The sequence below is a fragment of the Anabrus simplex genome, chromosome 1 (assembly GCF_040414725.1).
Source record: "Anabrus simplex isolate iqAnaSimp1 chromosome 1, ASM4041472v1, whole genome shotgun sequence".
Lineage (NCBI taxonomy): Eukaryota > Metazoa > Arthropoda > Insecta > Orthoptera > Tettigoniidae > Anabrus > Anabrus simplex.
In genome coordinates this window covers 564039242-564183420 of record NC_090265.1, presented here as the reverse complement: position 1 = coordinate 564183420, position 144179 = coordinate 564039242, and the positions used below count along the sequence as shown (strand labels likewise).

The window sequence follows — 144179 nt, the reverse complement described above, 5'->3', positions numbered from 1 at the left end:
GCGTTCTCCCAAGGTAGTAATATAGTAAGTGAGATTGAATCAAGGTGTAGTGAAGCTAATGCAGTGAGCTCGCAGTACTCTGTAAGAAGTAAGTCAGCTCCCGGACAAAACTATCTTAACATAGGTCTGTTTTCAGACCAAGTTTGCTTTAGGGAAGCGAAAGCTGGGTGGACTCAAGATATATTATTCATAAGTTAGAAGTAACAGATATGAAAGCAGCGCGAATGATTGTCGGTACAAAAAGGTGGGAACAATGGTAGGAGGGTACTCGGAATGAGGAGATAAAGGCTGTTAGGAATTAACTCGATGGTTGAAGCTGTACACATAAACCGGCTTGGGTGGTGAGGTCATGTGAGGCGAATGGAGGAGGATAGGTTGCCTAGGAGAATAATGGACTCTGTATAGAGAGAAAGAGAAGTAGAGGGAGACCAAGAAGACGATGGTTAGACTCAGTTTTCTAACGATTTAAAGATAAGAGGTATAGAACTAAATGAGGCCACAGCACTAGTTGTAAATAGAGGATTGTGGCGACATTTAGTAAATTCACAGACGCTTGCAGACTGAACGTTGAAAGGCATAACGTTCTATAATGACGATGTACGTATGTATGGTTGGATATAATTCATAGTTCAAAAGTTAAGAAGACGAACTTAGTATACATTCTCATGCAACGCTAGAAAAAATACGCGGCCCACAATACATGAACGAAACAAAGACATATTCTATGCCAAATGTCCTTCGCGAGATTCGAAAATCCAAGGTTTCTAAGAACGTATCTTCAATACACTGTTCGCTCAGTGCTGTGCCAGAGTTCAAGGCTGCTGACTTCAGGATGTCCCCTGACCTTCTCTTTGGGGAAATACACATCACGTTGGTTGAGGTCACTTTCGTTGCGGTATTTAATTAAATTAATTGGTATAAATTAGAAGTTACTGATGTTCGGAATAACATCGTATCGTATCGTATCGTAATCTGTTTACCCTCCAGGGTCGGTTTTTCCCTCGGACTCAGCGAGGGATCCCACCTCTGCCGCCTCAAGGGCAGTGTCCTGGAGCTTCAGACTCTGGGCCGGAGGATACAACTGGGGAGGATGACCAATACCTCGCCCAGGCGGCCTCACCTGCTATGCTGAACAGGGGCCTTTCGGGGACATGGCAAGATTGGAAGGGATAGAGAAGGAAGTGAGAAGGAAGCGGCCGTGGCCTTAAGTTAGGTACCATCCCGGCATTTGTCTGGAGGAGAAGTGAGAAACCACGGAAAACCACCCAGGATGGCTGAGGTGGGAATCGAACCCACCTCTACTCAGTTGATCTCCCGAGGCTGAGTGGACCCCGTTCCAGCCCTCGTACCACTTTTCAAATTTCGTGGCAGAGCCGGGAATCGAACCCGGACCTCCGGGGGTGGCAGCTAATCACATTAACCACTACACCACAGAGGCGGACTCGGAATAACATACTGTGTATGTGGTGGAAATGGGGCAGAAGAAGAACAAAAATAAGATATTTCTGTACTTAAGTGGCCTAAATAATAATAATAATAATAATAATAATAATAATAATAATAATAATAATAATAATGTCGGGCTGAGTGGTTCATATGGTAGAGCCCTTGTTGTTGGGTTCGATCCCGGCACAGTCCAGGAGCTAAAATTCGCCAACCTTGTCTTGTAGATGTATCGGTAGGTGAAAACAACTTCGGTAGAACTACACTTTTCCGGCACCGCGGCATCTCCGAAAACCGTAAAAAAAAGTTAATAACAAACAAACAAGCTTAGGTGCTTTACGTCGCACCGACACAGATAGGTCTTATGGCGACGATGGGACAGGGAAGGGCTAGGAGTGGGAAGGAAGCGGCCGTGGCCTTAATTAAGGTACAGCCCCAGCATTTGCCTGGTATGAAAATGGGAAACCACGGAAAACCATTTTCAGGGCTGCCGACAGTGGGGTTCGAACCTACTATCTCCCGAATACTGGATACTGGCCGCACTTAACAAACAAACAAAGAGACAGATATATTAAAATAAAGTTGTTGTGCGTTAGAATTACAGTTTCTTTCTCAAATAAGTAGTCACTGCACTATGGCATAGGGGCTGCCTGGCCGAGGCGGTAAAGGCGTGCACGGTTCGCCCGGAGGGACGTGGGTTCGATTCCCCGTCAGGAAGTCGTAAAATTTGAGATTTCCACTTCCGGAGGTGAACACGGCCCTGCGGTTTACTCAGCCTACACTAAAAATGAGTACCAGGTTAATTCCTGGGGGCCAAGGCAGTCGGGCATAGAGCTAACCACTCTACCCCATCAAGTGCCGAGGTTATGGATGGTGGAAGCCTTTACCTTCCGCCCCTCCAGGGGCCTTCATGGCCTATAAGGAGATGACTTTGTACTGCGCCGTGCTGTTAGAGTCATGCAGCTGTGAACTTGTATTCGGGAGATAGTGGGCATCTAGATGATGATAATAATAATACTAATAATAGTGCCCGCCTCTGTGGTATAGTGGTTAGTGATTGCTTTTTTATTTGTGAATATATTTCCTGTAGTTCTGATAATATATTTTCTTTATCTTAAACCAAAGGGCAAATAAAATGCACCAAGCCATGTAGGCCTATTTTGTGTAAATGTTTTCAGAAATATGCAAAAGAGACATTCCTCGATCTATAATTTGGAACAATTCTTATATCGAGTGAGTTGGCCGTGCTGTTAGGGTCGTGCAGCTGTGAGCTTGTATTCGGGAGATAGTGAGCATCTAGATGATGATGATGATAATAATAATAATACTAATAATAATAATAGTGCCCGCCTCTGTGGTGTAGTGGTTAGTGTCATTAGCTGCCACCCCTGGAGGCCCGGGTTCGATTCCCGGCTCTGTCACAAAATTTGAAAAGTGGTACGAGGGCTGGAATGGGGTCCACGTAGCCTCGGGAGGTCAACTGAGTAGATTTCCACCTCAGTCATCCTCGAAGTGGTTTTCCATGGTTTACCACTTCTCCTCCAGGCAAATAATGGTACCTACCTTAAGGCACGGCCGCTCCCTTTCCTTTTTCTTGTCTATCCCTTCCGATCCTCCCATTTCCCCACAAGGTCCCTGTTCAACATAGCAGGTGGAGGTTGGCAAGGTACTGGATCTCCTCCCCACTTTTGACCCCCGACCTAAAGTCTTAAGCTCTAAGAAACTGCCCTTGAAGCAGTAGAGGTGGGATCCCTCGCTCAGACAGAGGGAATAAACCAACCGTGGAGGGTAAACGGATTAAGAAATAATAATAATAATAATAATAATAATAATAATAATAATAATAATAATAATACTGTTTTTACGTCCCACGAATTTATGGTTTTCGGATACGTCAACGTGCTTCAATTTTGTTCCGCTGGAGTTCTTTTCCGTGCCGTTACATATACCGACTCGAAGCAAGCGTATTCGAATACATTCAAATATCTCCGGATTAAGCTGGCATCGAATCCTCTAACTTGGGTTCAGGAGGCCAGTGTTTCTGCCGTCTCAACCGCCAAGCTCAGCAAAATAGAAAAGATTTTTTGGTCCTGTAGGCCGTGGTCGAGTTGGGTTTTCACCTCCTAATGTTTTACTGAGAACTGTGCCCGGCATTTTCAGGGAGTGTGGTCTCCCCAAAAGTCAGTATTGGGAACTAGAAACACAATTTGGGAAATCTCTTGTATATTCATCAATGTCCTCTGAGTTCACGAATTCATGGCATAATGACCGGCACTTCAATACGCTGAGCTGCCCGGTTCAGTGATACAATGTATTTACGAAAATGATATACGAGTATTTTCCCCAGATAAGTAACGCAGGTCATGTAACACAGCATGACCTCGACGCTGTTTGCATTTCTACTGTTTTTGTAAGCTGATTTCTATCGTTATTATCGCAGTAACTTATCAAAGAATGTTGACCACGCATGTGAATTGTTAGTACCTCGAGGGAATTACCCACAATGCACATCATTATACAACGTTTACCGAGTTACTCAACACTCACCAGATAGCGGTAATGACGCCGTTGACTCACTGGAAGCCTCTGCATCCACAGTACAGTAGGACGTTCATGGTTAGTCTTTGAGTCGTCGGCGGATGCAGGAGTAGGCTTCAGCTGTAACGGCTCTACCGTGGCTCTACATTGCGACCGACGAACCGAGCAGAGTAGGCTTCGGCCGTAACGGCTCTACCGTGGCTCTACATTGCGACCGACGAACCGAGCAGAGTAGGCTTCGGCCGTAACTGCTCTACCGTGGCTCTACATTGTGACCGACGAGCCGAGAAGAGTAGGCTTCGGCCGTAACGGCTCTACTGTGGCTCTACATTGCGACCGACGAACCGAGCAGAGTAGGCTTCGGCCGTAACTGCTCTACCGTGTCTCTACATTGTGACCGACGAACGGAGAAGAGTAGGCTTCGGCCGTAACGGCTCTACCGTGGCTCTACATTGGGACCGACGAACCGAGCAAAGTACGCTTCAGCTTACCTACGGCCATGGCTCTACAGCTCTGTATTCGGGAGACGGAGAGGGTTTAGTTCCCACCGTCGCGTCGGCTGTCCTGAGAATGGTTTTCCGTGGTTTTCCTTTCTTCTACACTAAGACGAATGTCGGGACAGTATCTATCTTAGGCCACGGTTGCACTCACCTTAACTTCTCCAAAAGGAACACCACAGCCACAAATCTGCCTGACCTGAGAGACGGCCTTACCGTCTTGGAGGCCCACTGTACGGTACCTTGTCCGAGTACCCACCCACCGTCTTATAAGTGGTTCGACCTATGACGAATTGGCATGAACTTTGTATCTGAAACAGAGAGATATATGGGGCGATCAAAAAGTTTTCGTTCGACGGCCGTACAATCCTGAATTTGGATGCCATTTAGGCAAAATCGCCGTGAGCATTGAAACACTCATCCCACCGACGCACCAGGTTCAAGACCCCCGCGTGGTAAAACACCGTGTTCTGCTGCGTGAAGAAGTCCATAATCGCCTGCTGCTCATCCTAGTCCGACAGTAAGCGTCGATCTCTCAAGGTCTTCAAGGGCACCGCAGGCGAGAACGGTTATGCACCGGTCCGCCTCATCCACCGTTGTTGTACGTAATGGATGAGACTGGCGTCTTGTGTCCACAACGGTGGTTTTCGACAGATGTGTGCCTCTTCTTTCTCCGACGGATGTCCACAGGTGTTTGTCCTTCGGCAGTCAAGAACAGAATAACAGCACGTTGGTCCTGTTTGGACGCATTTGGTAATAAAGTCGCCATAGTTCACGTGGCCGCATTTATAGCACGTACCTCGCCACAACACGACTGCCACATCAGTCCCTGTGTCTACATGTCCGTGCTTATATACCCGCATCGGTGTCGCACTACGTTGCATGTCCGCTGTAGCAACGCCATCAAACGGAAACATCAGGTTTTTAAGCAATAATGTGCTTATTAGTGCAATTATATTAATTTTGAAAACTGAATACAAATTAACCTTCTGAAGAAAGTTTAGTCACCGGGCGAGTTGGCCGTGCGCGTAGAGGCGTGCGGCTGTGAGCTCGCATCCGGGAGATTGTGGGTTCGAGCCCCACGATCGGCAGCCCTGAGGATGGTTTTCCGTGGTTTCACATTTTCACACCGGGCAAATGCTGGGGCTGTACCTTAATTAAGGCCACGGCCGCTTCCTTCCAACTTCTAGGCCTTTCCTGTCCCATCGTCGCCATAAGACCTATCTGTGTCGGTGCGACGTAAAGCAACTAGCAAAAAAAAAAAAAAAAAGTTTAGTTACCGCACGTGTTTCTACCTTTTTTATGCCATTCATATTTTACGTTTTTTTTTTTTTTTTGCATCCAGTATGATGGGTAGATAGTTTTGCATATGCACGTAAAATTCAGAATATGGCCTGTTGAAATTGTACGTACATTGCAATATGATTTATATTGTGTCTACATTTGACTGATTTATTGCATCGGTCCACTTTGTTGGCAGTCAGATATCGATGGAAATGAGAGCGATATATTAGGGAATAACTCTTTTGTCAGCATGAAATCTCGGACAGTAACACTGGAAATCTAAGTTAAGTCTTAAGGAGTTGGGACCGAATGTATTGCAAGATGTTTAGCCATATAGAAGTGAGTTTCACATAACGTGAATAATAATAATAATAATAATAATAATAATAATAATAATAATAATAATAATAATAATAATAGTTTACATCACACTAATTACATTTTTATGATTTTCGGTGACGCCGAAGTGCTGAAATGTTGTTCTGCAGGAGTTCTCTTACGTGCCAGAAAACAACAACACGGTTCAACACGGAAGAAGAACTCAATAACTCTACAGACCGTGGAAGATACACATCTTATTTTTCTTTTAGTCATCAGTTCATAGACCGGTTTGATACAGCCCTTCATGTTACCCTACCCTGTGCTAATCTTTTCATTTCTACGTAACTACAACATCCTATATCTGCTCTAATCTTCTTGTGATATTCATACCTTGGTCAATCCCTACCGTTCTTACCGCCGCCAACACTTCCCTCAAAAAACAACTGAACAAATCGTGATATCCTTTCATTAACATGAAAAATATGTTCTGAAAATGCCTTGATTAACATGTAAAACATGTTCTGAATATCCCTTGAATAATATGTAAAAACCTGTTCGGAATATCCCTTGTTAATATGTAAAATGTGTTCTGAATATCCCTTGATAATATGTAAAAACAGGTTCTGGATATCCCATTATTAATATGTAAAAACATCTTCCGAATATCTCTTGATTAATATTTAAAAACATGTTCTGAATATCCCTTGATTAATATGTAAAATGTGTTCTGAATATCCCTTGATTAATATGTAAAAACAGGTTCTGAATATCCCTTGATTAATATGTAAAAACAGGTTCTAAATATCCCATTATTAATAGGAAAAACATCTTCTGAATATCTCTTGATTAATATGTATAAACATGTTCTGAATATCCCTTTATTAATATACAAAAACGTCTTCTGAATATCTCTTTATTTATGTAAAAACGTCTTCTGAATATTCCCTTTATTAATATGTAAAAACGTCTTCCGAATATCCCTTGATTAATATGTAAAAACATGTTCTGAATGTCCCTTGATTATTATGTAAAAACGTGTTCTGAATATCCTTTGATTAACATATAAGAATATGTTATGAGTTTCTTTTCATTAACGTGTTATGGCATCTCCAGGATGCCTTTCATTAACGTGTAGAAATATCCGCTTATCCGCTTGGTGTCCTTTGGTTAACATATTAAATTTGTGCTGGGTTTCATGTGGTTAACACGTAAAAATAGGCATTTGATTATCATTTGATTAACATGTAAATACATGTTCTGGGTGCCCTTTGAGTATCATGTGAAATTATGTTGTTTTATACATCGCACCGACACAGATAGGTTCTATGGCGACGGCGGGATAGTAGAGGGTTAGGAGTGGGAGGGAAGCGACCGTGACCTTAATCAAGGTCCAGTCCCCGCATTTGCCTGGTGTGGAAATGGAAAATCATGGAGAGCCATCTTCAGGGCTGCCGACAGTGGGGTTCGAACCCACTATCTCCCGAATTCAAGCTGATAACTACGTGACCCAAACTGCGCAGCCACTTGCTCGGTGAAAATATGTTCTGGTTGTTATTTTATTAACATGTAAAAATGTGTTCTGAATATCATTTGATTAGCATGTAATAGTATGTTCTGAACATTCTTTGATTAACATGTAAAAATATATTCTGAATATCATTTGAACAATGTACAAAAATATATTTTGGGCGTCCTTTGAGTAGAATGTAAAAGTACATCCTGGCTGTTCTTCGAATAACATGTAAAAATATGTTCCAGAATTTTCTTGGGTTAACATGCAAAAATACTTTCTGGGTGACCTTCGGTTAATATGTAAGATACTGTATGTTCTGGTCGTTCTTTGATTAACATATTAAATATATTCTTGTTATGCTTTAGTTAACATGTGTAAGTATTATACACTTAAGAAAATGGAAATTGCAACACCATGAAGGCATTGGTCGTTTGTTTTGATTTTCAAGATATGGAACGATACCATGTAGGTATGTAAACGATCAAAGTTTCAAACCCATTGGATTGTTACTACAGGTCTCCCCACGTGATTGGTCGCGGAGGAATCAACTCCAGTATACGGACTCCGGTGTAGCGTAGTTGACTTGCAGTCTGTGCAGTGAAGTGTTCCCCGTCAAACTTGCCTTGACGACAGAGAAGAGCACGCTATCAACAACTGTCGCCGTTTGAGAGGGCTCGGATAATTGGGCTGCGTGAGGCTGGATTATCGCTAAGGACTGTCGCTGCACGTGTTGGCCGACAGGCATCTACGGTACAACGTGTATGGCAGCAGTGGTCAAATGAAGGTACCCACACTCGTAGACCTGGCACAGGCCCAGCGCGACAGGCAACTGTGAGAGAGGATCGCCGCATCATTCGGATGGCCCGGATGGAACCCCATGCAACAGCAGCGCAAATTCGAGCAGCTGTGGCACCCCACGTTACACAACAAACAGTTGGTAATCGCCTGCGTGCAGCTGGCTTACGAGCCCGTGTCCCTGCAGAAGGTGTTCCATTGACCCCACAACAGTGACGTGTAAGGCTGGCCTGGTGTTGAGAAAGATCGATGTGGGTCGACGAATGGCATAGGGTCGTCTTTAGTGATGAATCGCGCTTCTCTCTTGCCCATAGGATCGCCGGAATCGTGTGCGCCGACGTACCGGGGAGAGGGGCCGCCCAGATCTTATTGTCGAGAGGCACACAGGGCCAACACCAAGCATTATGGTCTGGGGAGCTATTGGCTTTAATGTGAAATCACAATTAGTGCTTGTTGAGGGCACTATGACTGCTCGACAGTACTTTGATAGGGTACTCAATCCAGTGGTTTTCCCTATGATGACGAACATTGCTAATGGGATGTTTCAGCAAGACAATGCCCGGGTTCACACTGCACGCATCTCCAGAGAAGCTCTCCACGACATCACAACCTTAGAATGGCCCGCCAGATCCCCGGACCTCAGTCCTATTGAGCATGTGTGGGACATGATGGGCCGACAACTGGCCAACCGTCCTCAGCCACCCACAACTCTGGAACAACTGACCCGTGCAGTGCAGCAAGCATGGGCCACAATTCCTCAGGAAGCGATCCAGGGCCTTATTGACTCCATGCCTCGACGAATTCATCAATGTATTGCAGCTCGTGGTGGGCACATCCTGTATTGATTGTTGTCCGAACTTGCGGACAGAGGGACCTGAAAGTGTAATCATCGAAGCACAACCGAACACTCGTTCAGCATGTTCAATTGCAGCAATGTAGCACCACTCCTTCTGGGTGTTGCAATTTCCATTTTCTTCAGTGTAACTGGTGACCTTTGGTTAACATGTAAAAATATTGTGAATGTCTTTTGTAGGATATTTGTCTTAACATGTAAATAGATGTTCTGGGTGACCGTGGTGGCCTTCAACTAAATTAAAATAATTTGTTCTGGACGTCCTGATTAGCATGTAAAAATATATTCGGAATATCATTTTATAACACGTAAAAAATAACCCGTGTGTCCTTTGATTAAAATGTAATATGTTCTGAATATCTTTTGATTAGCATATAATAATATGTTCTGGGTACCCTTTAGTTAACATGTAACGATATATTCTTGGTATTCTTTAATTAAAATGTAAAAATATGCTCTTTCTTTCTTTCTTTCTTTCTTTCTTTCTTTCTTTCTTTCGTTCTTTCTTTCTTTCTCATTTCTTCCTTTCCATTTCATTCATTCTTTACAAACATTAACATATTTATTTATACTTTACTGTTGCTTTTTGGGAAAATACAAAAAAAATTAAATGCGAGCCTTGGACTCAAGATAAATAATTTTGCAAGAATCTGATGATTTTATTTCGCAGAGATCGTGTTATACTGTGTTATATTTTAATTTAATTTATCAGTTTCAGGTGAGCATTCAATACAGTACTAATCTCGAAAATATAATACTATTAAAGTACATACAAAAAAGTAAGAAAATCATTCGACTTCACACAATAACAGTGCTATATATTTTAGTGTCCAGTGAATTTGAAGAAAACTTGTAATGCATCGTGTTACTGCCTTACAATAAAAAGCTACGCCATTGCCGGTGCCTAACGCGGGTGAGTAAGGAGTGTTGACGTCAGGCAGGCTGCTGGCCATAATAGTTCTTCCCAGATCTGAATATGGATTTTTCTCAGAACGCTTACCGGAAAAGAAGCAACGTGCGATCTTGCCGCCTGAGGACCGTGCGAAATGAGCAAGGGCTACTTCACATTTGTGAATCCATCCGGCTAATGAAGTGAGTTCAGAAGTGTAGAATAGGCCCATGGAAAACGCTACCAGCTCTCGGGAGTCCTAGAAGGGAGGAAAATAGACATTGTATGCATACAGAAGACCAGATGGAAAGGCTCACGATCAAAGGAATTAGGTAATGGTATCAAGCTCGTTTATGTGGGCAATGTCATCAAGAAGAATGAAAATGGCATTGTACTAAATTCGAACTTCAAAGTGAAACTTGTTGAAATGAAAAGTGAGCGACAGAATTTTAGTGCGACGTAAAGCAAATTGTACAAAAAATAAAAAAAAATAAAAACTATTACTCATTCTTCCTCCCGTGAAGGCAGAGGCGGGCCTCTTAAGCGATGACGCCGTTTCTCAGGCCAGGAGATCCGCATTGGAGAAGGAAATTTGTGGTGAAAGTAGAGGGTTGGCCGCCGAGGCCTATACTAGGAACTCTTCCGGCATTCGCCTTAGTGCAAGAGAAAGGAAAACCACGTGAAACCATTTTCAGGACAGCCGGCGGTTGGGACCAGCCCCTCTCCGTCTGCCAAATACAGAGACGTAGAGCCACGGTAAAGCCGTGGCCACCTCTCCTCTGCTCAGTTGGTCGGTCGGAATGCAGTGCTGTCGGACCACTGAGCAACCGTGGCCACTTGTAGGCCGAAGCCTACTCTGCAACCACCGACTTGCTGTATTGTACTGCTTAACTATATTAATATTATGTAACATTGTTTTCCACTAAAGTAACTGAAATTTGAATATAAACAATAATCCGATAATGCTTGCTTTTGTTATTTTTTTCATTAAAATTTGAGAATGAATTCAAATATTTGGTAGGAAGTATTTGTTAAGGGGACCCCGAAGAGCTCAACTACCTACGGGCCCATATACGGTTTAATCCGGCACTATTATTTAGTGAAAGTAATATTTATTATAAACACATTAATACAATAAATAAATAAATAAATAAATAAATAAATAAATAAATAAATAAATAAATAAATAAATAAACAAACAAACAAACAACATTTATTCAGCTTATCCCAGCCACTTATAGGGTCACTGGAGACACCCAGGCTCGTATTGCTTTTGGCCGGATGATCTTCCTAACACCACGTCTTCGGAATAAGCACTCTTATGCATTGGGAAGGAGGCGGCTGTGATGTACAGTATACCCGTCAGGTATCACCTTGATATTCTTCTGGAGTTGGTGCAAGGAAAGCAACAGAATGGTCAACAGTGGGGTTTAAACCCGCTTCCTCCTCTGAACTACGTTACCAAAGGCTGAGAGCTGGGCGAGCTAAAAGACTGAAAGTAGGAAATTAAAATGAATTGGATTTCATCATTTTACTAATTTAACGTAAGTACCGGGTGTTTGCAATTAACTTTCCCTACTTAACCCAGACTAGCAGGGAAACTCGGGAGAAGTAATGTTCACATTATGGCACCTGGAAGGCAGGGTTTGTCAGGGAAATGTTCACACACGTGCTGATCTGAAGAGAAGTATATCAAGAAAGGCAGCAGCAGGTATAGCTATAGAGATGCTTCGCACAGCAAGTTATCCTACGGTTTCAGAACGTCCTGGGTGCCATTTTGAGCACACTTTGTAGTTTGATATTATATGATATGTCCGCCTCTGTGGTGTAGTGGTTAGCGTGATTAGCTGCCACCCCCTGAGGCCCGGGTTCGATTCCCGGCTCTGCCACGAAATTTGAAAAGTGGTATGAGGGCTGGAACGGGGTCCACTCAGCCTCGGGAGGTCAACTGAGTAGAGGTGGGTTCGATTCCCACCTCAGCCATCCTGGAAGTGGTTTTCCGTGGTTTCCCACTTCTCCTCCAGGCGAATGGCGGGACGGTACCTAACATAAGGCCACGGCCGCTTCCTTCCCTCTTCCTTGCCTATCCCTTCCAATCTTCCCATCCCTCCACAAGGCCCCTGTTCAGCATAGCTACTAGTGAGGCCGCCTGGGCGAGGTACTGGTCATTCTCCCCAGTTTCATCCCCGACCAAGAGTCTGAAGCTCCAGGACACTGCCCTTAAGGCGGTAGAGGTGGGATCCCTCGCTGTGTCCGAGGGAAAAGCCGACCCTGGAGGGTAAACAGATGATGATGATGATTATTATTATATGATACGGCAACACATTAAAAATATTTAATTGGAAATGCTTATTCATTGTTTCTTTTCCCCATGCCTCGGCAGTGTTCACATTAAGTATCTTGTTCATGCAATCGCTTGCTTTCCACACAGAGGTGGTTAAGGAGGGAAAGTTTAATAGACGTGGTAGATTAACACGACAAAATATCTTAAAAGTTGGTATTTCCAAACAAGTACTTAGCTCACTTCTTATTATCCAGACAGGAGGAATCTCAAGTAATATGCATTCTCTTACTTATTTAATTGTTATTTACTCCCCGGTTTCGGGCACCCCTCGGAAGACACTCCAAATTGAAATTAAATTATATTGCCCACTTTACATCGGAGCCACCGTCTTGGCCTTGTCTATCAGGTTTTCGGCCACGTAGTGTACTGTAATTTAGTTCTTGGCTCTCTAATGTAGGATTTAAATCCCGCTATGATGGTTAATGCAAGCGACGTAGCTATGTAGAAACGGTTGTGTGTTGATTACGGATAGTGTCGATTGTGGACACAAAATATTTGGGACCAAGCTCAATAGCTGCAGTCGCTTAATTGCGGGCAGTGTCCAGTATTCGGGTGATAGTGGGTTCGAACCCCACTGTCGGCAGCACTGAAGATGGTTTTCCGTGGTTTCCCATTTTCACACCAGGCAAATGCTGGGGCTGTACCTAATTAAGGCCACGGCCGCTTCCTACCCACTCCTAGCCCCTTCCTGTCCCATCGTCGCCATAAGACCTGTCTGTGTCGGTGCGACGTAAAGCAACTTGCAAAAAATATATATACTGTATATGTTTGGGAAGAGTGCCAGCTCATTCCAGGGTTTTCCTTTCCACCCCTCTTCCACTCGTCTTACGAACTTAGTTCTGCTCTAGCTGTCATACAGAACGTTGCTCTACCACTGGGTTGAGTTTTTAGTTGGTTTGCTTGTTTCTGTTCATTAATCGTTGTTGTGCTATATGGAATTTATTGAGACGGGGAAAGGTAATCCATGTTCTTTTGTTACATGGTTATACAGTAGTTACAGACAATTTAGAATTAGTAAAAATGATAATACCACATGGATTTGTTTGAAGGAAGAAACGAAGAAGTGCAAAGAAAAATTATTTACCAAAGGTGTGTAACAGAACTTTCTTTTAACAGATTTGTACAATTTTAATATGTATATCTCTTTATTAAGTTTCAACTCTGAGTCATTTTAACATGAGGTGTAAATGTGTTAAAATACATCATATTTACTATTTGAGACTAAATTTCATTTTTTACGAACTGAAAAACTTAAAATCTCTCTGTCCGTGCCATGAAGCGTGTAGAAAAAGTTTTAAACTTAATTTGGTTGCATTTATTATCAACCAAAGTAATTGATTTTATTATTAAATATTTGTATTTCTTATTTTTATAACCCCATGGCACTACATCCCTTGAAGGCCTTGGCCTACCAAGCGAGCGCTGCTCAGCCCGAAGGCCTGCAGGTTACGAGGTGTCGTGTGGTCAGCACGACGAATCCTCTCGGCCGTTATTCTTGGCTCTCTAGACCGGGGCCGCTATCCCACCGTCAGATAGCTCCTCAATTCTAATCACGTAGGCTGAGAGGACCTTGAACCAGCACTCAGGTTCAGGTAAAAATCCGTGACCTGGCCGGTAATCGAACCCGGGGCCTCCGGGTAAGAGACAGGCACGTTACCGCTACACCACCTATTAATTATTATTTATTTTTTTACTTGTTATAGGTAATGAAGTAGTGAGAACTGTAAATCATGATCGCATGCCTGATGACGCTCAACTGGGTGTAGAACAAGTAATATTTCAAGCAAAGAAACGGGTTAAGGAAGAGCCTAGTACTTCCATACCTCAGATTTATTCTGAAGAATTTCAAAACTAGCATAATAAAGGATATGAACTTGTAACGCACATTCCTCAGTTCGCAAATATTAAACATTCAATGTAATGTGGAAGGAATAAGGAGCATGGAGTGCAGAAAGAAAAGTTAGCATCAGAAATCATCCTCAATGAAGAGTTGATGAAAATGTTTGACGGAGAGAGCTTTCTCCCTTCAGATGACGGCACAGATGACAGATTGTTAATTTTCGCCGCCAGTTCTTTAGCTAAGGAAATGTTGCGAGAAAGAAAGTTGTTTTCCGTTAACGGTACATTTAGGAGAGTAAGCAGCCAGTTCGCCAGCTATACACGACGCATGTGGACCTGAGAAGTAGTGAAATTAACATCACTTCTATTGTGTAGGCACTTCTTCCTGACAAGGAAAAGGAAACATATATTCGAAAACATTGTGCAAGTTGTTCCAGAATGGAAACCTGTGAAATTCACAAGTAGACTTTGAGACTGGTGCTATTTTTGCTTTAAGGTAAACATTTCCTCAGTCTGAGATTCACAGATGTTTCTCTCCATTTCACACAGTGACCGTGGAGGACGGTTCAGGAAATAGGAATGACGACTCTTTACAAGGAAAACGAAGGAATCAGACGAAATGTAAGAAAATGCGTTGCACTTGCTTTCCTGAAGCCTGAAGATGTAGAGAGTGGATGGATTCGAATTCACAGTCAAGCTTCGCCGGATGTGAAGTTAACAGAATTATTCGACTATTCTGTTGAGCTATGGCTGCAGAATGAATCTTTCCCGCTAGAATTGTGGAACTGTTTTAACGTTAGACACAGAACAAACAATACCATTGAAGGGTGGAATCCCAAAATCAACAGTAACATTGGAAGGTCTCACCCAAGTATATCTCATCTCCTGTCTAAAGCTGGAAGCAGAGAATTCAAAAAATTCAGTTATGCGAATAGACTTAAATTTGGAAGGAACTAAAAGAAAAAGAAAGTACAGTGAACTGGATGAAATAATGGTGTCGTTCTGATTGCGAACAAGTGGGTACCTGAAAAGGATGATTTAGGTTTGACACACATTAAAGAGTCCAGATTGCGAACAAGTGGGAAATATCAAGTTGCCCAATCCGCTTGACTAGAAATGTTGATTTGGATATGAACAAAATTGTAATTTGGCGGACTACAGAAAAATTAACCCTCAGTTGGTACACCAAGTTCTGGTACACACAATTGGAATACTGGGTAATACACAAAAAAAAGTTAAAAGCATGTAAGAAAAAACCCACTTGTTTCCAAATAAACTGACTATTTCACTTCTGATGTATTATTTTGAATAATAATAATAATAATAATAATAATAATAATAATAATAATAATAATAATAATCAATATTCTAAAGGCTAATGCCTTGTCGATGCAACCACTCACTTCTTTCATTGGCATAATACACTGACTGACAGAGCAAATGCAACACCAAGAAGGAGTGGTCAGAACTTTATGCCAATTGCAGGGTAGACTGACGTCACTGAGGTATGCTCATGATGTGAAATGCACCGCTGTGCTGCGCACGTAGCGAACGATAAATGGGACACGGCGTTGGCGAATGGCCCACTTCGTACCGTGATTTCTCAGCCGACAGTCATTGTAGAACGTGTTGTCGTGTGCCACAGGACACGTGTATAGCTAAGAATGCCAGGCCGCCGTCAACGGAGGCATTTCCAGCAGACAGACGACTTTACGAGGGGTATGGTGATCGGGCTGAGAAGGGCAGGTTGGTCGCTTCGTCAAATCGCAGCCGATACCCATAGGGATGTGTCCACGGTGCAGCGCCTGTGGCGAAGATGGTTGGCGCAGGGACATGTGGCACGTGCGAGGGGTCCAGGCGCAGCCCGAGTGACGTCAGCACGCGAGGATCGGCGCATCCGCCGCCAAGCGGTGGCAGCCCCGCACGCCACGTCAACCGCCATTCTTCAGCATGTGCAAGACACCCTGGCTGTTCCAATATCGACCAGAACAATTTCCCGTCGATTGGTTGAAGGAGGCCTGCACTCCCGGCGTCCGCTCAGAAGACTACCATTGACTCCACAGCATAGACGTGCACGCCTGGCATGGTGCCGGGCTAGAGCGACTTGGATGAGGGAATGGCGGAACGTCGTATTCTCCGATGAGTCACGCTTCTGTTCTGTCAGTGATAGTCACCGCAGACGAGTGTGGCGTCGGCGTGGAGAAAGGTCAAATCCGGCAGTAACTGTGGAGCGCCCTACCGCTAGACAATGCGGCATCATGGTTTGGGGCGCTATTGCGTATGATTCCACGTCACCTCTAGTGCGTATTCAAGGCACGTTAAATGCCCACCGCTACGTGCAGCATGTGCTGCGGCCGGTGGCACTCCCGTACCTTCAGGGGCTGCCCAATGCTCTGTTTCAGCAGGATAATGCCCGCCCACACACTGCTCGCATCTCCCAACAGGCTCTACGAGGTGTACAGATGCTTCCGTAGCCAGCGTACTCTCCGGATCGCTCACCAATCGAACACGTGTGGGATCTCATTGGACGCCGTTTGCAAACGCTGCCCCAGCCTTGTACGGACGACCAACTGTGGCAAATGGTTGACAGAGAATGGAGAATCATCCCTCAGGACACCATCCGCATTCTTATTGACTCTGTACCTCGACGTGTTTCTGCGTGCATCGCCGCTCGCGGTGGTCCTACATCCTACTGAGTCGATGCCGTGCGCATTGTGTAACCTGCATATCGGTTTGAAATAAACATCAATTATTCGTCCGTGCCGTCTCTGTTTTTTCCCCAACTTTCATCCCTTTCGAACCACTCCTTCTTGCTGTTGCATTTGCTCTGTCAGTCAGTGTAATAATAATACCGGGCGAGTTGGCCGTGCGGTTAGGGGCGCGCAGCTGTGAGCTTGCATCCGGGAGATAGTGGGTTCGAATCACATTGTCGGCAGCCCTGAATAAGGTTTTTCGTGGTTTCCCATTTTCACACCAGGCAAATGCTGGGGTTGTACCTTAATTAAGGCCACAGCCGCTTCCTTCCAACTCATAGCCCTTTCCTATCCCATCGTCGCCGTAAGAACTATCTGTGTCGGTGTGACGTAAAGCCACTAGCAAAAAAAAATAATAACGTATTAATAATACAACTGTCACTAATCCACCATAAACAACTACCCCTCTAGTTATGTTATACAATAAAAAAGTAATCTTCTAAATGGTAAGATTACCTCAAACTAAATTATTACACATTTTCAATGTATGTATGAATGTATGTTTAGTCCTCAGCCCGAAGGCTGGTTGGATCCTCAACAGCTCCACCATCAGCTGTCATAGATGGCCTAGGCATCACTGAAGAGGCGTACTAGGGAAATGAGGAGTGAGGTAGTTTCCCGTTGCTTTCCTCGCCGAGCCAGAAGTTTCTATTATATATCAGTCTGCCAAGCCCACTGAAATGCATGCACCAACCGACCCTATGAGCAATATTTTCACACCATTCATAGCAGGGACTGGCTGCAGAAGGAATGGCATTGCTAGCATCGCTCATACCTCAGTCACTTTCATTTTGTCAAAGCCAAGGATAAAGCTGAGACAGATCAATGAAAGTAACAAGATCGCTCTAGCCCATACCAGAAGACATAGTGCACTGTAAACACTAGGTCCCGCCAGCAAAGGCACACATTTCCAATAAGAAAAATATTTTTAAAAATATGATTAGGTTATCTAAAACATCCCAATTTACCAGTTAATGTTAATACTACTGGAACAAAACTTACATTTGAGACTGTTTTGAAAATTGTATCTGTTTTATGTATCTAACGTCAACACTAATCTCTTGCTCGCAATCTGGACAGGGTATATTTACTTGTTCGGAATGAGGACGGTTTTTGCTTTGTTCGCAATCTGGACTGTTCGCTATCAAAACACAACCGAAATAATAATTGCTCGAAGAACGAGGAAGTACAATGAGGATGGCAACTTGGAAAGGTCCTCAGAATGGAGTAAGCGTGAGTGTCGCTCGTTCAAAAAACTTATATTGCAAACAAGAGCGTATTATTAGCAGTATGTATTTAAAACGATGAGGAATCTTATAGATGAGAAATGATTATAGGCCTAAATTAATACGTAAATAATGAGTAGTAAAAACGATAAACTTAAAGGTGCAAGCGGTTATTCTGACAAAGCAAAAAGAAAAGCTAATTATGGGACCAGATTTTCATTATTTTAAAGGCCGAGTACGGTTAACCGTGAGGGTTCATGGCGTCCGTGGGTCTTCCGTCCCTCTTCCATTAACTTCGTGTGGGGAGCCGCACGGCAGGCCTACCTGGAAAATGAGCGAAGTGCTCATACATACATACATACATACATACATACATACATACATACATACTTACATACATACATACATACATACATACATACATACATACATACATACATACATTATCATTATAGACTGTTATGCCTTTCAGCGTTCAGTCTGCAAGCCTCTGTGAATTTACTGAACGTCACCACAATCCTCGATTTGCAACTAGTGTTGTGGCCTCATTTAGTTCTATACCTCTTATCTTTAAATCGTTAGAAACCGAGTCTAACCATCGTCGTCTTGGTCTACCTCTACTTCTCTTACCCTCCATAGCAGAGTCCATTATTCTCATAGGTAACCTATCCTCCTCCATTCGCCTCATATGACCCCCACCACCGAAGCCGGTTTATGCGTACAGCTGCATCCATCTAGTTCATTCCTAAATTAGCCTTTATCACCTCATTCCGAGTGCCCTCCTGCCATTGTTCCCACTTGTTTGTACCAGCAATCATTCTTGCTACTTTCATGTCTGTTACATCTAATTTATGAATAAGATATCCTGAGTCCACCCAGCTTTCGCTCCCCTAAAGCAAAGTTGGTCTGAAAACAGGCCGATGTAAAGATAGTTTCGTCTGGGAGCTGGGAGCGAAGTGCTCTAAAAAAATAAAATTAAGAAAGGGCACGGAGTCCCGGTTGGCGCTACGCACTTGCACTAGTATTAAAACTACAATGACCGGGCGAGTTGGCCGTGCGCGTAGAGGCGCGCGGCTGTGAGCTTGCATCCGGGAGATAGTAGGTTCGAATCCCACTATCGGCAGCCCTGAAGATGGTTTTCCGTGGTTTCCCATTTTCACACCAGGCAAATGCTGGGGCTGTACCTTAATTAAGGCCACGGCCGCTTCCTTCCAACTCCTAGGCCTTTCCTATCCCATCGTCGCCATAAGACCTATCTGTGTCGGTGCGACGTAAAGCCCCTAGCAAAAAAAAAAAAACTACAATGTGGATGTTTATTTCACGAAGGTTTATCTGTAGGAAATAGTGTCTGCAATCGAGGCACATCGAGTCTATTAATGGGGTGTGCGCAATCGAGACTGTCCCTGAAATGGCGGCTAAATGGTTAGCGTGCTGGCCTTTGGTACAGGGGTCCCGGGTTCGATTCCCGGCAGGGTCGGAAATCTTAACCATGATTGGATAATTTCGCTGCCACGGAGGCTGGCTGTATGTGTCGTCTTCATAATTATTTCAGCCTCATCACGACGCGCAGGTCGCCTACCGTCGTCAAATCACAAGACATGCATCTGGCGAGCCGAACTTGTCCTCGGACACTCCCGGCACTAAAAGCCATACGACATTTCATTTTTTTTTTTTTTAATTTTTTTAAACCCTGGAATGAGCAGGCACTTTTCCCAAATATTTTGTGTCTGCCATCGCGACGATACCGTAACCACTTTTATGAGTATCTCACGTGCTGTTGACTGAAGGAAAAGCGGAAAGGAACTGGTCACTCTACAGCAAGTAAGCTCTGGTTAAAAGTGGCTGATCAGTGGTCCCTGACCTATGCAGGGTCGCCAAAGTTGACGTTTGCATAAGCTTTTATCTAGCTAACGATGGTCGGAACATAGTGCAGTCACAAGAGAAATGCGGAATCGTGCTGTAGATAAAGCACATTATATCTTATAGAGGATGTGAAATCATTTCCTACATGCAGAATGTAAGCTACTGGATGTGAGACGAACCGTAACAGCTGTGTAAGTCAGAGGACCGGAAATGTTGCACAGATTTCGACCAAGAAGACTGCTTAGCAGTTTAGCCACTGGACTCTAAATCCAAATGTCAGAGGTTGAATACCGGTGACACTGGTTAGCATTTTCTCTAGGGTCGGTGCGAGAGCAAGGACATCTGACCTGGGTACTTCATCAAAACCCGTATAAACATTGTAATGTGATCTTGCATACCATAACAATGCCATTAACTTTTCGTCCGTCCGGGCCCGCGGTGTAGGGGGCAACGCGTCCGCCTATCACCCGGCGGCCCTGGGTTCGATTCCCGGCCGGGTCAGGAGTTTTAATTGTAAATTATTAATATCCATGGCCTGGGGACTGGGTGTTTGTGTCGTCCGTAACGTTCCTTTCAACACTTTACACTTCCCAGTTTCCAAATACCCGCGTTCCTAACATGGTGCAAGTAGGGGGCAAAAGATATTTCTAGGTCGACGCCCCGAACAAGAAACATTTAAAAACAAGAAACTTTTCGTCCTACTACTTACGGTTTTCAGAGACGCCAAGATGCCGCAAATGTCCTGCAAGACATCTGTTACTTACCTGTAAATCTAAGACATGAGGCCGTCCATTTGAGCAGTCATGTGCTCAGTCCCAAGTACCTTTTTTCTCATAAAGTTGACTCCTTTTCCTCAGCTATCTAGATAGTAATTTTCTTTTACAATTAAATTACTTTCCACGAAAATTTCAATTTGATTCCAGCTGCCCAAAGAAAAACTTATTTTTTTACAATTGGCTTTACGTCGCACCGACACAGACAGGTCTTAACGCGACGATGGGATAGGAAAGGGCTAGGAATGGGAAGGAATCAACCGTGGCCTTAATTAAGGTGCAGTCCCAGAATTTTCCTGCTGTAAAAATGGGAAACCACGGAAAACCATCTTCAGAACTGCCGACAGTAGGGTTCCAACCCACTATCTCCCGAATACTGGATATTGACCGCACTTACGTGACTGCAGTTATCGAGCTCGGTATATCTAATACCGTAATCCAGTATCTACTATATTTTATTGGTCTATATTAAGGTAATTGTTTGGACACCCAACCATTTGAACATGGAATAAATTATTCCGGTAATGACTGGTGTCCAGCAAAGAAGGGCGTTATCCAATTAAAGCTGATGAAAAGCTGCAGAAGAAGGGGTTGATTGGGAAAGCACACATGTCCACTAATACCAGTTTTGACAAAAGTGAAAAGAAATCAGATTCTAATGTTTGGAATTTGTGTCTGTTTTAATACCATTATTTATACGACCTTTGATAGTAATTTTGATCATTTTTTAAAAAAGAGTGATACGAGCACTGAAAGTGATTTCGTGTGTGATTTCTCAAATAAATAAACTCTCGATAGTAAAAAAACGTAACAAAATGGTTATTTAATATTTACAAATATTTGAACACACTACATATCACACTTTAATGAATTTTCATCTTTAAATATTCTTTTATACAACAACATTAAAGTCAAAATTCAGAACATTTTGCAACATTGTCGGTCTTAACAATGTCACATACTACAGCATAATTTCGTGTGGCTATTTCTAGCTGGGTGCAGCCCTTGTAAAGCAGACCCTCTGATGAGGGTGGGTAGCATCTGCCATCTATAGGTAACTGCGTGTTATTGTGCTGGCGGATAGCGTTCTGTGTGGTGTGTGTGACTTGCAGGGATGTTGGGGACAGCACAAAGGCCCAGTCCCCGAGCCAAGGGAATTAACCATTTAAGGTTAGAATCTCTGGCCCGGTCGGGAATCGAATCCGTGATCCTATGGACTAAAAGCTGGCACGCTAACTAGTTAGACATGGAGCCGGACTACTTTTTACAGTTACTCAGGGACATCCTTACTGTTAACAATAACACCAAGAGACTGTCTTCTCATGCTTGTTATTCATTAAATATGTCCTGCCTATTAACAGTAGGCCAGGAGAAAATGCTCAAGGTCCCAGTAAAACCCTTATAATGAGGCCGATATACATGCTTTCTCTCTGAAAGATGGAAATAAATATAATTTCAACATATCGTCCATGAAACGGCAATACGTCGTATCCCACAATAGCTCAATTTTACAGGGGACACAAAAACATTGCAGAATTTAAGTAGTACAGTACATCATAAATATATTGTGAAAGAGTTATATTGATTCATTCTTGTCTAGTTTAAATGCTACAATGTCCAAATGGAATGTTATCATTTTTCTTGAATTTACGTGGGTTATGACATTTTGAATCAAACAATTGTACAGAATGTGGGTTACGACGTTTTGCATGTTGTACTTTCCTAGAGATTTGCTGTTTTGATACAAAATATAAAAGCTAATATAAATAATAATAATAATCGTATGGCCTCAGCTACCGTTTGCAGACATTTCGATTTGACGCCATCTGGCTGTCTGCTCGTCAATTTCGACGTTCCGGTTTACTCTGTCTGCCATCTAGCGGACCTAGAGTAAACCGGATCTCTCTTGGGCGTCTATGGCTGAGATTTAATTAATTTTGTCGGGTAAATACCAAATGTATCACCAGAGATCTTTTACATGCCGACATCGTACGACATGGAGTGTCGAATGGACTTTTTTCCGCCCTTCAAAAATCCGACTACCTCTGCCGGGTTTGAACCCGCTATCTTGGGATCCGGAGGCCGACACTCTACCACGGACCCACAGAGGCAGCTAATATAAAAGCTAATAAGGGATAATAATCTAATATTCTAAACACAAACTGCAAACAATAAAGTGGATAAATAATAAAAGTATCTTTATTGAACAGGAACTAATGTTCTCTATCCAAGATTCTTTCAAGGTTACTATATGGATTTAATATTCTTTAACTATTATTTAACCATAGTCAATAATTAGAGTTTCTTTCAAATAAGAGAAAGTGTTTACTAAGTAGACTATTCATTGATTAACTTTCAAAATAACACAAAGTAAAAGTTGGCCCTATGCTTACAACCTCAGGAATTACAGATAACTTCGCACTGCTGCTTAAGGAAAGTGTTCATTCTAAGAGTTTTCTCTGCACATCATGGGCAGAAACATTTTAAAACTTTTTATAATACCAAGAGAAACATACATTACGAAAATAGTACTAACATTTTGTACCAGTACTGAGCCGTATCCTACCGGCCCATAATAATAATTGGAATATTATTTCACCCAATATGTGAAATTTATTCAGAAAAGTTACAGTCTAACATGTTAAAGCATCGTACCCTAAGATAGTTGATACCGGATGTTGAGCAAGACAGTGAATCGCTGGATATTGCTTCATATTTCCGTATGACCGTGAGAAAGATAGCGTACCCAAGCGTTGGCAAGGATCGACACGTGTATTAGATGCTGACCAAGCAAGATATTTCAGCCAATGGGAACTTAGGGATTTAGCAAACCTGGAGGCCACACCGCGCCAAATATTAATTCCAGGATGACCAACGTGCTCTGTGGATAAAGTCAGTTTCTGTAAGAGATCGGTTTTCCACAGTTTCTGAAGTCAGATATATTTGGAAATGTATTATAAAAATTGGTGGAAGAGATTTGCTAGTGTTTGAACTGTGTTTTGTAAATATATTACAATAAGTATTATGTCATCATACATGACGAACTCTCTGATTGGTGGTTGGTTCAGACACCCGGGAACCCCAACATTATTGGCGTCACCGAAGCCTCCTCAGTAATCCTAGCTCTGGAGAGCGTCACTCTGTAGTAAAAGTTTGAACAGTGCGGATGTATTAACTCTGTATTCGGTAGTAAAAATTTGAGTAGTACGGATGTACCAACTCTGTATCTCCGTGGTAAAGATTTGCACAGTGCGGATGTATTAACTCTGTGGCTGGTGATCGTGATTAACGTGGTATCATTCCTGTAACAGTAACTGGTTATCATTGATACTGTAAATTGTGCAGTCGCAATATTTACTGTACTTGAGCAAATGAAATAGTACAATTTTGGCAGAGTTTACTTTCAATTGATAAAGACGGTATTCAGTGACCGCTGAGTAACAAGTGTAGTGGAAACGTGCTATTGTTTCACTATTTCGCGACGGGCGCGTATTCGCGTGGAACTTCCGTACCGAACCGTGGGCTGCTTTAAAAACTCTATTTTTACCCTTTAAGTGAAGTGTGTTATATATATGTGTGAATCAGTGTGTTAGCTGATCTGGTAAAAGAAAGGGTATTGCGGCTCGCAGCATTAAGCAGCGAAGAGATTATCAATAATAGTCTTCTGTGTTCCAGTGAATTATTTTCCAACAAGATGATGGATACGCCTGTAGAGGAAGGAAGTGCATTCCCACATATTAATGCTGTGATTAACATGGAGTAGACCCATAAAGTAGTGGGGATGTAAGCTGCTATCCTGGTTTCCCGAGAGTCATGTAAAGTAAGACGCATGTATTATTTACGGCATGATATGTAAGTTATATTAAGGTACTAGGGCAGTGTAGATAGAACTTTAATTTTCATTTAAAGTAAGCCTGACGGCATGTGTTTGTTTAATTTTGTTACTATGATAGATTCGGATACGAGAATAATGCATGTTTATTTTATTTTCATTTTGCTTTATGAGTAGATGTTTGGGAAAATGAGGGATTGATAGGATCAGTTATTGTTGTAAATATAGTACTTAGCGTAGGATATTCCGAGTTTTCCTTAAATATATGCTAGAAGGGCTAGATCGACAGGTTCATTTTTATATTACGTCAAACACGTATCAATTCATTTTATTTCGGTTATTCAGAGAGACAGGTATAGCTATTTTTCATGATGCATGGTTTTACAGAAGCTGCCAGAAGGAGCTGCAGAACGTCGTTGTTAAATTAAGATCTTTGAAGTTAAGTTGGATTCTGTTTGCCTGATGGTCTGCCAAGGACTCGAACTGCGTCTCATTATGTGGAAAGGCCAGTGGGATTCATGAGGAATAATGAGATAATAATTGCATGCTGAATTATAATGTATTGGTGCAGGCTGATGGTATGCCTGACAAGATAAAGAGTATTGTGCAGATGTGTGTGCCTGCCTAGTGTCTTCTGAGTGTATTGTGATCAGAATGGACAGTGTTAATTCCAGACTATTGAGTCTGATGTTGTTAAATGGCCCAAGCATGCCAAGAAGGAATAAATATACGTGAGTTTCCGTGTAGTTGATGATGGGCGTTATCTCATGGCAAGCTGATTCCTGGCCTGTGTTGTCGGTATGTGTGAAAGAGACAGCATTTCCTTGGGGCGGCCTCGGGAGACAAAATCCAATCTTTAGCATAGTGGAGTTCAACATTTCTTTACAGCTCGTAATCTACCCGGAAGTACATGACGGATGACCGCGCTGTTGAGCGCTCAAACGCAGCAGAAGGAGGCAATGTTGCCCATTGCTTTCTTCATGATATCAAGGATTATTTATATGTTTTTCCCTTACAGGATGGTTTTACATTATTATTTATGATTGTATACCCTGTCTCATTGTGTTTAAAAGGGAACAGCCCGAGTGCTGAAGTATTGTTGGTTTATCTAGTTCTGTCTAGATCTTTTGTAGTGAACCGGGATTCACATTAGAAGCAGTGTAGCATTTAAGACTTTACTCGATATCCGATGTATATATATGTTTAGTTTGATTATTTGAATTGCTGTAAATATAGTGCAGGATTTGCCCCTAGTATTTTGCATAACTTACATAGCGTCCGGTGCGTCTTAATTATTTTTCTTTCCGTCGTAATTTTTCTTATAATGTAACTTTTATTTTACGGAAATAGTTTGACGACTCTCGGGATTAACTTAACTTTGAAACCGTATCGTTGGGATGCGATAGTGTGAAACTCCATACGGAAATCCCACATGGCAGTGTTTGCGCACACTTGTTGCCATACAACATAAACATTGGACTATAAGAAGAAACTCAGTCTTGATTTATAATGTTCTTTGTTGAACTTGTTCTTTTTTTAATGTCAAATTTGTACAATCATTCAATTAACGTTTTTGATTTCAACTTATTTCTATACTTTGAGTTTATTTTTTTACAAATTATTATTTTTGTTGATTTAATTATTTTCGTGTGATTTGATCGGGGATATTTATTAATAAATCCTATGATTGTTTCTCATTCGTGTTATACCTCCATTTCCTGTTATTGATTGCTATTTTAGTGTAGAACTTCGACTTTTTATCCTGACCCAATCGACAACCAACCCACACTCTGCCCAACCCTGAGTTAGTCGGATGTTCATACAGGAATGGAGGCATCGTCCTAGAGGGTATTTACCCCTGGGTACGGTACAGTACTGTTAAGCCAATCACTACACTTAAACATGAGGGAGTGAATCGTAGAAGGCATGGAGGAAGTGATTTCAACTGCTGCAGGTGATAATTCTTCTGGTAAGAAATTTTCCGTGGTTCGGTGTGGAGTGAAGGCCATTGCACTGGCGTTTTCACTTCTTTATGCCGTTGGGGTGGTAGTTGCGAGTCTTCGTCAAAATTAACTTTGTACTTAATATCTCCATTTGGACTACACGTGAGATATCTGATGTCTGTTACCTTTCTCTGCCCAGGCCTTATGCTAGGAAACCTGTTAAAAAATTCAAAAGCCGGGCTGAGTGGCTCAGACGGTTAAGGCGCTGGCCTTCTAACCCCAACTTGGCAGGTTCGATCCTGGCTCAGTCCGGTGGTATTTGAAGGTGCTCAAATACGACAGCCCCGTGTCGGTAGATTTACTGGCACGTTAAAGAACTCCTGCGGGACTAAATTCCGGCACCTCGGCGTCTCCGAAGACCTTAAAAAGTAGTTAGTGGGACGTAAAGCAAATAACATTCATTATAAAAAATTCAAAAAATGGCAATATTAATTATTGGTTGGTAAGTGTTCAATTCGTACAATCACATTGAACATATTTGCTAATGCTATTTTTGTTTACCTGTGCAGGGGCTTCTGTGAATAATTAGTGAACTCATCAAAGTATATCCATTTGGCTCATAAGGGAAAGGTTTCTTCCTTGCTTCTTGCGTGATGGTAATGTAATTGCTGGGTAGATGGATTGGTCTTTTCTTCAGTTTTCGTTGTATTGTGCTGTAGACCCAAGTAATAATATTATATCAAGTAATATTATTTACTTGATATATTGTATTGAAAAGGTGGACCTCTTGTCAATTCGTCCCTTATAATTCCACTTCAACACGGGACAATAATAATAATAATAATAATAATAATAATAATAATAATAATAATAATAATAATAATAATAATAATAATGTTATTTGCTTTACGTCCCACTAACTACTTTTACGGTCTTCGGAGACGCCGAGGTGCCAGAATTTAGTCCCGCGGGAGTTCTTTTACGTGCCAGTAAATCTACCGACACGAGGCTGACGTATTTGAGCACCTTCAAATACCACCGGATTGAGCCAGGATCGAACCTGCCAAGTTGGGGTCAGAAGGCCAGCGCCTCAACCGTCTGCGCCACTCAGCCCGGCCAATACGGAACAAAAATGAATTTTATATCTTATAATTAATCAATAATCATAGGTACAAACGTTGATGCTGACAAATCGGTATTGATTTTTTTTTAACCAATAGCAGACACAGTGATGTGTAGTTGGTTGAAAACTGAAATTTTGGCATATTAATTCGGTTTTATAATAGAAAGTACTAGCCTGGATACATGGTGCAACCTTCACTGCCGTTAAGTGCATGGTACAGTGCATTGTTTCTGTGCAGCAAGAGATTTTCATCTTTCTTTTCTTTTCATGCTCTATCTCTTCTAATTTTGTGCTAGATTCAGTTTTCTTCAGAAAGGTTACCTGCCTCATGTTCAGCACACATCTCACATTGGTCCTTTTTCGGTTGACGGATGAAAATTTAGTTCTGCTTACTGGAGTTCCATTATCATGTTGCGTTTTCTCACAGTACAAATCATACAGCTGGGCAAAGGAATCTATACTCTGTTCGAGAAATAATTTTGATGTATTACTCCTATTGTAATGCGAAGGAAGTTTCGGAAAATCAGTCAAGAATTTATTTAAATGCTCCAGTTGCTCTTTATGAACTGTAGGTCTGTCACTCTTCCTGTTCTTCACCGAGACTTCATTTCAAGCATACATTCTTGCTGAACTTTTATTCACCCAATCTCTCGCAGAACGTTCTCTTAACCCCAACGTAGAAAAGAACATCATCTTGCAGACACGTTCCTGAGTATTCTTTAATCGCAAATAATAAAGGCAGGTAACACTTCTCCGAGATTCTTCTTCAGATGTGTATCGCCGCTTTGGTAATAATGTCTTAACATTGCAACAAAAATAACTTTCACTGCTCCCATGAATTATTGACCAAAATTCTTGAAATATATAATTTCGCTCCTCCTCAAAAATATCATCTTTCTGCACATTTCCTACATGATTCAAAGTTGCATCCATCGTCTAACATCCTTTCATTTCTAGGTTGGTCTTGTGCAACATTATTCTGTTTAATCCTATAACCTATGTATCTCTTCCCTTCCATACATAGCCTTTTATTTAAATTTCTGCTCCAGCACCTTTTTGCTTTAAAGAAGTATCACGTGGGGAAGGATGAAATTCTGTATCAAAGGCATATCTAAATCATCTGGGTTAGCTACTATGACAGAAATGTTGGCGTCTGTAGCAGAATTTTGTTCTTCCCTAGGTTCTTCCAATTCCATGAGTGCCCCTGCAATATCAGCAGCTAAAGCGGAATGTGCAGTAATGCTAGAATTATTGCAACTATTTACAGCTTGTTCTGGAAGAGTAACAATCACTTCATTCATATTGTTAAAGGAATCAAGTACTGGAATGTCACTCATCTGAATTAAATCAAGCAGCTCCCTATCATCTCCTTCCAGAACATAAACATGTTCTGGATATGATATTGTATTACTGCTACTAGGCAAATCATCATTTGTAATAGGCGAACAAACCGGTACGTTATCAGGGTCATCAAGCATATTAAACTGTGCTTGATTCGCAGGCCTACAGTTTTCAGGAACTGATATAGGTGCACAATCAGTCTTATTATTACGATCTAAGTGGTTTCACACGTGATCACAACGAGCGGCTTACTACAAAATATCTATGTAAACAAACAAAACGACTGCCTTCAATTTGTCGTAACCCTCACATCTGTGGGGTACAACATGATGCCGTTGCGTCTATATGTAAGATTATGCTGAGAGCAAAATGTCGTAACCCTAACAGCGTGACATTTTTGCTGAAGGTGTAAACATAACCCACAATCCTGAAAATGCCAAAATGTCAATTTCGTTTAAATTGAGGGTTACGACATATTGCCGTTTCATGGGCGATATACAAATTAAAGCTATTTTGTCCGAAAATGGAGATGTATAGTTTCTCAAATAACCGATTCAATTGTCGTGATACGCCTTTAGATATCAAAATCCGATGTGGACATTCAGCATTCGTAGTTGCAGGTATCTCTCGAACTATTCGCGTTGGATCTACAGTCTTTAGAGAACTAACATAGCATAATTTTATGAAGATAATAATAATAATAATAATAATAATAATAATAATAATAATAATAATAATAATAATAATGGTGTGTGATCTCCGAAGAGGTCTGGTGCAGGTCTTTCGAGTTTACGCGCTATAGGCGACCTGCGCGTCAGTAAAGATGGGACCCTACCTAAGATGAAATCTAATGCTGAAGGCGCCACAAACACCCAGTCCCCGAGCCAGAAATTAAATTTAAAATCCTCAACCTAATCGAGAAATGAACCCGGACCTCCTTGGAAAAAAAGGCCAGCATGCTAACCATTTAGCCATGGATTTTCTGATGAAAAATGTGTAATACTAAAAGTGACACAATTGGACACCCACTCTTAGTGAAATTAGGTACGGATCAGCAGTGTGACGGAGCTTACTCTCAAATCGGCCCGTATTAGCGGAAAAAAATAGCTCCTTTCGTCGATGTAATTATTTATCGTTTAACATCCTTGAAATACAGTCGTCAACAACTGACATCTTCATTCAGCAGCGGTGATGTAAAACAGATCTTCAGCAACGAAGTTACCTCATATGATGTCAATCATTGTACATCTCCATACATTCCTTTTAACGAGTCATTGTCCGGCTCCTGGGCTGAATGGTTAGCGTGCTGGTCTTTGGTCACAGGGGCCCCGGGTTCGATTTCCGGCAGGGTCGGAAATTTTAACCATAATTTGGTTAATTTCGCTGGCACGGGGGCTGGGTGTATGTGTCGTCTTCATCATCATCTCATCTCCATCCCGAGGCGCAAGTCGCCTACGCGTGGCAAATCAAAAGACCTGCACCTGGCGAGCCGAACATGTCCTAGGGCACTCCCGGCAGTAAAAACCATACGCCATTTCATGTCAACGAGTCATTCAGCTTCTGTTAGTTGAATGCACTTTCAAGGCCATGACTAGGGAAAGGATTTTAAGGCGGATAGTGTGGTCAGAAAAGGCGGAAACAAGGTTCTATAAATACACACAAAAAGGTGCAACAATTTTTTATGAAATTACTTTATCAAGGTTTAAACCAGTTATGTGAACTTTCTTCATCCCATTTACTGGGTTATAAAAGTTAATAAACTTATTATATTGGATTATACGCAATATTTCTACTTTTTTGACAGCCAACTGCAACATATACTTCGCAGACGAAACATCGAAGAATAATGCCATCAGTTTCGATAAACTGCATCTTGAATTCCTCTGAAAGTGCATTCAAATTCTCCTTCTTACCCTTCGGCATGATTTTGTGTTGCGAAAAATAAGTTCTTGTCCGGCCTGGTAAAACACTAATACGGCTAACAAGAAAGTACACAGCCGATAGAAGGAACCGTTAAATTCATCCCAGTACTAATAGAATACTGAATTGATTTAAACTGTTGTAGAATCATTGTTTAAATATTAATTTAACAGCTGCAGATTGATCATTCTTGCTGCGATATGAATTCTTATTCTTCTTCATCTGTTTACCCTCCAGGGTCGGTTTTTTCCTCGGACTTAGCGAGGAATCCCACCTCTACCACCTCAAGGGCTGTGTCCTGTAGCTTCAGAATCTCAGTCAGGGTATACAACTGGGGAGGATGACCAGTACCTCGCCCATGCGGCCTCACCTGCTATGCTGAACAAGGGGCTTGCGGGGGATGTGAAGATTGGAAGGGATAGACAAGGAAGAGGGAAGGAAGCGGCCGTGGCCTTATGTTAGGTACCATCCCGGCATTTTCCTGGAGGAGAAGTGGGAAACCACGGGAAACCACGGGAAACCACGCGAATCGAACCCATCTCTACTCAGTTGACCTCCCGAGGCTGAGTGGACCCCGTTCCAGCCCTCGTACTACTTTTCAAATTTCGTGGGAGCACCGGGAATCGAACCGAGCCTCCGGGTGGCAACTAATTACACTAACCACTACACCACAGAGGTGGACGCGATATGAATTACTGGTGGTTTCCATACATAATATTTATTTATTGACTTTTGTTGACTTCTGATTAAACAAAATTTTGAAAATCTGTTCAGGAAGAGAAGAAATATCCTGTCTAATATTTTAAAAACGCTGATAAAAGTGGGGGGAAAGGTACTGATGCATGAAATAGAAGGGAAAAGGTGGCAAAATGTACACTCATGTTCATCAAAACCAGAACACATTGAAGGACTAGAGATAGGAAGTTCATATTCACAGAACATGTGCATTTGTATGTTCTGAAGAAATTATTAGAATTTTAACCATGTCGGCCCTCAGGTTCAAGGTCCACATCTATATCTCAGCGCACCACCACCGACTGCTAAAATGTGCCTGCGGCTCTCGTTGTCGTTATAAAAAGAAGGTAATGGATCAGTGTGACTTGAGCAGACGTGCAGGATTCCTAGCAGATGCATGTGGGAACCGTACCGTCAAATGAGTGAGTTTGAAAGGGGGTACTGTATAGGCATGAGAGAACGTAATGCATCCATCCGGGAAATTTCTGCTCATGCGAGATGAAGAGTGTCGGCAGTGCATTTGGTGTGTACAGAATGGTTCACAGAAGACCGCAGAAGACGATGAGATGGGTCTGGTCGCACCACACAGACCCCCACCCCCCGAGAAGATCGACACCTCATCCGAATGGCATTGCAGGACAGATCTGCGTCCTCCTCGGCTCTGGCGTAACAGTGCAACAGTTTAACACATCATACACTATCAGGAGTGGCAGTCCGTCGCCGTTTATTACGGTCTGGGTTACCGGTGCGTCGTCCACTTCTTTCACTAATGTGCATAAACATGCTAGACTGCAATGGTGTATGGAACGACGTCACTGGGGACAGGAATGGCAGTAAATGGTGTTTTCGGACGAATCCAGGTTCCGCTTGTTTTAAAATGATGGCCGCATTTCGGTTCGCCGCAGACAGGGGGAGAGGCATCACATTGACTGCATTCGCACAAGACATACAGCGCCAACTCAAGGTTTTATGGTGTGGGATGCTATTGGGTACAACCACAAATCAAAGTTGGTGCGTGTCCAGGGCACTGTGACCAGTTTGACCTACGTGAATGACAACCGGCGACCCGTAGCCATACCCTTTCTGCACGACACCCCAGACGCCATATATCAGCAGGACAATGCGCGACCACATGTTGCTGCACGAACACGTGGCTTCTTGTTGTCACAGGATGTCAGACTGTTGCCCTGGCCCACCCGATCATCGGACTTGTCGCCAGTCGAAAATGTGTGGGATATGGTGAAACGACAGGTGCGGCGCTGTGACCCAATGCCAACCACCAAAGATGAACTGTGAAACCAGATGAATGCAGCATGGATGACTATACCCCAGGACGCCATTCGTGCCTTATATGCGTCGATGCCATCGCGCATGGAACAAATCATCAGTGCCCATGCAGTATCTAGTGCCTACTAGGCAACAGAACACATGCTGAACCTAGGTGATTGAAATGCTAATCGTTCCTGCAGAACATGCTTTTTTTTTTTTTTTTTTTTTTTGCTAGGGGCTTTACGTCGCGCCGACACAGATAGGTCTTATGGCGACGATGGGATAGGAAAAGCCTAGGAGTTGGAAGGAAGCGGCCGTGGCCTTAATTAAGGTACAGCCCCAGCATTTGCCTGGTGTGAAAATGGGAAACCACGGAAAACCATCTTCAGGGCTGCCGATAGTGGGATTCGAACCTACTATCTCCCGGATGCAAGCTCACAGCCGCGCGCCTCTACGCGCACGGCCAACTCGCCCGGTACAGAACATGCTAATGAACATGTTCTGTGAATATGAACTTCCTATCTGTAGTCTCTCAGGGTGTTCTGTTTTCTATCAATATGAGGGTAGTAACCTCCAGAAAAAAAGTGCAAACCGTGCAGCAAATTGCTTTTATTTCGCTCCATTTCATGTCCCAAACTACACCTATTAATCTACTGTATCTGTATAAAAATTACGAAAGGTGCTGCACTTTAAATCCCCTCATTACTGTAGTCCTGACTGTGCTTTGTAAAACTACATAAAACACCTGTTATTTCCCGTTCGTTCACTTTAAGGAAATTACTCTTGTCCTTTGAACAACTTTCAAGTGCATTCGTCAAAAGATTCTGAAACTTGAATTTATATTTTGATACAACATTGAGCGATCTTCCGTGGTCGCTTGATATCATACTTTCTACCACGCAGGACTTCATCACGTAATGTGAACTCACTCGAGGCACTTGAAACACTGTTTTAACTGTTTTTCTTAACAGCTCCTTGCCTAGATCCGTCAATCGAGGCCGAATTCATTTAGCCCTTCCTACTAATAACCTGTGATGTTAGCCCTTCTTTCTATCCAGCTGTGACGGGGCCGAATTCGTTAGCAACTCTTTGAGTCGGGATGGAGTTCATCACCCTGAGCTTAGCAAGCGTTGAATAAACACAAAATAGTGGGCACATCTAATAGCAAATATTAACACACGGAAACGACGTACCAGTTCATGAAATACAGTCGAATCTCGATATCTCGAACTTCCATTACTCGAATTTTCAGTATCTCGAAGAAACTTAAATTTCCCGGCCGTTTGTCCTATTGTATTTATTTGTCTATTACTCGAAATTCGGTTACACGAACTTTTCGATTTCTTGAACCAAACATTTCCTCCCTTGAAACAAAAATACTCTGTAACTCGAATTTTGTGCAATATTAAATGTACAATACGGCATTTGTACTGTAGTTTGTGAGGAACAGTTAACAAGCAAAGAAAGGGTTACAATGATGCTGGGAGCTAATATGACGGGAACCGAAAAAAAAAAAGTTCTAGTGATCGGAAAATCGGCGAAATCGCACTGTGTCTCGGGTTTGAATTAATTAGCGGTCACGTACGAAACCGCCTTTGCTGGCAGGACCTAGTGTTTACAGTGCACTATGTCTTCTGGTATAGGCTAGAGCAATTTTGTTACTTTCATAGATCTGTACCTGTCTTATCCTTGGCTTTGACAATATGAAAGTGACTGAGGTGTGAGCGATGCTAGTAATGCCAATCCTTATGCAGCCAGTCCCTGCTATGAATGGTGTGAAAATGTTGCTCATAGGGTCGGTTGGTGCACATATTTCAGTGGGCTTGGCACACTGATATGTAATAGCAATAGGAAAGCAACGGGAAACTACCTCACTCCTCATTTCCCTAGTACGCCTCTTCAGTGATGCCTAGGTTATCTATGACAGGTGATGGCACAGCTGTTGAGGATCCCACCAGCGGCATCGCTGACGGACTGAACATACATATACACGTACGAAAGCAACCCCCGAAGTCGCGAATGGCAAGCTCCATTTACGATCTCGGCTGCGTGGTATTGACGAGAAATTTCAATGTAAAGGGAAAAAAGGTTAACCGTAACAAACGAAAGACACTAACGGATTTTTTCCAAAGGTGTTAACGGAAGTATGTTTCTTGTTTCACTATTGTATGTACTGTATCCTGTCTTCTGAAAAGTTACTACAGTATTATAAGGTTTTTAATTAAAGTGATGCCGTAAAATAGAGTTTGTTCGTATATTTTTGAGTGCTGTGAAAAATAATGTATGCAGTATTAACCCGTAGGTACATATGATTCAATTATGCTCTATACATCCTCACAAACAGTATTCTTAGCTCCCGAGATGATTCGAGACCTTGAGGTTCCACTGCACAATTAAAATGAAGGTTGTAAGTCAACCAGTGATAGAAACAGAAACGTTGTTTGCTACCGAGCGAGTCGGCCATGCGGTTAGGGTCGCATAGCTGTGAACTTGCATTCGGGGGATGGTGGGTTCAAATCCCAATGTCGGCAGACCTGAAGTTGTTTTTCAGTGCTTAAACACTCCTTGGTTTAGCTTGTAGCAAGACGCTATCATCTGAAACCTTCTCAGCTCAGGATATTCAAAGCATTCTTCTATAAATCCACATTTCTAGTGCCTGTACCCTAGTAGTTTCAGACTTACTGTAAGTGTCCACATCTTTGTTCCAAATTAAAGCACTGAATTTAGTTCTACAGCGCAGCTGAAACTGAGACAATCATTGGAAAGGAGTGACTTATTGCTATGGAATGTGGATCCCGAAGGGATGTTAAATAATTAACGGTTGAACGCTGCCCGTTTCTCTGCAGGGTTGGGCATGCAGTAAGATGAACCTTCGCAGCGAGTTTTTTACGACAGGATGCCCTTCCTGACGTTAACCTCGCCTGAGGAGTTAATAGGATGAAATGAAGGACGTGATATATTATAGTGGGAAGGGAGAGAGTGAAACCCGCTACCGGCACGTAGTTTACTCCTGTCGGATAACTCCAAGCGGTCTGCTCGAGGCTTAACGTCCCCATCCGACTGACGATTCGCTATCAACAGCTTCATACGCCCTCACTCCATATAAACACTGCAGAGACGTTTGAAACTAAATCGAAGCTTTTGCCCCCGTCTAATTATTATAAACTGTATAGGCTACCACTATCTGTCCTATCCAGCCGGCCGACATTCTGACGGTGTTTCTTTCTCCACCAGCAGAACTCGAACCGGCTAATCACGGTGTCGAACCGTTGCAGACTTGATGCCTTAACGATCACGGCCACCAGGATGGTACATATTAAATTATTATTATTATTATTATTATTATTATTATTATTATTATTATTATTATTATTATTATTATTATCACCATCATCATCATCCGGCTTCTTTGCTGAATAGTCAGTATCAGTTTAGAGGACCCTCGGTCCGATTTCCGGTCGCCGCGGTCTAGGGGTAGTGAGCCTGCCTCTTATCAGAAGGTCCTGGATTTGATTCCCGGCTAGGTCAGCAATTTTTGCCTGAATCTGAGGGCTGTTTCGAGGTTCACTCTACCTACGTGAGAGCATCTGAGGCGCCACACGACGCTGAGGTAAAAGAATGACGGCCAAGAGAATTCGTTTGTTTGACGATGCTTCGTAGGTCGAGGCCCGTCAGGGCTGCAATGCAATATTTATTTGTTTAATGTTCCTCCCATTTCAGTTAATTGTAAGAATCACCGAGATGCCCGAATTTTTTTCCCAAGGTGGCGGCGGTGGTGGTGGTGGTGGTGGTGGTGGTGACGGCGGGGCTTAATGTTTTAAAAGGAAGTACAACTGGGCAACCATCCTCTATTAACACTAATCAGAGGGAAGAATTGGAAGTGCTCCAACACTTCAAAAAAAAATAATAGATATCGGCCAAAGAAAGACAAGGGCCACGAAGGGCGTCAAAATTAAAAACTCCCTAGGCCTCGAATGCTCTAATGCCGTCGGGGTCGAAGAAGAACAATAGTTGACCAAGAGAGGTCAGATAGGACTCATGAAAGTGAGGAGCCTGACACAAGTAAGTGGAAGCAATGTCAGGACTCAGCTAAGGGCTCTGTGGTGGCCAACCCACTATCCCAAGTTAAGAACTTCGAGGCCCCTTTTAGTCGTCTCTTACGATAGGCACCGTGGGTGTTATTCTACCGCCCCCACCCACAGGGGATTTTTCCCAAGGAGTTCTTGAAACGACATGAGTTTTGCGGTCGTCTTTAAACACCCTCAAATGCCACTGACCTCAGTCGCGATCGAACTATCTTGGAAACAAAAGGAGAACAAATAACCGACTACACCAATGTGACTACATATTATTAATTTCGTTTTGGCCATCTGAGGACTACTTTAATTTATATCAGTTTCGTTTCTTCTGGTCTTTCTCCTAATCCAATAATCTTTTACTTTTATACTTTACAACTTTCTTTGTCCTTCTGTCCATGATGCTTTTGTTCTGGGCCTAGTTCTGTCTTGAAAACCAGTGCAAGCCTGAATTTATTATTTAAAAATCACTCTGTTGTATATCTCTGGACCGGGCGAGTTGGCCATGCGGTTAGGGGCGCGCGGCTGTGAGCTTGCATCCGGGAGATCGTGGGTTCGAATCCCACTGTCGGCAGCCCTGAAGATGGTTTTCCGTGGTTTCCCATTTTCATACCAGGCAAATGCTGGGGCTGTACCTTAATTAAGGCCACGGCCGCTTCCTTCCAACTCCTAGCACTTTCCTATCCCATCGTCGCCATAAGACCTATTGTGTCGGTGCGACGTAAAGCAAAATAGCAACAAAAAAAAAGTATATCTCTGGTTCCTGTATTCCCATTTCTTCCATGTCCTTTTGTACATCTTGGATCCAGCGTATTTTGGTTTTCTTGTTCACAATAAATTGTATTATTTGCAGTGTTAACCTCCGCTGATCCATTCACGGGATGTGTCCGAAGGAAACCCTCCTTCTTTTCCGTGTGATATCCGAAATTTTCTCTATCTTGGTCATATGGTTCTTGCTTCGCTCGTCTTCTAAACCGACCGTCCTCTGTTCTTCGCGGTCCCAATATCTTCCTGAGAATCTTTCCTTCCACCATGTCTAATTTCTTATGTACTCCTGTTCTTACTAGGTTAAGAGTTTCTGTACCGGACGAGTTGGCTGTGCGGTTATGTGCGCGCAGCTGTGAGCTTGCATTCGGGAGATTGTGGATTCGAATCCCACTGTCGGCAGCCCTGAAGATGGTTTTCCGTGGTTTCCCATTTTCACACCAGGCTGTACCTTAATTAATGCCACGGTCGCTTCCTACCAACTCCTAGCCCGTTCCTATCCCATCGTCCCCGTAAGACCTATCTGTGTCGGTGCGACGTAAAGCCACTAGCAAAAAAAAAGAAAAAAATAGTTTCTGCTGCGTGTAAGGCTTCGAGGAGGATCACTGTTTCAATTTTGCATTAATATAAATATTCTTCTTATTGTAGATGTTCATAGTTTGTATGCTAAATTCATTATTATTATTATTTCTACATTGAAGATCTTTGACATTGTCGACTTGACTACGCCATTCAGTTAAATGTTCGGTAATTCAAGCCATATGACGTGAATTTATGTGAAATGAGTAAGGAAAGTCCATTTTAGAGACCGTTGGGAATCACAGTATTACAAACTGTAAACCCACTTTGGACATCACACCGGATATTACAGTACATCCAACGTAACCCGTGTTTCGTGACTGTTGTAGACACTGGACTTGAGTTTTAGAAGTACCTTTTGGGCGTCGGTCAGATAAGGTTAAAGACTTCAGGTTGATATCACTGGAATGCTTGTATCTCGGGGCATTAGCCATTTATGGTGATTTTTTTTTCTAAACTCCGGTTATATTATAGCATTAAATTAGCTGAGTGAAGCACTGGGAATGCCCCAGGCTTAGCAGACCAGAGGTCGCTGGCAGACAACTGACGTCATACCAGCTGGTGGAACAAGCAAACTGAATAGCGTCGAGGTTGGGCAGTGCTCAGTGTGGTGTAGCTCGACCTTCAGGGAAGAGCTTTGTGGTGTTGTTCTCAAAGAGGTGAGTACGAGTTCTCTTCTAATGTGTCAGTCCTCATGAAGGAGATTTTGAGAGATTTTCGAATGTTATAGATAAGATATGTGGAGATAAACTATGCTACAGAACTGTTTCCAAACAGAGGATTGTGGAAGCGCATAATTAATACACAGAGGCTTGTACTAAACGTTGAAAGACATGAGCTTAAAATGATGTATGGATGTTTCAAATGTTTCCTTAAAATCTGTCTGCTTAATGGCATTTGAATGACAAGAAGATTCTTGTATATTCCGCATTAGACTGGAGCTACCCGAGCATGGAATTTAACTTAGTTGTAGTTCTGTATCAAGTGATTCTCAGTCAGGGCTGGTGTTGCACTTGACTTGTCGCCCATCCAGCCCAGTGCGGCAGGCACTCACATTTTCAGTTTCGAATTTAGTGTATTTATCGCCGGTATTCGTCTTCAATAACCGGTGGAAATAAAGCAGTCGGCTCTGTGCTAAGTTTGTAGAGTCTAGAATAGAGCTGGACCTGTGGCACTGGAAAAAACCCTCCCTTTTAGGGTAAAATTCTGACACTCTTGATGTTAGCAGTCTGAACACGCTGCATATTAGAAGTCTCAATAATATTTTTTTTAATGCCAGTATCCAGTATTCGGGAGATGGTAGGTTCGAACCCCACTGTCGGCAGTCCTGAAAATGGTTTTCCGTGGTTTCCCATTTTCGCACCAGGCAAATGCTGGGGCTGTAACTTAATTCCACGGCCGTTTCCTTCTCATTCCCAGCCCTTTCCTGTCCCATCGTCGCCATAAGACCTATCTGTGTCGGTGCGACGTAAAGCAACTAGCAAAAGAATATTTAAAACATTGACTGTGCTTCTTAAAAGGTAAAATGAAAATAAGGTCTTGAAATTTGCCTATATGTTGATTTTTCATATTTTATAAACTGATTTATAGGTACCGTGATATTCCAGTATTGTTGCAATGTGACCGCACGTCTAATCCAAGCCAATGTACGTGGAATATTTGAAAAATTACGTCCTTGTGATTCCACGAAAAAATCGGAGGTTCTGTAGTTTTGGTCAAGGTGGTTGTGGGGGGGGGGAGGGGGGTTGGGGGGAACACATGGGTACCCACTGATAATGGCTGATGTGATGGATGAGTGGTAAATTATACGAACTTGCACTGGGTTATATAATTCTAATAGCTGTGCCGAGTTGAGGCACTGGCCTTCTAACTCAACTTGGCAAGTTCGATCCTGGCTCAGTCCGGTAGTAAATAAAGGTGCTCAAATACGTTAGCCACTGGTCGTCAGATTTACTGGCACGTAAAAGAACTCCTGCAGGACTAAATTCCGGAACCTCAGTGTCTCCGAAAACCGTAAAATGTAGTTGGTGGGACGCAAAGCTATTATTATTATTATTATTATTATTATTATTATATGATGCTTTCTTTATTTTACTTGAGTTGCCCCTTGCCATATTTCTTCCAAATAGCCTTGATATTTTCTCTTTAATTCGACGGAATTCAATTTCTTGAAAACACAATTACAAAGGTTTTTTTTTTCAAGTTGTTTTACGTCGTACCGAGACAGATAGGTCTTATGGCGATGATAGGACAGGAAAGGGATAGAAGTGAGAAGGAATCAGCCGTGGCCTCAATAAGGTACAGCCCCAGCATTTGCCTGGTGTGAAAATGGGAAACCACGGGAAACCATCTTCAGGGCTGCCGACAGTGGGGTTCGAACCCACTATCTCCCAATTACAAAGTAATCAGTGTAAAATATGCCCTTATAATCGGGTTAGCTATTGGGTTATCATCTACCTCTGCAGAAAAATTATATTGTCGACCTCAGAGTCCAAAGACCGTGAGTTCAAAACAGGCAGAATTAGTCTGGTTTTGAAGGACGTAGAAATTTTATTTCGGCACTCCGTATCAAAGGTGTCGGACTCGTTGGCTGAATGGTCAGCATTAAGGCCTTCGGTTCAGAGGGTCCCTGGTTCGATTTCTGGCTGGGTCGGGTATGTTAATCGCATTTAATTCTTCTGATACGGGGAGTGAGTTTTTGTCCCAACACTTTCCTCCTCACATTCACATTGCCAACCACCACAGAAACACGCAATAATGATTTCATCCCTACACATATGGTTAGCGTCAGGAAGGGCATCCGGCCGTAAAACATAACATACAGTTCTCGGTCGCAACCCCACACGTGTGGAGGGGAAGCGGAAGAAGATATTTGCAGTTGAGATACATTCGATGTTTAGCCGACAAAATGTTAAAGCAATAGATCGCCCAATTAGAATTCCGGTTTCCCTGTCGTCTGGTATTATAAAGGAGCGTTTCCCAGCCGCTGGGGTGGCAGCCTTATGCGGCACATTCTCCAAGAATTTGTCAGTTTACTTTTCGAAGAATTACAAAGAATTTTATGGTGGAACCATTCTTAGGAGAATTAATGTTCACGATTGTGTTGTAAAGCACAGACCAAGGTCTTCTCGAAATCCTAAAATCGAACTAAATGAAACCTGTGTAGCGAATGTCGGTGACCAAGCCACTTACTTTGAATGATCAAGGAATTTTCAGACCTAGGAATCTATATATATAAAATAAGAGTTTTGTCTGTACATTGTTCAGAATTTAAAAAGGATGGTACCGGTATTTTTATATCGTTCGTGTCCATAGTAGCAAGGAAATGCACTCTTTAATTTTCCGTAATTTCTGTCTGTCTGTACACGCATCACGAGAAAATGAAAATCGGTATGTAGTGTCCGGGAATAAGTCGCTGCAATCTAGGCCATAAATAATCTTATTCACGCTGAGAGAAATGATAGTTTAGGGGAAGGCCTAAAATTGAATTCTCAAATAATTGTGTTATTAGTGGTCCTATCGACAAATACTACACTAAAGTTATATAGTATTACATTTCCGATCATGTACAGTATGTCTTATACATTACCGTACAACAATAATAATAATAATAATGCTATTTGTTTTACGTCCCACTGACTACTTTTACGGTCTTCGGAGACGCCGAGGTGCCGGAATTTAGTCCCCCAGGAGTTCTTTTACGTGCCAGTAAATCTACCGACACGAGGCTGTCGTATTTGAGCACCTTCAAATACCACCGGACTGAGCCAGGATCGAACCTGCCAAATTTGGATTAGAAGGCCGTCTGAGCCACTCAGCCCGGTCACAACAACAATAACATTACATTGACCATTGTTTGTTGTCTCATGTTGCCAGTCATGTCCGATAGATGGGATTGCTACTGTATACCGAGTATTTTTTAAAATTTGCTTTACGTCGCACCGACACAGGTAGGTATTGTGGTAACGATGGGATAGGAAAGGGCTGCGAGAGGAAAGGATGCAGCCCTGGCGTTAATTATGGTCCTGTGTGAAAATGGGAGACCATGGAAAACCATCTTCAGGGCTGTCTACAGTGGATTTCGAACCCACTACCTCCCGAATGCAGACTCACAGCTGCGCGTCCCTAACCGCACGGCCAACTCGCCCGGTCATACAGAGTATAACAGCCTGCCTGAATATTGGCGGGAAATAGCTGGGGAGGTACATAACTTTCTTCTTTAGCATGCCATTCCTCTGGTTCACAAATTTTCTGATACTACTGGTACGTAACAAACTGGTTCATCATAGCATTCTAGCTATTCAGTCCCTACCCCGAGGCACTGATTGGAACGAGCAGTGCGTATACACAGAACAATGGCAGGAGTGTTCACGGCTGTGTGCGGCCTGGTCATTCCACCACTGGTTGGACTCTTAGATCGGCATCATAGTAATGTTCGTTAAAAGTGAGAATGTGCGGTTTTTCATTTGAGCGAGTATTTTATACGATAACATTGCTTTTAATCCCTACCTTCCTACTGACGTTTTTGCAATGGCCTAAGTTAACTGGAGTTAGGAAAACCACAGACAGTCTTTTCTGAGAATCCCGGAGCGAAGCACGGGTACATAAGCTAGTATTTAAATATTCAGGAAATGAATTACTGTATAGCTGTTTACGATAGGTAATAGGTTTGTTCCAACAAGAACGGAAACAGTTTGCAAACTGGCTGACGCGTGCGTAGTACGGAAAGAGCGTTCCAATAACCTTCAAACTCAAACGCGGAATCGGGAGTCGGTTGTTCCAACAGACTATGGATCGTTCATGAACCAGTTTGCGCACTGGCAAATCAGTTCGTACTCCAGAACAAGAACGGTTCCTCAGTGACATGCGCAGTACATCAAAATAAGTGTGAGCTGTGCATTGTGGTCCATAGCTGTCACTTCGTGAAGCGTGAACAGCTGATCGGTCATTACCTGGCACGTACAGTTAAATAGAAGCACGGCGTTGTTACAATATACAGTAAAAGTTATACAGTTAGTCATTTGACTGCACACTAATGAAGTAAGAGACACGAGAATAATGCATGACGGTTTTGACGATTTTGAAGGCGATTCTGGTGGTGATCGCCTCGGACTCCAGTGAAGATGATCTAGGAATATATTACAGTACCTCAAAAGCGAAAAATGAAGATTTAGGCAAGGTATTATAATATTTTTTTTTTACTTGTTTGCAATTATGTTTAAATATTTATTTTCACTACATGTACGAGTAACTCATAATTTAGTAACCAAAATTCTCTCTCGCTCTCCGCCTATAGATGAAAGAGTACCTCGTTCAAGGACCATTTTCGCGTCAGCGGGGAGATAATGGAAAATATTGCAGAACGGTATCTGGCCAATATGGGAAACTTTCCGCACTGAGCCAAGTTTGTCTGCAGCTGCAATAATAATAATAATAATAATAATAATAATAATAATAATAATAATAATAATAATAATAATAATAATAATAATCGTTAAGTATTGCTTTTCCAAAAAAAGTTCAAATTTTCCTGTGGTTTATTGGGCATCAGACTGCAAGTTTCCGGGATGTTGCAGATCAGTTTGACATTTCTTTGAGCTCTCTATTATCTGCGCACTTTTTAGCGATAGATTTACACCCTAGTACTGAATGGTCGACTTCGGTTATCTTCGAGATTCGTATTGGCAACCTTTGAAACACAAACTAAGAATCGCTTATGATAGCTGTGAGACATCTGGCGTGCACTTGAAGTACTCGTACTGTTGTTTACACACCAAAGCCAAACTATAGAATTCATGCTAGGAACACGCTTCGCAACGGGAAATGTTATATAGTATTATATATTGTGTGTATGACACAGCTGTTGGCGTAAGATAATATAAGTTTAGAAAATTCATAACGATCGATCATATTATCGATTTAATTTAGATTTCATTTCCATTCAGTTGGCAGTATTGCCGGAACCGGCAGTGCACACTCCTTACTTCTCAACCCGGTACAAAAATCTATCACTAAAAAAGTGCGCGTACAATACATAGAATTGCCAAACGATTGATTGTCTTCATGAGCAACTTATCTCTACAAGTGATCACTTGGCCTACAGAAGATGAGAAAGTAAATATTGAGCAACATTTCAGGGAAAGTGAATTTCCAGGTGTCATTGGTGCCATAGGTGGCTGTCATATTGAAACTGATAAGCCTGCAAATGATCCCGACTTTTATATAAGTAGAAAAGGACTTTATTCCATACAAGTATATTTTATTTATCAACATACGTCTTCATAGTAAACCACTGTCATTATTAATGAACGTGTATATACTGGTACTTTTAATTTTTAAATGCAAGCTGTTTGTGACCAGGCGAAAGAATTTTGGATGTGTTTCTGGGTTCTGTGCAGAGTATTTTTTTTAATGCTATTTGTTCGGGGCGTCGACCCATGTGGATCTTTTGCCCCTACTGGCACCATATTGCACGAACCCGCGTCTAATTTGAATGGCGGTAGTGTGGAATGTTGTGTGTGAGGAAAGTAAGATGAAGGACGTCACAAACGCCCAGTCCCCAGGCCAGGGATATTAATAATTAAAACTTAAAAATCCTAGCTCGGCCGTGAATCGAAACCGGGGCCGCCGGGCGGCAGGCGGACGCATTGTCCTCTACACCGCGGGGCCAGACTAGCAGAGTATTTAGCTCTTGGCAATAATTTAGAAGAAAAATGTGGTCAGTATTTTCTTTTAGGTGACAGTGGCTATCTCTTTGAAGAGAACCGTCTACATCATCGGGTTTTACGCTGCCAGTACTCGTGGTAGAATTATAAATTCACCTAAATCTGGAATAAAATAAATATTATTTTAGAAACAGGTCCCGTCTATATATTTAATAGTTTAGTCATTTCATTGCCAACTAGCAAGACACCCGTGCTTCGCTACGGTATTATAATGAAATTTATAATCGAATGCTTAACGTTTTATATATAATCCGCCGAAATTCGCGATCTGACTCGTTTTCTGAGAGAATGCGTCAAAATTAACGATCTGACTCGTTTTCTGGAAGATTACGGCAGAATTCCTCCCATTTTTTCAATCTTTCTTTCCACCAATCGATTTCGTACTTTCCGGGCTAGGTCGAGGTATTTCACGCGGTCAGTTGGGCCCCTAAATCTTTGCCAACTTTTTCTATTAGCACTGTTAATATGGATCAAATCCATGAGGAGATCCGGCATGGTGTCGTCTTGGGTGCCTCGGCGGTACTGAACCCGCGGCTGGACTGCATTCGTAGTCATTACCCAGCCAGGATCAGTTTCCAGCGCGGCCCGCACATTTTGACGACGGTCCAGAACATTATTATTATTATTATTATTATTATTATTATTATTATTATTTTATTATTGATGGTCTGGAACCCACAGCAAGATGCAAGACCGCTACTTGGCGGTAAATTACATACTCAGCCATTGTCATTGCTGACAATGTGACCAGCACCATCGTCGCGCGTAGGCAAGTGCGCGAGATTTCTGGCGACACGAATGATATACGTCCGTGAATTATTGACCGTATTATAGAGGTGAACAATTGCACGGTCAATATCATTCATATCGTTTATTTCAAATGTGTTTAAATTTTTACTTATATGCCAGGAGAATCTACTGTAATCTAAATTTGTTCTCCAAAGGAAAAGGTGGCTCTTGAAAACGAAACCAGGAAAGATTAAAATGATCAGTTTATGATCAGAACAATTTCATTCTGAACAGTAAAATCAATTGGTCTCAACTCCTTTTTCATCCCACCGTCGTTAAGTTGATTTACGCCCCCTCCCCCACCCCAAGAATGAAGGCGTGTTTCTTTATGTTTAAAGGAGATTCCAAATACCAATGTTCACGTCTGTTACCTAGTTCTGAGATATAAGTATCCCATAAAAAGAATTAACTTTTTTCACTTCCTTTCACACTCCCCTCCCCCCAACGCACCCCCGTAAGTGAATTTTCCGGCAAAAAATACTTGTTTCTTTAATAGTAAAGGATCTTCTAAATGCCAATTATCACGACTCTAACATCTTCAGTTTTTGAGAAATGAGTCCTCATAAAAGGAATTCAACTCCTTTTCACCCCCGCCCTCCAAGATGATTTCCCCCCCCCCCCAAAACGCTTTTTTCTTTGTTTTAAAAGGAGACCCAAATACCAATTTTCACGTCTGTAACAACTTTAGTTTTTATTAGGTGTAAGTATCATCATACAATTAATTCAAGTAATTTTCAATTCTTTCACCTACCCCCCTTTCATTGGATTTTCGAAGAATACGTGTTTCTTTAATTTTAAAACAGATTCCAAGTTCTAATTTTTACGTCTGCAAAAATCTTTCGTTTTCGAGATAATAGTATCATCAAACTAATATTTCAACTAATTTTTCAATTTCCCCCCCCCCCTCAGGTGGATTTCCGAAAACCAAAATACGTATTTCTTTATTTTTAAAGGGGATTCCAAATACCAAATTTCACGTCTGTAACAGCTTTTGAGATATCAGTATCCTAATTAAAATAATTCAACCCCATTTTAAGTCACTTTTACCACTCCACCCAAATGGTTTTCAGAAAACAAAAAATACATGTTTCTTTATTTTAATAGAGATAAAAAATTCTTTTTTTACTTCGGTAACATGTTAAGTTTTTGAGATAAACTGTAGAAATGCTCATTTTAAAATTTCACCCCCTTTTTAGTTCCCCTTAATTGGAGTTTCCAAAAGCAAATCACCTATGTTCCTTCACTTTCACAGGAGATTCCAAATACCAATTTTTACGTCTGTAAAATTTTACGTTTCTGAGATATACTGCAGATATAGTCTTTCTAAAAATTCCCCCCAATTTGTCACTCCTGTTTAACCCCCAATAATTGTTTTTCCAAAAACAAAAAATACGTGTTTCATTATTTTATAAGGAGTTTCTAAAATACTAATTTTCAGGTCTGTAATATCTTTTGTTTCAGATAAATTTATCCTCATTTAAGGCATTCAACCCGTTTTTCACCCTTTTTTCACCCCTCCTATTGGGATTTTCCGAAAACAAAAAATGTGTTTCTTTATTTTTAAAGTGGCTCCTAAATACCAATTTTTACATCTGTAAACTGTACAAGTTTTGAGATATAGATACTCATTTTAAAATTTCACCCCCATGTTCACCCCCTTAGCGACGGAATATCCAAATTTCCTCCCTTAGCGAGCACCTACATTGTACTATAAATGTATCCTCAAAATTTCATTTCATTATGTCCAGTAGTTTTGGCTCGGCGATGATGAATCAGTCAGGACATATATGTAGATTACCTTCCATTGAATAGGCCTAACAAGTTGTTTAGTAGAGATGAACAAGAACAGCTGTTTATTTATCCTCAAACATGAATCTCCCGCGTAATCGTGAACGCACGCGCATTGTAGTTTTTCTTGACCGTTCACGAACCGTTCCAACAGACTGCTTTTTAGCGACGGTTCCCAACGAGTACATAGCTCGCGCATGCGCTTACACCAGTCCACGAATCGATACAAAATCGTATGCAAACTGCTTGTTGGAACAAACCGCATAAAATGACCTGCAAGCAGATTACAACAATGGGCGGTGAACCCTCTATTTCCCTGATGTTGGTGAGAAGTACAGTAGGAGCTTTTGTCAGTTACATTTAAGACTCTGGGTTTTGAAACTAGCACTTACACACTGCAATGCAAACTTCAGGTAAGCCAGTATTCTCTATGACTATTCAGCGTAGAGAACTGGATGCTGAATATTCACAGGCTTGCAGATTTAAATGTTAATATATATAAAATCCAAGGGACTTGTCTTAATTTTGGTATTAAAGAAATGTACTGAACGTGTCTGGCGGAACAACTAGTGATTCATCCACCTCAAAGCAATCTCAAAATATGAGCAAAAACGGAGGGGAAAACTACCAGCACACAGAAGATTATGCCATGTCTAGTTATTTATTAATAGTTGTTAGATAAATGTATGAAGTTAAAACACTGGAAACTTTTTATTGCGAAAATTTGTTGCGACTGGGCCCTCGACTTACTGAGAAAGAATTTGCCAAGCCGCGATCTCTAAGGTTGAGAACGGCTGTGGTAGAGTAAAATGGAACATAGAAATTTACAGGTATGAAACTGAATATGGCACCAAAATGTTCACACTCGAAGCACAAGTGGCCTCTGGGAAAGTACAGGTGTTGTATTTTCGGTCTTTAGTAGGCGAATAATCTGTGTATGATATTTCTTTAGAGATACCTTCTTTCCTTCTGGAGGGTATGTGTAACATGCGCGGCTGTGAGCTTGCATCCGGGAGATAGTAGGTTCGAATCCCACTATCGGCAGCCCTGAAAATGGTTTTCCTTGGTTTCCCATTTTCACACCAGGCAAATGCTGGGGCTGTATCTTAAGGCCACGGCCGCTTCCTTCCAACTCCTAGGCCTTTCCTATCCCATCGTCGCCATAAGACCTATCTGTGTCGGCGCGACATAAAGCCCCTAGCAAAAAAAAGAATAATAATAATAATAATAATAATAATAATAATAATAATGTGATTCTGATACCGAATACAACTTGGGAGTGCATAATTTAAAGGCGAATATACAGCCGGGAAAGAAACTGAATTTTTATTGTAATATGTTAATTTTTTCCAAGATTTAGTTGCGATATCTTTCTTGCTAAGCGATGAGCCTCTCCCGTTAACGCAAGAAGATTCTCAGAACATCTCAACGTCGATCATTGCTTGGAAGACCTTCGATTAAGTGTCTGGAGTATTCTGGAAGTCTTTGCAATTCTTACTGAAAGTACTCACTAGTGCTAATAAACCTGTTCTACAAATTGATTATCGACAATACAATAGTAACATAAACTATTTTCACTCTTCTTCTTTGACCCTTCCCCGCCATTCACTAGTATCTTGGGCGTCCTCCCCCAAACTTGCTCTCTGATCTCCTCCTCTTTTCCATCTCATTTTTGGTCTTCGACACTTCCTTTTCTCTTCTACTTCCAATATTGTCCAATGTAATAGTCAATGTAATAGGGGTTTAAAACCGATGTGCGTCCTGTCACCACGCGCTGGTCCTATTGTAAATTCCACGTGAAGTTGGTGGAATTCAACTAGGGATTCTCTGACTGTGTAAATCAGTGCAGATTTATTATTATGTCCATGGCTAAATGGTTATCGTGCTCGCCTTTGGTCACAGGGGCCCCGGGCTCGATTCCCGACAGGGTCGGGAATTTTAACGATAATTGGTTAATTCCCCTGACACGGGGACTGGGTGGTAAGTGTCGTCTTCATAATTTCATTCTCATTACGACTCGCAGGTCGCCTACGGGAGTCAAATCAAAGACCTGCAGCTGGCGAGCCTAAGTCCTTGGACACATCTCGGCACTAAAAGCCAAACACCATTTCATTTTTCATTATTATTATTATTATTATTATAACGGTAAACCCGTGTCGTAGGAAGATCTTCTTTTCAACTCTATATCTTTCTTCAATCCCGCCGTTCCACATTTATGTGGAGTTGGCGGAGAACTCGCGCACTTGTGGAGTGAACCGAAGGCTAGTAAGTTGATCATTCAAGCAAGGGTCCCAACCAGTATAATTACTGTACTTTAAGGCAGAAGTAGTAAATTCAGTAATTTCTCCCACCTCATGCGTACCGTATTTCATTTCTAAAGCTAGATTTAATTTAGCGGGGCATACATATAGTATGTTTGTCTGTGCTAGATATCAACCACACCATTAGTTGCAAGATTTCAGAACTTGGTCCTTGAGAACTGTTCTTTGTTGGTTTCACAGACACCCTTATGGTACTCAAATGGTGACACCAATCCCGTTACAACGTTAACGTGATGTATTGATCGATTCCATAGGATAATAATAATAATAATAATAATAATAATAATAATAAATGTTACTTGCTTTACGTCCCACTAACTACTTATACGCTCCAGCTCCATAGCTAAATGGTTAGCGTACTGGCCTTTCGTCACAAGGGTCCCGGGTTCGATTGGTTAATTTCGCTGGCACGGGGGCTGGGTGTGCGTATCGTCTTCATCATTTCATCCCCATCACGACGGGCAGGTTGCCAACGTGCGTCAAATCAAAAGACCTGCATCTGCCGAGCCAAACTTGTCCTCGGACACTCCCGGCACTAAAAAAAAAAAGCCTTACACCACTTCATTTCATTTCACTATTTTCATGGTTTTCGGAGACTCCGAGGTACCGGAATTTAGTCATGCAGGAGTACTTTTACGTGCCAGTAAATCTGACACGAGGCTGACGTATCTGAGCACCTTCAAATACCAAGGGACTGAGCCAGGATCGAACCTGCCTCAACCGTCTGAACCACTCAGCCCGGCTAGTGTCATTATTATCACTAGGCTGACATCTCTTAAAATGTAACAGCGATGCATTCCGTAAATGTAAATGGAATTCCACTTGTAACTATAAGACGTTCAAGAGGCATTGCTTAAAGTCGTCTTAAACTTAACCTGTGGCCCTTGATCTTAAGGAAGAGTTGAATTGCGCTGTTCCGCTTATCTTAAAATTACTAAATTCAAATATTTGTTACTATGACGATTTACTAGGTTTCCTATTCGGGAATAGAAATGGGTGCGGTGGGTCTCCTGATCTTTCCGCACTTTAATACATTCAGGTCACCCATTCGAGATCAGGTGCTGTTTGGAGCAGAATTTTTCTGGTTAGTATAATATAATAATAATAATAATAATAATAATAATAATAATAATAATAATAATAATAATAATAATAATGGCGTATGGCCTCCGGAGTGGCCTGGTGCAGGTCTTTTTCTAATAGACGGCCTATTAGGCGACCTGCATGTCTGTGAAGATGGGGGCCCTACTCAAAAAACGCTCAAAATTATCACTTATTTTTATTATTTATTTGAATGGAGTTACTACTTCCCAGGCAACATCGGCTGCAACAAGGACTAAGCTCCACGAGAAGGAAATTAATCTAAAATTAAAACTGTTTACTAAACGCCCAACAATATCAATCAACGACACAACAAACAAATCTACAAAATCCATTTAACACATAATTAAGATGTAATACATATCCTAAAAGTAGACATTCCAAAAGTACGCGGGCAGCGCAAGGAGCAAATTCATATAAAGACGAGTTATCTGACCTATTTATAATGAATGCTACAGCACGGGTTACTAATTTAATTTTGTAAAATTACTCGCTAGTCCGCCTCTGTGGTGTCATGGTTAGTGCGATTAGCTGCCACCCCCGGAAGCCCGGGTTCGATTTCCGGCTCTGCCATGAAATTTGAAAAGCGGTAAGAGGACTGAGATGGGGTCCACTCAACGTCGGGAGATCAACTGAGTAGAGCAAGGTTCTATTCCCACTTCAGCCATCCTCGAAGTGGGTTTCCACTTCTCCAGGCAGACGTGATGGTATTTAAGGCCACGGCCGCTTCCTTCCCTGTTCCTTGTCTGTCCCGATGTTTCCATACCCCCCCACAAGGTCCCTATTCATCATGGCAGGTGAGGCCGCCTGGGCGAAGTACTGGTCTCCCTGCCCAGTTGTATATCCCCCAACCCTGTCCCACGCTCCAGGACACCCTTGAGGCGGTAGAGGTGGGATCCCTGGACGAGTGAGGGGGTGGGGGTGGGGGGTTAACCAACCCTGGAGGGTAAACTGATTGGTGTAGTCTCATTTGCGACCGCACAGGCAGAATGCAAAACTAGTTTATTTTTGACGTGTTAAGCATTACCCTATTTGTGATAGTGTTGTCCTGATCGCGAATAAGTGGTACCTGAAGTGGATGATTTTGGTTTGACACACATGGAGTGGAGATCGCGGCCAGGCATAAAGTAGAGGCGCTTAAGCGAGATTATATCATGTCACGCTACTTGTCTAGATGGATTGTGGAAGCAGTATAGCCTACATCAATAGAGGCACCTACAGTCTTCTGAAGCAGAACAATTAACCCTCAGTTGGTACACCCAAGTTCTGGTACACAACAATTGGAATACTGGGTAATACATTAAAAAAAAGTTAAAAGCATATAAGAAAAAGTCCACTTGTCTCCAGATAAACTATTTCACTTCTTATGAATTGTTTTGAATAATAATAATAATAATAATAATAATAATAATAATAATAAATATTCTAAAGGCTAATGCCTTGTCGATGCAACCACTCGCTTCTTTCATTGGCATAATACCACCGGGCGAGTTTGCCGTGCGGTTAGGGGCGCGCGGCTGTAAGCTTGCATCCGGCAGCCCTGAAGATAGTTTTCCGGGGTTTGCCATTTTCACACCAGGCAAAAGCTGGGGCTATACCTTAAGGCCACGGCCCCTTCCTTCCCACTCCTAGGCCTTTCCTATCCCATCGTCGCCATAAGACCTATCTTTGTCGGTGCGACGTAAAGCCACTAGCAAAAAAGGAAATAATAATATTAATAATACAGCTCTCACTAATCCACCATAAACAAATGCCTCTGTAGTTATGTTTTACAATAAAAAAGATAATCTTCTAAATGGTAAGATTATCTCAAACTAAATTATTAAACATTTTCAATAGGAAAAATATTTTTAAATACATGGTTAGGTTATCTAAAACATCCCAATGTACCATTTAATACTATTAGAACAAAAATTACACATGAGTGTTTTGAAAATTGTTTGTTTTATGCGTCTCACGTAAACACTAATATCTTGTTCGCAATCTGTACAGGGTATTTTTCGTTGTTCAGAATCTGGACGGTTTTTGCATTGTTCGTAATCAAGACACAACCGTCCCGCTGCTGTATGGACGTCGGAAAACCCTGACAGGCTGTTACTTTTACGGTGATCACAAATGGGACACGAACTGGTTTCTCTTCGCATTCTTTTCTTTCTCTTTAATGGGAGTGATCGCAAATGGGACATAACCAAAGAGTTGAGAAATAGTTATTCGCTAAATAGTCAAAATAAATACAACAGGAGCTCCAGATTCTCTGTGGATAAATTTTGGAGCTCTCGTTAATAATGTGCTCCTTACTTTCGGTGATGCTTTTACCCAGCCATGGATACCGCCAATAGCAGGAGTTATATTGCAATCTCATATACATTTAAGGATTCTTGTTCAATGCATTTTACGTCAGAAAGTGTGGAAGTGTTTTATATACTCTTAATATGCTAAGGATTGCTGAATATGCGTACAAGATCTGTGATAATCTGTTCCACTCTAGCGACTACATGGTCCCTAAAGAGGGTCACGTGCTAACAGTCCAGAGGTTAGCTTATATCACAGCATGTCATCAATTGTGTGAAGTTCATAAACAAGTCATTAGCACAAAGGGCAACAGTACTGTTATTTAACTCCACAACATAGATGATCAGAGTTGTCTTAAGTCTCCCTGATGGCATGGAGAATGTACTGCACGTTACTGCCCGCCTGGTGGCTGTGATCGTTAAGGCATCACATGTTTACGGTCTGACAGTCCGAGGCCCGTTTGTGGAACATGTTCAACAATCCGTATGTTGGCCAGCAGCGTGCCAGAGGCGGTGGTACAAAATTTCTAATGGCTGGTTTGCGTGCCGAAAGCCTTGATTGAATTCTAAACCCGTCCGCAGTGCTTTTATTTATTTATTTATTTATTTATTTATTTATTTATTTATTTATTTATTTATTTATTTATTTATTTATTTATTTGACACCCATGCGAGACCTGCGCGACTGGATATGGGATGATAATTGGGTAGGGGGAGGGTCAAACCCGGTGTCGACATATAGCCTACCCCTGTCGAATAATACTGAAGCATCTGCTCAAGGTTTTATGTCCCCATCAACCACCTGCAGTCCCGCCAACGGGAGTTGAACCAGTTAACCACTGTGTCAGACCAGAACACCATATAGCCTTGAAACCTGAAAGATCATGTGACCACCAGGGGAACGTCATATGGAGTGAGGACATACGACACTATCGATGATTTGTCCGCCGGATGGTGACGTTAAGCCTTGACCATACCCCTTCGTGTTATTCAACAGGAGTAGGTTATGTGCCGACAACGGGTTTTACCCTCTCACTACCTCACCATCAAACTTTTTTTAAAGAAGGAATGCGTCCTTTTCAATGTCGACTCAAATTCAATGTAACTTAAAGCATTTTCAGTTACATTTCACAATCTAACATCCAGATGCGCAGGTCGCCCATGGACCCAAATGGAAAGACTTGCACCAAGCGAGCCGAACATGTCTTATGACACTTCCGGCACTAAATGTCATGCGCTAAATTAAATAAACAAATAAATAAATAAATAAATAAATCTGCACATTGCTCCATTGGTTTATTAGGGAAATATCACGTGCCAACATTCACTGTAAAGGGTAACTTTCAACATTCGTTTTTCACTCCCAAATAATTCAAAATTGCTGCTTCGTACAGAGTAAATTACCGTAATAATAACAGGCTGTGGTGAAGGGGATCAGTACAATTAAAATCACGATAGGAGCCACCCCTCTAACTAGTAATGTTCATCCAAATTCGAATGGACGAACAACAAACTGTGTTTTAGAGGAGGTATGCGGCCCAGGTGTCTCGAAAGGAGCCCCTACAAAGTCTTAAACATGGCTGTGTTGTGAAATCAAGTGGTTTTGAAACGTCAAAATCCCTCAAAAACCGATGTCGAATTTTTGCACGAATGCAGCAGTTACCGGAACTCGCTTCTCACATAGCCGTTCCAAAGTGAAAATCAAACTGTCAGCAAGCAGAACGACCGCGGAGACCTCAAACTGGTGGTTACCTTACATTCCCCCCTGTTGATATGGATGGAAATTGAGTTTGAGTATTAGTTACTATTCTAATTTTAAATGCCCTGATAATCATCACCGCCCGTAATTGCCGGACAGCCTTTTTCCTACACCCTATCTACAAAAACAGGCAATTTGAAAGGCGACTGGCATCAATTTAGTTGGCCCAGCCCTCAATTTTCAACACTGTTCGGACTGTCTTGGTCAACTTATTTTCTCAGTCTGCTTTGACGCTATTTTGTAAACATATAGTTTTGACTTCTGAGAACCACGGTTATTACTTGCCCGCCATTCTGGTTCCAGTACTCCATCTTGATGGAAAATACAGTTCTCCACTCTTAAAGACAACTTTGCATTCGGCCGTCATCTCACTCTTTCCGGAAGATCCTTTAACCTGTGTACCCAGGTCCTGAACTTAACTTCTTCCTTGAGCTAGTGTCTCAGAGATACTGAGACTCTCCTTTATTGCAGTTGTCTATGGAGTGGTACATTTCGAAATAATAATAATAATAATAATAATAATAATAATAATAATAATAATAATAATTAATAATAATAATAATTCTGTATGGCTATTTCTAGCCGGGTGCAGCCCTTGTCAGGTAGGCCCTCCGATGAGGATGGGCGGAATCTGGCAGGTGTAGATAACTGCGTGTTATTGTGGTAGAGGATAGTGTTATGCGTGGTGTTTGATTTGCAGGGATGTTGGGGACATCGCAAACACCCAGCCCCAGAGCTTTTGGAATTAAGCAATGAAGGTTAAAATCCCCGACCCGGGCGGTATCGAACCCGGAACCCTCTGAAGTACGCTGACCATCCAGCCAACGAGTCGGACACATCTTCCGTGAAACACCCTGTATAAAATATTCGACCGAGCGAGTTGGCCGTGCAGTTATGGTCGCATAGTTGTGAGCTTGTATTCGAGAGATGGGTTGAAATACCATCGTCGGCAGCCGTGAAGATGGTTTCCCATTCTCATACCAGGCAAATGCTGGGATGGAAGTGGCCGTGGCTTTAAGGTACAGCCCCAGCATTTGCCTGGTGTGAGAATGGGAAACCATCTTCGAAAACCTTCAGCATGTTAGTGCGAAGTTAAACCACTATCAGAAATATTGATTTCATTAAGTAGGTATCGAAACTTGTTTTAAAAAGTTGTATTCAACACAATAATACTGAAATGGAATGGGGCTGTGTTGTTGGGGACGATGGCCTATGTGTTAGACCCCTTCAAACAAGCATCATCAGTCATGTTGTCTTAATTATCCTGAGCGAGTTCATTAACAGAAAGAATTTATTTTTAATAAATTCGTTGAAGTGTTTCTGACGTTGTAGTAGTAGAAGTAGTAGTAAACATAATTAAAATACCGGTATACTCCCCTTCACAAAATTCTGCATACGTCACTGGAATGTTCCGTAACTATACTAGACTTAACTAAAGTTGGCGTCTGACAGGTAAGGTTGGAGGGAGGAGCACTGCACGTGCCATTTCACGATGTTGCCACATTCCAGCATTCCTTTCTACATGCTTTTACCCCTCGCTTCCGGCTCACTTCTTCCCTCCATCATTCTGACCGCTGTGATCTATTGTAGACTACCTGGCCAGCCGGTGTCGTCCCATTTGCGATCACTCTTATACAAACAATCAGGTTCTTATCAGTGACAGTGACAGGTTTGGCAACTCCCAGCAAGACGAGCTGCCCTAAAGGTTTATCTCCATGGCAACCGCAGTCGCCCCACCCTCGTTTCCATGGCAACCACACAACCACTCCCTTTATCCCGCCTCGACAGGCAGTAAACGGACCTCCCTCTAACAAATGTCATACACCAACTCTTATTATTAGCAGTATAGAGTAGATACATCATTACAAAACATCTAAGTAGGAGCATGGTACGGATTAGGATGTCTAATCAATATAAGCTTATTCGGTTCATGATTTTTGGACTCAAATGACACCTTGATTAGTCCAGTAATACCCTAATACTGATACACAGTACATGGTATTTGTATCTTTACTTCCAGAAAATTAAATGCATCGCCATTTTAAGTCACTGTACTGCAAACCTCAAGGTATCTCAAGACGCCTGGTGGTGTTAATTATGTTAGACGCATGGTAATGAATTCCGAAGGTCAGCGGAGTCAATAGCCTTGAGGCTTTCGAAATGGTAATCCATAAACCAGTCCGAGATACTCATATTATTAAAGTTTGCGGCTCTGAGCAGGTTTGAATTACAGCTTACGGATGTTGAGTAGTTACCTGTGATTTTGAAGTCGTCGTGTTTTAGAAACTTGCTCTGAACACTCACCGTTAGAATGTTATTTGTGGTCATACGGTTCCAAATAAGTCTTGTGTGCAATACTGAGGTCAGGGAGAGTTTGTTCCTGTTCATGTGTGTTGTGCAATCGCACAGTAGATAATTGGCGCTAGAATGCTAAGTTTGTCACCTCCAGCAATCTGGACTGTCGGTCATTCTGATGGTGGCGGCAGCAGCAGTACTTTTAAGTACTGGTTATTGGTGGATAAATTTTGTCTCCGATTCTATACCAATCGGATAGCATTTCTTGGTAGAAGATCGGTAAAATATTGAACGAGACTTATCAGGCTTAGCACACTAGAGCTCCATAGTATATAGTCAACGTTCCTCGTTGACGCCATGTATCATGTTTCTAACCATGATATACATACTTCATGGATACAAATCGAATCCACCACAGGCTGATAATAGTTAACACCTAGTTATGTTCCTGGCTGATTTCCACTTTGGAAAACGTAAGGCTGAGTGGCAATTTTGCATGTTAAACATTTCCCGTCCGTTCAATTCCGTTCAAGACCTCGTGCCGCGACCGGGCCGGACCGAGTGCCAGCAAGAATTCTCAAGAATTGTGCAGTCGCCTTGGCCCCCTCTCTTTGCGCTCTCTTCAACTATTCCATTAATACCTGTGGAGTGGAAAGAAGCCAACGTAGTGCCAGTTTTCAAAGATGGAGATAAGGAAAACGTAGATGATTACCGCCCAGTTTCTATTACATCAGGGGTCTGTAAATGTATGGAACGTCTAGTTGCTAAATGTGTTGGATTTTCTCAAGGAGAGAAACCTGCTGAACTCAAAGCAGCACGGCTTCATTCCGGGAAAATCCTGCACAACAATTTTAACAAAAGTCATTGATGACTGAGCAGACTGATGTCTCACAAATAGACTGTGTGACTCTGGACTGGAGCAAAGCTTTTGACCAGGTGTCACATCAAAAACTTCTGTTAAAACTTGGCAACTACGGCATTCAGGGTAAAGTGCTGTCATAGTTGAGGTCATTTCTGGTTAGTCGAACGCATGTGTTGTGTACGGAGGAGCCAAATCGGACCAAACCACAATTACTTCTGGAGTAATTTAGGGCAGTGTGATAGGGCCCCTCCTGTACACGATTTATGCTCTCGACTTACCGGATTGTGTACATTCGACCATGGCGCAGTATGCCGATGACAGTCACTTACAGAGCCATGAAAAACAGTGATGATATTGTAAAATTCCAATCGGATCTGGATAGTATAGCTCTGTGGTGTGAGGTAAATACAGTAGAACGTATATAAATATTAAGTGTAAATATATAAGACTAAGCAGAGCTAAATAACCACTCCAGAACCAACCTACTCTGTGGAATCCAACTGCCGACTTCTAACTCCATCAGACTGCTCGGTATTCACATTACGGACAATCTGAAATGGAATAAACACGTGGAGGAAGTGAGGTGTAAGGCATACAGAACGCTAGGTTTCGTCCGTAGATGTCTCTCAGGAGGAAGAATAAAGCCCTACGAACGGCTTATATTTCCCTAGTGCGGTCCATACTACTATATGGCCTTCTTTCCTGGCATCCAACGACAACGGAAAATGAGGAAGCTAGAGGGTATCCAGCGACGAGCAGAACGTTTAATTAAGAAACACATCCCCTTAAACACAGCTAGGTCATTGCCACCACTGAACTCGTTATGTACACAAATAGACGTAGCCTTCCGTAGGAAATCCCTGACAGATAACACACCTCCCCTTTCCACCGCCTGCAGCTCAATTACCGCTCTGTTAAGAGGCCAAAGAGTTACTCTTGTCCCTCCCTTCGCTAGAAGAACCTCATATTTAAATGGGTTTTACGCAAGGGCTGTTCGTACCTGGAACCTTCTACCATCAGAGGTAAAGCTGCTTCCTCTTCCTCCGCGAAGTAAAGAAAATGTATATGTAAATATAAACCTATATGCGATGTATAGAACTTCTATAAATTAGAATTGCAAGAAGGATGGGTGCAAGTACAGGTGTATGTGGACGAATGTGTATGCGTGCGCGCGTGGGAGTGGTTGTGAATGAGTGTGTGTACAGGGGTCTGAGTGAGAGTATAAATGGCTGAGTGTTCTTACTCTAATATTTTCAGGATAAATCAAGATAATTATTAGTCTAAGGGTACAGTGCTTGTAGTGTAAATATGTAAATTTAAAATTGTCTACATAAGTTTATATCTAAATATTCAGTAGAGTTTATGTACACATGTGGAGATGGAGGCACTTCTCCATCTACCACCCCTAAATTGTGCATGTAATTTAAAGATAATAAATAATAATAATAATAATAATAATAATAATAATAATAATAATGATAATAATAATTTCTGAATGTCATAGAATTTGGAATCGAGAGATGTGAGCACTTATTTTTTCTCCAGTGACAATCATTTAGTTTCTCATTGCAAGCAAGTTTAGTTTCATGTAACTGTTTGCATCGTGATCATAGCTGCCGGACCTCTAGTCTTATTCGGAATTCGAATCACTGGGCGTGAGTTTGTTTTAAAAAGTCCTATATACTTGGCAGGGACTAGAACCGCGCCCGCTTCGGTGAGAACTTAGTGCAGATGTCACTCGACTAATATTACCCATTTATCACTTAAACCCTCCTCTGCGAACCATGTGACCTTGCCGTGGTGGGGAGGCTTGCGTGTCCCAATGATGCAGATAGCCGAGCCGCAGGTGCAACCATATCGGATGGGTATCTGTTGAGAGACCAGACTAACGAATGGTTCATTGAAAGGGGGTAGCAGCCTTTCGGTAGTTGCAAGGGCGGCAGTCTAGATTATTGACTGATACGGCCTTGTAATAATACTCAACATGGCTTAGCTGTGTTGATACTGCTACACGGCTGAAAGCAACGGGAAACTACAGCCGTAAATAACTCCCGAGGACATGCAGCTCTCTCTGTATGAATGATGTACTGATGATGGCTTCCTCCCGGGTAAAATATTCCGGAGGTAAACTAGTCCCCCATTCGGATCTCCGGGTGGGGACTACACGAGAGGGGGCGATCATCAGGAAGATGGATACTGACATTCTGCGAGTCGGAGCGTGGAATGTTAGAAGTTTGAATCGTTGTGGTAGGTTAGAGAATCTGAAAAGGGAGATGGATAGGCTAAAGTTAGATGTAGTTGGTATAAGTGAAGTACGTTGGCAGGAAGAACAAGATTTTTGGTCAGGCGACTACCGAATTATCAACACAAAATCAAACAGGGGAAATGCAGGAGTTTGTTTAATAATGAATAAGAAAATAGGGCAGCGGGTAAGCTACTACGATCAGCATAGTGAAAGAATTATTGTCGTCAAGATAGACACCAAACCAATGCCCACCACAATAGTGCAGGTCTATATGCCCACTAGTTCAGCGGATGATGAAGAAATCGAAAGAATATATGAGGAGATAGAAGATTTAATACAATATGTAAAAGGTGACGAGAATGTAATTGTGATGGGAGACTGGAATGCAGTGGTAGGCCAAGGAAGAGAAGGTAGTACAGTAGGAGAATTTGGATTGGGATAAAGGAACGAAAGAGGAAGTCGGCTGGTTGAATTCTGCACTGATCATAATTTAGTCCTTGCCAATACTTGGTTCCAACACCACAAACGACGGCTGTATACGTGGACGAGACCTGGAGACACTGGAAGGTATCAAATAGACTTCATTATGATTAGGCAGAGATTCAGAAACCAGGTGTTGGATTGCAAAACTTTCCCAGGAGCAGACGTGGACTCTGACCACAACTTGTTGGTCATGAAATGCCATCTGAAGTTGAAGAAATTGAAGAAAGGAAAGAATGCAAAAAGATGGGATCTAGACAAGTTGAAAGAAGAGTGTGAGGGATTGTTTCAAGGGACATGTTGCACAAGGGCTAAATGAAAAGGCTGAAGGAAACACTATAGAGGAAGAGTGGAGAGTCATAAAAAATGAAGTCAGTAGCGCTGCTGAAGAAATGTTAGGAAGGAAGAAAAGATCAACTAACAATCAGTGGATAACTCAGGAGATACTAGACCTGATTGATGAACGACGAAAATACAAGAACGCTAGAAATGAAGAGGGCAGAAAAGAATACAGGCGATTAAAGAATCAAGTGGATAGAAAGTGCAAGGTAGCTAAGGAAGAATGGCTGAAGGAGAAGTGCAAGGATGTCGAAGGCTGTATGGTCCTGGGAAAGGTAGATGCTGCATACAGGAAAATCAAGGAAACCTTTGGAGAAAGGAAATCTAGGTGTATGAATATTAAGAGCTTAGATGGAAAGCCACATCTAGGGAAAGAAGACAAAGCAGAAAGATGGCAGGAGCATATCCAACAGTTGTATGAAGGTAAAGATGTAGATAATTTGGTTCTGGAACATGAAGAGGCTGTTTGATGCTGATGAAATGGGAGACCCAATTTTGAGGTCAGAGTTTGACAGTGCTGTGAGTGACCTCAATAGGAACAAGGCACCTGGAATTGATGACATTCCCTCTGAATTACTGACTGCCTTAGGAGAAACCAGCATGGCAAGGTTATTTCATTTAGTGTGCAAGATGTATGAGACAGGAGAAGTCCCATCCGATTTTCGGAAGAATGTTGTTATACCTATTCCCAAGAAAGCCGGTGCTGACAGGTGTGAAAACTACCGCACCATTAGTTTAGTATCTCATGCCTGCAAAATTTTAACACGTATTATTTACAGAAGAATGGAAAAACAAGTTGAAGCTGAGTTGGGAGAAGATCAATTTGGCTTCAGAAGAAATGTAGGAACACGTGAAGCAATCCTGACTTTACGTCTGATCTTAGAGGATCGAATCAAGAAGGACAAGCCCACGTACATGGCATTCATAGATCTAGAAAAGGCATTCGATAATGTTGATTGGACCAAGCTATTTATGATTCTGAAGATGATAGGGATCAGATACCGAGAACGAAGAATTATCTACAATCTGTATAAAAATCAGTCTGCAGTGATAAGAATCGAGGGCTTTGAAAAAGAAGCAGCAATCCAGAAAGGAGTGAGGCAAGGCTGCAGTTTGTCCCCTCTCCTTTTCAATGTTTACATAGATCAAGCAGTAAAGGAAATCAAAGAGAAATTTGGAAAGGGAATCACAGTCCAAGGAGAGGAAATCAAAACCTTGAGATTTGCCGATGATATTGTTATTTTATCTGAGACTGCAGAAGATCTCGAGAAGTTGCTGAATGGTATGGATGAAGTCTTGGGTAAGGAGTACAAGATGAAAATAAATAAGTCCAAAACAAAAGTAATGGAGTGCAGTCGAACGAAGGCAGGTGATGCAGGAAATATTAGATTAGGAAATGAAGTCTTAAAGGAAGTAGATGAATATTGTTACTTGGGTAGTAAAATAACTAACGATGGCAGAAGTAAGGAGGACATAAAATGCAGACTAGCACAAGCAAGGAAGAGCTTTCTTAAGAAAAGAAATTTGCTCACTTCAAACATTGATATCGGAATTAGAAAGATGTTTTTAAAGACTTTCGTGTGGAGCGTGGCATTGTATGGAAGTGAAACATGGACGATAACTAGCTCAGAAAGAAAGAGAATAGAAGCTTTTGAAATGTGGTGTTACAGAAGAATGCTGAAGGTGAGATGGATAGATCAAATCACGAATGAAGGGATACTGAATCGAATTGGTGAGAGGAGATCGATTTGGCTAAATTTGACGAGAAGAAGGGATAGAATGATAGGACACATCTTAAGACACCCAGGACTTGTTCAGTTGGTTTTTGAAGGAAGTGTAGGTGGTAAGAACGGTAGGGGTAGACCAAGGTATGAATATGACAAGCAGATTAGAGCAGATGTAGGATGCAGTAGTTACGTAGAAATGAAAAGGTTAGCACAGGATAGGTTGGCATGGAGGGCTGCATAAAACCAGTCTATGGACTGATGACTCAAACATCACTTAAACACAAGGAAGGTGGGGAAAGTCTATTTTAAAATGTCAATGTCGTCGTCGTCGTCACCGCCCCGTCTGCTGTTCTTTTTTTTTTTCGCACCAGTTAATTTTTGTGCTACAAAATAGACTCCATAAGTGCTTGAAGTATATAACTTGTTCTATGGATGAACCACGTTTTTCAGGTCGTAAACAGGTCGAACACATCCACGTTAATATCGATCGTGGCGTGGATTCGTTAAATTACATGAAGCAGTCTTCCCTAGTTCATTCAATACAGCACGTTCTACAGGGTGGTACAAAAGCAGAGTTACACTTAGTAGGTATGCACTCTAAAGTATATTGTACATAAGCGCTCAAATTGATCTCAAATTGGATCGTTCGATAAATGGACGTTGTATAGACTTCTTTGGACTGTACACAATTGTAACAGCGACTTTCATTTGATTTTCTTCAATTATATAAGTGTGAGAGCCGGCCGCGGGGTGTGGGAGTAAGTGCGCCAGCCTCTTAACCGGAGGCGCCGGTTTAGATTCCCGGCAATGTCAGAGACTTTTACCTGTATCTGAGGGCTGGTTCGAGGTCCCCTCAGTCTACGTGATTACAATTGAGGAGCCATCTGATGGTGAGATAATGGCCGCGGTGTAGGAAGCAGAGAATAATAGCCAAGAGAATTCGTCGTGCTGACCACACGACACCTCGAAATCTGCAGGCCTTCGGGCAGAGCAGAGGTCGCTTGGTAGGCCATGGCCCTTCGAGGCTGTTGCGCTATGGGGTTTGGGGGTTTATAAGTCTCAGGATGGCCAGATTTTGGCCAATTAACCACTGAACCGGCAGTTTCAAATTTTTCTTATGTGCAAGCTGCTTGGTGTTAAGCAGGGATGTGTTAAAAAACTGCTTGCCATGCCGAGCGCACCTGCTCCGCACCTCCGATACTGCTTTAGTACCCACTTCCTTTGCTCTGAAGTCTGTAACTGTTGATAACTACAAGTGAAAAATAGAAAAGACCGTCAGAATCAATACCGATATTTGTAGAAATAACATTTTTAATACGTAGAGGAGGAATGTAGAATTATGGTTTGAAATTGTCTTGAAAAATTACATCATAAACGTGAAACCGATACTGAAAGGCTACTTTTGGCTCAGTCTGAAATCAACTATTTGAAGAACCTATTTTGTTCACTTCCCTACGAAGAGCTAACTTTCAAAGGAGCGAAAAGGTGAACAGCAGTAGAGCGGGGGTGGAGTGGAACAAATCCTCGTCTACTTCAAAAACTTCCGGCGTATGTCAGTGTAACTTCTAAGATAAGCCTGTACAGATGGGAAAAATAGGGCCAGTGCTCTCAAGGCTTTCATACATATAATACTTATTACAATGGTATCGGTAGCATGATGCAGATTGCAACGTACACTCTGTATCCATGAACCAGTATCAACTTGCATTGTTGTTTGTATCAAGGTCCTGAAACGTTGATATATCGACCGTGCACTCATGATTTTTTTAAGTTTCAGCTGTTAAGAAATCTTGTATGCAGATACGAATTTTTGGAAATGGTTTTTAAGTACAAGTGTGTCATAAAAAGCACCAACGCTTAGTATATTGTGCCGGAAGGCAAACCCTTCCGTTTTCAAGAAGGAACGCATATCCAGAAACGCACGACTTGGACGCTGTAGCGCATCGAAGTATGAGGTAGGCGTGCGTTTCGCATGTCGTTAATAAACCCAACATGAGTAGCAAATCGGGCTCATTACAAACGGGATTCGAACTGTATACCTCCTACGTAATTTGAGCCTACATCGGTGGTGCTGTGCCTTACGCACATGACCCAATACGTGCGGTTGTCTTAGAAAAATTTCAATCGCTCCGTGGACTCGAGCAATAAGGTCCTCCGCTGATGTTACAGGAGTGCCATACACCATACTCTCCATACTACCTGCGTGGAAGTGTCTGGCTTCTCTTAGTCGTCTCTCGATGGCCGCGAACGTGGAATGATGTGGGGTACGTCTGTTTAGAAAACATTCCGCGTACAATCTTGCAGCAGCTCTACATTTGCAATCCTCTTTGTCGTATGCAAGCACCATGACGGTCACCTCCGCAGCTGTGAACTGGTACTGTCGCACTGTTAACAACGTTACTGCATTGGCAGACTACAGTACACAAGTAACGCAGTAGCATGTGCATCAAGGACTGTGTGGAGGAATGTACCGCATGCGCAGGAATGTTATTAGGCTGAAGTCGTCCATCCGCGGTACACAGATGGCTAAAGGGTTGCATACCGTCCGTATTAAGACACCAAATCGAAACAAATTGTCACAACCGTTCTCAGACTTCGACGCTCTCCAGCACCCAAACCCTTGTATATTATTTTTATTCTTAGAAAATAGTCTTCTACGTCACACGATGTTGTAGCTTAATTACACTGATAAAGACTGGTATGGAGGGTGAAGTTTGAGTACCGTGACTGAACTTACAGCTTTCCCCTTGGAGGACAAGATTCCCACTCCAGTGGACCTTGGATCGATATTTTCATTTGAAAATCACATGACAGCAAGGAGGGCATCGTACCTTCCTATTTAAATTCAAATATACATTTGTCCATTACATGTCTTGAAAAAAAAAGACCCTTGCGTAATTCTCCCGTATTATCTTAAAGATAAATGCAGCGTTTAGGGGTATGTGTAACGAACATTCCTAACAGAAGCACAGGAGGGTATTGCATCCATATACTAGCAAAGTGCAGATAATGCTCTGTGCATTAACTAGCTAAGAAATAAGACAACGTGCTTCTTTCTTTAGGTCGTGCTTGCACTTCGTGCCAGCCAGTGTACGTAATTCTTAGGAAAATGCAACGTTCTTAACTTTCAAAAGTTCGTCAATTGTTGGGACTCACATTTTTTATCAAGCACTTCAACCCCTTCCCTAATTTACTTCCTTGCCCCCATACGCAACTGCTTCCAGCTAAACTCGAGCCTCCTGAATATACAGAATATGGAGAGCTGAGCTGTGAATGTCTCAAGTTTCTTGATCATGGTCGAAAGAAAACTGAAATGTGCCTTAAAGTAGTTTCTCATGCAGATCTCGTCAATTCTAGTCAGCACATCCTTCACCCTCACTGTAATAATAATAATAATAATAATAATAATAATAATAATAATAATAATAATAATAATAATAATAATAATAATAATAATAATAATAATATTGGTTTTACGTCCCACTATTTTCACGGATTTAGGAGACGCCGAGGTGCGGAAATGTTATTCCGAAGAAGTTCTTTTATATGCAAGTAAATCTACTGACACGAGGTTAACTTACTTCAGCATATTCAAACACCACTGGACTGAGTCGGGATCGAACCTGCCAAGTTGTGCTCTGAAGGCCAGCGCTCTACCCTCTGAGTTATTTATTATGGCTTCATCTAAGCGATTGGCTCTGGTTGCACCCTTACCCCAAGAATAATTGCCTATTGAATTTTGTCAAATATTCCTTGCGGGTTTGGCCAGAGCGCTTCACTATGACTGGCAGGCAGGCTTAATTTCAAATTGCTGGTACAGTATTTCTTTGTAGTTGCTTCATGTGAAGGGGCTTGAGACATTGAGGTCAACATCCCACGTGTAATTTGTGGGTGAAGCGTTTCGTGTGAGGCCGCGATTTTCTCAGTGCTTACTGGTATATGCACAGTTGTTTATCAGTACTTGTATTTGTTAGAGATCTTCTTGGAAATGACATTGCTTGTGATATGCTAAGAAAACACCAGCTGACCGCTCTCCAATATTCCTGGAAGTGATGGCGTAGTGGTCAGTTTGCCTGTGGCGATCAGGATATTGCCTCAAGGACACTCGCTTTCCTCGTGGTATCTGCACGATCATACCATTGTACATCCCTTTCACAAACATGCAGCCAGGGCTCTTATTCATAAAACTAATATTAGCTAATCATAAAAATAATTATTACTTAACCAAAATGATGTTTCATAAAGATTTACACATGGCTAATAAAATGTCTTCATTCACAATATTACTTCATTAGTCAGTTGGTACAAATGGAGGTTAGAATAGGACTGTCGCGTATGTTCTTGGTTTGTGTTTGTTCCTAACAATAGGCTAGTACTTGACTACACCTGGCTATTAATCCATATATAGGCTCACCGTATATGAGAATGCATAAAAGTGAAAGTAATTTGAGAAAGAAAAGGTTCTTCGCGAAATGTGATTGAGTAAAAGCATCAACTATTTTTCACACTATAATCCTCCTTATTTTTACTTTTTTACGTGCTCTTAAAAATCTCTGAGATGGACTAGCAATATCTTAGTTTTTACCCTCTGTAGGTGAAGGTTAGAATAACACACATTGTATCCCCTGACTGTCGTAAGAGGCAACTAAATGGGACTCCAGGGATTCTCAACTTGGTAGCGTGGGTTGGTGACTACGGGTCCCTGATCTGAGTCCTGACATTGCTTCCACTTGTGCCAGGCTCCTCACTTTCATCTATCCTATCCAACCTCCCTTGTTCAACTCAAGTTCTTTTCCGACCGGGCGAGTTGGCCGTGCGTGTACAGGCGCGCGGCTGTGGGCTTGTATCCGGGAGATAGTAGGTTCGAATCCCACTATCGGCAGCCCTGAAGATGGTCTTCCGTGGTTTCCCATTTTCACACCAGGCAAATGCTGGGGCTGTACCTTAATTAAGGCCACGGCCGCTTCCTTCCAACTCCTAGGCCTTTCCTATCCCATCGTCGCCATAAGACCTATCTGTGTCGGTGCGACGTAAAGCCCCTAGCAAAAAAAAAAAAAAAAAGTTCTTTTCCGACCCTGACTATCTTAGGTTGTGAGGCCTAGTCATTTTCACGCCCTTCGTGCCCCTTCTCTTTATTTGGCCGATACCTTCATTTTTAGAAGTGTCGGATACCTTCCATTTTTCTATCTGATTAGTGTTATACAGAGGATGGTTGCCTAGTTTTACTCCCTCTTAAAACAATCACCATCACACCTTGGTATAAGCCAAGATGTGAAAAGGATAGCTGGAGTCTCAGAGCAAAACTGCACTAAGGAAGCACAATGATACTGTATATCACTATCAACCCGTGAAGCTGCTGTTTTGGGTTTTGCTTCATTCCATCCTATCAAGCAAATACTCAAAAGTTCTGTAATCTAATTATTATTATTATTATTATTATTATTATTATTATTATTATTATTATTATTATTATTATATTTACTTTCCGTCGCACTAACTACTCTTACGGTTTTCGGAGACGCCGAGGTGCCGGAATTTAGTCCCGCAGGAGTTCTTGTATGTGCCAGTAAATCTACCGACACGAGGCTGTCGTATTTGAGCACCTTCATTTTTTTTGCTAGGGGCTTTACGTCGCACCGACACAGATAGGTCTTACGGCGACGATGGGATAGGAAAGGCCTAGGAGTTGGAAGGAAGCGGCCGTGGCCTTAATTAAGGTACAGCCCCAGCATTTGCCTGGTGTGAAAATGGGAAACCACGGAAAACCATCTTCAGGGCTGCCGATAGTGGGATTCGAACCTACTATCTCCCGGATGCAAGCTCACAGCCGCGCGCCTCTACGCGCACGGCCAACTCGCCCGGTTTGAGCACCTTCAAATACCCCACCGGACTGAGCCAGGATCGAACCTACCAAGTTAGGGTCAGGACAGCCACTCAGCCCGGCCGTTCTGTAATCAGGCCTAAATCTCTCATTGTATTCATATGTTTGTTACATACCAGTACAGGCTGCTTTTGGCGTAACATTTATTGAACAGTGAATACCTACACTTGTTCCTCATCAGTTCATCACTATTTGAATAAGAGTCGACCATTTCACAGATCCTCACGATTTTATGCCAAAATATTAAAATGCCACTCACTTTAGTTTCACTAATGATATGGAGTGAGTCAAAATACTCATGGAAATAATCCTTATGAGTAACTTTTATTATTACATAAAATAAATTTCATCGTAAAGTCCGTATTGTCGTGCGTATACTTTAAGGTTAATTCAATATTCCACCTTTACAATACCATAAGTTTGTCTATTTATTTAAACACCATTATTAAATACGGGACATGTTTCGTCTAACTTGTAGACATCATCAGCCGTAAGATATTCAAGAAAAAGCTTAAAAAAGGACAAGGACAGAACATCACAAAGTAAATCGGTTGTCGAACACGTCAATCAAAATAGCGAGGATGTTCCAGATTGTTCCAAGTACAAACATTCAAAACCTGTTGACGAAAAAACTTAAAATCATACACATGAGACGATATAGTAAAGCTTGTTGTTAAAATTCTTCTTGAGGGTGCCGTTGATATGCAGCAGTCAGGTGCGTCGGCAAAAGCTCATAATGAAGTGCATAATGACTTAACCTTAAAGTAACTTTTATTAGTCATGTTATCTAGTAAACCAATTTACTAATATTATTAGGAATATCTACTAATAATTTTGACTCAAAAACTAAATACTAATATTATTAACTAATAATTGTATTAGTGTTGTGTTTTGTAATAATATTATTGGTTTCTTCCTAATGATGTTAGTGAAAGATGGTTCATGAAACAGGGCCCGGTATGGCTGTAACAGTATGGGAGGTGCTGAGGTATGAATGATGCTGAGTAATACTACCAGAGCAAGACTTGAGTCTGTATGCTGTGCCACCCATAGGTTTATTTGTGCTGCAATACTACTTTCTGACTCGGTATGAAAAAACGTAAAATTAATCGAGTTCCTCGATTGTGCCGAACTTTTAAGGGCTATAGGGCCAGGAAAGGTTTCAAATTGTGACTCTTGGTTAGCTATATCAAAGTAAGAAACCAAATTTCGGAAATCATTTCCGGCCTAAATGCAGTTCCGGAGAAACAGCCTAGAATCGCTCGTCTCTTTACTCGTTCTCTTTTTTTTATTCAACTCCTAGCCAAATTAACTTATTTACACAATTCTTTCTGTAATGTGTTACTTGGTTAAATATCCTGAGCTGTTTGATTTTTTTTGGAAAATGTCCACACTGAATGTAGGTTTAAGGGCTTACGTGAAACTCTTCATTCACTCACATTAGCGCTCGTAGCGGTAGAAAAAGGAAAACTGCCCATCTAATCGATCAGATAACGATATATCAAGGAGTATATTTAGGAATAAATAAAGAATATATTCTCATACATTTTTATATTTCATTTACCTAAAATTCGCAGCTCATATCCCTAGGATGTTTTCATCATTGAATTTTTCCTAAATAATTGCAAAGAAATTGGAAAATTATTGAATATCTCCTTCGGTAAATTATTCCAATCCCTAACCCCTCTTCCTATGAATGAATATTTGCCACAATTTGTCCTCTTGAATTCCAACTTTTTCTTCATATTGTGATCTTCCCTACTTTTAAAAACACCACTCAAACTCATTCGTCTACTAACGTCATTCCACGCCAACTCTCCATTGGCAGCTCGGAACATACCATTCAGTCGAGTAGCTCGTCTCCTTTCTCCCAAGTCTTCCCAGCCCAATCTTTGCAACATTTTCGTGACAAAACTCTCTTGTCGGAAACCACACAGAATAAATCGAGCTGCTTTTCTTGGAATTTTTTCCAGTTCTTGAATCAAGTAATCCTGGCGAACGTCCCATACACAGAAACCAGACTCTAGTTTGGGTCTTACCGAGCTCAATAGCTGCAGTCGCTTAAGTGCAGCCAGTATCCAGTAATCGGGAGATAGTGGGTTCGAGCCCCACTGTCGGCAGCCCTGAAGATGGATTTCCGTGGTTTCCCACTTTCACACCAGGCAAATGCCGGGGCTGCACCTTAATTAAGCCCACGGCCGCTTCCTTCCACTTCCTAGGGCTTTTCTATCCCATCGTCGCCATAAGACATATGTTTCTGTGCGACGTAAAGCAAGTAGCAAGTTTGGGTCTTACCAAAGACTTACATGCGCTAAGCTTTTCATCCTTACCACAGCCTCTAAATATCGTCATAACCATGTGCAGAGATCTGTACCTTTTATTCACAATACCGTTTATGAAGGCCTTTCCTTATATTAACAACTAGGTATTTACAGTGATCCCCATAGGGCACTTCATCCCCATCAACACAGTAATTAAACCTGAGAGAACTTTTCCTATTAGTGAAACTCACATCTTTAATTTTAACCTCATTTATCATACTATTTCCTGCTGTCAATCTCACAACATTGTCAAGAGCTCTTTCAGTTGCTCAGTCTTGTAACTTATTCTCTACAGTAGATCATCCGCAAAAAAAGCCTCACCTCTCATCCAGTTCTTCATATCATTTATATATATATATATATAAGAAAACAAAGGTCCAATAATACTGCCTTGAGTAATTTCCCTCTTAATCATTACAGGACCAGATAATGCTTCACCTACTCTAATTCTGTTTCTATTATCTAGAATGTAGCCACCCATTCAGTTACCGTTTTGTCTAGTCCAACCGCACTCATTTTTGCCAGTAGTCTCCCATGATCTACCCTGTCAAATGCCTTGGATAGGTCAATCACGACACAGTCAATTTGATTTCCCGAATCTTGGATATATGCTATATATTGCTGGAATCGTACAAGTTGAGCTTCAGTGGAATAACCTTTCCTAAACTCTTAACTGCTTTCTATGGATCCAGTTATTAATTTGAGGCATGTCTAATGTAATCAGAAATAATGCATTCCCAGAGCTTACATGCAACACATGTCAGACTGACCTGCAATTTTCAGCTTTGTTGATCCCCCTTTTCTATATATACAAGGGCTACTATACCAACTCTTCATTTGGTATAGTTCCTTCATGCAGACAGTAATCAAATAAGTGCTTCATATATCGTACTATCTCCCAACCCATTGTCTTTAATATATCTCCAGCAATCTTATCAATTCCAGCTGCTTTTCTAGTTTTCAACTTTTGTATGTTATTTGTAAATGTCTTTGTTATCGTAGGTTAATTTCAATACTTCGTTAGTATTATGAACCTCTCCTATTTTGGTATTTTCCTTGTAACCAACAATCTTCACATTCTGCTGACTGAACACCTCTGCCTTCTGTAGATCCTCCAATATACACTCTTCTTGTTCATTAATGATTCCTAGAATGTCTTTCTTACAACCTGTTTCTGTCTTAAAGTACCTATACATAGGCCTACACATCCATTTTTTCCACTAAAATGTGTATGACTGCCAATGATGCTTACTATCAAGTTATCCTTAGGTGACTTAGTCGCAGGATTCAATTTCCTAGTAAGTTCCTTAAATTTCTTCTCACTTCCACAACTCAATTTCTTTGCAAACTGTATCTCCTTAGTATTTTCTTCTATCGCAAGGAGCACGATGTAAATGTAGAAACGTGTAGTCCCGGATGAGTCATATTATACAACCGAAAATAACCCTAGAACCTCTATTCAAAATATTCCAAAAATACTGTTTTTACTGGTATGTCGTATTGTCCCTTAAAATAAAACTGAACAGAAAAATTGAAGTTAATGTCAAAATATCCCCCCACTCACAGAACACCCAAAGGCCCCGATGGACAAAAGTATAACCCTCTCCCACTTAAAATATTATTTCTGCAGCTTTGTGATATTTTATCTAAGAGCCCATTCAACACAAAAATGTTTAAATGTCTAAATTCGGCGCTGGGTGTTTAGAGGCTAAAACTGCTTAACCCTCGATATTGCCATTTGTGGATCCAACCAATCTCCGAGCTAATAACTAGTCAGTCACTACATTTTACACTTCCTGACTCCAATAGTGATCGGGTGAAAATGTCTTGAGGAGCAACATGTTGTTATAGAGATTTCTGTACAAAATTAATACCCTGAAATTGATCTGCACTTTGCTAATATCAGAGTGCACTTCTGGGCTTTCCGATGACTCAGACGGTAGAAGCTCTGGCATGTTGAGCCAAAGTAGGCGGGTTTAGTCCTGGCTTAGTCTGTGGTGTGATGGTGCTCAAATACGCCAGCCTCGTGTCGTTAGGTTTACTGGCACGTAAACGAACTCGGTTGGAACAAAATTCTGGCAACTTGGCATCTCCGAAAATCGTAAAATTATTATTATTATTATTATTATTATTATTATTATTATTATTATTATTATTATTATTATTATTATTATTATTATTATTTATTATTAGGCACTGGACATTAAGCCATTTATATTAGAAGACTAATCCAACGCCCTCGGCTCATGGAGTGAAGACCGGCGAAACATCGTTCTGCAACCTAGAGAAGCCAGATGGTTTTGATCAGCCCTGAGTGACAGATGACCCCAAAAACCGAGCATACCGTGGATAATATACTGAATGTTACTGTTATGTAGCAACGCATATTTTAAACTTCTCTCTGTGCTCCTACGTTATGTATGAGGTTGGGAATGTAAGTGCAATATGCTAATGTCTTCCTGATATTTTTATTTTAATTTTACAATTGGCTTTACGTCGCACAGACACACATAGGTCTTACGGTGACGATGGGACAGGACAGGGATAGGAATTGGAAGCAAGATGCTGTAGCCTTAATGTACAGCTGCAGCATTTGCCTGGTGTGAAAATGGGAAACCACGGAAAACTATCTTCAGGGCTGCAGACAGTGGAGTTCGAACGTATCATCTCCTGAATGCAAGCTCATAGCTGCGCACCCCTAACCGCGCGACCAACTCGCTCTGTATTCCTGATTAAAATATTGTTCTCGGTCTTTCTTTCAATGTTCAAATCGTTGCATACAGTACGTTCCTGGAGCTAGCAGGTTCTTTTCTTTCGGACTTGAAGCTGGTGTACTGAAGCATCCTTTTGGATACTTCAGTCTCTGACCAAACCAGGCAAATGCTGGGGCTGTACCTTAAGGCCACGGCCGCTTCCTTCCAATTCCTAGGCCTTTCATATCCCATCGTCGCCATAAGACCTATCTGTGTCGTTGCGACGTAAAGCAAATGGAAAAAAATCCCTTAATGGAGAAGACATGTTTATTGTTTTGATTCCCGTCCCTGCAATCCCAGCATACCTAGCGGCATAGCGCGCCCCGTTAATACTGGAATTCAAATGGTAAATTCTGTCAGACTTGGCGATTCTTTGATTGATTAAAACGTTGCAAAAATTATGTTGAAGATAACCGCATTAATATTTTCCCCATGTAAATTATGGTTCATTGCGCGTTTCTTTTTCTTTTTTTTTTTTTTTTTCAAGAATGTATCCCACTGCTCGTCGTAGAACTTCCAAGACTTTTGGACTCATGACTTGTCAAGTATTGCAAGTGATTTGACAAATGAACTTGTGAAGTATTGAATCTTGTTAAGTATTGGATTTGGCAAAAAAATGATCGTGTACAACAGGCTTCAGAATTGAGGGTCATCAGCGTGTTTTACGAAATAGTGCCATCTAACAAAATGTGTGGTGGATGTTGCCTAGCAACAGTACCTTTAGCGCTGCACAGGCCATGAATCTGTATTATGGCCATCCATATACAGGCCTACTTCACATAACAGCTTGTACTGTTGCTAGGCAACATCGCGACGCACATTTTATTGAAAGACGTATTTATGATCATTTGATTTTCTCAAAGGGAAGTGTATTATCTTTCTCAGTAGTGGACTTAGTTGATGATGCCTAGACTAACTTTACGATCTGAACAGTACAGGACTGATCAGCCGTTAAGGATGTACTTACTGTACGTTACTCAGCCTGAAGGCCGGTTTGATCCTCAACGGCTCCGCAATCACATGCCATAGATTCCCTATAAGTAGGACCCGGATTCATATGCACTATAAACTCCGAAAATATGCATGCTCATATGCACCAAAAATGTTGTAAATATGCGCGAAAATATGCACTAAAACTGAACAAAATACACTTACCAGACGCATTATTTAATTTTAAGTCGGTGTTAAATTGACAAACATGTTTTAATTCCTTGCAAAATGATGCCTGTCAGTAGGTTTCAACAGATTTTCAATGTTTTCAGGAGTCGGTAACTTCCATTTGTCGGCCAGAATTAATTTATACGCTGAAAATGATCGTTCTACGTCGACGGTTGTAAGTGAGTAATACTCGGAATATTCTTCTGGCAAAATCTTTAGGCATGTTTAAGTTTAATGTGATGAAACACTGCAGTAGACGAAGAGAAAGTTAACAGATGAACGCACTTGTTTAAGCAAACCTCGGGAAGCTACTGTGAGAAGGAAATATTGTAAAAAGCGTCATTATCCGTCTACCTGTTTGTATTGCGACACTGAAAGCTTTTACCTTTTTCAGGGAAGGCTTCCTATGTCGCCAAGAGATGTATAACATACAGAGTTCATTAGATTTTTCATTTCGTCCAGAAAACTTATCTAATCGATCACACATAAGAGAAAAATGTCTGTAAATGCACTAACGTTCAAAATATGCATTTGCAAATGCGAATATGCATTTTAAAAATCCGGGCCCTACCTATTACACTGAAGAGGTATAGTAGGGAAATGAGTAAGGTAGTTTCCCGTTGTTTTCCTCACCGATCTAGAAGTTATTTCATACTGGTCTGCCAAGTCCACTGAAATGCACGGCCTCTGTGACCGACAGGGACTGACTGCTCAAGGAATCTCTCGGAACTCTGCCACGTTCATGTTGTCAATGGTGAGACAAAAATAGACGTACCAATGACAGTAACCAAATTGTTGTAACCAATCATACGACATGGAATGACAAATTGAATTTCTTCCACTCTTCAAATATCCGGCTACCTTCACTGCGATCTCGGATTCCGGACGATGACACTACCACTCATCCAGAGAGTTACGGTAAATGAACTCAAAAACTAAAGAAATTGAATAGCTGGGGTTTGACTGCGGAAATCAGACACGGTTTTAGTCTTTGTTCGACTTCTTCCAACGCATAATTCACGAGGGATAGTAAACTATATTGTAGTGTAACCGTTAGCTGGTGTTGAAAAAAGACCCCGAAGAGGAAATAACAAATAGTACATCCGTTCGATAAGTTAGCATGTAATTAGCGTGCTACCTCTCGACACGCTACTCTCGCTCTGAAATTTGGCCAGGATGTCCCACATTCACTAAACAAATTTATACATACACGTTCACGTATAGATAGTTCTGTAAAATAAAACGTAAAGTCCGCTGTGCTACATGATAACTCGAAATAGATTTATTGAAATACCTCATTTGTTAAAAGCGCTCATTTTGCTTATTTTGGTATGTGGATGTAGGGGGGCGGGGGTGTCAGGATAAACGGTGGGCGCCCCTCATAAACTGTGCAGTGCGTGTGTTGCAGAGTTAAGAAACTGATCAAAGCCTTCGTCTGTAAGGCTTTTAGTTTTGTCCCTCCCCGACTTTGCACGCAACCAGTTTTGGATGTTTAGTGATAGGGCTTAAATCATTGTAGACAACATTATAATACTAGTTCTTTTCTTCTGATCTATGTAGGTACAGTAGAGTGCACGGAATCTTCTCTATATATAAACTGTTATGCATGTTTGTGATTGTGATACAAAGCCTTTGCCCCGGTCACAGCCAACCACTTATCTGGTCTATCAATCTCCTTGTGTTAATAGTAGCCTACCCTTCTCTTAGGCTCGCAGCGTCAGAAGACGTCAAGATAGTCGAATGATCAAGTTACAAAGCAGTCCATTTCAGTCGCTAAGATTCACTTTTCTTGACTTCACCACTTTCACTTCTTAACCTAGAGCTCAACTATATCAGTGCTTGTGCGCCGGAATTGATTTCAAACCAAACTGTTCTACATTTAAGGCTATCGCCCTATCAATTTTTTAGGTAATATGTTCTCACATCATAGCAAGGAAACTGAAAATTTATCGGCCCTTCCGGCCACCAGTCTCTAACCTCTCTTCGTTTCTCCCATGCGATCATATGGTTATGAGAGCGCTGGTAGGTTGTAGTAAGGTTGTAAAGCAGAGGTCGTGTAAGTCACTGGTGAAGAGTATGGTTCCAGTGTATAAGATTACTTTGTCCGAGAACTGGAAAAGGTCCAAACGAAAGCAGCTCGATTTCTTCTGAATGATCTCGAAAAAAAAAAAAAAACCGATGGTGTTGCAAAAATATTGCAGACTTCGGGATGGAAAAACTTGGGAGTAAGGAGACGAGCTGCTCGACTAAGCGGTATGTTCCGAGCTTTCGGTAGAGCTATGGTGAAGAATGGCGTTAGTAGACGAATAAGCTTGAGGGGAGTTTTTAAAAGCGGGAAGAAAAATTTAAGATAAAGTTCGAATTCAAGAGGACATATTATAGGAAGAGAATTGGAATAATCAACCAAGAGAGGTCTCTGATAAATTTTCAGTTTCCTTGCTATGATGTGAGAAAATATTACCAAAAAAAAAAAAGATAGGGCGATAGCCTTAAATGTAGAACAGTGGTGTTCGTTACATGAAACGAGTTAAATGTTAAAGGGAATGTTCAAAACCTTTTTTTCGCATTTCGTGAGGCTTAAAATGGGCTTTAACTATACTTTGTAAAGGTTCAATGTTCGTAAAAACCAGCTCGAATTATATTATAATTCTAACTAGCGGGACTGTGTGTGTAATTATTTGTTGAATTGAATGAGCTCGATAAAAATAAGCAACCTGGTATCACACTTACTCATAAGCGCTTCAAAAGATTATCTGCAAAAATATTGAGAGGGCAACGCAGATTTCTTCGTACGGTGTCAATTATACACCAACCTCTGTTGGTCGGGGGGTCAGCGCCTCACTCTTATTTACTTTAAAGTATCTGTAGATTAAATACTGGTGGTCTTATAAATACCCCTTCCTACCTTCCCTTCGTAGTGTTGTAAACTAACATAGCGGTTTTCGCAGGCGCAACGACACGTACATGGTTCAACATCAACTGTGGTAGAGTTTTTTCCAGTATTGGGTTCTCAGGGCGGAAGCAGCGTCTGGTTAGTCCATCCTCATTGTGAAATCTCAATTGTCTTGATTAGATAAGTAAAAAAAATCTCGTGTCCTCATCCCAGGATGGTGCAGCTCTTTTCAGGCACACCCCCAATGGAGGTGACCTGCATGTACCATTTCAACCACATACTGGCCCTTCTGCCATTCTTAAATTTCTGGCAGTACCGGAATCGAGCCCGGGCTCCCGAGGAAGGCAGCTAATAGTGCTAAACGTTGCGCTACGGAGGCGGAGAGATGTGTGATAGATGACAGTAACCCTAATGGCTCAGACACGTAAAACCAATGGAACATTAATAAACTCTGGCGCTGTATGCAGAATGTCCATCTATAGATGGAATGTTTTAATTCTTTAAAAAATTATCCGACAGAGAGCACTCTAAATTTCATCGAATGGTTTCATACTATTTGAAGTAATTTTCAGCTTGTTAGGTAGTGTCAGAGTACAGGAACCTTAGCCCATATTGAAACGGCCATTTAGATTTGTAATATTTAATGAAATGTCTAACAGAACCTCCCTCTCTAACGTCAATCTTCTTTCCCCTCTTGCATACTTCTGCCGAATGCAAGCTCACAGATTGTGGCCCTAACCACCTGGTCAATTCACTTGGTAAAAACCCTTTTTCGAAGTCTTCACTTCATATTCTATTACGAATATGCAATTTCTTTTACGATGAATGCTTAATGTCCATAACCACGCTTCTTCTTATACTTCTACAGTTTATAAGCCATGTAGTACTGTATACGTAACGTGCATGTCGATCAGTGCTCGTAAAACATTACAAATTACTGACGTATTTTCTAGCCGCTTGACATTGAGTAAAGTGTAGAAGTGAGGTTCGTCCGTTCGTCGAACTGTATCTACCATCAGTATTCAAGAGAAATAAGAAAAACAAGCGATGAAAATCCGTTCGGTATTTGACCTATTAGTTTCGTCTTACTTATCTGCTTGGTTTTTTATTTATTTATTTATTCACGAAGCACAAGATACAGCTGCACTGAGCAAATTTCACTTCCACTGTCAACAGACTATTTAACAAACGTAAACTTTCATAATAAAATATAACAAACATAACAAAATATAACAAGATCAGGTGCACATCCTACTAATAACTGTCCAAATCGAAAACCATAGAATGTCCATGTTCATAGCCAAGTCGTCGTGGGTCAAGATGGCGGTATAATCCCTTCACTTCTTTTCAATTGTCTATTTTAGTTATTGTGATTGAAACATGCATTTTACTTCATTAGGATTTCGAAATTAGGTGTTACCTCACAACTGGCCACTGTTAATTTTGCAAGAAGGCTATAATCTCTAACGTGATTTTAGGTTGTTCAGTTTTTGCAACAAAAATCTGCTCACAAATGTAGTTAGATCCGAAAGTAGCTGCGATTCTAGCAGCAATTGCCTTGATATTTGACTGTTTAGAGGGCCATTTTTAAATATATATAAAAACCAATATAATATTTATACTTCCTTTTTATAAAGGTGTCGTTTTGCAGATGAGCAGCTTCTAATTGTAAGTCTAATCTTGCTTTCACCGGGCGAGATGGCCGTACGGTTAGGGGCGCGGAGCTGTGAGCTCGCATGCGGGAGATAGTGGGTTCGAATCCCGCTGTCGGCAGCCCTGAAGATGGTTTTCCGTGGTTTCCCATTTTCACACCAGGCAAATGCTGGGGCTGTACCTTAAGGCTACGGCCGCTTCCTTCCCATTCCTAGGCCGTTCCTGTCCCATCGTCGCCATAAGATCTGTGTCGGTCCGACGTAAAGCAAATAGCAAAAAAAAAAGTCTTTCTTCCACTGTCTATCGAAAAAGGATCTGCAGAGTGCACGAAGTCAGTTTTTATTTGTTTGAAGGACCGAGTAAGAGGATACCTCCTCATTTAAGGGAACCTGCGACACATTTATTATTTTCCACAAATTTTGAGCAATCACAACGAAATTGTTGTGGAATATGTAGGACTATTCTGGAAAGAACATATCTTAATTTCAGCTTAATATCCTTATTAGTTTGAGATATAATGTACTTTGTGTTTGACACTTGCAAAACGGGGAATTTTCAAAAAGTTCCCTGCGGGATGGATTTTTACCTGAGAGTTCGAAAACTTGTGGAATGATTCTTCCTTATAACATAAAAAAACTCAAGGATGGAATTTTTGATTCACCCTATGTTGCTCAATTAACTCCTGTTTCAATTATTTAATTTTATTTCATGTAATTTTCCACTAATTTTCTCTATATTTTGCCTCATAAAATGAGTGTATTGAAGAAGAATGCAAAATCAATCCTACAATTTCTTTCATAGGTCACATAGAAGCTACTTTCCAACTTTGGTAAATATAGGTTTAGATTTGACCCGCAGGGAACACTGCAGGTTTCAAAAAATGGTGTTCGAGTTAAATGAATTTTAGTTCTGAAACCATCAACAATTTTCATAATGGCCTTTCCAAATCTCTTAAAATTCACCAGCACTATAACTCCTACCCTCCTGCTTCTTCTTGCCTTCCTCCCTGTGTACCTTGAGGATTTTCAGTTTTTTCTGGCTGTTTTCTTTTGTTGGGTGACTGACTGCTGACTGTCAAATTTTCTTCTTTCATCACTTTGTATGGCAAGTTTAGTGGATACTGGTGAAAGTTTATAATTCCTTAGAGCCATTTTCATTTCTTGTGTTGCACTACATCCCATGTTGTATTCTACAACTGCATTAGAAACAGCTATTCCAAGTATTTTTGAGGACACAAAGGTCTCTTTTGGGCACTTTTTCCATATACATCCATGAAGACTTTCATTGGCATTTTGAGTATCCCCTCTACAACATCTATACAGAAGTTCTGTTTGGTATACAGGCACAATTTTAAGCAGCATTGCAGTTGTGAACTGAACTGACATTTTTTTGTGGGTTTGAGGGGTTTGTCCAGTTGCGGTACTCTTGTTGTAGAAGTACCATGATTCAGGTCCTTAGGGGCATTTCTTTTGCTTAGGATCATCTGTGGAGGAGTAATGGTATAGTGTGGCATATATTGCAGACTTCATATTATCTACTTAGCGAATATTTGCACATGTTGCCTGCCTATAATAATTTGAGAGCTTCACAATAGTTGCTTCTTTCTAACTTCCAGGCCCCCTTCCACCAAGTGTAGTTCCTTTTACTTTCCACTCTTTTACTAAATTCCTCAAACAAGTCCCCATCCTTTTTGCAACATGGTTAATGCACTCTTCTTTCTTCAGTTGTACATCTGGTCCATATACTCCTTCATTTGAAAGGTGGAGAAATGTTTTGGCATCCCCATCAGAAAGCACAGTTGTGTAGCGCATGACACATTCTTCCACTGACCTTTTCTATAAAATATCATCTGCAAATACTTCCATTGCTACACATGAACCCTCATAATTTCTGGAGCATTCCTCACATGCTTTACGACCTTCCAGCCATATATTATATTCCGGAGAATCATCACCCAGTTCATGAGCAGTCACTAGAATGGATATAATTATAAACATGTTCTAAAATATATTTTAAGTTGACTGAATTGAAGATTCTAGTAGTTCATAACAGATGGCAGTGTATATTGTAATATTAAAAAATAGTGTCATCTCAATGCTACTGTAGGGAATAATGGTAACAGAAGGGACACGGATAGCCGAGCATACAGAGGAAAGGGGGCGTGGTGAATTAAATGACCGTGCAGAGCCACTTAAAAACGGCCATAACTACGTCAAAAAATAGTCACAGCGGCACAAAACCACTTTTGTTATGTAGAGGAAGGTTAATAAAATTTATTTATGCCAGAATTAAAGTTTCGAGAATTTCATCCATTTACCAAAAACTGTGTCCCAGGTCCCCTTGAGCGAAGTGGTTGAGTGAGGGTATGTTGTCTCATTTTCACTTGTCTTTGTCTCGCAAATCATATTTTGCGACCACTGATATAGATACTGAAGTAAAATGACAGGATACGACGAGATACCAGTGAATTTGCGCTGACCGCTCACTTCCTGTCTTCTTGGCTGATTTATACTTCCGTTAAAGCTCTTGCTGTGGTCAACGCAACCATCCAGGTAGTGATACTTCATTTTACTGGACATCTGTATTTTACACTGACTGTACGATCTAAAAGGAGGAAGTCTTAACTGCTCCGGGATTAAATTCCATAATGGTTAACATTGGAGACGAGGGCTAATGTGTTTATCGTCCGATTTTCTGTTTATTACAAATGCTGTTGTGTATTGTCGTTGACGGGTTAGTATTTTGCAGCAGAAGAGGCAGAGCACATCTCAATTAACAATAGCCTATCAGTGCAATGTTATTGTGAAGTTTTCTCTTTCGGTGCGGTGATAATAGGCCAGACACTGTACAACAGCAGCAGTACTGCCATCTGGTGGAGATTAGTGGTAGCAGAGGAGATGGAGTGTAATATTATTTCTGGTCAGTTTCATGGGTAAGAAAGAACCTGTTGGCCATCACATTTTGTTTCATTCGGCTAGACTATGTTAGAGCACCCGAATACGACGAAATCCTTCAATCCCCTCTCGTCTCATGAATCTTCTTGCCGGGCTGAGTAGCTCAGACGGTAGAACGCTAACCTTTGGAATCCATCTTGCCACGTTCGATCCTGGCTCAGTCCGGTTGGTATTTGAAGGTGCTCAAATATGTTGGCCTCGCGTCAGTGGATTTGCTGGCTCGTTAAAGGACTCCTGCGGAACAGAATTCCGCGACCTCGGCGTCTCCGAAAATCGTAAATGTAATTAGTTGGACGTAAGATAACTTTTTTACAATTTGATTTACGTCTCACTGACATAAATTTTATGGTGACGATGGAATAGAGACAGGAAAGGCTTAGTAGACGCAAGGAAGCAGCCGTGAGCTTACGATACAGCCCCCAGCATGTGTCCGGTGTGAAAATCGGAAACCACGGAAAAACATCTTCAGGGTTGCAAACAGTGGAGCTAGAACCCATTATCTCCCGGATTCCAGTTCACAGCCGTGGGCCCCTAACCACACGGCCAACTTGCCCCGTAAACGTTTTCTATCTCATTTGGATCGCCATTTTAATTATCTTTTTGACCAGCACGAGCTGATGATAATGCAGTTTTGTAGCTCATAAAAAAATAACAACAAACATCATTGCCATAACTCGTTACAATGATTAACAGTTGGTGAATATCTCGTGTTATCGCAGCCTGTACGACAAAGGATGCTATGATGCACCAGTGAACCAAAACATTGTGGTTTCTCCAATGTTCATGACACAGGTTTGCATACAACATAATTTCTGAAGATATTTGGAATTTTGTGAAAAATGTAATGATTTCAAATATCTCGGACAATAAGGGTCTTAAATGATTGCAGTTTCACTGTGTTACCTAGTCTCTCTGATTCAACGCCAACGAAACAAAAGTTTTGTACTGTAACTTCGAAACGCTGTATATCATACTGTCTCTCGGGGCCCACTCGAGATAAAGGCGAGGTGTTTATCAAGTAGGCGTGAGTTACTCAGCATCACAGAGAGGCGAATCACTTTGTCAAATGTCTACTCATATGAAACCCTTTAATATCTCTAAAATTACTCGTCGGATTTGCAAAAATAAGCACATAATTGAACTTGTTCGATTTTTAGTTATTCTACTGGATGGAATTATAGTCCTATTTAAAAAAAACAGTTACTACCGGTTTCACGGTAATTATCTACATGATAAAAACGAATTGGACAGTGTTTTATTGAGCCCCTTAATGCAATTAAAACAGAATGTCTATTTTCAACGGGTTAGAATATAATTGAGGTGGATATCTTAGGCTGAATAACCCTGTATGTCAACATTTCAAAGAATCCCTGCATTGCGTCAAGGAGGATAAAACGTTTCCAGTCATAAACATAACAATCTTGTCAATATTTTGTCAAGAAACCTACATGAACTTGCTGATTCCTAGTCTTCTATCAGTAATATTATCAACACAGAACAATTAGGCAACCAGAAGTTATTTAGAACTCGGAGATGCACAACGATGGATAGTATGGCTCCAAAACAACCTATTAAGTGTCGTAAAATAGAGTAGTTACTTAAAGCTCGTACCCTAATCCAGACACTTCCTGAAAACCTGCCTTAATAGCCTCGTGAAGAAGCAATTAACACGCATTCCAGCTCTTATGTTTGAGCAATTGTTTTCTCCACCAGCTGTCCATGAGAACTCTATGGATGGCCATGGATTACCAATCGAACGTAAGAATTAGTGTTGAGAATTGCATGCAAAGTAAATTCCAAAATGTGAATACAAATACGAACGATTAAATGCCTAAATATGAACTACAGTACGCCCAAGTATCCTTATACAGGGTTAATCGCTTACAACTTTCACTCCAAATGCTTATGAAATGTAACTAAGGGTTCATAATTGTAACCCATACCAAGAATTTAATTATTATTACAATGTGTATGATTTTAAAAAGTTACATTTTCAAATGGAACAATTCCTTTGAGGTTAACAAAATAAAACTAAAATAGAAAGTCAATGGTGGTGGGATTTTTCTCCTCAGAATTCTAGTACCAGTAGTTAACGAGCTATCGTAGTTTGAAAATTGTAAATACAGGTAGTTGTGTGTTCCATGTGTCAGCACTGACGTAAGAAACAAATGAATAAACAAATTATGTGGATTCTGAAGAACAAGAAAGAGAATTTTGACTTCTCTTCAAAATGACTACCACCAGCTTCACTACAAGCTTTCAGTATGCAATTTAAAGAGTAATGCACACGTTCTAACATTTCATCAGAAATTTCAGCACAAGCAGCAGTAACACGTAATTTCATATCTGGTTTAGTCGGTGTGTTCTTGTATAAAATAATACCGGTAATTTCATAGAAAAATGAAAACACAAATCCGATGGTTCATAGAAGTTCAATAGCATGTGGCTGAACTGGGTATCACATGAAACGAGATGATAGGGGCACTTTTCAGAAAAAAGATAAGGAGTTTTGGTGGTTTCCGGGAGAGTGTTCTTTCTCCAGAAAAAATATCTAAAGGGGTCAAATCTGGTAAGCGCGACGGCCAAGGTACAGGTCCCCTTCGTTTAATCCAACGATTTTGAAACAATCGGTGAAGACAAGCTGCAGCACGTCGAGCAGTAAGCGCTGGACAGCAGTCATGCTGATACAGGTTTGTCCTAGTTTGCCGTGGAACGTCTTCTAACATATATGGAAGTTGGTCAGTTAAGGAGGTAGAGAGATTTTCTAGAATCTATTGTTCTGCCGAACTTCTTAATTTGTCGATTTTCCATCCAGGACATTCTGAACATCCTCCGCTACCACCATATGTCAAAGGCTGCAATCCTTCTCTCAGCTTTACAGTGTGTCGAAGTCTCTCTTCCATGTCTGTCACAGACACCAGTGTCTTCAAGATGGCAATACGTAGCGAGTTAACAGACTTCTAACGTGGTATGATCATCGGCGGACGGCGCGTGGGACATAGCTCATAGCATTGCGGAGATTACACGCGAATTCGGGTTTCCGAGGTCAGCAGTGTCGAAGGTGGATCCTCAATACCGCAGAGACAATGTTACTACCCGCGTAAACTGCCACACGGGAAGACCGCAGGTGTTGAACGAAACATCACGTCGCCTCCCCAGAACTATACTGGGTGCTGGACGGGCTACTGCGAGTCGGATCACCGCCCAGTTAAATGTTGAGAGTCAGGAACCCATTCCTACCAGGACTGTACGGAGGCAAATGCACCGCATGGGCTTCACCAGCCGACAACATATTCGTCTCTTTGCTGACACCTCGATACAGAGCTCAACGACGTGTATGAGCCCTTAAACATAGTCAATGGACCACAGAACAGTGGCGGTGCGTGTTATAGTCCGATGAAACCCGGTTCCAGTTGTACCCAGCTAATGGGCGCGTGAGTGTGTGGCGATGCCCTATAAAGCTATGGCTCCTGCGTGTCAACAAGGTTGTGTCCAGGTCGAGGTGGCTCACTTCACCTGTGGGCGGCAATTAGGCCCCATTGTCCGGCTGCAGGGAGCACTGACAGGTGCAAGTTTTGTGGACATTCTTTCAGACCATCTGCATCCCTTTCTGGCCCTAGAGTACTCAGATGGAGATGCCATGTTTCAACAGGACAATGCGCCATGTCACCGCTCTGTTGTGGCACGCAAGTGGTTGGAGGATCACTCCAGTGAAGTTACGACCACGGATTGGCTCTCCAGATCCCCCGATCTTAATCCAATCGACCATTTATGGGATGCGTTCAATGCTGGTGTACGCTCCATGAACCCCGCACCAACTACGCTAGACACTGTATGTAGCAGTGCAAGATGCGTGTGTCCAGATCCCTCCAGAACGATTCCAACACTTTGTAGAGTCGATGCCTCATCGTATTGCTGCCGTTTTGAGGCCTCGCGGAGGAACAACTCGTTAATTGCATGTTTTCCAATGACTTTTGGCAACTCAGTGTATTCTGAGGTGCTTGTCTGTACTATTTGAGGTGAAGATATTACGCTTCTTATTAAAGGCATTCTTAGCCTAATTTATTCGGATTAAAATCTCACTCTTTGCCCTCCCATCTGATTCTATTCTACTCCCGAGGCATGTGAAATCCATGTTCTCCATCTACTCCGTGGCCAGCGTGCAGTATTACCTATCTAAAAATAAATCTTAGTGTTTTCCTTCGTTTCGATCATCCTTGTACTCCAGGACTTACAAATGTTCTCAGCGTATTCTCTCCTCCAAATTATACACATTACTGCATATACGAATAATTTATTTATATATATTTCCAATAACTAAAGTCGATCCATCTAGCAAGATTTACATACCATGCGCAAGAACTGAAAAGTGTAAAAAATTACTCAAGTCCTTTCTTATAGCATTAGAATTGCAAACGTATTTTTTATTAAAGTCGGATTTATATGTCGTCTTCCGTATTGAATGACGAATGTCCACTTGTGGTTGCCCTTGTTTCTTTGATAGATGTTGGTGTTGCCCATAACAGCCTCAAGTCATTTACATGAAACAAAAATTTACAATAGAACCCAGTTTCTTCGGTTTAAAGGGGACTTGCTCCTATCCGAGTGACAAAGTGCAGAAAATTTGCAAATGATAGAAATAAGTTCATATGCTTGTTATTGAATAAGCGTAGGCCAAAATACTTACCTGAATTTAACAATAAATGCAAGTACAGTACTGTGGTATAAATTAGACTTCATTTTGAGTGTGTAGGATGCTCGAAGGGAAACTCTTGCCTATAACAAAGAAATATCCACTCTGACAGAACCCTAGATTCGAAAGGATTATCCACAAAAGAGAGTATTCTTTTGTTTCAAAATAGATTGATCAGGTACCCACACCTACTTTTTAACGGACTAGCATAACAAAGTAGCATTCTTAAAATAACTACTTTACTTCGAGAGGATTTCATTGACAAAACGAAATTCATTAATTCTAAAATGATTCACTTTAATTCCTGAGAATGCCATAACAATCGTGGTTGCATTAACGATACATCAGTTTGTCAATGAAAGCTTCATAAATGTTCACTCATTGTGATCGGGCTTAAGGACGTAGGCTGTATCGTTCATGAGGGAGTCCATAGACTGTGACGAAGGAAATACAAGACGTTTAGATATCGCTGCGTACACAGTCGTTGCTGGACCTGCATTCATTATAGATTCAACAATCTGATTCGAATCCCATTCGAACCAACCTATGGAATTGGACGAAGAGGAAAAGTGCGTACAATCTGACCGTCGCTTATTACCTCGGAAAATGTACGTTCAAGAGAATTTGAGTCTCGAACTTACGGTAGCAACACCTTCCGAAGGTTGCATATCGCTAAGTATTACGAAGAAAGTGACCCTCACAGCCTTACAGGATCTATTGCATTACTCAGGCACCACCCAAATCAATGGCTTCGTCTATTTCAAGCCACAAGAAGCGACACTACATTGAACGTCTAGAAACCTCCATTGCCGGATATAAATATGGCACTTTCTGCACTTTTGTATGATTGTTGAAAGGAGAGATTTGTGGATGTACTTTTAAATTGCGGATATTTCATTTTAATTAATATTTTGCAAACATTAAACTTTGTCCAACGCGGCAGCCGGTAATTGCGGGAAGTAAATAAATAAAAATGCAAACATGTATTTATGTTGGGTATTCAGCCCGAAGGTTGGTTTGATCCTCCATAGCTCTGCCAACAGCTGTCATAGATATCCTAGGCGTCACTGAAGAGGCATAAATGATTTCGGTAGTTTTGCGTTGCTTTCCTCACTGGGCCAGAAGTTGATATTACGTATCAGTCAGTCAAGCCCACTAAAATGAACAGACCCCACGAGCGATATTTTCATACCATTCATAACAGGGACTGGCTGCATAAGGAATGGTAATACTAACATCGCTCATGTCTCAGTCACTTTCATATCGTCAAAGCCAAGGATGAGATTAAGACAGGTGAATGAAAGTAACACACTTATTCTGTCCCATACCAGAAGACATAGTGCACTGTAAACACTACATCTCGCCATCAGAGGCATAACGTAGACATATATCTACATTGTGATCCGGATAAACGGAATTCTGGAGTAATCTAAATTCCTTGTATTTTCCCTACCATCATTGTTACCATGCTATCCACTGGATACTGACAGCATGTCCATTCATTGTCGCTCGTTAGTTGAACGTTAGTCCAGAGCTAATTGTCGACGACGTTCTCAGACTCCTGTTCGCTAGCCCCACCACTGGAGAGAAGGAAGCTCTGCGGTTAACGCAAGGAAAGACCTACCCATGATTTGCGGTCTTGCGACCGTTTTGTTTATTCCGTAAACAGGATCCGCTATGATTTATCTTAAGCATCAAAATCAGAGGCTGATCGAGTATAGTAAGACTATTAGAAGTGCGTAAGGCTATTTGCATATCCTCTTAATCGTTGAATGTTTAATAGTTTCAAATAAAAGTTGACACCCGCGCAGGATCAACGTCCAATGCGTAATACTCACTTTCTATGCTTAATGTTGCCGGATTAAATCTTACGTCGCCGGGCCAAGTGGCTCACAGTTGAGGTGCTGGCCTTCTGACCCCAACTTGGCAGGTTCGGTGCTGACTCAGTCCGGTGGTATTTGAAGGAACTCAAATATATCACGCTCGTGTCGGTAGATTTAGTGGCAAGTAAAATAACACATGCGGAACTAAATTCCGACACATCGGCGTCTCCAAAAGCCGTGAAAGTAGTAACACGTAAAAACAAATAACATTAACCTTTAGGCCAGTCAGTTGGCATTCAAGAGTGCTAAATGGGGGGGATTCATTTCAGCAGATATAATTAAAATTTACAATGGTTTTACGTCTTAACTAGTATTACGGTTTTCGGAGATGCAGAGTAGCCAGAACTGTCCCGCATGAGTTCTTTCACATGCCAGTAAATATACATATAAGAGGCTGGCGTATTTGATAACCACTCCATTGAGCCGGAATCGAACCCATCAACTTGGGCTCGGAAAGCTGGTGTTCTACCGTCTGATCCACCCTACCGGCTCAGTAGATTTACCAACACTTTCAAGAACACTTAGAGCCTCCGCGGCTCAGGTGGCAGCCGCCGGTCTCTCGCCGTTGGGTTCCGTGGTTCAAATCCCGATCACTCCAAGTGAGAGATGTGCTGGACAAACGGAGACGGAACCGGTTTTTCTCCGGGTACTTCGGTTTTCCCCGTCATCTTTCATTTCATCATTTCATCTCGTCTGTCAGTCACTAATCATTGCCTCAGAGGAGTGCTACGGGCTTCGGCAGACGGCACAATTCCTATCCCCGCCATTAGATGGGAGTTTCAGTCACTCTATTCCTGACGTGGTCAAATGACTGGAAACAGGCTGTAGATTTTTCAAGAACTCTTTTTCAGTGCAAAATGCCTGCATTTCGGTGCGTCTCTTAAAATCTACAGCAGTTACGGATTATTATCATTATTATCATTATTATTATTATTATTATTACTATTATTATTATTAATAATAATAATTTTTTTTAACATTTGCTTTAGGGCGCACCGACACAGATAGGTCTCGTGACGATGATGGATTAGGAAAGAGCTAGGAGTGAGAAGGAAGCGACCTTGGCCTTAATTTGCCTGGTGTGAAAGTGGGGAATCACGGAGTACCATCTTCAGGGTTGCCGACAGTGAGGTTAAGTTGTACGAGTTTAGAAGTGAGACAAAAGGGATCATAATTGATCGGAGAAATGTTTGCGTTGAGGATTGTGCATTTTGCGTATACAATGTGTTCCCAAAAATGTGAGGAAATAATGGGGGATGGTAGTACGCCAAAACACACAGTCCCAAAAAACATATGCCTTACGATCGATGGATCGATCGATGTCACAATTAGATTGCAGCTTGGAGCAGAAATGGATATTCCCGTCATGCTTTCCTCATTTCTACACATGCTCTCCATATAGCATTGACCTTGCAAGTGATCGACACTACAAATGCCGCCAATCTGAAAAGTCCATGGTTCAGAGCATTCTAGGCAGTACCGGCAACCGTAAGTCTCTTGGGTGACTTCTGGCATTCACGGAAACTTTTAATTTGCTCTAGCATTTTTCGTATTTTATTTTAGTTACCATAGTATTGTTCGGAACAGTTGAAATAACCAACCTGATCTGGGTTTAACGTCACTGTGGTTCTCAGACATTAACTTATAGTGCATACTGCAAACATGTTTCAGATGTGAAATCGTAATATAGAAAACTTCTTTTGTTTTACAAAAATAATAGAAATTTTGGTCGTATTCACAAGCATTCGCTCTGTTGAAAAACCATAATACATTGTACCACGTAAATTTTCGCTCAGTTAAACTAACTCTACTTAACAGAATAAGAGTACTATAGGAGTGTGAAATCGCTCATGTAATCCCCTCCCTAACTGGTACCTCATTAAGTACGGGACCTCTCGTCTCGCCCGTAGAAGTGAGACAGGTGTTACGTAAGACTGTAATCTGTGAAGAGCATCACTTTCCCAGAGGAGGCATACGCTCATCTTCAGCTACCGCTTCAAGCTACGAAGGTCGCAAACATTTTGCAATCTTACTAACCTTACTAGTACCCCTCTCATCGGTAAATCACAAGTGCTTTGTGTCCCTACTTTGTTACTGTCTGACAAGTCTTGAAATCACACTTCCACTGAAGTTTAAACATGGGTCCTATTATCTTCTAAATATGAAACGTCAGAAGACTAAAATATTTCTGGAGTTGATTTAGTACATATTCAGCGAAACAGAATACATCTTCCTCAGTACAGGTCATGACCAGAGTAAGGATTTTGATGACCTAAACATGTTTAAAAAGTGAACCATAAAATGACATCAAAAATCCAGTAAAATAATCCAAAAACTTAAAATGTCATAAATTTTAAATGAAATTCTACACTTAATTGACGAATATTTGTTATAGACATTATAAGCTTCCGGGCTTTTGTCATGCAGAAAGCAGCGCAAAATTCTTTACCTTTCGCGGAGAACTTCGTCCGTGCCTTCAGAATAAAATCTCGACTCACGAGGAAGACTTGTATCTCCTGAAAAGTGGACTTCTCAAAGAAGTGGTGAACAAATTTTCTTTATCCACCTGATTGGCAAAGCGTTGTGAAGATTCTTAAGTCTCCCTGTATTCATCCTCACTGAAAGTTGTGATAAAACCTAATACCACACGCGTAAATGCTTCAAAATCCTCAAACATGTAAGAAAATGACTCAAAAAAGTATAAAAATAGTGTAATAAATTCCATAAAATTACCAAGTTATGACGTATGATTTTAGAAAATGACCTAAAAATACAAAATACCGGGCGAGTTGGCCGTGCGCTTAGAGGCGCGCGGCTGTGAGCTTGCATCCGGGAGATAGTGGGTTCGAATCCCACTGTCGGCAGCCCTGAAGATGGTCTTCCGTGGTTTCCCATTTTCACACCAGGCAAATGCTGGGGCTGTACCTTAAGGCCACGGCCGCTTCCTTCCAACTCCTAGACCTTTCCTATCCAATTTTCGCCATAAGACCTATCTGTGTCGGTGCAACTTAAAACCCCTAGCAAAAAAAAAAAAAAAATACAAAATGGCAAAAATGACCTAATAATAAATCCACATTTCTACAATGTGGGAACTATGATCGGGCTTTCTGTACAAGTTAACAATCTCTGTTGCGAACCAATTAAAAGATGACATATCATCAAAATGACGATCATGACGGGCGCTTTGGAAATGGAAAGTAACCTCGACATTGTGCAGGATAGTGGTTAGCACGTCTATACGGAAATTTAGATCAGCAGCTACTATGGCCGTATCAGAATGTGTCGTCTGTTCCAGGGCAACTGGAATTTGTTCTATTATGCCACTGTAAGTTATCTCCGGCTGAAAGTACATACACATGACACACACAATTTTGCCCTTATCACCATGGCCCTATTTTTTATATGTAAAACCTCGAATGGTGCCAGATGAGGCTTCAGCATGCATGTAATTCCTCCGTTGGGTCTTCATCCAATACTTTGCTTGCCAGAACATTCATAGTACATGCTTTCAAAGTCTCTGTAAACAAAACTGTCATATTATTCTAACATACTATCTGGTATGACTTGGGTAATACTTGCTAGACCTTCTGCATTCCACAATAAAGTTTTTAAGGTTATTCCTACCCTAAAATCATCTTGATCATCAGGTAAACTACCTGAAGATGTTTATGCTTAGGTGTACGAAAAGGCCGTACGGAGATTCCTTTCGACCAGAACTCGGCCCATTGTAGATACTGGAAAAGTATTCCGAATTTAAAAGCTTAGTTTAACCCCAGGATTCTCAATTCTTCACAATGTGTAACTTTCTCTATACCTTTCTTTGAGAGAGAATTTACAAATTATCAGAGATAGATTGTTGTGACAGTCATCCTACATATAACGAGGCATTTCGTATGCCGGCCAGTATTATTGTATCTTGTGAGTCTTTGGTCCCTATGGTCATCTTCTGTCGTTCATAACAATATTAAAGCAGTCTGGCTCGTGGTTACCTACGGATGCTCCTTGCTGTGATTAATATTTCTTGTTGAAAATCCTGCTGATGTTACTTGATAGACTTCTACTTTTTTGTATTCCCTCTATATGAAAATTTCCTGTTATTTTTCGTTAACTAATATGGAATAATGTGTGTAAGTAGTATCTTGTTGTCGTAGCCTATTGGTGGTATCGGAGCTTTCGTCTTCCCTTTTCTATTAACTGATGAACTATGTAATAGTTTGTCCATCTCCTGTTGTAATCCTTCTGTTATTTCCACTTTATTGTTTAGCTCCTCGCATGCATTTCTTAATCTTTTGTTTTATTGTGTTTTCCAGGTAATTGGTTAAGAAATAAAGTATCTCATTTTGTTGTTATTGTTGTTCAAGTTGGTGAACATGACTTCTTGTGTTCTCTTCAGCAGTATAGGTTTACACTCCCCACCCAAGTTAGTTTACTACCTTTCCTCTTTATCGCTTGATAATCTCCAGCCATCAATCCAACACAATCTGTATGCTGCCATTTACTACAGTTTTATCATATTGCTGTATTACAAGTAGACACCATATTTATATGCTTTATAAATCACAAATATAAGCATGAATCTATGATGCAAAAAGTGGTGAAATATGCATTTAAGAATGCACTAATCTCAAATGTAAATATGCATGTTTATGCACTGTCAAACTTAATAACTTCCCCAGTTTCACCTTCAAACGCATTTCCTTGACGGTTTTGAAGGTCTGCATATCGGCAAACAAAATATGTATGCATACAAATCCTGTGCACGTATTACTTTGTTATTACAAATATCATAACACCCACGTGCCTATTCGTTTTATGTCTTTGTCTATATATTTTGTTCCGTTACTCATCATTCTGTTTGTTGCTTAATTTGTACTCCACCTTAAAACAGCACCATTGTTCTTCCAAGTAATAAACCCTTGATTAGCCCGAAAGTGAACATTTCATCCTAGACAGTCAATTGACTACCCGATTCGATTCACGTAGTGGTGAGCTTGCATTCGGGAAATGTTGGGTTCGAATCCCACCGTTGGCACTTGTGAAGATTTTTTCCCAATTTCCCCTCCAGGCAAGTGTTAGGGCTGTACCATAATTAAGGCCATAGGTTCTACCTTCCTATTCCAAGCCCTTTACCATCATTACGTCGTCGAAAACCTTCATTCTGTATTTGCCCATGTTACTAGATCAGTAAATCTCCTACAGCTTTCATATAACTTTCAAAACCTTCTACAGCAACCTATTATTTTTGTACTTCTCGCTCTCTACAAATTCTCACCTTACTTCTTTCAGCTGCAATGTCGATCATCACGCTGGTGTTTTGTGGAGCCCTGCTCGTCTCCTATGTCCAAGCCCAGGGCCAATCGTTGGATGAGATGTTGGACCAGTTTGGAGGATCTCAAGGTTCCCAAGGTCAAAATCAGCAAGGGCAAAGTGGCACCGGAGAAACTGCGCGAGATCCCTTGGATTGTACCTGCGTTCCGTATTACCAGTGCCAAAATGGTACAGTTATCCAGAATGGTGTGGGGCTCATAGACATCAGGTAACTAACAACCACCTTGTTCTTTAAATCTTTCCTAGGACCATATTTAGAATAGAATAAGATTTATTTTGACCGGCAAGATTAAGGCCATTAGGCCCTCTCTTCTATTTTAATCAGATAATACAACATTTACATGTGCAATATTTAATGAAACTCAAACTTCTCACAACCAGGCCAACTAAGAACATATTATTATTATTATTATTATTATTATTATTATTATTATTATTATTATTATTATTATTATTATTATTGTTACCGCTTTTTTGTGGTAGGTAGAGGTGAAAGAAGGTGCGGGTGTGAACGGGTCTCAAACTACGAAATTAATGTAAAATTTAACAAGGTTACATTCTCTTTCCAAAATTCAGAAATAACACGAAAGACAGGTACAGAGTAGCAAGGCAATAAAAGTACAATTACAATATTTACAGGATTTAGGCTTCGAGCCCCAACCTCATAATTCTTGAGCAATTAGCCCAGTTTTACCCCAAACACAAGTTTCAACAGAGGGGCAGAAAACCCCATTCATGCCTAGGAGCACTTGCTCCAAATTACACAGTAAGGCCTCCTTGAGGCGCGCAGAAAACAAAATTTTCAAGAAAGAGCAACTTGCTCTCAAATTTTAGGCCTGTCAAAGGCCACACCTAATTCCACCTTCAAGCTGTCCTCTAAGGACATATACACAGGGGTAAAATACCCAACCTACTGAGGTCTATTAAATGAGAAGAAGGTTAAATACATGACCTCTAAAATACAAATTTGAGAGGAGGCGATCTGTACTCCTAATGCATTTGTTTAAAAACCTAATCTGGCTCTAGGCCACTAATGCAAGGGCTAATCCCATACTACAGAGGTGACTTTAGAAAAGAACAATTTACTTTACATTAAGGAAGAATCGGTTGTGAGAAATAAGTTCACCTCAAAACAAAATGAGTGGGAGCTCGAGAGGGTTAAGCACTCTCTATCCCAAGATGTAGCTTTAAAAGATAATAGATGCTAAGAGTAGTTACATTTTAGGAAAAGGTTACATGGTAGAGACGCTTCGGATCCGCCCCGAGAGTTAAACTGCTGAGCTAGCAAGAAAAGAAGTTATTAAAAGGCCATTACCTTGGAGTAGAACTGCTCCCCGAAGAAAGAGGTGCTTCCCTCCCCCTGCTATGTACTTTACACACTGAAAGATGGTACTGAAGTGGCGCAGAGACCCTAAAATCAGCAGTTTATATACTCTCGCGGAAAGTTCGAGGCGTTTCAGGAAGGAAAACACCCGCCCACAATCATTTTATTGGTGGATAAAGAAAACCCCTACACAATATGAAGAAGAAACACATTATTGGTGGAAAATTAATTAAAGAAATTCGGGATTGGCTAAATTCAAAACAAGGGGAAAGAAAGGGTTAATATTGCCGACTTAAACAATGACTGAAAGAAATTTAGCAAAGAACAAACTTTTGAAATTAAATTTTCTCCAAAAAAAAACAGTTCTTTCACTTCGCACTAGGGTGCACCGTTGTAGTTCTTCAATAGTGTCCTCTAGAAGAGAAAGTTCAAACTTCTTACTACAAGCAAAACAAAATTACATCGAAAACAACACAGTTCAGAAACTTCAAAATTTCCAAGTAGTGGCATCTTCAGGGTAACTTGAAAATTAACACATAAAACAAAGTTCAGACTTCTTCCAGTAGGGGAGTTTCAACTGGCGCAAGGTTTAAATAAGCAGCGTGGAGGTGTACCGCCCGGTACAATTATTATTATTATTATTATTATTATTATTATTATTATTATTATTATTATTATTATTATTATTATTATTATTCGTCACTATGTTACACTCTTGTTGAAACACGGAATAAATAAAGAAACAAGCTAAGCTTTGACCTCATTTTATTTTGAGGATTCACATAGTGTTTTTTCATAATTAGCTATTATCAGAGATAAACCAAAATGACCACATTAATTTAAAACTGAAGAAGTTGTCAGTGAAAAACTTCAAACGTATTTCATACTTATTTTTAAAAATGTATTTTAAAAATCTATGTAAATGTGCCTGTTAATTTCACGGTGGTACATTCTGTATATAGGGACCTCTGCTCTCATACGAAGTGAAGAAGTTGCCCTTTTTTGCTTTACTTTTAGGTACATCATAATTCATGCAAAATATTGGAATGGCATTTGAAAAGCTGTAACCAATCGAATTTCACTAAATCATTCTTTATCACACAGTTATGAAACCATCAATGATGATTTACGTAAGGGCCAAATTTCAAGAAAATTCCTCTAATAGTTGCGGAGGAGAGGAATATGTTCTGAAATGCAATTGTTACGTATGAAAACTCTACTTCAACAATGTTAAGGGCAGCCTATCTGGCTGGTCCCGCCCACGGGTTTCCCCGTTCAGACTCGGAACAGTGAGCAAGAGCTGCATGTGAACTAGAATCTCTTCCTAATGTCGCATGGTGTCCGCGGAAGGAGGGGGGGCGTGGGGGAGAGTGGAGGTGGGGGCGTGGTCTACATTCTGTTATGAACATTCACTTTGTGAAAAGTGAAATAAAATATATTCTTCCTAAACACGTGTTTTTTAAAGTGGACTCATACTTTTGTGGAAAGTTAGCTGTCTTCCTTGTATAATAAGAAATACAAAGCGAAGTTTCACTAAACTAATTGGTACCCCCAGAGGTGCAATTTTTAAAATTTTGATACGCTTTGTGCTTGAAATTTTAGTGTTTATAAATGATCGAAAACTGAAGTTGTAAACTTACATTTCTGAACCTATTCACAGTATTACTATCAGTAGCGTAGCCAGGATCGGCCGATGAGGGTGGGGGTGGGTGGTAAGTTACAAAATGATATGACACAATGAAGGTGCGTGTGTGGTGCATGCTTTGTCATTATAAGGGCACTTACAGGTTAATTATGTTGATGTTCAGATTGCAAAACACTACAAAATCTTACATTAAAATACATTAAAATACAGAACAAGAACAGTACGATAAAGGTCAACAAGTTTTACATCGAATGGTATGTTAAGTTTACGATCTAAAACCCAACTTTAGAGACTTCTTAGAAAATACATTCAACAGATGTGTCGGTTCTATAATTGTCTGTGAATGTTTATTTAGTTTGTAAGTTTTTCTTTTTTGTAAAATTTCCATGGGGGCTTCTAACCCCTGTAACCCCCTCTCGCCTTGTCTACGCCCCTGATTACTAGAAATTAGTCAGTCTTAATAATGTGCAGTTTCTTGAAAGGGGAGGAATTGAGAGAAAAAATCAACCTATATGAATAGTCTAGTATAATGTAATTGGTGAATATAAACACCTTTGTTTCTTGACTACCACTTCAGTAGCAACTGAACAAGTGTTGAACATCAAACATAATATAGACGCAGTCTCTAAGGTTACGCGTTACTGTTCGTATATCTACAGTTTGTGTGCTTTGTTTGCCAACAAACGTCATTACATTCTCAATGCCACTAAGAAGACTAGGTTGTTTCAGCGACAAATTTACAAGATGATTTTCCATGTATAAGAAAGTTTAAAGGCAAGGGAATGCTAATGAATCAGTTTTTAGTAAGTGCAGTGTCATTTAAATCCATCTCTCGTGATGGAAGATCTGACAAAGAATCATATAGAAATATAATTTTTTTAAATTCTATTCAGACACTGTTTGACCTTTGGAAAGCTTACTCCTGTAAAATCTGAGTGTTTGGAATCGGTCGCAAGTGATGTTACGTCTGCTTTAAATGCAGTGAAACACAATCACAATTTTAATTCTGTGAACTGCCAGTCTATAATTGTTAGAGAAGTACCATTCGCAAGAAAGAAATTCACACCCACCCGTCAATAAATAAATAAATAAATAAATAAATAATCAGTGGACTGCAGGAATGTTTAACGTCCCAAAAATGACGGAAAATACAGGTACTCGGTTACTTTTCTTAGCCGACTTTATCACGCAGATTACGTAGATACTTCCCTCTTTGAATTGATATTTTCCACGATATTTTCGTGTCATTCTCGTGTTCATTTCATTTTTGAGGACTTGTTGATTATTTTATAGGTCTATTTGACATGTATTTGTCATTTAAATCCAAGTCTGATTAATAGAACTGCCATTGCCACAGGACTATCACCTAACATAAGCATACTCGGACAAAACATGACGACCTCGCCTCACACCGTAACTCTTCAGTGGCTCCTGCAATCTATTAGCGACTTATAGGATTTACTATGTCTACTGTAGCCGGAGTTGCCAAATCGTCTACTGCACTCCATACGACGAAAGGGTAAGACTGAAGATTTTGGAAGAATGTGATTTGGCAACGTCTCCACACCAACGATCACTGATAACCCGTTAACTCAGCAGGGTGCAGGCTGAGATTGATTGATAGGCTTTTATAAAACGCCTGACAGTGTAAATCAGGCATGTCAAGGTCGCGAGCTGACTGACAGCTCTGCGTTCATGAGAAACAGCTGTTCCGAGCGCAAGACCAGGACGTTATCAGACAGCGCAAGTCTGGAGGTGTGTACATTACACGTTCATAACTACGGTACTCCGTCCAATACATGTACATAGATTCTTTTATATAAGGACATTCATTATTAAACTAGCAAATGTAGCCGTGCTTCGCTACGGTATTCTGTCTTGTATACGGAGTTCTATGTAAGTTACTGCATATGCAGTGAGTAAGATCATATTAAATTGCGTATCTCTTAGCGCTATCCACGGTACAATCGGGGATGACCCCATATGCCGTCTCCGATGTAAGGTGCTCGTTACGGAAATTTAGAAAATGGCAGGCCACATTTCCTCTAGCCATTCCCAATCGAGTTCGGGAGTTTCCACATTAACGGCAGGCTCGCTTGCTAACTACCATTCACAATAGAGATGCCTAGTTTTCAATATAGGCCTCGTGCAAATGAAGCTACTTGGTACTCCTGGCGCCCCTAGTGGCGAGGAAAGGTGAACCTAGACGGGAGAGTAGCGAACGCACGTAGCAAGCAATCGTTAGTCTGGGCAGCATTTCCATTAATACGAGTAAGCTGATATGTGTTCAACAGGCAAAATGACTACAGTTATATGCGTGGGACTTGAGATTGTGAAATGGGACCCGGCTTTTTTCAGGGATTCTACCGTAAGGAAAGGACAGCAGTTGAATGACAGTCACCATATTTATCACGTAGACAAAAGAGTGGGAGAAATATCTGGCCTGTGTTTACCGGAGACAAATATTAATAAATCGCCGTATGTTGTGAAGATAAAAATGTTTGGTTGCATACTCCCATTTAATTCATTGCAACAATGTAAGTTTACAAGTAATAATATGAACTATGATCACAATGTAGTTGTCATGAAATTAAGCACCTTAGTCTCCTTTCAAAACAATACTCTTCAAAGACATTAACTATTAACACATTTTCTGTTTACAATTTATTTTAAGGTAGACTCCGACAGATGTCGGATATCTGGGAACTGTAAATGTAAGGCGGCTTGTCAGAAAGGTGCAAACACATTGGTGCCTTGTGTTTATTTGTAAATAGAGATACGCTTCCAAAATTAAGCGCTTGCCAAAATGGGAAAAACCATTGCGTGCTCGAGAACAGTTATATGCGAAAGGTGAAAAGAAACTATTCGAGAATGAAGCATGCCGTAGCACCACTGAACTACTGTAGCTGCAAGGGAGGTTCAAAGAATGAGCGAAATGCATGATTTAGTAAGACATGCAGACTGTGCCTTCTCAAATATTTTAGAAGTTTAATGTGAAAGTGAAAACTACTAGGTAATCTGCAAATTCATTGCATACAGTTCAGTAGATAAGGCGGTTAAGCTTAGTGAAAATGAAGCTTCATTTCAATTTCTTTCTGAGCTTTCCTTTTACAAAATGACGGCTGAAAATACGAGAATTGTTTGTAGGTGTCCATGGTTTTCCATTCTTTGTGTCTCGTTTCAAAGATGCTATCTATGCTTTCCTTCATATTACATGTTCGTCATTGGAAAACTTAAGAATTTCGTTCCACGAGGAGAGTTCCTGATACGTAAAATTACACCCAAGTACGAAACAATTGCTGATACTATTAGAACTAGTGGAACCGCAATCAGTTTCGTATATTATATTACATAAAATAGAAGCTAATGACAACGCAAACACCATGCAACAACACAGCAAGCAAGCGCAGATCTCCCGATTAGGAACGCCACGCTTGCCGCCAGAGCGTATCACAGGCCATTCGCACGAAGCCTATAATCACAGGCCACCTTTCCTCATACCTGTCGCAATGGAGTTGGAGTGATTAGATTACAATCGAGAAATGCTGCGCTATCTAAGTATAAAGAATCGAGATACGACAATAAGGATGGGACCAAAGTTGAAGATGTCTTGAAATTGAGCAGCAATTGTGTAATCTGCTTTATGAAATAACACCGTTTAGAAAGCATTTACCACGAAACGAATGTCTGCAGAGTCATTGAAATTGTCTCCATATTCCAATATTTTCCGGGACCTAAAGGTAATACATTTGAACAGCTTGGAATCTTTCCTGAAAGGGAAGTGTGTCCAGGTTTCTGGATTATCACTCACGTACATACGGAGTAATTAAGGAAGAAATTATTACAGTTCTGAAGGTTGAAACTAATAAAAAGTAGGATTATAAGCGACGGCAGTCGGATTGGACAAACATGAAAATACCAAGTGGATGTATTGTAAAATGAAATGTCCCTCACTAAATTGCGATGATAATATATGAGTTACGGATACAAGAGGGCAGTAACAGAGGAGAAATTTAGGCGCAGGGATTCTTAGGTAAACGGATAAGACGATAACTTACGGTGTTATTATTTAAGTCTAAAGTGGCAAGACAGAAGCAAGAAATTAAAGCGGAAAACAGAAGTAAAATTTATAGCAAATGCCAGAAAACACCTTACGGTGTGAAATCATGGGCTACACTCCGCGGTACTGTTCAAATATTAACAGTCCCTTTAGAGCATTTTTTAAAATGCTATTTGTTCGGGGCGTCGCCACAGACGTTGCCATGTTAACCTGTAGGTTCGTTGTCGGTCACTCAATGCAGAGCTTGAAACCCGCAGAAAGTAGTAATTTTCTCCCTTGAAGAGTAAGCGAAATTATGCTCATAAGAAAAGTTATTAAAAGTTAAGGGTCGTTTCACGTGTAGTCCATGAACTTAAAAAATCAGTAGTATAAGAGAAAATGGAAGAAAACAGTTGCGGTTTCCCTATAAACCCCCATCCTGTTCAGTTATTTTTAAATCATATGCATATCTAAACCTTCCCTTGGGTGAGTATACTGTATATGTGAAGTTTGGTCGAGATCTATCCATCTGTTAAAAAGCTAAAATCCACGGATACGGTCTTTGAGACGACTTAAATCAGATAAATGTCTGAAAAATTGGTAAAACAAAATTACAGACAGCGGAGCCCCTAGAACTTTATTTATATAGACGTGTTCAACACGGCGTTTGCATAAAATGGGCAAAACACCATGCTTTGTATCACCGTGCAGATCTACTAAGAAAAGAAATTACTTCAAAGGTTGCCATAAAGTATGAAGTGCAAAATAAAAGCCTTTTCTTTTGGCATAACATCCGCAACTCACCTATGAACAATTTCATTATGAAGCACAATAATGCCGAATACTACACAGCTTCTGCAGAAAAACATAGTTCTATGAAGTTAAACAAAGAACAATAGGCTTCGATAAACGTAGCGTCTCGAGCAACTGTATTGACACATAAGTTCACAAATACGCACACACACATTACTGTGCCAATCGTTACGCCACAGCCTACATACGTAGTAGCTGTATGTTTCGACCATTGCATTTAGACCAAAACAGGTCATCGTTGGGCGGGCAGGGCTCTGAGTCAGCGAAGTGGGGGGGAGTACAAGCCGCCCGCGAGCATAGTTCTAGCACGGGCACTGCGCTTACAGCGAGCAGGGTTTTGACACCCGTGGTGTAAATGGATCAACACCGTCCACACCGAAAGACTAAAAAGATAAACATTTAATTTGCCCATTGCCTTCATGTATACTTCGGTGTAATTATTGTATTCATCTCAATGATAGACGATCTTGTGGTCCTGTTTGAAGACTGAGTTATCGATGTGATTTGGACATGGTATCCTTACCATACTACCAAAATCATTTTACTCTGGTACCAGAGGGAAAGTGAGTTAACATTCCTTCATCTCGCGTTGCTCCCTAAAGCACTTGTGAATGGAGTGCTTATTATTTTTGTTTCAGGATCAAGGAAGGCCCATGTGAGAGTTACCTGGACGTATGCTGCCAAGCTCCCATCAAGGACCCAGTTGAACCTCCACCACCCGTGAGAAATGGAAACTGTGGTGCTCGTCACCCTGAAGGAGTCGGCTTCAGAATTACTGGTGACAACGACAACGAGTCTCAGTTCGGGGAATTCCCCTGGATGGTAGCGATCTTGCGTGAAGAGACATTGGGAGACAATCCAGAGAAACTGAACGTGTACAAGTGTGGAGGTTCACTCATCCACCAACAGATGGTCCTCACGGCTGCGCACTGTGTTTACGCGTGAGTATGCTACATGCTTTTCATACTAAAGTAGAATAAAAATAACATACCGCTACCATCCATATTTGCCACTAATCTCACCGCTAGTCTCTTACCTGCCCCACTCCCGTCGCATTCTCCTCGACCATAGACCAAGGCTACCTGGACGTTGAATAAAAGTGGTGTATTTGCCTTTTGTGTATAAGGTCGTGTTGTCTAATCTCAATAACGTCTATCGGCATTTTAGAGAGCGCCAATAATGAGCTACCTATGTCACTAGCCTTACTAGTATATTCTGTAACAAATTCGGGTGATACTCTTTGAGACCATCAAACCATCGGAGAGAAATGGTGCACCTTTGTTACACTGAGCTTAGCAAGGAATTTTGCATATGCGACTCCTCCTGGAGCATCAAACGGATTCAGTGTATGCGTGGCTAAATCAAAAATGAAATAGTACATACCGGTATCTGCAATAATGATCCAATTTAAATGAACTCTATTTTGAATATAAATAACCCTCTCGTAACTACTAATGTTATTAATTAGCTGTGGACAGCATGGAGTATGGAGCGATGATACGTGAATTGTATGAGTAAAACTACAGTACTATGGTCGTCCGACGAGAAGTCGCGTCGTAAGGGATGCCAGGGGTAAGCACGGGTGGTGCGCATGCGCCAGTCTGAAGTCTCGAGACCTGATGATAAACACCTCTTCCGTCCGCGGTGATTCTTGCGAACTTGAGGTGCTGTTGTGAAATTTCAAAGTGATAGTGCGATTGTACTTTACTTGCACATTCACCGTAAGTAGTGCATAGTGAACAGTTTAATAATGAACACGCATCTATTTCAGAGAGCTCGCACTGTACGACTAATATTTGTAGGTTAGCATAGTATATCGTACTCGTGCCGTACCTACAAGCTGCCGCGACCTCTCGCGAGACGCAGGCAGTATACCCAGTCGTTATAGTTCACACTATCTACAAGATAGTGCTCGCTGAAATAGCCCATGCTGTGACAATCACTGTTCCAACGCTGCTCTTTTGGTCTAAGATTTGAGGTAAAGGTAGTGAGTGAGAAGGGGACTATTCATATACCTTCGCGGGTCTCCACGGCATCTAAAATAGCGCTATACAAGTTCCATGAAGGATGTACGAAATGGAACCTTGGCTTTGGAACAGTGACTGATATCCCTTACATATTAAGTCGTCGTGCTAAAAAAAATATCGTGAGGACATTGTTGAATTTATTTTGGTGAAATTTGATCGTTTTCGTAGGAAATGAATCCTGAACAAGATTAATATCGTCCCACTGATTGCCCCATTCAAGAAGGATCATGTAAACTGCAACTTTCCCACTTGCCGTTGACTGTGCTGTCAATCGGCATCACATTATGGATAATGGGGAAAAATGACCATGCACTTGGTCTAAAGTATGATGGGTTCTCGCGAGTAAGGATAGTGACAGGATGGACGCGTCGTTCACGTTTAATCACGTACGACGGCCGCTGCCTTCCCAATCCTAGCCCTTTCCGCACCCTTCGATGTGTTAGTGCGACTGATGAGGGCAGTTTGGGACGACCTTGATGACGGTGGTGTGCCCGTCTCTTCAGCTCCTAGTGGACTTGACTGTAGGAGTTATGTTCGGGGAGTATAGTAGTAATATTAAAAGGGAGAGTCGGTTTACTGCCTGTCTGCAGGGACAGAAGGGAGTAGGGGCATGGTTGCAATGGAAACATGGATGTGCCCACTGCCGTCATAGAGACGTTTCTGCTGTTCGCGTGGAGTTGCTTGGAGTTGTCAAACCTTTCACTTCTCAATTATATCTTGCCTCACACAACAGAATGCAGCGGTCTGAACATACACGAGAACGAGTAGAGGTAAAGAATGCAGGAATGTGGCAACACCGTGGAACGGCAATGAAGTAGGCCCTCCCTCGTGCGCTAGCTGTCAGAACGCTTCTTTCGATATACCACTATAGTCCTTTGACATGCGAATACGGGCCTAATACTGACGATAGATCTATTTACCTGCCTATCGACAGCGCCGTCGACAGCCATACCAGTTGTAGTACAAAAGGACGTCAAACATACGCACCACTCCAAATGATTCCCGGCAAAATAAGAAGGTTCTGTTAAGTTTGGCCTTAGTGGATTTGAAAAAAATATCACAATGAAAAACTTGCATGATAGTAGCCTATTTCAGTTTTCTGGTTTACAGAGTCTATATCAATTGAATTTGCTGCTTCATGGAAAGAACCAGATGTTTACAGCACTGTGATCACGTTCGACCCTTTCAAACCAAGCTTAGTTTGTGGGAGAATCGGATGATATCGAACAATAAATTGGTTCACTTTGAAACACTGAACAGCACCGATGAAAATCTTACGGATTTGTCCCGCATTAGCTATAATATAACACTGACATCGGGTCTCCAAAACGAATTTCATGAAAAATTTCAGATTTTGCAATATCTGAAATTTTATTTGTCCTATACTCCGGTTACAATTGATACTGAAATCGATAAAGACGACTTTCATTGATAAATTATTGATTTAGAGCATGAATCAGCCCATCAGGAACCATTTAAAACTGTATCAGTGTTTCACATACTCATACTGCTGAGATGGAAAGTATTTCAATGCTAATAAGTTACGTTCCATATTCGGTAGCACACGTATTGGCGAACTATTTTTCTCCCCTTAAAAATGAACAAGTCTAAGTAAAGAAGTCAACGTACTGGCGAACATTGAAGAAGTATTACGAGAGTTACATCAAGCCAATAAGTTTCACCTGATTTTGAACGTCAGGTAGTCGAAAAGCGACGTCACAATTCCAGTACTAATTATTTTATCCTGCATACCAATGAATACCTTTAAATTGCTTATTTACGTACTGCTTATCTGTTACTGCAAGTTTTTAATTAAATATATTACTTTTGTACGAAATCTGTTATATACGATTATAATACAGTAACATAATTTTTAATACATAACTTGGGCCTGAAATCCCACGTTGAAATTTTGTTTGGGCCAGTGATTAGGTTACCTGGTCCACACACCACTTGAATTGACATCCGTGTACTAGACAGCCGATTAAAGAAATAGATACCGGCTGTGAGGGTGCATCCGCGAGGTAATGGGTTCGAACCCCATTGTCGGTGGCCCTGAAGATGGTTTTCCGTGGTTTCCCATTTTCATCCTAGGCTGTACCTTAAGGCCACGGCCAATTCCTTCCCAATCCTAGGCCTTTCCTGTCTCATCGTCGCCATAAGACCTCTCTGTGTCAATGTGACGTAAAACAAATTCTAGAAAGAAAGGAAAGAAATATATGTGATTAACGCTGTAATCTTGTGTGTTTCCAGGGCTCAAGACGGACTGAAGATCCGAGCTGGGGAGTGGGATACCCAGACGAAGAATGAGGTACTGCCTCACCAGGACCGTAACGTTATTAACGTATTCATACATCCAGACTACCACTCAGGCGCCCTCTACAACGACGTCGCCCTTCTGCTGCTGGATAAGCCCGTCGCTCTGGCAGACAACGTTGACGTCGTATGTCTCCCCGAGCAGGATCAAGTGTTCGATCATAGTCGCTGTTTCGCCAGTGGCTGGGGGAAGGACGTATTTGGTGAGTTACGGTCTCTCTCTCTCTCTCGTAAGTGGTAAGACAAGATCATTTCGTGAGAATCTAAAGAATCATTTCAAAAGGAGATATGTTGCACGCACCATTTACTCCAACCGGTAATCTCCTAATATGCATTGGCATTTAATTTTTTACATGCTGTAGAATTTTTATTGAATTGTAAGTACATTTTATTTCTTAATTAAATTAACATTATGTTCGTTTTGCAAAAAAAATTGCATAAAATTATATTTTCTGATTTTTAAAATCTCTCCAGGAATCTGAACTACAGTCGCGCATGACATAACCCGGGAGGGCCAGCGCAAGTACTTTCTCCGAACTAGTCTCGACAAAGAAGCAGCCTTATTAAGACAGGTGCCGGTTCCACGATCGAACTTAGCAACTTTTCAACTTTCCACTTTGCACTTTTCAAGTATTGCGAAGTACGAAGTCTTTCTGTTCCACCATGATCTAGGAATTACTTTTCAATTTCTTCGCAAAGTGAAAAGTCTTTGCGTAAAAGTGAAGCGATCAAGTTTATTCCACGAACAAACTTTACAATGCTCCATGATTTTAATGTTTTACGGTTAAGACGATATAATTGTCGTACCGGTAGTTTAAAAGTTATGATTTTTGACACTGGGAAAGGATAATTTACAAGAAGCTGGCTGTGCTAGAAGTCCTCAAGGAGAAACGGGACATCCTTCTTCCTCAGTAGGAGCATAAAAATTAGCGAGAATACCGTTTGCTATATTACATGGATTATCAGGTCAGCGTACTATGTTAGTAAATATTACAATTAATATAGCATCTACGACTTCAGAAACAGCTCTGAAAAAGTGATTTTGATGTCCAATGCATTGCTGCTACACCGCGCAGTTGGGCGCCATTTTGTCACCAATGTAAGCTGTTTGTACGCGTGAGATTTTGGGCGTTTGAGAGGCCCTGCTCTAAAACATGCACACATCACACTGTTCTATTTAGGTACCGGACGTGTTCACAAAAAATCACATGTAAAATATATGAAAAGTAAACAACTAAGCAAGAACAAAACTTTCAAATATTAAAAATAAACCACGGGAAAAAAAATAAAACTATTCACTTAATGGGTAACATAAAAGAGAAAAAATGGTTCCGTGAAGCTAATATTGTCACTTCAGATTGTCTACGGATACGTCACCTACTCCAACGGAGCCGAAAAGCAAACTTGAAATAAATATCTCAAGCGTACCGTTTTAGCAAAATGTCAGAAAGGCAAGTTCACGTTAGCAATTACCTAATTCCAAGAGATGATGGTAACAGGACCAATTGCATCATGTACATCTAGCTCATTCTGGCGATTGCATTCACAAATAAGTGGTGGTGAAGAATGATTTTACTGGAAGTACAACTACGTAACCATCAGTGAGAGAAAAATGGAAGTTCCGGTCCTTTGGTTGTATCGCCAATGGAAAGGGTCGAAACGCGAAGTCTGTCAACGTTGAAGACTTTTTGTTTGAAGTAATAGACACGAAATTAATGAGAATTACTTCTGGTGCAAAAAGGGGAGGACACTGAAAGGAGGGTACTCAGAAAAGACGGCAAAGGCTATGTTAGGGATGAACGCGATGGATGAAGCTGTACGCATAAACCGGCTTCATCGGTGGGGCCATGTAAGACGAATTTATAAGAATGTTACCTGAGAGAATAATGGAGACGCACCGGGCGAGTTGGCCGTGCGGTTAGGAGCGCTCACCTGTGAGCTGGCATCCGGGAGATAGTGGGTTCGAACCCCACTGTCGGCGGCCCTGAAGATGGTTTTCCGTGGTTTCCCATTTTCACACCAGGCAAATGCTGGGGCTGTACCTTAAGGCCACGGCCGCTTCCTTCCCATTCCTAGGCCTTTCCTGTCCCATCGTCGCCATAAGACCTATCTGTGTCGGTGCGTTGTAAAACAAATAGCAAAATAATAATAATAATAATAATAATAATAATAATAATAATAATAATAATAATAATAATAATAATAATGGAGACTCAGAGGTGTCAACTATTACAGATTGTCCGTAAATAATACGGGTTGTCCTTAAATATTTCGGCAGTAGTTAAAGAGGAAATTATTAAGGAAAACTGGCATTATCGCGAAAAGGTTATTCTGTACAAGGAAAAAGTTCATTCGTTTCAAGCATTATTGGTCAGCCCTTCTCGTTAGAACGCTTCTGGGCAATTCGAACGTCTCCTCTCCTTCTGCTACCTGTGAGCGTTGTGTAATTCATTGTGAATGTAGGAGCTATTCTCTGCTCTCCTCCGCTATAACAGCGTAAGTGCCGGTCTGGGTGGCTCAGACGGGTGAGGCGCTGACCTGACTCCAACTTGGCAGGATCAATCCTGGCTCAGTCCGGTGGTATTTGAAGGTACTCAAATAAGTTAGTCTCGTGTCGGTAGATTTACTGGCACGTAAAAGAACTCCTGCGGGACAAAATTCTGGCACCTCGGGGTATTCGAAAACTGTAAACGTAGTTAGTGGGACTTCAAGCAAATAACATTATTAAACCTTACGTAATATTGTATTTGCAGTATTAAGTGTACCTGTCAGTAACTTTTCCACAGAGAGATCTCAGTGTTGATAGGAATAATCCAACAGAATTTAGGCCTACATTAAGCACATCTACACTGAAATCTACACTTGATGGTTCAGAAGACGAATCAAGTCACCACAAGGGGAAGAAATAATTCAAGGAAACCTACATTGAAAAGCAGCTACTGGGTGCAAAACAAGCTACAAAGAATATTTTATAAAACAACTATTTGTGTGCAAACGTTATTGTGTATTATGATATAACCCTATAGAAGATTGCTGTCGGGAAGGTCATTATCGAGAAGGCTGGTGCATGCTTTAGATACGACTTGAGGAGGGCGGGATTTACTGATAACTCACTTCAAAGGTTGGCACCTTTGGAGACGCCTCACCCTTCTCTTAATATAACCTGCTACAACTTCCGCGAACTAAATCATCATGCCATGCCGCAAGATGCCGGAACTCTACCCGCTGTAATAGGTGCGGCGGCCCACCCCGTCACACCGTATGCAAGGTGCCTCGGGACCAGGCGAAGTGCGCGAACTGTTACGGCAGGCCCCGGATGCCCGTACTTCAAGAAAGCAGTAATCGCAAAACCCAGGGCACAACAAAACGTCCTACCACGTACAAATCCCAACACCACCACCCCCCCCCCCCACTTCCACCACTACTTCTCCCCGCCCCCAAACAGCCAACTTAACAATACCTTACTGTTACTACTCCTCAACCTTCTTAACAACCAATCAAACCCACATCAGGGCCACCTCGGTGGATTGAGTAGCTGAGGCCCGTAAGAAACCCAAATCCAAGTATCACCTCCCCCCCATCCCCCACCCCATCCCGCCAAGATACACCAAGCACCCTCCATGAGCGTAAGTGCTCACTTCCTTTAACACACCAATACTAGGTCTTCAACATCAAACGGTCTTCCTAGCAATAAAGATGAAGCACTGGTTCTCGGAGACGAGGCGGTGCACACACCATACCTGCTGCATATTAACGATACTATCTTGTTCAAAAATTAACATCCACATACCCACGCCAAAGTAAACTCACGTTTAACTGAAGTGGTGGTCACTGCTAACATTACCGGTAACAGTCTCACTGTTCACAGTCCAGCAACACTGAGCATGGTCAGCACTTGGATGGGTGACCATCCAGTACTACCACTTGACACATGTCAAGTATTGTGCTAGTCATGTTCAGTGAATGTAAATGGTGACCTTGGGCACACACATGCTAAAGCACAACACACACAAACGCTCAAAGCTCACACATACAGCCAAAATAAATACACATACGGAGTTAAGCAACATCCACTAGATGGGTGGCCAGCTTCCGTGCACTTACTGTGCACAAATAATTAATGTATTACTACCAAAACTGTTCAGAAATGTACACACAACATATTTTATTCAAAATGATGAAACACTCAACTGACTACCCGCACTCCAGACCGACAGAGGAGCTCCCATGGGAGCACCGGTATCGGTACGTCACATACCTATCTTACAGACATAGGTGGACCATACAGAACCTACGGCCTTTAGAGACAGCAATAGAAGGTGAGAGTAGATGAAGGCCAAGGCATTTTTAATGATTTGATGGCAGCGCGTGTGGAACTAAGCGAGGCTACAGAGCTGGTTACAAATAGATCGTGGAGGCACTCAGTTAATGGACAGAAACTTGCAGACTGAACACTAGAGGGTATAACAGTCCGTCATGAAAATTTCTTCTATAAAAGCAACTACGTGAAATGCTGTGGAGCGTCTTCGGCGTGCTCGGCGTGCAGGACACACTCTTCAGTGATATGCGGAACAGTTATCTAGCTGCCAGGGGCGTAGCTAGGCTGGTAAATTCGGTGCACCGCGCCGCCCCCCCCCCCCCCCGAGAACCTAGCTACGCCACTGCTGGCAGCTCCACATTCACACTGCGGATGAGGATGTATTTTTTCACCGATACAGAAAATCTTAAACTCAGTGCCTTGTTCGCGGTTAAGGGTTTACCAAATTCATCGAGGTACATTCCGTGATGTAAGGCATACTGTAGAGCTCTAGAGATAGTTCTCACTCACATGATCTTTTACCAGTTGAATAGGTGTTCCTGGTCATAAATTATTTTATGATGTAGGTGGTGGTGATGATTATTGTTTTAAGAGGAATTACATTATTGTATGATATTCTCGAACTAGAGCATTGCATATGCGAAGGGATGCCACTTCAGATAGGAAGCTACTGAACTGGGGGTGCTCTTGATAGTTCTGGTGATCAAATGCATGGAGTGGTTCAGCTGAGTGTCTCCTTTCTTCACGTAAGGACTGATTAACCATACTGGTGCACAGCAATTAGCCGAGGAAAATCAGAGGGTAGGGCAACACGGGAGTAGTAACGGCTTCTGTAGAACCTCGGAGCATTCTCTTCCCTTTCCCTAGTAAGTTCAATATTCCACTCGTGTTTAAACTTTTTAGAACTGATGAGCAATTCAAGCAGAACACACAAGTAATAATCATCCTACCGAGTTTCATTATAGAGGAATAGAGACTGTGAGTTCGTAAGTTTGTGTTGAGCTAGGGATTAAAAACGTGTAAAACTAAGACATTTAATTTGAATGAATGGCTTGTTTTACTTTTCGGAGTAGTCACGGATACTGGCAATTTTATGACTGAAACCTGGGCAATCTCGGTGGTGCGAGATGTTAGTCGTTGTCGTTCAACTCCTACGATAGCGTGTTCGACGCTAGCTGAGGTTGGCAACATTTGAGAGTATTTACATACCATAACCCCTGTCCTGGATTTCCAGCACGTTAACTAACTCCTGAGAAAGAAATTTCAGTCCCCAAGCTTCTTTCAAAATACATAGCTATTGAATGGATGTTGGTGCAAAATATCATTTCTATAGTCTCCAACTATTTGGATAAGGGGTGGTTTGTTTTAATGTTTACCTAATACACTAAACGTTTTCTGGGACTCAAGGATGGGAAAGGGCTGGGATTGGAAACGAAGCGGCCATGGCCTTAAGGTTCAGCCCGAACGTTTGCCTGGTGTGAAAGTGGGAAACCGCGGAAAACTTTCCTCGGGGCTGCTGACTATGGGGGTTCAAACTCACTAACTCCTCAACGCAAGCTCACAGCAATGTGACTTGAACTACGGAGCAAACTCGTTCGACGAGATAAGCTATTAACTTTCCCACCAGTTAACTGTAAGATTGTGATATTACGCTTATTAGTCCAATTAATTCCCAGTCCAGCTCCTCTATTGAATGGTCCACGATTGACCTTCAGTTGAGAGGCTGATATTTCAAATTTTGGCTAGGCTGGTGATTTTAGCCGAGCCTGGTTAATTCTTCCAACTCTCAACCGCCACAGAAACTCGTAATATCTGAAAACATTCATCCACATAATGTTGGCTTCGGGAAGGGCATGCGGTCGTAAAATTGGACCAAGTCGACATGTGAGACGCCAATCGCACCGGAGACCTCCCGAGAGTGGGAAAAGTGGCAGGGAAAGAAAATACAATTCAACGTCCAATCTACTGTATCTGTTACAATTTCGTGTTACCGGCTTCCTGCACATAAGAACTCCTGTGGGACAAAATTCTAACACCCCGACATTTTGAAATCACATTGATGGATGCAGTACTTATGCATCCACATCTTGGCACAGAGCAGAGCAAACTGTAGCTTCCACCGAAGTCCCGTTTCAACCATGGCTGTGACAATATGGACGCTACTGGGGGTATAGGTAGTGCTGAGGAGTGATACTCGCAGCACAACTAGTGTGTCTCATTATTATGAAAGGTGTTATTCGTAGGATTAGTCGTGCTGCAATAGCACTTTCTGGCCCCGTGAGGAAAGCAATGGCAAACTACTGTAACCCTCATCTTGCCTAGTAGGCGTCATTTTGACGCTCCCATCGGTTTCTCCGTAACCACATAACATTTGGTGCTGCTATTTGAGGATCCAAGCAGCTTCTGGACTGATAATCTGACATGGCAATCGAAGGAACGTTCCCAGTACTGACCACGACAAATGTTGCTAACCTGCGGTGATCGGACGAGAACAAAAGTATCAAACGTGGGGCGTTAACCTTAATTTCATATTATATCTTTACGTTCTTCATATTATTGTGCAGTGTAGAACTTGACTATGCTATAGTTACGTATCCCACAAAATTTGTTCAATGCATGTAAAACAGTTACGTAGATTTGTACTGTACCAGGGAACTACCATGAATCACGTGGCAGAATCTGTACATACGTAGACTAATTTTGGCTTTTCTTCGGCGGGCGGGGGGAGGGGGGGAGGGATGAAGCCCACTCCCCCTGCGTGACAATCGTCACTATTATACATTGCCTCCGACATGCTATTAGTTCTAAGAAGAACGAGATAGCAAGGAGGTGTGGGAGATAATACTACCCTGTTTGCACGTCAGACGCGTTACTAAGCAGATATTTGAGTTGCTAAGGTGGTGTTGAGGCTTGGTATTAAGCGTCAGGGAAAAACCACACAGGCGGAAAAAGAGAGCCTACATGTAAAACCTGACTGATTTTCGGCTAATATCGATTCTCTTATTTATGACGTGGTCTGTTCAAATGGTGGGCCCTGAAGTGAGCATCATAACGTGTTAATCTTTTTTAAATAAAAATAATAAAACATCAACAGAACATGAAATATTGGATTCGTCACGGGTGACAGTGTGTAACATATGTTTCGAAATCTCCATATTAAAATCTCATATCTTTCTATATGGTAGCATTTCCGTTCTTCGATTCGTACTACCTACTGTATATCTTCCAATTGTTTTTGTTGGTTTATTTTGGCAGTAATAGCTATATGCCTGAAGGAATATAAACAATATTCCTTATTCAGCCGATTATCCCGTAGGCATTTGGGTGTATGACGAGAAACGACTTCGTTTACGATACATGAGTGTCCAAAGAAAGTTATTATTGAATACATGCGAATTGAGTCCCAGGGCGAAAACTATGCCTTCTTACTCATCTGTTTCTTAAGATGCTCCATGAATCCGAAAATATCTACGTACCTTCACATTTGTGGAAGGGGGATCTGTATTGGTGATAAGGGACCCACTAAATCAGAAGAAACCCGCTCATCGCTCAAATTTTGAATAAAGTTGTTGTTTAGATAGGGAAGGAGAAATCTCTGTTCTTACGAAACTTTTTTAATGAATTATTACGTGAATGATCGGGAATGCAGTTGGGTAAAGAGGTGGAGGGAATCTGCTGTGGTCTAAGAATAGAAACTGTCCCGACATTGCTTGTAAGTAAAAATGGGAAACCACATATCTCCATTCTCAGGAAAGCCGATGGTGGGGTTCGAACCCACTCACCTCCCAAATGCAGAACTTGGCTCCACGGCCACAGAGCGTTAACACGCGCGACTACTTCACTCGATTGTACGTGCATTTATCCGGTGTACAGATCCTCGTGTTGCGCATGGGCACGCCAGTACAACGGTCAGGTTCCGATGATGTAATGTGTATGGAAGTAGATGTTACATACGTAATCTCTCTCTACATATGGATTTCTTAAATTTCATTTTGGTCGCTATAGTTGAAGTAGTCTTCTTCTCTTTGCTAGTGTTTTAACGTCGCACTCGGATAGGTTTTCGGCGACTATAAAATCCCTAGTATGCCTTATCAGTGACACCTAGGCTATGTATGACAGCTGATGGCGGAAATCTAACCCGGGGTCCTTCAGCCATAAAACCGAACTAACAGAATATACTGCAATAGGATTATCAGCCTCAGGGATGGTGTTGGTGGGGATCGTTGGTCTTTAAGGGCCAATCCATTATCAACTCCATCTGGGTGGCAGCTTATTGAACTCGGGAAGAGTATGGGAAAGACAGGACCACTTGGCTACTCAAATCAATACTTGTACTCTTATTAGAGAAGATATGAGGTCTCTTGTACGTCATCTTGTCGAGTAAATCAGTTAAGACTGCTCTTTGAAAGAAAGAAAGAAAGAAAGAAAGAAAGAAAGAAATCTTGCTTGTAGTTTTATATGATCGTTAACATCGTAATCATAGCCTCGGGACCTCCGAATAATCTAAATAACAGACGTTAAAAATCCTTTGTACATTGACCGGCATTTATCATGGGGTTAAACTGAGAATCTTATAAAGTTGTTCGTGTCTGTTTGTCTATTTGTTTGTTTGTTCCACCATCACGTCGAAACGGCTGGATAGATCTCAACCAAACTTCATATTTAGAGTATACTCACCCCGGGGAAGGTTTCGATATGCATATCATTTTAAAATATTTGAAAAGACGGGGGTTTTATAGGAAAAGCCATTCCAGGCGGCGTGAAGTCTTAAGTGTACCAACGAAATAATTCTACCTTGCTCGGATGATGTAATTGATATATTTTCATTGGGGTTTTATGAAACATTTAACCTAAAGGCTATTTTATCATCCTTCCGGCCATTCTACGTGGAATACGTGAATTGAAGTCGCGTCCTTCTGGTTTGGATTCCATAGAAAACTGGAGGTCCTGGCGCAATGACCAATGAATCAAGTCTTATAAAAGTACAAGCCTCTTTTGCTTCATGAATTGAAATGAATCAAACTGAGCTATGGGTACCGCAGACCTTAGCTGCGCAACCTAAAATTACCCATTACTCATCACTCCAATATACTCTCTCCTGCCTTGTGTAAATAAAGCAGTCTTCACTCAGTGTGATGTCATCATTTTTCCTTGAACAATGCTACTACATAAATCCATTAACCAACAATGTTGTTCTGTTGTAGGCAAGGAAGGGCGCTACCAAGTAATACTGAAGAAGGTCGAACTCCCTGTAGTTCCCAGAGACACCTGCATCAACTCTCTTCGTCAGACGAGGTTGGGAAACTACTTCGAGTTGCACGAGAGCTTCATTTGCGCTGGCGGGGAGCAAGGCAAGGATACGTGCAAGGTAAACACGTCTTATGAGCCTTGTGGAGTCATTGTTCGCCTGTATAGTCTGGCCATGCAATTTAGCTCTTCTCAGAATAGCGTACAAAGAAGCATGTTCTGACTTTCATGATCCATTCATGTTGAGTCACGTCATGCTGACTGCTAATTACTCCAAGGACTGATCAAGGCAGCTGGTCCCCATGATCCACCGGTTTTAGACTTCTGAATCAAGAGCATGACATGTACATAATATGTGGAAGATATTTGTAAAAATAGCTCATATTTTTATGTTAACTGCAGGCCTTTCCAGGTGAGCAGCCCCGGGCTTTCAGGCCAGAGAGAGAGAGAGAGAGAGAGAGAGAGAGAGAGAGGGGGGGGGGGGGGAGGTGTATGTAAGGGACATTTTCAATATAGGCACCTGCAATACAGATGAATTACAAATGCGGCTATATTCACAATGTAATTGCAAAATAAAATGGAGCAAATACATAATGTAACTTGATGGAATAAGATAGTACAAAGCTACATAAACATAATTACCATACTACTTTAAGTATTCAGTTACATTACTCTTGAAAATAAAGTTAGTAAAATGTTTGTTTTTGGAAGTGAGTTACACATAGTTACAGAAAAATACCGAAGAGAATTATGACCATAACTAGAAGAATGAATCTGACTCTAGTGAATATTATAAATAATTCTTGTTCCATAATTATGAATCTGTGATTTGGTAATTATTGATGTGTTTCAGCGGACTAATTTTGAATTTAATATATCCTAATTATAGAAGCCTCTATACGGAGATTTGGAAGTGATAATATATTACAATGTTTATACAAATCTTTAATCTGTGTCAGAATCGACAGCTTGAAAATTATTTTTAATGCTTTCTTCGTAAACTTCCAAATAATTCTCTATTACAGGATGCCCAGATATGTATCATATAAGAGATGTATCTTTCAATAAGAGCATAGAAAATATCCCTAAACAACCCACGAGAGAATTTATATTTTAAAAACAATGCAACAAAATGCAATAAAAGCTCGATTAAAGCGGTTGTCGGAGACATGCTTTATCCCGCGGTAATTGCTAAGGGAGACATACGATTGGGAAAAAAAGGTAGGCTATAAGAGAGCACAATTACATGAAATGCACTGTACCTACAATACACACATTTGACATTCCATCCTTCAACGATCGATTATGTTAAATTTATCGTTCACAGAGTAGGCCTATGTTTTAATTTTTGTCATCACAGCAGCTGCATCACACACAAGACTTAACTTCACTTTACAAAGGTAAAAAATTGAGTGCATCCTCCTAATCCAATACATCTATAGTTCCATCATTAGATAGAGCAGTCAATTTCAAACATGTTTCGGCTCGTTTGAGCCATATTCAGTGAAAAAAGGGGGTTGAAATAATTTACATAATACAAGCTAAAAAATGCCAAAAAAACATGAAGGAACAAATGAAAAAACAAGAGATATGTCGGAAACAAAATTAGCACAATATACAATATTTACATGTAGAGCAAAAAAACAACTCTGCTGCGATAAAATACAGTGAACACAAGGTTAATACAAAACATAATTGACCGAGCTCGACAGCTGCAGTCGCTTAAGTGCGGCTAGTATCCAGTATTCGGGAGATAGTAGGTTCGAACCCCACTGTCGGCAGCCCTGAAGATGGTTTTCCGTGGTTTCCCATTTTCACACCAGGCAAATGCTGCAGCTGTACTTTAATTAAGGCCACGGCCGCTTCCTTCGCACCCCTAGCCTTTCCCTGTCCCATCGTCGCCATAAGACCTACAATCTGTATCGGTGCGACGTAAAGCAACTAGCAAAAATAATAATAATAATAATAATAATAATAATTGAAACTTAAAATTGTGTTAGCTTAAGAAAAGGAAATGAAAACAAATGATACAGATGGAAATGTACAATAAGTGCACATAGTGAGGTTGCGGACCTCTCAGTTTACAAAATATTCGTTTAGTAACAATTCAAAACGGGATGAAATAATTGTGTCGATGTATTGAATTAGGAGGATACACTCAATTTTTACCTTCGTAAAGTGAAAACCGTTAATACGGAATGATTCTAATATCTTGTAAAGGAGATATTTTGATAAAAGCTAAAAACTAACACGGCCACTTCTTTTGTAAGCGCGGGCCCAGGCAAAGAAGTTTTTTTTGTAAGGGGATGGAGGAAGATAATCTTAATATTCCCCTATGTACACCAAAGCTTAGCCAATAGTTACGGTACCGTAATTCTGTGAATATACACACACTTTCTAAAACCCCAATCCAGTCATCACTTAAAGTTCTGTGTAGCGTGGAGTCGGCAGTAAAGCAGAATCCCTCTATGCAGCTCGCTCCTACATTAAGAAAGTAATAATTTTATTAATTATTTTTTCGGAGACATGCTTTGTACCGCGTTCAGTGCAAATCCGTGGTGAATCTGATCTCGTTTAACCGGGCCTCCACCATATTTTTAAAGAATTTAGCAAATGTGACTGTTTATAAAGGGTAATAAGAATTTTTGGCGCATAGAAGAGGAGCTTGCAAAATTGCATTCTGAAATCAAATATGGACTACACACGGACATTAAGTAATTTAGCAAGAGATCCTCTCCCTGATGGATAGTCTAAAAACCAAATGTTTTCAGCATATTGAGATAGTGGCATTATTTGGGCAAATTCTTGCTATTTTGATAAGTTGGCTAGGTGCTCTCCTCGTGTGCTCAGAGTTGTGTAATCAATAATAATAATAATAATAATAATAATAGTAATAATAATAATAATAATAATAATAATAATAATAATAATAATAATAATAATAATAATAATAATAATAATAATAATAATACCGGTTTGATTCTCATGGGTCGGAAAAAATTTCACCGCCAGATTGCGTGGCAAACACCTGAATTAAATTTCAAATATCCTCGCAGTGTTCATGGGTAGTGGGGGCATATGACGTTGATAGTGATCCGGCCGTCGGATGGCGACGTTGCCTTGAGCAGACCCCTTCGTGCTATTCGACAGGGGTAGGTTATGTGCTGGCACCAGGTTTCACCTTCTCCCTTCCGACTATCATTCATCACGTCATTCATTTCATCGTATTAACTCCTGAGTAGGTGGCGTCAGGAAGGGCATCCGGTCGTAAAAACTCGCTACGAAGGTTCATCTCACTTCATAACCAACCCAGTAGAGAAGTGTGACAAGGGTTGGGCATACTTAATTATTTCACACCCCTTTCTTGCTATATAGGTTAAGGGAGATGTGGTAGAACTATTTTTAAAAAATAGCTACTTCAATGTGCCAGTAAGCCTACTCAAGTCAGTAGGATATCTCTCGTTTAAGCACTGGTAAATGACACTTAAAACGATTATTATTATTATTGTTGTTGTTGCTTCTGCTTAACAAAGGTAATTTAAAATAGAATGAAGATCTTTTCAGTTAGTGCTAATCGACGACGTGAAATAAAGTGGTGACATAATTATCTACAGTATCTGCAGTAGTGTATTGCTAAGATAAAAAAAAAACAAATTACGGATTTATAGTCTGTCAAATGTTTAAAATTAATTAGGTGGGTGTTCAGTTTTTAAAAGTAAAAAAAAACGCACGTTAGGTAGACGTAAAACACAATATTTTCACTTCACGGGTGATGATTCGAAACTGAAATGGAAGAATGAAAGAGAAAATAAAAAACTAAAAGGATAAACTTGTAATAGTTGATATTGAATTATGTAAGTAACTGTAAATGATATTAGTTATTTCATTTCTAACGCTAGAATTAGCTTTTCCAAGGTTCTGAACATAAATATTGATTAACCTTCTTAACATGCAGCTCCTTTTACGTAAGATATTATCATTATCATTATCATTATTGATGCATAGACTACTATGTATATATAACCACTCATTAAAGCCTAATTTTAAATATTTGTAATAATGTTCTGTTTAATGGCATGCAACAACGAATGTCCACCTAGTTTTAATTTTCCGTATCGTCGGTGTCTTGTGAGAGACTATTCAATTTGCTACGTTCTTAATGCATCAAATTGAAACGTTTATATATATATTAGTAACACCTCTACATGCAATTATTATAATTACCGTTATAATTACTACTCGGACATTAGATATGCTTTTACTGGTTTGTTCTCTCTCATATTGTGCACAGCGTAATAAATCTTCAGAAGAATCGGTGAGGCGCTTTGCCCACATTGTCCTCTGTTATAGTCCGGCACAGGGGTGCTCACGCTGGGCATTCCGTCCCGCGGGCGCCGAGCACTGTAAGTGGGCGGACTGGCAGGCGATGAGTGCTATGAAGGTTCGGCGAGCTTCTCCCAGTCACTCTTGATCACTGCGGCAACTCGAGTTTGAAATGGAGGCAGAAAATAATGAAATAAAGAGGGCAGAAATCCACGTCATTTTCAGTTTACGTTGTAAAAAATTATTTACGTTCATTGCAGTTCATGTATTTTGACCGGATACAATAGAATTAGGTCTACAACCTCAAATATTTTTATAATGTACGTAATGAATTATAATTTTCACTATTAAATTTTAAGAGGTGATTTAGAAATATGTCTATCATACGGAGTTAAGGCGGATAAGCTGTGGCTTGTAGTTGTTTGGGTTTAAATTACCTGATAAACTCGTCAACAATCCAGTCATGTTTAACGCAAATAAGATCAGTTAGGTTATTTATTTGAAGGTATACTGTACATCTGGTAGATATATTTAAATTGTTGTATTTAATTCTTAGATAGTAAATGTCTCTTCACTCGTGATGAAGCTCCCTCTCGCCATTTAGAGCCTAGCTATTATCACTAGATGCCTGTTAAGTTTTAAATACTATTTCCAAAAATTCAGTCACAAAACATGACGACACTGTGCAAAATCAAGCATAAAACTTGTATAATTATGTAGTTATATTACTTTCTGCTTAACAAATAACAGGAATTTCCATTTTTTTTTTATAAAATGGAAATACTGTCATGTCCATCCAACGAATTGTAATTCGTAGCTTGTACTTATATCCTGTACCTTTGTAGACTGTAACAACAAAATATAACATGTCAGTTTTCTCTGAATGAATGAATGAATAAATATAAAACAATAACTGTGACTGTTTATATCGAGCGCAGTATAAATCAATCCGGAATATCTTGGAAAGGTTTTTTGCGAGTATAGCGCTCTGTTTTCAATTCTGCACCCCAGTCAGCATTTTGCGGAGTAGTGGAGAGCTTCATAACCACAAGTAAACGTCACTGGTCTCGCGCTTAACTGTGCCGTAGGCCTAAGCTTGTTACGTAAGCTGCCCGCACTGGGCTAGCCTCAACGAGCACCCAGCTGGGCACCTCTGGCCTAGCATAACACAATATTTGTCTTACTCTTTAGTATGTATTTGTACAACATAAACTTTGCTCTTAAACTAGAGTAAATATATCATATTAAGAATGCCTAGTAGTTTTTAAGAAAATTTGAACTCGTCAAAGAACTTAGGTTCATTCCTTCATCAGTAAAGTGGTTTTGGCTAACGTTTCTTAATTATTTACGATAATGTGCCCCATCCTTTCGTTCGTGTCTGTATACTTCACAGACTTCCGAATTTTTAAACCGATTTTCTTGTCATAAAGTGTAGATTATAAGGTGTCTCTTCATCTCGGGATTTCAGGGAGATGGAGGTAGCCCACTGGTGTGCCCTTCACCCAATGACCAATTACGGTATCAACAAGCGGGAATAGTCGCCTGGGGAATTGGTTGCGGCGAAAACAACACTCCCGGAGTATACGCGAATGTGGCAAAACTTCGTTCCTGGATAGATACACAGATGAATGCCAACAATCTTGGGACTGACTCGTACAACATACACACAAGGTAAGTACCGTCTGTCAGCATGAGTTGTCACTGTCCTCTAGACAGGTCAAATACCTCTGAGCCAAGCTCATAACTGACTGAAAACAGGCTTTGTTTGTAGCTAGCCTCCAACTTCCTTTCGACGACCCAGTCCAAACTCTGCTTTTCCTAATGCTGTGTTTATCGCTACATAAATATTTCTGTGGTTTTCCATTTTCACACCAAGCCAATATGGGGCTGTTCCTTAATTAAGGCCATTCCCGCTTCCTTCCCACTCCTAGGCCTTTCCTATCCCATCGTCGCCATAAGACCCGTGTGTGTCGGTGCGGCATAAAGCAACTTGTAAAACAAATATTAAAAATATAAAAATAATCTGCACAAATATAAATTAGACGAGTGTTTTCCCATATGCAAGGTAAGTTCCAGTTAATAATTTATCTTTAAAAACATCATTAAAAATTATAACCATTTCATGTTTGAAGAATTTACAGGGAATTTATATGAATTGATATCGCGCGTGTTAACGTTCGAAGACTATAGAGCTAAACTCTGCATTTGGGAGATGCGTGGGTTCATACCCCACCGGCATCTGTCCTGAGAATGGTTCTGTCACTTTCAGACAAATGCCGGGGCAGTTCTATTCATAATCCAAAACGGATTCATTCCACCTTCTTAAGAAATTTCCGTTCACAATCATTCGTTTAATCTTAACTAGCTCCTTAACTGATGTTACCGTCAGGAAGGGCACCCGGCCGTAAAAACATGCCGCATGAATTCATCTCGCTTCGTCCCCGGCCCCGTATCAAGAAATGTGACAAAGGAGTAGACGCATTATATAAAGTAAAATTATGATGTACCTTACTACAAGCTGAAAAAACATTGTGTTTACATCATCTTGAAGGAGCCGGTGAAAATGCCTCTTGACACCAGACTTTGCCCTTCGAGTTAGTGCTTTGCATAACGTCACTACTTGACTTCATTCATGGGATAAATTTTTTCTGGTCCCTTAGTGTTCATTGATCGAGAACTCAATTGTGCCCCTAATATCACTATAGGCTATTCCTAAAATAATTTTCATTTAAGTGTCCTGTCAGAGCTCCAGGTATACGCTATGCCGGGAATGAATTCGTTCTTCTTATAGCCCTTCCTAGCATAAAGTGCACAGAGGTAAAGAGCACAGATGACTGTACTGGTTGTATATACTTCTCTATCCTCAAATACTGTGACCTCATCGTACGTAAATGGTAATGACCAGGGATAGGATGTTCATGCAATATCAAGGTGTGAAATGTGTATCTTACATATAACTTAGATATGTACTGAAATAAGTTATGAGGGTTAATCAGATGCTAAATTTGAGAGTGGCAAATGTAAATAGGGAGGGGGGGGGAGGGGAGAGAAGAGGGCTAATCTGGTGGTTGTTAGGTGTATATGTTAATAAAGGTTGGACGAAGTTAAAAGTAAGTACGTTGTGTGTATTATTTGGTGAAGAAAGGAAAGACTTTCATTTGCTGACAGAGTGTAAAGAAACGTTGGCAGAGGCGGATGTTTAATTTAAAAAAACAGTTGGAGTGGATTTCTCATCCGTGCAATGAAGATAAGCTTTTGAGGTGGTTAGTGGCGGAATGGAAAAGTGCTGGAAATTTGTGTATGTTTTTGACAAAAATCAGAAACAGATGCACAGTAGACTTAGCCTCATTTGTGCCAAGAGGAGAAAGATCGTGTTGTGGTTTGTCATGATACAAGCAGTGTGTTAAAGTTTAGTGAATCAGCACAGTGGAGTTGTCGACCTTCCTAGCTGCTGACTAGCAGTGATGAAGGGCGAAGGGGAGGTGCTGGCATGTGCCACCACAAGGAGGCATACTAGCATATGTAATAGATGCTAGATCAGGAGGTATCGGGTGACACATGCCAACACGTACCCAGGAAGTGAGGTTGGTTAACCTGACGTTGCTGTACTTTGCCCTGTTAGTTTTACATTTAACTCTGCTGGCCGAGAAGCCAGTGGACTAACTTTTCCCTTGTTTTTGTGTGTTTTGTGCTGTTATGCCCACCAGTGCGGGGTATCATTGTATCTTTATAATGCATTGTCTATGTAATCTAGGTTTCCTTGTTTTTTTGTCATGCTTGTAACCGTCTTAGTTTTGCATGGTTGGTCTTTACATTTGAGAATTGCTAGGTTGTGTAACTGTAAGATCGGGAGAAAAATAAAGGTTTACTTACTTACTTACGTACTAAAATAAGCCTATATAATATCACAAGTAATTGTGTAAAATTCAAAACAGGCTGATTTGCTCGGTGGTTTGTAATGTTCTAATATATGGGCCAGCACGTCGATCACTATCTTACTGGTAGATCATAACAAGTTACATAAAAGGTTTCCAGATAATATTTAAAGTCACCGCTCTTAATCTCCATAAAAGCACTCGAAGTCAGAATTGCATTTTGACTTTTGTGTATCCAATTATGAGTCGGTTGTGCAACAGCTGAAAGAATAATTTCTGTCGCGTGTGCATGGTGTACTGCATCCATTCCAGAAAAACGGAACAGAAATTAAGCTTAATGATTACTAATCCAGTGGTTTCTCACTGTATGACTTGGCAGCCTGATATTGTGATAAGTGTTTCTAGTCCATGGCTATTCTAAGCAATGAGAGAGCACCTTCTACACTAAAGTATTCGCATGCAGCTTCCGTCTGTCATCAGGCGTAGCCGGGGTAACTGTCTGCAGGAAGAAGAGGCGTGGGGATAGGGACATTTGTCAAACGCGTATCTGATGACATTTTGGGCATGTTGCAGTCTCATGCCTTGTTGATTATTTACATCAATAAAAACTGTATTGCAGTAATCTGGAAGTGGAAACAAGTGATTGAATGAGCTTTATTTTCACATACCTAGCATATTTATTTCTGAACCGCTTCAGGCGGCAGCGCGCCGGCCTCTCACCACTGGGTTCCGTGGTTCAAATCCCGGTCACTCCATTTGATCTTCGTGCTGGACAAAGCAGAGGCGTGTCAGTTTTTCTCCAGGTACTTCGTTTTTCCCTGTTATCTTTTCATTCAGCAACACTCTTCAAATATTATTTCATTTCATCTGTCGGTCATTAACCATTGCCCCAGAGGAGTGCGACAGGCTTCTGCAGCCGGCACAATTCCGATCCTCGCCACTAGATGGGACTTCATTCATTCATTCATTCATTCATTCATTCATTCATTCATTCATTCCCTGGAGATGCTGAATCTGACATAGAGTATCTTCCTATTCACTATTGCGTAGAGCTCAAATATATTCGGAAGCTCAAGAACGAAGTTTCGAGCCAAATTTGCATTAACCTCTGGAAGTTCATGCTGCTCGTTGTTTTGGTTTTGTTTCAACAAACTGAAAGTTCACAAATGACTGATGCTTTGCAACTTTTGATTCATGCCACTTAGGAAAGAAAGGCTATATACAGCCGTGTGCACGTATGTAAAATTAACACCACTTGTAGATATTATAACAATCATCAAATTCATCTTGACAACGTATCCTGTTGCATTCAGTCAGGGAGCTTGAATAACTGAATACGTACGAAAATATCACCCTGCACTCTTTTGTAGTTTCATGAGTCACCACTCGGCACTACATGCACGTTACTAAATGCGCACTATAAGGCAGAAGATGCTTCACTTCATATAATTTTGATGCTGACATCGATGAATGCATCTTAAATTACAATCGGGTGGTATAGGGTTCAAAACATAATCATATCTACAATCGTTCAAATTTCCTGAAATTATGAAATTTGCTTGCTTGCTGGCTCGTATCAATTAATTACTCATACACACAATGGGACGACATAGTACAGCAAAAGAAGCAATCATACTAGAATTTTAAGACACTAGAATAAACTAACTTGGTCTTCCTAACTAACTTTTCTTTCTCTACACATCTTATTTTCCTGCGATTTAAGACAAAAGTACACATTTGTTCCCAGAATTGCATGATTTGTAAAATATAATGCTAAAATAAATCTAACATGTGTCCTCACGTTCGCTTTTCACAGGCCAGTATAACGAGATTTCCCTCTATGAAGAAAACAAGAAGTTCCTGAAAAACGTCAAGATCAGCGTTCAGTGCATCCAGAGACTTCGATATAAAACGAAATGTTATTACTTCAAATCAACAGAACTTCGTGAATTAAGATTACTCTATGTGAACATGACAATTTTATAGACATTGATTGTAACAGTGCTTGTATTGAACTTTTTTAGTTTTTAATAAATTATCTTTTTAAATTCAATGTTTTGATGAAAATGAATGAATCCCCTTTCTATTTCAGTACTCCAGGATTCTCTGAAACGTATGTAACACATACAATTTGTATATTTTCTTGATTTAGAGTGCTTCATTATTGGATACCACCTCACAAGGTAGATTGAAAAGCAACCTTGTAGTTTTGTGGTTGTTGATTTCGTAATCAAAGCCATTTCTAGGAATTGTTCGTGCTCTGTGAAGTTGGGATATCGTTTGCACATCGATTACGTCAATACAGTATGATATTCAACTACGCACCTAACTCAATAAACAAATACATGTTAGTGCCTTTCAGCTTGTGGCTGTAGGTATATTCTGTTTTCTTTACCTGTCAACTTTCGCTCATCAAGTGTTAGCTGTTCTCAGTTGACGTGACGTAATTTCCACTTGAACTGCACTTAGTTTTAAATGAGACGCAAGCTGTGCTAGGTTGTGCAAAACCCACAAAACTAATGGAACTTTGAAATGCTAATTGTGAGTTCCTCGGCTGTGTATTCGCCTTCAGTGGCACTGTGCCGTGTTTTAATATTTTTCCAAATAGGACTATTTCATAAACTGTTAAATTTGTCCATGTTTAAGTATTTATTTTTGAAAATCGCCAGGATACAGAAAGTTTTGTGTGTTAAAAAGTGAATAAAGTAATCGCCAAATAATCGAAAGGCTTATTGAAGAAACATCCTCAACCTAAACATTCATCCACATTGCTGGGGCTCCATAGGCGTAGGCTGAGAGAATTCAATACATCTAATCACACATTGAATTATAAATGGTTCCTCCCCAGTTGCTGTGTCTGGGAGAGAGAGAGAGAGAGAGAGAGAGAGAGAGAGAGAGAGAGAGAGGTGTAAATTCATGCAAACATGCACGCATGAATTCAATACCATAATGCAGCTCATCCAGGCATGCAGTCAGTCATTCAGTAATTCATAATGTCCGTTGTAAGCTAAGGAGGAATCTGTTCGGACTTGTAACAAAATAATTGCACTAATTAATATTAATGGCAAGATTCATGTTCTCCTAGAGTGTATAACTGTTAATGTCTAAGACACATTGGGACGTATGCATAAAGTCTAGCAAATGCTTTTGCTACCTCCTTTGTAAGCATATGCTGGAATATGTATGAATAAAATAATCTAGCAGTTGCTTTACCTACTGGTATTTACTTGCTAGCAAGCATTTGCTTAATTTTCCAGCAAATGCTGAATTCTACATGAATAAAACCTAGCATGTGCTAGTACTATGCAACCATTTGCTTAAGATTTACCAAGCCAGTCTCAGTTAGCTTGAAGTTTTTTCTGTGACGACTTAGTGTTACCTTCTGGTTGATTTAATGGCACAAATTGTGAATATCCGACGCAGGAAACTGTATAATCCCAGACGGCGTAGTGATGAACGTGCATATAAACATTTGTATAGATTTAACGAAGAAAATGTTGAATTAATTTCGAGCTCTTTCTTGGGAGAAAGTGGCGAGACGCGTGGTGGTGCGTTAACATCGAAGGAACGAATACAGATATTTCTTCGTTTTGTTGGCGATCCGGGTTTTCAAGTTGGGATAGGAGAAGATACGGGAGTGCATCAAAGTACTGTTAGTAGAACCATTGATTTCGTCAGCGAGAAAATTTTTCTAAAAGCACATCACTGGATAAAATTTCCGTCACGTCCACAAGAAATCAATATAGCTAAAGAGGAATGGCAGCAACGCTTTAACTTTCCTTGTGTGATCGGTGCTCTTGACTGTACACATGTACCTATTTTAAAGCCACAACTACACGGCGATGAATACATCAACCGCAAAAATTTCGCTTCTAACAATGTACAAGCAACATGCAATTCAAGCGAAGTTTTTACAAGTGTTGATGCTAGCTGGCCTGGTTCTGTACATGACAGTCGCATATTTAAGAATTCACGTGTGTATGAAGGATTGCGAGACCATGCGGGAGCTGCAATACTGTTGGGTGATTCAGGTTACGGGCTTGTACCTTGGCTGCTAACTCCTTACCGAAACCCTCAAAATCCACAAGAAGAAAATTACAATCGCGTGCATGCTCATAACAGAGTAATTATTGAAAGATGTTTTGGTCAGCTGAAGAGACGTTTCCCTCTACTAGCAAACAAAGTCAGAATCTCTTTACAGAAAATTTCACGCATTATTATCTGTTGCTTTGTGCTGCATAACGTCTCTAAGCATTTAAGAGATGAGGACAATTTTGATAATGTTTATACTGAAGAAAACGATGATGATGGTGCTGCTGATTGGGGTGAACAAGAATATGGTTATGATGACATGAGAAGACGTGGTGCACAGAGAAGAAATGAAATCGCTAATATTTTGTTTCAACAAGTTGCTGTAAATTAACTATGAAAGTAGTGAAGCACTGTGATCTGGAAATGACAAAATTTAACAGTTGTGTGGCTCGTGTTTTTCATTTTACTTATACTCTTACATCGTTATAAATTTATTTGTGATTCACTTCATCTTGTACGCTACTGTATCATTTCGCCTCAGTTGAATACAAATACCAACACTTATTTCTCTGATTTTATGTTCCACGCATCATTCAAACTGTATGTAGGTTTGTTCACTTAAGTTTAATTTTGAAACTAATTTCCGTTCTTCTACTTCCTGTTGTTGCATGCGAGCTAACTTAAGCTGTTCCAATAACACCAGTCTCTGAAGTTCCATGTTCGAAACTCTTTCCGTCTCCTCAGTCTCTGCAGCTAATTTTATTTTCTTGTACTTTCTTGGTGGTGGTGTCGTACTCTGTAGCGATATGCTATCATCATTGATATCAGCTGCGTGTTCCTTACTTCCTCCTACAGCGCATCCTCCTGAAATGTTGATGAAATATAATTACTGACCTTGATCTACAGATTAATAAAATGAACTCCACATGAATGATTCATAAAAGAAAGAAATACTTTAGGCCTAATGATTATTTTTCTAATACACAGCTTGCGGAGTGATGTGGTATTTCATCAATGAGTCCAGTAAAGTTTAATACCGGGCGAGTTGGCCGTGCGGTTAGGGCCGCGCAGCTTTGAGGTTGCACCCGAGAGATAGTGGGCTCGAACCCCAGCCCTGAATATGGTTTTCCGTGGTTTCCCATTTCACACCAGGCAAACGCCGGGGCTGTACCTTAATTTAGGCTACGGCCGCTTCATTCTCACTCCTAGGCCTTTCCTATCCCATCGCCGCCGTAAGACCTACCTGTTTCGGCGCGACGTAAAGCAAATTGTTTAAAAAAAATAATAGACATACCTGGTACACGAGTGAATGATGGATTTTGTTGTCCTTCCATTAAATTTAGAAGTTCCTCCTCCCATTTCTTCAACTGTATCTTCCTGTTTCCTGTAGTGTTACGGTCACTCTTCTTTTTCACTTCGGTCTTCATGTTATGGATCCTTTTTTTCACCTGATCTACTGTGAATTGCCGCCCGAGATTCTTCTCACAACTCTCGCGTAACTGTTCAACAGCTTGTAATTTAGCTGTTTTCGTCGAAGGAGTTTGCGATTTACTTAATAACACTGGTAACTGTTTGATCATTGAAATGAAGTGAAAATTTACGTCAATTTCTACATCTGTTTCTGATATCTCGGACATCGTAGAATACTGAATATGCACTGCAGGAAATGGAAACGAGCTGTAAACACCAATAACACCGAATACAAAACTCATAGGTTACAGCGGTCAACACGTGTTTCTATACTAACATAACCTCTTATCGGCAACCAGCATGCTTTGCGCTATTAGAAAATGCTAGTTAGAATATTCTAAGAAGTCAGCATATGCTGGAAAAACTTGCAGCACTTTCTAGTCAGCACAAGCAAAAGGTTATTCATATCAATTTAAGCAAATGCTTTTACTTGCCAGTATTTGCTGAAAGCATTTACTTTTACTTATTGCTTATGCTTGTAGAATCTTCTACATTTTTATGCATATGTCCCATTGTTTCTAAAACAACGATGTAGATAAAGGATTTAAACAGTGATCGGGCGTAATTGTAATTTTTAATGTAGTAGATGAATTAATTGTAACAAGAAAATCTTGTATGTACCAAAACAAATTGATAGCAATAAACGTTTACTCTCTCCTAAGTACCAGACGATCTGGCAGTAGGGGATGAGAGTATTCTATTCTGAGATCTATTACATTAGGTAAAACATTACTGTCGATATGACATCGTTGTTAATGGAATGTTTATGTTACGGTTATGCTTTATTCGATGGTTTGTTTTATTCAGGCGTCCTTCTTGTTGGTAAAACATAATGATTGTATCGTCATAAAATTATTATATTGTAGCACATGAAATGTCACATTTGGTATTGAAACTTCAAACAACGGTATCTGTGAGACAATTATTAAAGAGGTAATTAATTAAGTGTAATACACATCTTCCAAGGATATAGAAGTGCATTAATTTCTGTTCTCTGACCGAGAATATTCCCTATTCCAACTTGGGCTGATAGATCTGCAGTGTAACAACCTGCTCAGACATATTTCTAAAATATCGAAATGTGTAGTATTTTTTATAAAATACTTCAACCAACAATACCCTTAACTAACAGGAAAGATGCCAGAGTTCTTTCAGTGTTCTGTTCCAGCTAGCGTAAACTCAGAGCGAAACTGTTGAACGAGAGCAGCTGAGCGAGCATGGAGAAGTGAGTGACGTAATACGTACTGAAATCCAGAGGAGATGCTACTTATTCTCACAGCACACGACGTCCAAGCCTATGTTTTCTTTCAATAAATGCACGTATCCCAAACCTTAGGTTACTTCATTATTTATTCAGCACATATTGCACACTGCTGTATTTTTACTTTGTCTTGCCTTGTTATACTCTAATCTGCGTCCTACTCGTTGCGCATGATCCATGCTTCAAATTATTTATTTATTTTTGTAGTTCTTATGGTAAAAATTACCTCCGTGCGGTTACTGCAAGTACCGCCGCGGTATGCTGCCCGCTGCCCTCTTGTCCCGCGGCGGCCAGCCGTCCCGAGCGGAGCAAGTAGGGCCTGCTCCCTGGAGTAACTACTTGATAACGTATTTTCTATTCCTATTCATGGAAGCGTTCTTCTTTTCTCTTATAAAACTGACCAAGTCGTGGTTTCGGGCGAGTTTAAGGGGAGTCGGAAACAAAAAAAAATTTCAAATTACTTTTGACAAATGTTGCCTCATTCAATTATTTGTACTCTGCTGATTAAAATGGAGTATAATTTATTTCAATACGACACATGGAAGCATTCTAAAGAAATATTAAAAATATCAGTGCATTAGTGTCAAATTGGGCAACTTAGATATGTTTCTTTTTGAAAATATAAATATCTGGAACCTTTTAGATTAAAAGGCTGTGGTTTTCACTGTTCTATTCCTGAATGTTATGCTCAGACGTTTCCGGCACTGCCATAACAAACATTTCAATAGTTTCGATTAAATAGAGTTGCATTTTAGGCACTGTTGTGAGTAAATGTGCGAGTGAACATTCTGTTTTACTTTGAAATCATATTCTGAAAAATGACTTTTTTCCACATATTTGACCCATTATCTCAGAAACTACAACGGATAGGCAATTCATTGTTTGCAGAGAGTCACCTTGTGCCATGATACAGCTACGGAACCAGATAAAAGTACTTCACATGCATAGTTTCAGATTTACATATATTTTTCATGACATTCTTAGTAAAAAATTTGGAACTTATTAAACAAATTCATAACTTCAAAATCGTTTGCTCCAACCATTCCATCCGGGTTCAGTACTTACAAAAAGGGTGTAAATATAAGTAGAAAAAATATCGAAGCTCTAAACTTAATATTTCCTAAGATAACGGGGCATCTTTTCTGTCAAATTAACATTATCAAGATAGGGCTTTCAGACTCACCTTAACAGATTTTAACCTCCGCAACTCCGCGCGAACCCCTATCACAAGTCACAGTCCAAACGTAAATAAACTCGCTTTCCACTTCAGGTCACAGTGTTCTTTGGTTTGATGAAAGAGAGTGAATAAATGTGCAAATATGGGATCGATCATAAAATTTCATCACATTTTGTTTGGCTAAGAAGACTGCGAACGCGGATTTTGCTTCGTAAGTCAGATTTCACCACCAGCACATCTGCTTAACCCTGCCTGCCGCGATTGAAAGCATATATCAATCTTTCTCTCACACACACTTGGACCAAATATCGCAGGGGATAGCTGGAGCATCCACAGGACGTAGTCGCACTCCTGAGGCGCACTAGCAAGTCTAGGCCACCAGTCGTTTAAGCCCACATATATGTCTAGCCCGTCTGCTGGCCATGATCGTTAAGTCTAAATAGTCTGAAACCGTTCTTAGCCGGTTCGAGTTCCGTTGGGCGAAAAAAATCAGAATATTGGCTGAAAGGGTAGAGGAGGTGGTGGCATACAACTTCTAAATACCATATTATGTGCCAAAAGACTGGATTGAATTAAAAACCTCTCTGTAGTACTCATATGGAGTGAAGGAATATGACGCTGCTCAGGTGGTTAGTTCTTCGGATGGGGACGTGAAGCTTTGAGCCAACTTCTTGGTGTTAAACAGGAGTAGGCTACGTGCTGACACCGGGTTTCACTCTCTCCCTACCTCATAATCATCCCAAATGAAGAGCCGCAGGTTGCTAATAGAAGTCAAAAAGAAAGACCTACACCAGGCGAGCCGAACATGTTTTCGGACACTCCCGGCACTAATGATAAGTAAAAAATGCACTAGTAAATCTGTGTACCCCTTCGTCCAGTTTCTTGATGTAGGGAGGGGGATAATGTGATATGGATTTGTCATGTTTTTACGGTTAAAGTCCAATCTGACGCCAACCTCAGTTTAGGAGCTAATGAAGATGAAATGAATGATGAATGTAACTGGATAAGGAGATGGCAGGAATCCGCTGTGTTTTGTGAATAGAACTGTCCCGGTATTTACCAGGAAGTGAAAATGGGGAAACGACAGAAAAGCAGAGGCTGGCTCCATAGCCGTAGCGTGTTAACACGCGCTGCCTCTCCGCTAGGCTGGTTTAAACCCACTTCACATATGAAATGCCTGAACCGAACTTAAGCTTTTGGCAGAAACTGTAGATTAGATAATTTCTTACAAATAATTGCCATCTTGGTCTTGTGTAGTAGCTTGTTGTCCGTATGATACCAGATCTACTTCTACTCTTATGATACCCTTTAATCACTCATTTTTATACAGCCGCTCCTTTCAGGTGTCTGGAGTAAGACTGTGGAACACACTCAGTCATTATACGTAATAGCAGTTCACTAGCCTTATTTAAATGGTCTTGTCGAGATTTACTCGTAAATACGTCAACACCTTGTACGAATGTTAGAGGGAATGAAAGCAAGTATGATATAGAGCTATTGTTAGGTAATGTAGGTAGATAATACTAATCATTAACAAAATAACTATTATAATACTATTTTATTCCATTAATTTAGGTAGATTCTAGATACTGTCTTAACTTTCAAAGCGAACTCAGGCATTTTAGATCGCACGTTCCACTAACGCGTAATGGTGGTTGCATATGGAGCAAGGCACATCTTGCCCCGTCTCACGTTTGAATAATGCACGCAGCTAGTATGCAGGGAGGTATACATCCTATCTAGTCATTCTCAAATTATTCAGGGTTATTTAGCTAAAATGTCCACCTCATATAAATCTAGAACAGTTTGATACTGACGTTTTGTTTTCACTGTTCGTTTATGGTATTAAGGGGTTCATATTGAACATGCAGTACTTTTCCAGGCTTTTGACAAAATTTATCGGTACACACGTTCCCATATGAGAACGTTATTTCACAAAATAACTGCTGATATCCTATACAGTTCACACTTCTAGTTACTAGAACGTCGCACAATCGCAGCACAGGAGAATCTGTCTCGAGATTCTCGTGAGAGTCCTCAAGATCTGTGACGACAGTCTCGAGAGTCTCGAGCGAGAGCGTTGCCCATCACTGCTTGACCAACCAGACAGCAAGCAGATATCGCAGAACACGAGTTCAGCTTTCTGAACTCATTTGCTCAGGCGACAGTCGCTGTCGTACCGTTCCACAGTAGGTGCGCATCTAGCTGAGGTCGGAAGCATAATGAAGTGCTTCAAACGCAACTCCGTGGTCTGGGAGCCCCGAACGTGGGGGGAAAAATATCCTATTTTGACATCCCAGGATCTCCTAATTCTAAATCAACTGAAGGGATATTCAGGAATTCTTTCTTTCTTTCTTTCTTTCTTTCTTTCTTTCTTTCTTTCTTTCTTTCTTTCTTTCTTTCTTTCTTTCTTATTCGCTAATCGGCCAATTAGGGACCACGATAAGTTTCATTTTACATTCTGGCGTTTTCTCAATTTTCGAATAGTCCAGTAGGTTTTCATTAGTTAGCTGTGTCGAGGACTGCATTCATCCAACCACTTTGCACCGGTTGTCAACTTCACATCCTGAAAAGTCCCAATGTTTGTTCTGAAGAGGTCTCTTCTGTGCGTGTCATCTGGTCGTAGGTTCATTTCTTCGAAGTCTTTCTTGACGTTAACTTACTAGGGAATTGTTGTTTTTGGTTTTGCGTCAACATTGTAAAAAATGGGTTTTGTGCAGCGAGAGTCGTCCATCCATGGTAAGTGACCATAGAAACGAGCCCTGCGCTTGCGCATTGTGTCAGTGTCTGGATTTTCTTACGCAGATTCCGTTTTTGCAGTCGGGGCCAAGAATGTTTTGGAGATTTTTTTTTCTGTAACTTAGCGCCCGCACATTTCTGAGAGAGTAAGGCATACTGACTCAGAGAGATACCGGCTTGACGACAGCGTTTTAGTGATACATTTCGGTATTTATAGAAAAGCACCTTTTGTTATACGAAGTTATATGTTCCGGGGGGTTTGTGCTCTAGCCGCTAAGGCCACTGTATCTAGTCCGTTCGATTGGATACACACCAACGTATTTAAACTTACGTACCTGGTTCATTGTTCCATATTTGGTGTTCAGTTAGGTCATGTTGTCTTTGATGTTTGGCATTACTTCAGTCTTTTCAAAGGGTACCCCTAAGTCTGTGTTCGCTACCTCTTTCAGCACATTAATTTCAAAATAATCTGTCACCCGCAAAAGCTAAGCAGTCGATTTCTCCTCCGTTCTTCTTCGTGTGATCAAATGTCTAACTTGTGTCTGACGCCACTCCTGTATTACTTTCTCCAGTACGTAATTATTATTATTATTATTATTATTATTATTATTATTATTATTATTGCAGTTTGTCCGTATTAATGGTTTTTATGACCAGGTTTAATGCCTCTCATTTCACATATCCCCTCATTCGACTTTACGAGGTTGAGTGAGCCACTCAGATTAGGACACCAATCTGAGATAATCAGAGAATAGGAACTCGTGGTCACTGAATGAGAGGTAAAGACAAATACCACGGGGTTCATCCACCTCTGTCATGGAGGATTTAAATTCACCATCCAATGATTAGACAGTCTTAAAAATAATTCAATTCGAGTCGTATTTTCTATCCTGTTAGAAGTGGCTTTCAACTTCATCTCCAGACGAATGACTGGGCAGAATCAAGCATAGAGGTCACGGCCACTTCTCACCTCACAGCAGCCTCCAGTGAATTACGGAGTGTCACTTACTGTACACACAGATTATCAGACTGACTTCACATACACCAAGTACACTATCAGTCGGCCACTGCGGCTCATGATCTTAAATGAAACAATAAAAAAGTACGAGCAAAATGTTTAATAATTAATAATAATAATAATAATAACAACGAGCCAGTTGGTTGCGCGGTCCGTGCCGTGGTGGATTTGAGCCCGACTATTAGCTCCTCTGAAGACTTTTTCCGCTGACAATTCAGCCAAGGAGCCGGATGTAACATTATCCGAGGGATGTGGGGAAAGAAATCTGAGAAAGGCGAAAACAGAGAAGAAGCCTGTAGCTAGTAGTAATGTGTGTTTACAATCTGCTTTAACATCACACGGACACAGATAGGTCTTACGGCGAAGATGGGATAGGAAAGGATTGAGAGTGAGGCGGAGGTGACTGTGGCCGTAATTAAGGAACAGCCTCGGCATTTGTCTGAGGTGAAAATGGGAAACCACGGGAAACCACCTTCAAAGCTACCGACGGTGGGAATCGCAATCCCATTATATCCCGAATGCAAGCTAATAGCTACGTGACTCAAACCGTACAGCCATTTGCTTCGTATAATCATAAATCCTAGACTCAATGATTTGGTTAAAAATCATAAAAAGATATCAAGAAGTTGTGAAATTATTAAATATACGTCCAAGAGGGGTTTGTGGGTTATAAGTAAACTACATTTAAATTATTTCGTAACTTTTTTGGTTATAATATAAACTCCATCCGTGGATCAGTGGTAGAGTAGCGACTTCTGGATCTGGGTTCAAAACCAGCAGAGGTAGTAGGATATATGAAGAGTTGAACGAAGTCCAAACGACTCTCTCTAGTGGCACATTTGGTGTTACTCGACAAAATTAGCTAAAATGCAGCCATAGAGCGTGCCGTTTAACGAGAGGAATTGCAAGGATTATACGTTAGCAGACCTGAAGATACTTTTTTTTACAATTAGCTTTACGTCGCACCGACACAGACAGGTCGTATGACGACGATGGGATAGGAAAGGCCTAGGAATGGGAAGGAAGCGGCCGTGGTCTTAATTGAGGTACAGCCCCAGCATTTGCCTGGTGTGAAAATGGGAAACCATTGAAAACCATCTTCAGGGCTGCCGACAGTGGGGTTCGAACCTACTACCTCCCGGATGCAAGCTCACAACTGCGCTGCCCTAACCGCAATGGCAGCTCGCCTGGTGAAGGTGGTTTTCCATGGTTTCCAATTTTCACACCTTAATTAGGGCCAAGGTCGATACCTTCCCAGTCCTAGGTCTTTCTTATCCCATCGTTACCATAATACCTATCTGCGTTGGTGTGGCATAAAGCAAATTGTAAAAAAAAAAGTAGTTAATCAACTCATCTGGTGTCATCTCAACGTTGGACTTGCTACACTTAACATTCATACTGCTTTCTCTGTTAATTATTTCCCATATCGCTCTGCTTTTACTATCTCCATTTTTTGTGTAATGTTCATTGCCTTTTACGTATTTCACACACTCACTAAGTACATGGCGCTGTTGACCGGGTATCCTTAGCACTTTACGTTAAAAATTCTTGTATACAATCCGTTAGTAATGTATTGACGACTAGTCTCTCGTAATTCAGCCAACAAGTTGTACCTTCACTTCAGCGACCGGTTCAGCATGAACTTGGCCTATATATTTGTCACCCTGCAGTGACATAAGTGCTCAGTATATGAAAAAGCAGATTTATAAATAATATTGTTCATTTAATATATGACTATCGTCTTTTATTTTAAATGAAATGTCATTGTATTTTTACTTGATTAGAGATTGTCTCGAACGTCATCCATGTCAAACTTTATGTGCTAAGTATAACACATTCAGATCCAAAATAGCTCATATTTATGGTTTTAAAATCTAACCACAAGGCTTCTCTCTGAAATGTAAAAATATGTTAGATTCAGGATTATACTGGGCACGCCCACATTATTTTTGAAAATTCCAGGGAACAGTCAAATAAGTATCAATGTATGCATCTTCGCGGTTCTTCCGATAACTTTAGGGGAGAGAGTTCGGAATCGTGGTGAATTGCGGTTTGTCAGTCTTGCCTTGAAAATAACATTACATTAAGAAGGGCATCTGGCCATAAATACCCAGACAAAAAGTATAATTGGAGAACATCTGGAAACATCTGGAATAAGCTGAAGAGATATTGTATAATTTCTAGATCATCATCTGATAGAGGAAAGGCAAGCCTCATGACGGTTTGAGAAGCGAGAAAAGTAGGGTTCTCAAAGTGAAGCGATTTAATAGTTTAAAAAGTCATACCCATCAACTTTTTTCTGATTCGACAAAACTCTGTGAGAGTATTGTTTAAGGTTCAGCAACTTAGCCTCGGTACAAGACAGTCAGTCCCCTTTACTCCTTACCAGACACTGCAGGACTACTCTGGCTAAAATTAGTACAAGAATGTGTCCTACCTATCATAGCTACAGGAGTGTATAATGTAGAAGGTTTTGGCAGCCTGATAAGAGTACTACCCCTACTTCATGCTCCAACTGCAAATGATCAATCCTCCAAACATGTAACCGCCGTGAGAGTTAGTTTTCACTCATGGTTATTCAGATAATTACACCTGTAATCGACACGAGCGTATATACTAAAATATAATACTTGTAATACCTGTAAAATATTACCAATATATGTGTAACTAGCAAATGTACCCGTGCTTTGCTACGGTATTCTACATTGTATACGGATTCTCCGTAAATTACTGTAAAGGCAGTGAGTAAGATTGCATTAAATTGCATCTACAAACGGACTTCACCATCAGACGCCTTGTTCAATGTTCTACATGGTTGGACCTATGACATTTTCTCGTATCTCCTATATTTATGGGTTAGATTCAGTTAGTCATTGAATGGGGTGAAATTTCGTACAGTTTTCACATACTACTTTATATTTTTGATACCCATGTGACACTGGAATCATAACATTCGGCGAACATACGGCCACTGGTCATTTCAATGTGCGTGCCGAATGTCATGATTGCATCTTTCCTATAAGTATAACGAACGATAACATATACGTGTAAAAAGTACAAAATTAACATGTAATGGAAAACTACAGCTCTATTTAACGTATAAGGGGTAGAAATACGACAAAAATCATAGGAACAACGTTGTATATCTCTCCAAAATGAAAGGCGATTGTGCTTTCTGTTTTGTGATATGACTTGCCGTTTAGCCACCAATTATCCCGAAACGAAGGTCTGCACCGTCGTTAAAATTGCGTCCATATTCCGATATTTTCCGCGGCCAAAATTTATACATTTGCATAGCTTATAATATTTCCTCAAAGAAAAGTGTGCCCAGGTTTCGGTATTAGCATTCGCACATGTACGGAGTAATGAAGGAAGAAAATAATACAATTAAGAAAGTTGAAATTAGTAGAAAATGGGTTTATAACTGAGGACAGCCGGATAGGACAGATATGTAAATACCAAGTGAATGTATTCGAAATTCAAATGCCCTTCAATAAATTATGCTCGTATGAGTTATGGATATACGAAAGCGGTAACAGAGGAGAAATTTAGGAGCAGGGATTCTTAGGTAAACAGATAAGATGACTAATGGTGTTCTTACTTCATCTATTCGAGGACTGTTATAACCTGCAACGATACTCCGCCAATAAGCCGCAGAATGGCAGATTGACGTCTCTCTTGCTTTTTACCTAAGGAACAACCACGAATTTACAGGAATGATGACGAAAATAGCAATACGTTACTTCCCTGCTGGCAAGCAGTCAGAGACGTTGCCATGGTAACTTGCAGGTTCGTTGTCGGCCTGTCGGTCACTCAATGCAGAGCATGATACCCGCAGAAAATAGTAATTTTCTCCGTCATTTGAAGAGTAGATAAATTACGAAGGGAATAAAAGTTATTTATAATGAAGAGACGTTTCACATAAAGTCCACGGAGTTTACAGAAAATCAGTAGTATAAGAGAAAATGGCGGAAAACCGTTCTGGTTTTCCTATAAACCCCCTCGATTCAAAGATTTTAAAATGATATGCATATCAAAATCTTCCCAGGGATGAGTATACACAAAATATGACGTTTGGTCGAGATCTATTCAGCCGTTTCTCCGTGATGGTGGAACAGACAAACAAACAAACGGACAGACACGAAAAATAAAAACCACCGATTCGGCATTGAGTTGACCTAAAACGGATAAATATCTGAAAAATTGGCAAAACAAACTAAATTACAAACAGCGGACCCCCTACAACTATATATATATATATACTTTTTTAAATTCTGCAGATTTTATGTATGTCTGCCTCCTATCTGTGACTTCCTGGCTTTTTTAAACAGATGGTGCAAGAACAGTTGGACCGTTTTGAACCGAAATTAAGAATGAGTATAGACGAGATATATATTAATAGGACTTGTTTTAATTTTTATATCTTCAACAGTGTTCCATGACGCGCAAAAATGCATTACCAAGCCTTAAGAATAATGAGTCTAACCATATAAGTTAGAAGCCCACTTCAGAAATTCAAAAATTCAACATACAGTAAACACAAGTAGAAATTAGTTTTTACTAGCATTCACTAGCGAATACGACTCTTACTACCTTAACTGCAAAATTTTATTGAAATTTTATTCAATATAAATGAATTCGTCTTTTTCCTGTCCTTTCCCTCATTTCTTCAGGTTTGCACTTTGTACGAAGTTAGTCCAGTTTAACGACTACATGTCTTTCCTGATGCCAACACTATGAGGAAGGATGTATTCACTACTTCGTGTTTCTGTGGTGGTTTGTAACACATATGCTGTATGTAAATGAAGACTTGTATTAAGACGAGCTATAGGAATTAGCCAGACAAAGTTACAATCCTCAACCCCGCAGGGAATCCATCCCAAGGCCGTCCGAACCGAAGACCAGAAACTGGATTTTATATAAGCGAACTATTAACTAAAAATAATACAAAGCAAACTAAAGCTACCAAAAAGCGGGAGTACCTCCCATCCTCGACTGAGTTGCCGGTTACTATCCAATTCTCTCCGTCGTACCGAAGTTCTAATGAACGGAATTTCGTTTATCGATTAGGGTTCAGACGTTTCATCTGAAATCTCGTACAGCTAATCTTTCGGGTTTTTCATTTTCTTTTCAAGCAAGCTTGACATCAGGAGAGGTGATCATTTTACGGTTTCATTCCGAAATGCCCCTTAACGAAATATTCTTTGTAATATTTTCGGCACATTAATTTGTTTAGCGTATGGCTTTTAGTGGCGCGAGTGTCCGAGGACATGTTTGGATGTTTGGTTCTCCTGGTGGAGGTCTATGTGACGCCCATGGACGAGCTGCTCATCTGGGTGTGGGATGACGATAATGAGATAGGAAGAGGGTGAAACCCGGTGTCGGCACATAACCTTCTCCTGCCGAGTGGGGGTCTGCTCAAGACTTGACATACTCATCCGACGGACGAATCACAATCAACACCGTCACATGCCCTCATTTCATATGAACAGCGTGGAGAGGTTTCGAATTGAATCCAGACTTTTGGCACGTAATCTAGTTATTAGACATTGTATACCACCACATCTCCTACCGTGCCGGTCAACACTGTTGTTGAACATTTCCTTCACAAACAGGACTCGAACAGGCTAACCATGGATTCAGACCATACAGACTACGTCTTAACGATCATGGCCACCAGGCCACTTCTTTTTTTAAAGATTTAAATCACATTTAAGTTGATATTTGATTAGAGGAAAAACTGGAAAGAAAACTAGACTGCAAATTGTTGTTCTAATGTATACGTGTGGATATACATATCTCCCCTAGCGCACTGCTACTGCACTGTCCTACAAAAGAGGCCTGCAGCGGTACCTCAGCAGCGTACTAGCCATCGGCGTTTTGAGAAGTTGTGGCAATCCAACTGACGAGCCCGCTGCCAAATAGGGACCAAACGATTGAAGAAGTATTAAGAGCTTGAATGTTGTTACAATAACTCTTAAGCTGAAGGGGTACGAAAGATTGCTGTACATATTTCAACAACGGTATTTTTTCAAAGAAAATGTATATAAAATAATCTACAGGAAAATTACTTGTGCCGCCTCTGTAGTGTAGTGGTTAGTGTGATTAGCTGCCACCCGCGGAGGCCCAGCTTCGATTCCCGGCTCTGCCACGAAATTTGAAAAGTGGTACGAGGGCTGGAACGGGGTTCACTCAGCCTCGGGAGGTCGAGTAGAGGTGGGGGAGGGGGGGGGGGCGCGGAGTCGATTTCCACCTCAGCCATCCTCGGAAGTGCTTTTCTATGGTTTCCCACTTCTCCTCCAGGCAAATGCCGGGATGGTATCTAATTTAAGGTCACGGCCACTTCTTTCCCTCTTCCTTGCATATCCCTTCCAATCTTCTCATCCCCCACAAGGGCCCTGTTCAACACAGCAGGTGAGGCCGCCTGAGATAGGTATCGGTCCTTCATCCCACTTGTATCCTCCCCGATCCAAAGTCTCACGCTCCAGGACACTGCCCTTGAGGCGGTAGAGGTGTGATCGCTCGCTGAGTCCGAGTGAAAAACCAACCCTGGATGGTAAACTGATTAAGAAGGGAATATAAATTACTTGTACAATATTTGCTCATTACATTTTCTGGAAAGAGATTATATATCTGCAAAAAACTACTCATGATATTTTTCACATTAAGAAAGAAAATGCCGTAGTCCGCAATGCCTTGAAATGCGTTGGGATTCCCAAGACGACTGCTGCCCATCCCGAACGTAAAGTATCACTTTGTCAGCGTGATAATACTTCTGCTGGTTTGCTTGGCTTTCACAACTGGTTTTATTACCTCCCATACCAACTGCTTCGGTTTTATTACCTCCCATACCAACCGCTTCGCAGCTGATGTCGAAGTAAATGAGTGAACTCTCTTTCAAAACTCAACCATGTTTAATATCTGGGATGAACCGAGATTCGAATTTGAATAATAATAATAATAATAATAATAATAATAATAATAATAATAATAATAATAATAATAATAATAATAATAATAATAATAATATTAATATTAATATTAATATTAATAATAATAATAATAATAATAATAATTTTGTTGTAGCTGAACGCTTGAATTGGGAGAATGTTTTGTTATAGCATAATATACCTACCATTACCGAGGCGGTCATCTTGGCACATCAAGAATTAACGATGCTTCGTCAAGGCCAGATCCACAACAGCGGAACGACTACTGTAAACATGTACGAAACACTTAGGTGCGGCCTTGACTTACGTCCTGTCAGGGTTGGGTAGTCGTTTGCCACGACAAGCCGCAAGGATCTCTTTGAAATCAACATCGGCAACCTTTGTCTGTTGTTGTTGTTGTTGTTGTTTTTTTTGTTGATTCAGGGGCCATTGTGATGAAGAGCTTATTGTGTGTAGCTACCTCGGCCAGAATCGAACCCGGGGAAGTAAGTCGGAATGTTTACCTCTTTTTCGCACATTCTCCTGTCGAAGTAGAAACCTCGAAAAACTACTTCTTGAATGGCTTCAACCGAATACAGAGATGTGTCCTATATTAAGACTCTGGTTCAGCAAATACCGGATTCGATTCCCGGGTCCATGCGTGATTCATTAAATGGAATAAAACAGGATACACGCAGTCTCATGAGCAAAACTGAGTGTAGTTGGGTTGAAATAACAACCCGCGGTAATCCTCAAAGATCCCACCTATCTCGCTAAAGACCGTGGATACCTTCTTCCAAATCTGAGGTTATCTCTTCCTAATTTCAATCCCTGAAAGCTTCCAGATCAATTTAAGCCGCTTGGGCGAATGAC

The 144179-nt window shown here is 40.9% G+C and overlaps 1 protein-coding gene across 1 annotated transcript; it reads left to right on the top strand.

Moving 5' to 3' along the window:
- Positions 1-39019: 39019 nt before the first annotated feature.
- On the top strand, positions 39020-126733 carry LOC136857148 (phenoloxidase-activating factor 2). The gene is made up of 7 exons (XM_067135566.2): positions 39020-39173; positions 94712-94961; positions 103213-103515; positions 106855-107120; positions 116440-116603; positions 122274-122476; positions 126497-126733. Exons 2-7 carry the CDS (start codon positions 94717-94719, stop codon positions 126504-126506), a joined length of 1191 nt encoding a protein of 396 aa, XP_066991667.1. The 5' UTR covers positions 39020-39173; positions 94712-94716; the 3' UTR covers positions 126507-126733.
- The last annotated feature ends 17446 nt before the right edge of the window (positions 126734-144179 follow it).

Excerpts from the sequence above, each read along its gene's own strand:
- LOC136857148 (XM_067135566.2), top strand. The coding sequence starts at position 94,717 with ATGTCGATCATCACGCTGGTGTTTTGTGGAGCCCTGCTCGTCTCCTAT. Across the intron at positions 94,962-103,212 it reads GTGGGGCTCATAGACATCAG|GATCAAGGAAGGCCCATGTG; the intron begins GTAACTAACAAC and ends TTTTTGTTTCAG. Across the intron at positions 116,604-122,273 it reads AAGGCAAGGATACGTGCAAG|GGAGATGGAGGTAGCCCACT; the intron begins GTAAACACGTCT and ends TCGGGATTTCAG.